This window comes from Lepisosteus platostomus, chromosome 13 (assembly GCF_059453375.1).
Source record: "Lepisosteus platostomus isolate fLepPlt1 chromosome 13, fLepPlt1.hap1, whole genome shotgun sequence".
Classification (NCBI taxonomy): domain Eukaryota; kingdom Metazoa; phylum Chordata; class Actinopteri; order Semionotiformes; family Lepisosteidae; genus Lepisosteus; species Lepisosteus platostomus.
In genome coordinates, this window is record NC_142623.1 from 20,659,422 (window position 1) to 20,803,600 (window position 144,179).

At 38.1% G+C, this 144,179-nt stretch overlaps 2 protein-coding genes and 1 pseudogene across 5 annotated transcripts; 1 reads left to right on the forward strand and 2 right to left on the reverse strand.

Moving 5' to 3' along the window:
* Positions 1-8,310: 8,310 nt before the first annotated feature.
* Positions 8,311-31,331, reverse strand: LOC148650211 (protein crumbs homolog 3-like). Of its 3 annotated transcripts, XM_088603782.1 has the most exons (6): positions 31,039-31,331; positions 29,526-29,584; positions 29,080-29,134; positions 28,827-28,906; positions 19,954-20,000; positions 8,311-9,783 (listed from the first exon to the last, which is right to left on the reverse strand). In XM_088603782.1, exons 4-6 carry the CDS (start codon positions 28,831-28,833, stop codon positions 9,577-9,579), a joined length of 261 nt encoding a protein of 86 aa, XP_088459908.1. In that variant the 5' UTR covers positions 28,834-28,906; positions 29,080-29,134; positions 29,526-29,584; positions 31,039-31,331; the 3' UTR covers positions 8,311-9,576. The 3 variants fall into 3 exon arrangements, with proteins under 3 accessions (XP_088459908.1, XP_088459907.1, XP_088459906.1); XM_088603781.1 differs by lacking the exon at positions 29,526-29,584; XM_088603780.1 differs by lacking the exon at positions 29,526-29,584 and having other exon boundaries at positions 28,827-29,134; positions 31,039-31,330.
* Positions 31,332-40,274: 8,943 nt separating this feature from the next.
* On the reverse strand, positions 40,275-42,867 carry LOC148650212 (general transcription factor II-I repeat domain-containing protein 2A-like; annotated as a pseudogene).
* An 8,586-nt stretch (positions 42,868-51,453) lies between these two features.
* On the forward strand, positions 51,454-109,459 carry LOC148650213 (complement C3-like). 2 transcript variants are annotated; one of them, XM_088603783.1, is made up of 41 exons: positions 51,454-51,582; positions 54,189-54,384; positions 55,019-55,181; positions 60,143-60,213; positions 60,992-61,080; positions 62,013-62,095; positions 63,713-63,800; positions 64,687-64,792; positions 66,318-66,438; positions 68,276-68,391; positions 68,812-68,958; positions 70,593-70,790; positions 71,387-71,590; positions 72,058-72,219; positions 72,494-72,623; positions 74,337-74,408; positions 74,712-74,906; positions 75,617-75,731; positions 79,961-80,046; positions 80,425-80,564; positions 82,430-82,642; positions 83,637-83,697; positions 85,613-85,699; positions 87,010-87,213; positions 88,311-88,386; positions 88,946-89,105; positions 89,865-89,960; positions 91,671-91,821; positions 92,917-93,080; positions 93,182-93,340; positions 94,170-94,229; positions 96,981-97,068; positions 97,667-97,718; positions 98,298-98,385; positions 98,477-98,566; positions 100,198-100,303; positions 102,563-102,652; positions 106,289-106,375; positions 106,585-106,668; positions 107,267-107,402; positions 109,175-109,459. In XM_088603783.1, exons 1-41 carry the CDS (start codon positions 51,515-51,517, stop codon positions 109,314-109,316), a joined length of 4,944 nt encoding a protein of 1,647 aa, XP_088459909.1. In that variant the 5' UTR covers positions 51,454-51,514; the 3' UTR covers positions 109,317-109,459. The 2 variants fall into 2 exon arrangements, with proteins under 2 accessions (XP_088459909.1, XP_088459910.1); XM_088603784.1 differs by lacking the exon at positions 71,387-71,590.
* Positions 109,460-144,179: the final 34,720 nt, after the last annotated feature.

Genomic DNA, 144,179 nt, shown 5'->3' on the forward strand with positions numbered 1-144,179 from the left:
AAGTAGTTTCTTTAAGTGCTTTACAGTTAGAAGAAAAAAGTTCAGAAGAAAAGGAGGATAAAATTATCACAATTAAAAAAAGGAATTAGAATGCAGTAGAGAATGCAAGAGGCAGACACAGACAGTAATTAAAATGTCTCAAGGACGAAGGTATTGAGTCTGGATTTGAAAGTGTTCAGGGAAGATGACTTTCTGATATCCTTGGGGACAGAATTCCGGAGCTTTTGGGGCATAGCAAGAGAAGACCCAGTCACCCAAAGAATGTAGACAGGTTTGTGGTAAAAACAGGAACCCAGAGTCAGACAAATGAAGGTGGTGAGGGGGCCAGTAGGAGGATAATAGGTCAGATAGGTACTGGGGTGCCAAGCCTTATAGGTGAGCATGTGGATTTTTAAGTAAACATGAAACCTGATAAAAGCCAGTGCAAGAACTCCAGGACAGGAGTAATGTGATCACCTGCATGCAACTTGGTCAGAATTCTTGCTGCCGAATTCTGGACATACTGAAATTTGTTCAGTGTGGATTTAGATACCCCAGCAAGTAGAGTAGTGCAATAATTCTACAAAAAATGAATGAATTCCCCAGCTTTCAACTACAGAACGTAGTCTAGCAATATTTCTGAGATGGAAAAATGATTTATTTCCCAATATTTTATACATACGAGTCAAACATCAGGCCTGGATCAAATGTAACCCTCAAGTTCTTCAATTTAGATTGAAATTCAAGTAGTGCTATCCACAAATACGGTTACTGCATTGGCTTTACATAGATGATGAGACGTGTGGACAAACATGACTTCTGTCTTGTCACAGTTTAAATGAAGGAAATTTTGAGTCTCACAGGTTTTTATGTTTGAAACAAAAGATCACAACACTACAATTTTACAGTATTTGAACAACTGAATATTAGATCAAATCTAGATACAAATAAAGACTAAGAAGCTATAATATCTATTTTAACATAAATAATATACAGTATACAGCTTTCCAATGATGTCCCTTTTTTTTAAATGTTCACAATGAATACAATGAAGAAGTTAAATATCAGAAAAAACCTGCAAAGAAAAAATGTACTCTTCTTTAAATTAAAACTCAACTTCCATCCGTTCATTTTCTAACCACTTCATCCAATTCAGAAACATGGGGGAACCACATCCTTCCCTAGCAAGCAATGAACACATCACAGGAAAACATAGCTTAGCTTCCGTTTTAAAGCATCACCTGACCAATTGACTTTTAGCAACTGTTCAAGTGCCTGAGGTTGGCTGGCCACAGCTTTCTGGAGATTGCAGTTCAGGTCAGAACTGTCATCATGTCTGCCCCTGCCATCTTCATTCTCAGAAGACTACATGGACATAAGACATTTACAAAGGACTGACAATACACAATACACTGACGAGGTCCACAATACACTAGAAACAATTAGCATAATGTCACAGTACAACACAAAAGAACATACACAAGGGGGGACCGAGAATCATTAGCAGCTATTGAGGTAGCATTGGTATATGAGTAAAAATAAAACAATGTAAAGAGTAAATAAATAAATGGGTATTTACAGTAGTGTAACAAGTAATGTGCAAATTAACATTCTGGAATACAGGGGTGGTGGGGGAGCGGGAGACAAGTGCAGGACATAGTCATAACATGACATGACGGTGAGATGGTGGTGATGGTACAGCAGTACCTGACACACCGTTTGTTGTTGATGCTCTGCATGGTGGGCAGTGAAGTCCTGGTGATGGACTGGGCTGTCTTCACCACACGCTGTAGAGCTCGCTGGTGAGAGACAGTGCAGTTCCCATACCAGATGGTGATGCAGCATGTCAGGATGCTCGCGATAGCGCACCTTAAGAAACTGATGAGGATGTGGGGAGGAAGAGCGGCTCTTTTCAGTCCCCTCAAGGCGTGGAGACGCTGTTGTGCCTTTTTGACTAAGTGTGATGTACTGTGAGTCCAAGAGAGGTCCCCCAGAAACTTGAAGCTGTGCACTAACTCCACCGCTGAACCAGTGATACACAGGGGAGTGTGGACGGCCTGAGTCCTTCTGAGGTTGACAATCATCTCCTTGGTCTTGTCGACATTGAAAGGCCTTACACCAGGCTGCAAGCAGCTCCACATCATCCCTGTAGGCTGATTCATTGCTGTTAGTGATGAGGCCCACAACCGTGATGTCATCAGCATACTTGATAATATGATTGATGCTGTATTCGGCAACACAGTCATGGGTCAGCAGGGTATACAGCAGTGGGCTAAGCACACAGCCTTGCAGTGCACCAGGGTTCAGAATGATGGTGTGGGAAGTGTTACCATGGATCCTCAGAGCCTGGGGCCTGTTGGTCAGGAATTCCAGGATCCAGTTGCACAGTGGAGTGTTCAGACCCAGTGAGGACAACTTGTGTACCAATTAATGGGGGATGATGGTATTGAATGCTGAACTGAAGTCTATAAACATTCTGACATAACAGTCTTTATCCTCCAGATGGGTCAGGGCCAGATGTACTGCAGCAGCAGTGGCATCTTCAGTGGATCTGTTGTTGTGATAGGCATACTGGTGTGGGTCTAATGTGGGTGAGATAGAGGCCTTGATGTATAACATGACTAGTCTCTTGAAGCATTTCATAATGACCGGGGTGAATGCGACGGGGCAATAGTCATTGAGGCTGGATACTGGTGATTTCTGGAGATCGGCGTGATGATGGCGGATTTAAAGCATTTTGGGACAACTGCCTGAGCCAAGGAGGTGTTAAAGATGTTGGTGAAGACCTCCGCTAGTTCACTAGCGCACTCTCTTAACACACAACTGGGGATGCCGTCTGGTCCTGCGGCTTTCTGTGTATTCTCTCTTGCCAGAGTCCTCACATTAGCTAGGGAGACAGACAGTACCTGGTCTCCTGGAGGAGGCGCTCCTTTCAAGGCTGGGGTTGTGTTGAGTGCCTCAAACCAGGCATAGAAATCATTCAGCACATTGGGCAGGGACATTCCATAATCAACACTGTTTATTCTCTTGTAGTCAGTGATGATCTGTATGCCCGCCTCGGTCCTTGTCCACAAAATGCTCCTGAATCCTCAGGACATAAACTGAATTGGTTTTCCTGATACCACTGATTAAATTGGCCCTAGGTGCTTTGAGTACCGCTCTGTCGCCAGATTTAAATGCAGCTTTTTGAGCCTTCAGCAGCAAACGGAACTCAAAACAGTCCTGTAGCGCTCAGATCGCTCCTGCAGGCCACACTTTTATTTCTTTGCTGACTGGTTTGGGTCTTTTCAGGAGCGGCTTGTATATAGGGATCAGCAGCAGGGAGATGTGGTGAGACTGTCCCAGATGGGGGCAAGGGGAAGCGTTGTACACATTGCAGATGTTCGTGTAAACAAGATCCAGGGTGTTTTCCCTCCTGTTAGAACAATGAACGTGCTGATAGAATTTCAGTAGAACTGTCTTGAGGCTTGCCTGGTTGAAATCGCCAGTGACAATGAAAAGACTGGGTGTGTGTTTTGTTGCAGGCTAATAGTGCTGTACAGTTCGCCAAGTGCATCTCTGATGTTAGCGCTCAGGGGGATGTACACAGCAAAAATGATAACAACATTAAATTCCCTTGGCAGGTAGTGAGGTCAGCATTTAGTTGTTAAAAATTCAGCTGCTGGCAAACAATGATAGAAATGAACATAACGTTTGTTCATCAACTTTAATTATTGTAGACGCACAGACCACCTCCTCTGGTCTTCCCAGTTGAAACATTTCTGTCCACCCGGAAAGTAAACCGTCCATCCAGCTCAATAGCCAATCATGGATGTTTTCGTGGAGCCACATTTCCGTAAGAATGAAAACGCAACAGTTGGCACACTGACCTGTTGTGAGCCGACATCAGCCTTATTCTGACGTGGTATTTACTCTAATTGATTTTCTGTTGTTTAGTACAGTACTTTGCACGGCATTAGTAAATAAAGTATAATTCACTGGTTTTAACAACGTAATACCTGTTAATATCATACCGTCTATGGCAATATTAGCCAAAGAAGAAAAGGAGAAATGGGAATCTTAATTCAAATAATTAGTAGAGTGACCTGTTCAATGATGGGTCATGTTTGTCTACAGACAGGGAGCAACAGACTTCATGTTAGTGATTTACAGTAAGTAAGCATATAGCAAAAAAAAACATCAGACAGATTAACAAGAAGCGAGTCAGCTTTTATAATTTATACTCTAGTGTAATTCCATAGGTTAATTGGGTGTTTGGGTGACAGTCGGTACACCATTTAGCTGACGCTAGTACACCCAAATCACTGCAATTTAGAAAATGATGCATCTAAAAAAAACAGTGAACAAAGTAGTAGTAGGATGGAGTATAAGGAGAAAGATAACAATGCAAAATCATTAAAACAGAACTGAGGAAAGATTAGTCAAGTCAGAAGAACATAATAATGAATAAAATGACAGAAAGAATATTCCATTTAATTTGGGTTTTAGTAGCAAATTGTCCCAAGGAAGAACTTTCTTGAAAATGCCAGGTTATCAACTTAAACATTATGGCTTGGTAACTTATTCTTAATAAGTAAACCTCATTTTAAAGTTTCATTAGAAGGATGGCAGCTCCTACAGCAGTGTCCCTGGTCAACAAAACTCTCCATAGATTGGAAATTCTGGTACAAGTGAGGAAGAGCACCACTTAAGAGTAGCAATGCCTTTTTTCAAGAGGTTACCCACACCGGTACTGGCATAGGTCAAATGTGCTTACCTTCTGCAATCTAATGTGATTAGGTTACAATGGTTCTGTACTATAACCACATATGGGGTGGTGCAGTGGCTCTGTGCCTGTGGCTGGAAGGCTACCGGTTCGTATCCTGTGGCTGGCAGAGGAATCCTACTCTGTTGGGCCCCTGAGCAAGGCCCTTATCCCCAACTGCTCCAGGGGTGCCATAAAAAAAGCTGACCCTGCGCACTGTCCCCAAGCTTCTATCCCTGTCTGTGTCTCATGGAGAGCAAATTGGAGTATGTGAAAAGACAAATTCCTAATACAAGAAATTGTATATGGCCAATAAAGTGATCTTATATATATAAAAGACACAGAATACAAGCAAAATACTTTAAGTGTTTAATGAGGATGCATCAAAAATGCCAAAAATATGGGTGAAGAATACCAAGAACAAAATTGCAGGTGAGAATCAACCTACCTATAAAGGGGATGTTCAAAAGTAGAAATAATGGGACCTAGTTATAAATATATCTTTCATCAGTGAAAATGTGGCATGGTCGAATAGGGGTTGGCATTGCTGCACGGTTGCCCTGGGTTCAATTCCTTGGGTTCTCCCCATGCACATGGAAATCTACTCTGGGTGCTCCAGTTTCCTCCCACAATCCAAAGACTTGGTTAAGTGGCTTCTGTAAAATTGGACCTGGTGTCTGTTGGTGTCTGTGTGTGCCTTGTGATGGATGGGTGTCTCCTCCAGGGTGTATCCTGCCATCTGCTCACTGCACCCCATCACAGGTTCCCTATTATTGAAAGTAACATGATGTGATCAATAAAAAAAGCAATAAAACTTTAATCTATTTTAAATTGCATGTTAAAAAACAAGAAAATGATATCCTGACTTGTTGGGGAACACAATAGTGTGATACAGATTTTAACGTTAAAAGAAATCTAATCAAACTATCAATTCTTTGCATTGTTTTTACAATGTTATTAATTTGCAAAAAGGCCAATGTGAAAGAGACTTAGCAACCATTGTTACTAGGAAGACTATCACTAATGCTCACCAATGAACCAGTCAAGTTACAACTGAGCCTTTTATTTAGAATGTTACATCATTTAATACAGTTCAAAACAACTGTGATGAAATGTACTCATTTCATATAGTACTTACTGCTATTTGTTTTATTGGTCAAGTGGAAACATTTTCTGCAAAAACTCTCATTTCCAAGAAATCCTTAACATATGCAGTCATCAAATAGGTATTCTGGAATTCGAGCCAAGTATCTAGTCGAAACCCGAACAAAGTAGTCTTTGTGGAAAGGAATTCAAATTATGATAAGCATCTTTAGAGATTCTACCACCACTTCATGAAATTCATAGACCACAGCAATTATAGCTAAACTCAAAATGTGGTTTAACAGTAGCAGTACTAGTAGCAGCCTGATGTAGCTTTTACCTTCCCCCTACTATCAGTTCATCTGCTAGATTATATGGTATTGTCCTTCATACTGAAGGTTATCAACCAAAACTCCGGGAAAACACTTTTCTCAATACTTGATTTTCTTAGAGGGCAGGTTTAAACAAGTATATACTGTATAATCTCAATGTAAAATTGACAAAAGATACCTCCTGTCAGATATGCAAGGTGGGATCATCCTTGAAAAGTACACTGATATGCACACTGGTGCACAGAGCAATGAGTACCATCACTTTCTTAAAAGTTGTACAGGGTGCACATTTGTGTCCTGAAGTGACAGTAATATTAAGGCCCTGTGTGTACTGATAAACATAAATGCAGTTTTATGAGAAATCTTAATACTTTTACAAAACAGATATCAATAACTGTGTTACACATATATCATTAATCTAGTATTCCTGCCATTCCCCAAATTTTGTTCTTGAAACCAAAATTAGATTCAAATGACAGAATTAGAAATAAATTATAGTAACAAGAGACATGTGTATGTGCAAGAGGCCCCCAGTGGACAACATTTCATGAACATTGTTCTAGAAGACAAAACATTAAATGCACTAATAAAACATTGTATGGCTCATGATCTGGGCTCTTAATAAACATACAGTAGGTTGTACAGTACCTCAGCTTAAATTACTCTGACCTTAAAGTGTGACATAAAATCTTTAATACTTCAAATCAAAGAACTCCTGATAGTAACCTAGAAACTGTTAGCTGAATTTGACACATCGGCATTCCAAAAATATTTTAATGTTTAAACAATTGTGTGAACAGTTTATCTAGATCTTAAAACACTGTGTGCTCCTATATTCATGTTACCTCCCTTTGTTCCCAAAAAAGAATAAACAAAATATGTTTAACTCTTTAATTAGTACCCAATAAGATTTGTGACTTAACTTTTTATACTATTTTCCTTTCAGGGGTGAAAAAGATGCTAGTGTAAAGTTAAATTAAGTGTGGCAGCAACAGTTCACTGACGATAACTTTATTGGGATTAATTTGTGTCCATTCATACTGTAGATCTCAACTGGGCAATTATTAGACAGATGACTGACAAATAGTGGGAAAGGTCTAGAAAACACTTGCTTTAAAAATTGTTTCAACTACTGTGTATTAACTGTATTACCAGTGTAGTCCTTCACTAAATTAAATTGTTCCTCAGCCATTAAAACCTCTCAAAACTATAACAAAAGATTCACATAGCCTATTTGGACAACAAAATAGGGTACATCTGTTATATACACTGTATGTAACATGTTACATATACAATTTTCTACCAAAATTCTACCAACCCAGTCTATTCCTGAAAGCAACGGGCACAAGGTAGGGTACATCTTGGACGGTGCACCAGTCTATCTTGGATCTGACAGACACAAACATTGAAACGCACAAACTGACACCAGATTTAATTTTCCCAGAACCCCATTACCTACCAGTATGTTTTTGGACTATGGGAGTAAACCAGAGCACCCAGAAGAAACCCACTTGGCAGTACCGCAGGTGTGGAATTGAACTCAGGTCCTCTTGCATTGTTGTGTGGCAGCAATGCTAACCTCTGAGCCACTGTGCCATCCTAATACAAGGTCTTAAATAGGTGTTATTTTGCCATTGGTATAAAATGCTGAATTCATTTTATATCATGGTTACAAACCATTTCACTCCATCAGAAAATAAGATAAAACCACTGGCTTCCACCACTTTTCATTGCTTCTTCACTGTTACTTCCATCTAGAACCTGCACAGCAAAATGGTAACATGGAGTCTTACTAAATAATATTAATCTGCACAATGAAATACAAGTGAAAAAACCAGGGCAAACTCTATAGATGTCAAAGCTATATTTGCAGACTTGCTTTGAAGTCCCTTAAATACATAATATTGAATAATAATTCCTTACACTTCTATAGTGCTTTTCTGGACACTCCACTGAAAGTAATGGGGACTCCCCTCCACCACCACCAATGTGCAGCATCCACCAAAAATAAAGAATTTGAATAACAAATAAGACACTGGTACACCCAGTTTTAAAAATGTAGTCACTTATATAAACACTTCCATGTAAAAGATTCTTTTTGCCTGACTACACAGAGGACAGGAAGAATCTTAGCAGGCTCCACAACCCCACAGTTGAAGTAGAAACAACATCTCACTCTTCAAACCATTTATTTTGCCATTGCCAGTGTCCTGACACAAAACAAATGACATCATTTCACAGCTCTCATTAAAAATAATTTAATTTGCCTCATTTAATGTATTTTCCAGCCATCACCAACAATCACGTGTTTTTCACTGCAAGATTTAACCAACAGGACATTCAAAAAGTAAATATACCACGAATGCAAGGAAGTCATTTTGCTCAAGAGAGAAGTATTCCTAGAAAATTGTTCTGCAGTGTAAAAGTACTATCTGGAATAATCATTACAAAACATTCCTGGGGTATAATATACAGATGGAATATTGTTATAGAAAATCATAGCAGCTAAAATTCATTCTGTTAATGTGGAATAGGATCACTTAAAATAATTACAAAGTCATTCTTTGTCAAACCTTTAAAGCATAAACTTTTAACAACAGCATTTTGCTTTCAGAATGTTTTATTGCTCAAAACAATACCACATAATTAAAAAAAATCACTGATAAGATACAAAACTCTGAATACCATTGGTATAATGATATAACTAAAAATAACTACAGTAAAGTGCTAAGTTAAATTTCAGTAGTTGTTCATCTGTATAGTTCAGCCTTTCCAAAAACTTAAAAACTAAGTATTGGCTTCTGTTAATTTATAATGGTATCGAAGTAAACAAGCTTGGGGTGGAAGACAAATCCTATTATAATGTCTAAAATTTACAAATTAAAGCACTTCAATAAACACAATTAAGCATTTATACCATAAAATTAAGAATTTTGACAAAATAATACACATACTTGTCATGGCAGAAAACATAATACCTTAATTATTTAAAAATGTTAAGTGTTTTCCCAACCATTTCAAAGTTTTTATCAACCTCAAAATGTTAGTAAAATTCCATACAAAACTGTGAAAAATACAGCTTTGGGATGACTGGAAACTACAAATTCCTAAACCACCACCAGATTCCAATAGAGCCCTATTACTGCAAACTGGAAAAAAGATGGGAGGTTGTATTAAGATCTCATTACTCAGACATGTTGTATCTTCTCAGCAGAACACTCACTGACTCTAATTACAAGCTGGTAAAGATATTTCCAATGCAATCAGGTTGACACTTAGCAGACAATTCCTCATCTAGAAGATCACTGACATTCAGAAAGCCCAGCCACAACTTATGGTTCTTCAAACATCTGAATAGCAGCATGATCTTGAAGGCTGATCTAAACACAATTCTACATTTGATTCTTGGTCAGAAGTTCAATGAATTCCCATGACAAGTCATATAAGGCGTTCCTCCTTTGGCAGTTTGAGAGCGTCACTTGTCTGCACACGTGCTCCAGTCTGTTCTTCAGAGCTCGGTCGATATGTTCCTTCTGTTTGCCTTTTCTTTCTTATGATGCAGAAGAAGATGAAGAGGGCAATACCCAAGATTACCAGTATACTTCCAATTACACTGGGTGCCACAATAGCAGCTATGTTGACAGGCTGTAAGATAGAAACAGAATTAACCCTCAAGTCCATTTACAAGGCAAATGGCAACAAATGATCATTTATATTTATATGGCCTATTAATACATAGTTTTAAGAACACATTCCCCTGTGACAGTTAATTCTCAAAACAAGTCTGCGCATTTGACAGTACAGTATGCAACAATGAGTTTAATGTCATAGGTGGAACAAGAGTAGGAATGTGTATAAACAATTGCTGAGGAAGAATAATTTAAAACAGACCTGGAGTGATTATGAATCTTTACAGATCCAACTCAAGAATAAACTCAAGAAGGATGAAAATTGTGATTGAAATGTACTACAGACCACTCATCCCAGACAGTTATATTGATACCTTATCATACAGTGAAATCAGATCTGCATGGATTAAGCCTAGTGTTCTCTGTGCTTTGTTTTTATGCAAAAATAGCACAGGGAATTATATACTGTACCAATCAACCTGATAACCTCATAAAAAGAATCAAAATTCAAGGAGCACTAAAATGAAAACTGCCTTCTAGGAATCATCTGGGCAGACACAGACGTGGTAGCCTGTGCTTAATTAATCTACAAGATTTTTTAATTAGAGAGTAACTTCCGAAGAACATAACTTTGCATGGCATAGGTACAGAAGCAGCCATTCAAAGTGCGCGGTACAGACACGTACCAGAGGTAATTGGCTACGGCGTCACGTATCGTGACGCAAGATGACGCGGGGTACCGCGTTACGTGATTGGTTGACCGACAGGGGCACTTGTGGTCCGTTGGTCTGTCGTAGAAAGATTTACAGTAAACATCTTTACTGTGCCCGTTGTAGTATTGAATATTTAGATGGAATTTTACCACTGAAGGGAAATCTTAGTAGCTGAGCATAAAAAGAAGAGGAGCATACTGCAACGTGTGTGAAGGCCATAAACGATATTAATTTTGGATCATAAACATACAGTATATGGCTGGTCTCGGTACTTTAAAGAAAACATACACGAAACATGGTTTCATTATGACCAGAATTGGTCTTGGAATATTTTTAACTTGATTTACAGTATTTGAGAGGTATGTCTTGACACCGATACTACGTAAATACTGCTCATGTATATGTTTCTAGGTTTATATTATGCATTTCATACGGTCAAATTACTTTTGAGCAACTGATAAGAAGCGTGAAACGGAATGCCCAGGGCGTTCTAGTTTTTGTTTTGTTTTAATGCAGTGCAGTGGATTTTTTAGAGATATCAAGTACATACAAGTCATTTTTTAAATGTTGTAGTTCGTCTTGTAAAAATGTTACGAGTACATCATCTGTCAACAATTACACAGGTTCTGTTTCCATATTGCGGATTTTGGTTACGTAATATTATTTTCTAATTTCACGTTGTGAATATACAGATGCAGCCATTCAAAGTGCGCGGTACAGACACCGCAGTACAGATACCGCAGGTAAGATGACACGCGATACCGCGGTGCGTGATTGGTTGACCGACAGGGGCACTCGTGGTCCGTTGGTCTGTCGTAGAAAGAATTACTGTAAACGTCTTTACTGTTCCCGTTGTAGATATTGAATTTTACCACTGAAGGGAAATCTTAGTAGCTGAGCATAAAAAGAATAGGAGCATACTGTAACGCGTGTGAAGGCCATAAACGATATTAATTTTGGAACGTAAACATACAGTATATGGCTGGTCTTGGTACTTTAAAGAAAAAAATACACACCAGTATTCCATTTCTCCCTAAACATTGTAAGCTTCGAAGTCTTTAACTAACGTGATACCGGAGTCAACAAGCATACTTTTAGAATTTGATTAAAAGGGAATATAATATGGAATCGCGTATCTAAAGAATTTAATAACGGTATGATTATATCTGTGTACTGCGGCAGGACTGTGTAAGGCTGTTTCGCCTACTTGATCATGCGAGCTGTCTTGTAGCCTACTGGTCTAGGTGCGTGACTACCAACCGGCAGGTTGTGTGTTCGAATCCAGCTGGTGTTGGACTTTTCATTTTTATTTATTTATTTTTTAATCGCGTAACATAAACATATTACCGTATGCAAACTGTACTGTATACAGTATGTATATGTATATTTGATGTCTTAACTGTGCCCATTCAATTGAATTAAAAAAAAATTATTTAACACGAACATTAAGCTGTTTACATCTTCCGCCTGAGAACAGTCACCCGTTGCTACCCAACGCAGAATGGTGATTGGCTGACACTATCTGACACCCCTCTGATTGGAGAAAAAAGACGTGCTGGCGTGCTATACACACTACCAGGAAGAGGATTTCTTTCTATTCAAAACGTGTATTTTAAAAGTTTAAGAAGTAAAAACCTTACAGCGTACACAGATTTCTAAACTGATCAGGATCGTTATCTTTGTCTTATGCATAATAATGTTCACCGCTCTGTCCAGCAAATTAATAATAAACTTTATTTTATATAGCGTTTTAAACGAATAAGTAATTAGATTGCTCATAAACCTAATCACTTGCTTTTTCTTTTTATTTAGGCTCAGATTTCAACTATAGATCGTATTATTAATAACCATAATAACAACCAACCAACAAAAACAACCATATAAACATAATGGTGGTGCTGGACCTTCCAGTTTTATTTATTTATTTTTTAATCGCGTAACATAAACATATTACCGTATGCAAACTGTACTGTATACAATATGTATATGTATATTTAATGTCTTAACTGTGCCCGTTTAAGTATTGAATATTCATATCTAATTTTACCACTGAAGGGAAATCTTAACATAAACATACAGTATATGGCTGGTCTCGGTACTTTAAAGAAAAAAATACACACCGGTATTCCATTTCTCCCTAAACATTGTAAGCTTCGAAGTCTTTAACTAACGTGATACCGGAGTCAACAAGCATACTTTTAGAATTTGATTAAAAGGGAATATAATATGGAATCGTGTATCTCAAGAAATTAATAACGATATAATTATATTCATGTTGCAAAAGAACTGCAACGGACATAAAAACTCCCTTGCATGGTTTCATTACGACCAGAATCGGTCTTGAGATATTTTTAACTTGATTTACAGTATTTGAGAGGTATGTCTTAACACCGATACTACAGTGCTTAAGTACTGCTCACGTATATGTTTCTAGGTTTATATTATGCATTTCATACGGTCAAATTACTTTTGAGCAATAAGAAGCGAGAAACGGTATGCGTTTTACTTTCGTTTTGTGCTGGGACCCGTGGATTGATTAGAGATATGAAGTACATACAAGTCATTTTTTAAATGTTGTAGTTCGTCTTGAAAAAATGTTACGAGTACATCATCTATCAACAATTACACAGGTTCTGTTTCCATATTGCGGATTTTGGTTACGTAATATTATTTTCTAGATTTCACGTTGTGAATATGATGGGATGTCTGATGGGATGTTTCTAAAAATCCGTCCTCTGTAAAACGTCTTCTCTAGTTGTCCTGCATATGTATTCGCTAATGAAGCTGTGTGTTCTGAGCCTAGATCTCTACATTTCTGTATGAACCAGCTTAGAGGGCTAAAGACAGCTTGTGTTTAAATTGAGTGTAAGGCAATTTATGCTTCTAAAGTCATGGTCAGCATTTATCTTTGTACTGTGTTGTAAACTTGTTCTGTGCCAAGTCACATTATTTTATAGCGTTTTTAAAGCGTTATCAAATATGGTGTTACTGTAGTTTACTGAGTCCCATGTCACATGGTCTGTGATTGAAACCTGTAAAACCGGTTTAATTCGTCACAGCCAGCACTCTTCAGGTGTGAGGGTCTTCTGCTCAGAATGAAACACTAAAATGTTTGTGTATATTCTAATGGTAGTGGGGGCGGGGTGTGTGGGAACAGGTTTGGTTGAAACATTTTCTCTGAAAGCATTTTCTTCTTGTAACCGATCTTGTTACAGCATGTTACAGTTTACTATTATTAACCATATTAATTTTAAGTGCTTAATGTAAAATCTTGTAAAAATATATTTTCATTGTTCAAATATACATTAAGTCTGACTATCATATAATAAGTTAAATACAAAACTAAAGAAAAAATAGGGTTAAATATAATTCAAAATATTTTGCTAACAATGTTAACTGTTTATGAATAATAAAATGTATTAAGTAAGGAGTAGGATGGCACAGTTGTTAGTATGTTTTTTGTTTTTTTTTAACCCAATCTCCGGGAAACCATTAGTACGATGGTGAATCGGAGATTCTCAACCCTTGCTGCGTACGACTGGAAAAGAATTCGTGATCGGATCAACGAAATGCTTCGTAGGAGGAGGCGGTCTTTTCCTCTTGTCTAACAGTCTGTCCACAAACAAAACATTCCTGTTAGACAAGAGGAATTGAAAAAAAAACAATGTTGTCAATGAAAACCGGTGTGTGTGTCTCTCCCTGCTGGATGTCCCTCTCACAAACTGCTGAATGAATAAAATAATTTTATTGAAAACGAGTTTGCGATTGTCTGGTCTTTAAATTCTGGAGATACGCGATTCCATATTATATTCCCTTTTAATCAAATTCTAAAAGTATGCTTGTTGACTCCGGTATCGCGTTAGTTAAAGACTTCGATGCTTAAAATGTTTAGGGAGAAATGGAATACTGGTGTGTATGTTTTCTTTAAAGTACCGAGACCAGCCATATACTGTATGTTTAAGTTCCAAAATTAATATCGTTTATGGGCTTCACACGCGTTGCAGTATGCTCAGGCACTAAGTAAAAGGAGATGCTTCGTATTGCTTGACTAATTTTAAAAACTAAGTTAAAAATATAAAAATTGCAGGCGCTGCTCTGGTGCGTCGGCTCCTACACAGTGCCTGTCTGCCGTAAGCGTTACAATATACATACAGTACCCAACACTGCTTGTACCCATCTGTCATGCAAATAAAACACCTTGAATTGAATTGAATTGAGGGGAGAAGGGGGGGATACTAAAGCCAATACTGGCTCAATGGGCTTTGACGTGCTAATGCATTGGTTTAACGGTCCGGGTGTGGCAGGCTTCCAATGTCAACTCGACTCGATTAGAAGACAATGAACGTATTTTAGCCCTAAATGAATTAATAGCAAACATGGTTTACATAAAATACATTTTTCCAAGAAAGTTTATAATAATACGATCTATAGTTGAAATCTGAGCCTACTTTAAAAATAAAGGAAAAGCATTTTCAGAGAGCAATAGAGCAATGTAGAAAAAGTGATTAGGTTTATGAGCAATCTAATTACCTATTCGCTTAAAACGCTATATAAAATAAAGTTTATTTAGAGATGAATGATCAGTGTCGCAGTTTAAATAATGTGAGTCAGGAAACTAACACAGCGCCACCGGATGTAATAACGCAATAAAAACGCTATAAAATAATGTGACACAGTACAGCACAGTACAACAATACTGACCATGACTTTAGAAGCATAAATTACCTTACACTCAATTTAAACACAAGCTGTCTTTCTGTATGAACCTCTAAGCTGGTTCATACAGAAAATGTAGAAATGCATTAGCCTGATCATGATTAAAAAACACATAATTAAACACGCGTTTGCGATTTAAATCAGAACACGATTTAAATCAATATAAATGTTTATATTGTAACGCATACTGTCCAGCCTCCATTTCTCTATAAAAATTTACTGTTGCACACACACACACAATAGAAGCAGGAACCGCTGTCAGAAGGGAAGATATATTCAAAATATCGCAAATATCGATCATGTTGCGATATTTTGAAATATAAAAGTCAATTGATTGTCCATAATATCGCTTACCTATTTTTTCGAAGAAATGTTTGTTAAAATAAAAGTCCAGCACCAGCTGGATTCGAACACACAACCTGCCAGTTGGTAGTCACGCACCTAGACCAGTAGGCTACAAGACAGCTCGCATGATCAGGTAGGCGAAACAGCCTTACACAGTCCTGCCGCAGTACACGGATATAATCATACCGTTATTAAATTCTTTAGATACGCGATTCCATATTATATTCCCTTTTAATCAAATTCTAAAAGTATGCTTGTTGACTCAGGTATCACGTTAGTTAAAGACTTCGAAGCTTACAATGTTTAGGGAGAAATGGAATACCGGTGTGTATTTTTCCTTGTGATTTTAAGCTCTAGTTGAATGATAGGTGTCGCATTTTAAATCATTTTCGTAGCTAGAAATTATGAAACGCCCTGTTAAAAGCAAGGAAGTTTTTATGCCCCGTTGAAGTAAAACAAAATGCCTGACAAAGTATGGCTTGGACAGATTCCAAGTGCTTGTACAAATGTGCTAAAGAAATTATACTTTGAGTATACAGCTTGTCCAAAGTCATCCATTATTAATACTATTAGTAATATCTTCAGTAAAGGCTTTGATGCATAAATATTTCTGATAAAGGTAGGTTGTGTACTTCTGTCCAACTGAGCAATCTTGCTTTCATAATATATACCAACATTTTAATGACTGATGATTAACATGCTGTAATACACAGTTCAAAATTAAAGGCTCAAATGCTGTACATGAGAGGTTAAGCTCCCCCTGGCGGTTTTACAAGGATAGTTAGTCACGTGACACACGTGACACGCGTGATACCGCGTGATACTGCGTGATACTGTGACACGCCCACCGGGGTATGCCGCGAAATACCTCACCCATTTTGAATGGCTGCATCTGTATGATTTGGGCAAACAGAGCTGCAAAGAAGTACATTATGGGTTGTTGTTTTTTTTTGCAGTTTTATCTAGAACAAGCGATGCTTAAACCTTTGTCTGATTCTTGTGAAACTATCCACACGACAGTTACAGTACCTAGGAGTTGACTTCAGTGATGTCACTGATGGGATGTTTCTAAAAATCCATCCTCTGTAAAACGTCTTCTCTAGTTGTCCTGCATATGTATTTGCTAATGAAGCTGTGTGTTCTGAGCCTGGTTCTCTACATTTCTGTATGAACCAGCTTAGAGGGCTAAAGACAGCTTGTGTTTAAATTGAGTGTAAGGCAATTTATGCTTCTAAAGTCATGGTCAGCATTTATTATTGTACTGTGCTGTAAACTTGTTCTGTGCCTAGTTACATTATTTTATAGCTTTATCAAATCTGTACATTGTCTGTCGATAATGTTTCTGTAGTGCTTTTTCAGCCCTCAGCATGTGACCGCCCTGGTGGCGCTGTGTGTTAGTTTCCTGACTCCCATGTCACACGGTCTGTGATTGAATCCCATGGAACTATGACTTTATTTTTTAACAAACATTTCTTTGAAAAAATGAAACGTTTCCCTTGGTCAGAGATAATTGTAGCCAATTTAATGCGAGAGATTTTAAGTTTTAACAGAAGAAAACTACGAATATGAAAACAGCCATAGCAACAAAAAATACTGTGCAAATATCAAAAGGCTACTTCAGTAATGAAATAATGATCACAGCAGAAACAAGACACTGTTTACACCATATTGTTAAGAAAGACTCAAGACAGAAATGTTCATGTACAGCTGGAAAAAACAACTTCTAAAACAAAAGTGAAGGCTGCAACATTACGCCCATGCTTTTCCACACTTGTAAGGATAACCTTAAAACTTAGGCTGTTGAGTCCAATCAATTAAAGCTGGAGTTCTGCAGGTTGTACAGGCTTAAAAGGTAGATCGGTAGTTTATCTGCAATATAGTCCAGTACTTTAGGTGTTTCTTGGTTTAATTTTCCTGCTTATTAATGCTTACTTTCCTACATTTCCAATGCAGTTCACTATCATTATGCACAAAAGCCAAACCATAAACTTTGAAGCTAGCAGACTTCAAGAAAACACCTGTTGGTGTTAGATTATAATAAAACCTCACCATTTAACACCAACAGGTGTTTTCTTGAAGTCTGCTAGCTTCAAAGTTTATGGTTTGGCTGTGTTTATGTAGAAAAAGCGATTAGGTTTATGAGCAATCTAATTACCTATTCGCTTAAAATGCTATATAAAATAAAGTTTATTTAAAGATGAATGATAAGTGTCGCAGTTTAAATCATTTTCGTAGTAGGGCTTGGACAGATTCCAAGTGCATTTTTGCAATTTACGTTGCATTGTCCAATGTGCTGTTGTAATACAGTTTAGAATACAGTAAGTCTAAACTGTATCAGCTTTATTTATGGGTTGCAATTTAGAAAAAGTAAAAAACCGCACTCAAAATGCAATTTAGAGCTTTCTGGCAAGAGGAGACACCCAAATTATAATGTAACATGCCACTGTTTGTGCATGAAAAAAGTTATACTGCAATTTTCCTTAGATACGCGATTAAAAAAAATAAATTTTTTGAATCCCCGGCGGAACACATTCCATAAGAATCAGCGCTTTTATACAGTTTATCGCCTTTAAACACATATATTTAAACACGCGTTTACGATTTAAATCAAAACGCGATTCAAATCAATATAAATGTTTATTTTGTAACGCATAGGTGACTATTCATTGTTATTAAAAAGACTTAAATTCGATCATGTTGTGATATTTAGAAATATAAATTTGTTTGGTGCGAGTGAGGTTTTATTTAATCTCTGACCAAGGGAAACGTTTCATTTTTTCAAAGAAATGTTTGTTAAAAAATAAAGTCATAGTTCCATGGGATTCAATCACAGACCGTGTGACATGGGAGTCAGGAAACTAACACACAGCGCCACCAGCGCGGTCACATGCTGAGGGCTGAAAAAGCACTACAGAAACATTATCGACAGACAATCTACAGATTTGATAAAGCTATAAAATAATGTAACTAGGCACAGAACAAGTTTACAGCACAGTACAATAATAAATGCTGACCATGACTTTAGAAGCATAAATTACCTTACACTCAATTTAAACACAAGCGGTCTTTAGCCCTCTAAGCTGGTTCATACAGAAATGTAGAGAACCAGGCTCAGAACACACAGCTTCATTAGCAAATACATATGCAGGACAACTAGAGAAGACGTTTTACAGAGGATGGATTTTTAGAAACATCCCATCAGTGACATCACTGAAGTCAACTCCTAGGTACTGTAACTGTCGTGTGGATAGTTTCACAAGAATCAGACAAAGGTTTAAGCATCGCTTGTTCTAGATAAAACTGCAAAAAAAACCAACAACCCATAATGTACTTCTTTGCAGCTCTGTTTGCCCAAATCATATATTCACAACGTGAAATTAGAAAATAATATTACGTAACCAAAATCCGCAATATGGAAACAGAACCTGTGTAATTGTTGACAGATGATGTACTCGTAACATTTTTACAAGACGAACTACAACATTTAAAAAATGACTTGTATGTACTTGATATCTCTAAAAAATCCACTGCACTGCATTAAAACAAAACGAAAACTAGAACGCCCTGGGCATACCGTTTCACACTTCTTATCAGTTGCTCAAAAGTAATTTGACCGTATGAAATGCATAATATAAACCTAGAAACATATACGTGAGCAGTATTTACGTAGTATCGGTGTCAAGACATACCTCTCAAATACTGTAAATCAAGTTAAAAATATTCCAAGACCAATTCTGGTCATAATGAAACCATGTTTCGTGTATGTTTTCTTTAAAGTACCGAGACCAGCCATATACTGTATGTTTATGTTCCAAAATTAATATCGTTTATGGCCTTCACACGCGTTGCAGTATGCTCCTATTCTTTTTATGCTCAGCTACTAAGATTTCCCTTCAGTGGTAAAATTCCATATAAATATTCAATACTACAACGGGCACAGTTAAGACATTAAATATACATATACATACTGTATATAGTACAGTTTGCATACGGTAATATGTTTACACAGATAGTGTTACATCTGAATAGTTTTTTTTTACTTCACATTCTTTGAATGCGTCCCCATGCTACCCTGTGAGTTTAATTTTATATAAACAAACTAGACATCAGATGTTTGTACTACAGGGAAATATATTTAAACTGAGAATAGTAGACACTATTTTCACATCTAGGGTTGTTGGAAACTGGAATAATCTGCACAGTAATGTCATTAAAGTCAAAATATCTGAAAATATGAAATGGAGGTGGTTTAAAATTCATTTACAAACACATGATTTTCAGAAGCATTTAGGATTGAGCACTTGAGTCATTATTAGCATTGAGGACAAAACACTACATTAAGACCCACAGAGTCCATGATTGACACTTTTTTTCCTACTCTTATATCAAAAAACTATTAAATATTCACTGACCTTCGCAGTCGTGAAATCACTGGTGTTGGTTTTCACAGTCACATTTTCTGTAAAAATAGAACGAAGTTGCATTATTCTATGCAGTATGTTTGGTTATTTATACTGTATGGCAACCTGAATCAAGAAATCGGTAAAACTGTAGAATAGAGAAAAAAAGTTGAACGTTTACAAATCCTACACAAGTATGGGTATGTGCTACAAAAATTCTGAGGTTTTGAGTCCATGCATGTTTGTTAAATTTACAGAACCTTCAATTTTCTGACCCAGAGCCCCATAACTTTAACAACTACATATTTTTCTCCTGTAGTGTGGAATGAGGAAAATCCAGCTTTACCTCTGTCAAGGGGGTCATTCGAGGTGCTATTTTTGGACAACCTGCATTCAGTAATGCATATCTGATGTCACAGTTATCAGAAGCTTATCACTTAAGAGTATTCATTCTGAATTGTATCTTGGAGCAAGCACCACATTAAAAAAGAAAATAGGGATGTGTGGAAACATGCATTATGTGCATGTAAAAGATTTTCTCCTTTTCTATACAGACTTTAAAGCCAACTGTTATTTGCACTCACATACAGTGGATATCAAAAGCATTCAACTCCCTTGGACTTTTTAATATATTTTTTTAGAATAAGAAATCATAATGTATTTAACTGGGAGTTTTTGTCATTAATAGAAACACCCTATATTGTCAAAGTGAAAACAAAATCCTACAGATATTAATTCTAATTATAAAATGAAAAATAACCAATTGCATAAGTATCCACATCCATTGACTCAATATTTGGTAGAGGCACGTTTGGGAGAAATTATAGTCTTCTTGGATTTTCGACCAACTTTGCACATTTAGACACTGCATTTTTGCCCATTTTTCTTTGCAAAATTACTCAACCTCCCTCATGCTGGTCAAGGTGGTGAACAGTAATTTTTAAATCCAGTCTTGACTGGATTGAGGTCCGGGCTTTTACTGGGCCACCCTAGAACATTTTGTCTTTTTTTCACTCCAGTGTGGCTTAAGCTGAATGTTTTAGGTCATTATCCTACTGTAAGATGAATCTTCTCCCAAGTCTCATGTCTGTTGCAGACTGCAGCAGGTTTTGCTCCAGGATTTCTCTATATTGTAGTGCATGCCTTTTTCTTTCTATCTTCACAAGTCTTCCAGGGCCTGACGCAGCAGGATGATAAGACCACCACCACCATACTTCACAGTAAGGATGGTGTTCATGGTTATGCTTGTGCCAAACATAATACTTACCATTGAGGCCAAAAAGGTCATTTTTTAGCTTGTTAGACCATAGAATCTTCTTCCGCTTGGTCTCGGAGTCTCAGCATGTAGTCAAGAGTGAGTTTTTGTCCCTCTCCCATGAAGCCCAATTTGTGAAGCATGGAGACAATTGTCAGATGCACAGTTTATCTTATCTCAGCCATGAAAGACTAATTCATTTAGAACTGGGCTTTCTGGCTAGCACTCTTCTCATCTGGATACTCAGAGGACATGCTATTCTTCACAGTGGTGCCATATTTTCTACATTTCGTTACTGAGCATTGGGGATATAAGATTATGGATTAAGATCACTTTATTGGCCATATACAATTTCTTGTATTAGGAATTTGTCTTTTCACATACCCCACCTAGCTCTCCATGAGACACAGACAGGGAGAGAATCTTGGGGTCAGTGCGCAGAGTCAACCATTTATACGGCACCCCCAGAGCAGTTGGGGTTAAGGGCCCAAGGGAGTAGGATTCCCCTGCTGGCCGCAGGATACGAACTGGCAACCTTCAAGCAAAAGGCACATATCCTTTGTCACAAAGCCACAGCACCTCCCCTGCATGTATGTAATGCCTCCGAAATTTTCATATACCCTTCCTTTAAGTGTTTTTCAATAACCCTATCCCAGATTTACTTTGAAAGCTTCTTTGTCTTCATGATGTAGTTCTTGTTGGGAGCTGTACTCATCTCCTGAGAGACCTCCCTCAGATAAGTGTATTTATCATTAACTCATGTGAAACACCATAACTGCACACAGATGGACTCCATTCAACAAATCAAATCTTAAGAAATTTGGTTGCACCAGAGCCTTTTTAGCTGTGCCTTAGTAAAGGGGGTGAATACTTATTCAATCACTTATTTTCTGTTTTATATTTATAAATAAGTTAGGAAGATCTGTAGAATTTTGTTCTCACTTTGACATTATAGGGGGTTTCACCTAAATGTGAAAAAGTCCAAGGGGAATCAATACTTTTGATAGCCATGGTCTATGCATCAATCTATGTTCCACCTTGTTACTTAGTTCCATCCAACCATTTTTATCTTTCTTTTCCAGAGCTTATCCTGAAAATGTCAAACATTATTTAAGTTTTCTAATACATTTTTTTTGTAAGTTCATATTTTTCTGCAAGTACTTATATCGTGTTTCTATTGAAAAATGGTAAAAGGCCTTTTAAAAAATGACACAATACTATTGTTTCTTCTTTTTACAGATGACCAATTTTCAGTTCTACTGCTCTGCAAATGTGTTAATTTGCATTCTTAAAGCAATATGAAACTTTTCCAAGAATGTTTAAATTTTATATCCACAGTTTACCATACAGTTTCAAGGCCAAACCTCTCAACTTTAAAACTGAAACTAGGGTGGTTTCATTGTTAATCATTGAACTATATAAACAAAACCAACCAAGGACAAAAGTACACTTAACATAAGAAAAAGTAAACAAATTAAAACAGTTTTAATAGGCTGGAACCTAAAGTGTGTTAATAATACACTAGATTCCCTCTGAAAGCAAGAACATAAAGGTAGTAATGAAGATGAGAGCATTAGGCATACAGTACCTGGGCTTATTTGGTTGCTAGTAGCCTAATGATCCAATACTGATATAGGGCAGTTTCTTAGGAATACCTGGGCTTATTTGGTTGCTAGTAGCCTAATGAGCCAATACTGATATAGAGCAGTTTCTTAAAGGACACCACAATCATCTTTAACAACACATTTGAACAGTTGGTTCCATGCTAACTCAATTCTCCGTTTATGGAAGCATTTTGTGTCCTAGGAAGAAATTAAGTTGAGGACATCTAGGCATATCTCCATAGGTCCCTGTAGTTTGGCATTCCTTACACAGCATGAATTAGCATGAATGCTTTCATGTGCAGTGTCCTGAGAGTAGCAGTATCTTTTTCCCATCATAGATATTCTAACTTTGCAAGATAAATTCCAATGAGTACTTTGAACAATTTCAAGCATTTGACCATCTTTTTTTATTGCTTTCTCACCCAGCCTGGATGGGAAAAGCAAAAAAATCAAAGCACCTAGGTCATTTTTCATACATTTTAATGAACAGAACCACTGTCCTCCTTGGCAATAACAAGTGGCAAAACTAGGTATAATGGCTCACTAAATATTGATATCTAAATACAACCAGTCCAGTCATTCATTCATATGAATAATTCATTCATAATAAGGCACAAAAAACAATGTTAACTCATTATTTACAGTTTCAAGCTTTGGAAGCAAGCAACTGGTAGAAATTAAAGACAAAACGTCTCATATATTAATTTACTCCACTCCATCCTTGACTTGCTAACAGCACTGAATTAACAATAGCTATGTGGTTAGTTACCCAAAAAACTGGCATAAGGGTCACTGCCTTTTTAAACCTGTTTAGCCCACAATTTTACATCTCTATTTAATCTATAAAATGTAATCTTTCACAATAGATTCAAGTCACTCAAAAGTAACACCTTACGCTATTTTAGAACAGCCAAAGGGAAAATCCATCCCCAAAATAAAGAGGTCCATAAGTCCTTTAATGACAACATTAAAGAACATTTCAAAAATCAATTATCATCACTGATCAAATGCTTTCTATATTAATAATGCCTCTGAAGTAAAATTCTATATGCATCCAAGGCTTGTTGACTTTCTCTGCTGTTGAGCAATACTGAAAAGAACACAGTCTCAAAAATATTCGTTTTCAAACTCAGTGCTTTTAGTGATGGAACAGTCCTGAAAGTCTAGCACACAAATGTCCACAAATAAAAAGGGGAATCAAGTAAACTTCAGTATTTCTGGGGGATTGTTTTATAGATCTACTTTCACTTCCCCCATGTAGCAATTTTGTTCAGGAACACATTTTAGACTTGTAGCTGAGTAACTGGATTGCTGGGTGTTAAAAAAATCAAAACGGAACCACAGATCAAATAAACTTCATAATGGCCTCAGGCCTCAAGCCATAAGCCAGCTCACAAGAGCAAAGGGAGCATGTCCCTGCCCAACACTGTTAAATACAATACCAAAAGCTTAATGTGCAAATAACATTTGTTTTCATTTCATATTGTCTGCTTTACAATTATATTTTCATGATAAAAACCCAAATTATTTAACTACGACTTTCACTGCTTAGCAGGAATTACATGGCATAAAAGAATATTCCTGAAAGGACATTTGTTGAGAACTACAAGTGAAGGGCAGCAGAGGGTGACCTTGTAAGCTGCCATCACATCTGTTAAAAATTACATTAAAAAGAACAAAGATCATAAGGAAGTTATGCTCAGAGGTTTTAGGACAGGAATTACAGTAGGTACTTGAAGGAATTGAGTGACACTTTAAATTTGGAGCTGCAAATTCCACTTATATGGCAGCAGCCAGCAGCCATATCACCCTGCAACTCACAACTGGCAACCCACTGAAGCTAAGCAGGTGTGAGCCTGGTCAGTTCCTGGAAAACTAAGGTTGCTGCTGGAAGAGGTTTTAGTGGGGCCAGCAGGGGGTGCTCACCCTGTGGTCCATGTGGGTCCTAATGCCCCAGTATAGTGACGGGGACACTATACTGTAAACCGGCACCGTCCTTTGGATGAGATGTAAAACCGAGGTCCTGACTCTCTATGGTCATTAAAAATTCCAGGGCGTTTCTGGAAAAGAGTAGTGTAACCCCAGCGTCCTGGCCAAATTCCCCATTGGCCCTTACCAATCATGGCCTCCTAATAATCCCCATCTATGAATTGGCTTCATTACACTGCTCTCCTCCCCACTGATAGCTGATGTGGGGAGAGCGTTCTGGCGCACTATGGCTGCCGTCGCATCATCCAGGTGGATGCTGCACATTGGTGGTTGTGGAGGGGAGTTCCCATTACCTGTAAAGTGCTTTGAGTGGAGTGTCCAGAAAAGCGCTATATAAGTGTAAGCAATTATTATTATTATTATTATAAATTGCAATTATTATTATTATAAATAACCTGTTATAGATTAACACCATTATTTATGTCAATAACCTAAATGTAACTACTACAACTAAATGATAAAACTTTAAGATTGGCAAATGATATTTATAAATGTTTTCTAAATTTGTTTAAGGTATTAATAGTAAACAAAATGGTACAGTATAACACATAAATGAACAAAGTTATCCAACACCAACTGGCACTGTGTGAAAAGGTAATTTTCCCCTAGTTAAATCAACCCAATTAAAGGGATAATTAGAGTTAGTTGATTAAACACAGCCAGGCTTGATTACAGCCAGCCCTGCTCAATCTAAACCTAACTTACTGTATTTTGACCCTTACCATCAGAGTCAAATTGCCAGCACAAAGATTCAACAAGCACATAATGCCACGAACAAAGGGAATTCCTGAAGAGATCAGAAAAAAAGTTGTTGATATCTATATCAGTCTGGTTACAAAGCCATTTCTAAGGCTCTGAGATTCCACCAAACCAGAGAGACAATCTCCAAATGGAGAACACTTGGAACAGTAGTGAATCTTCCCAGGAGTGGCCGGCCTGCCAAAATTTCTCTTTGAAGAAGAACTGCAGGCTTCTCTTGCCTCAGATAAGGTCAGTATTCATGACTCCACAATCAGAAAGAGACTGGACAAAAATGGGCTTCACGGGAGAGTAGCAAGGCAGAAACCACTGCTAACCAAGAACAATATAAATGCTCATCTCTCATTTGCCAAGAAGCACCTGAATGATCCCCAAGCCTTTTGGGAGAATGTTCTTGGGACAGATGAGTCAAAAGTGGAACTTTTTGGATGACATGGGTTCCATTATGTCTGGTGTAAAGAAAATGCAGCACTCCTCAGTGAGAACATCATACCAACAGTAAAACATGGTGGTGGTAGTGTGATGGTGTGGGGATGCTTTGCTGCCTCTGGACCTGGACTACTCGCCATAATTGAAGGAACCATGAATTCTGCTCTGTATCAGAAAATTCTTAAGGAGAATGTCTGGTCATCCATCCATAAGCTGAAGCTGAAGTGTAGTTGGGTCATGCAGCAAGACAATGATCCAAAACACAAAAGCAAGTCCACATCAGAACAGCTAAAAAGAAGTAAAATTAAAGTTTTGGAGTAGCCTAGTCAAAGTCCAGGCCTAAACCCAAAGATGCTATGGTAGGACCTGAAACAAGCAGTTCATGCTCAAAAAACTACCAATGTTACTAAATTAAAGCAGTTCTGTGAGGAAGAGTGGGCTACAATTCCTCCACAGTGATGTGAAAGACAGATATTGAATTATAGGAAGCGTTTGGTTGCAGTCATTGCAGCTAAAGGTGGCGCAACCAGTTATCAATTACGTTTTCACACAGGGGATATGGGTCGGATAACTTTGTTTATTAAATAAAAATAAAAGTTATTTGTTCACCCGGGTTCACTTTATTTAATATTAGATTTTGTCTAAAGATCTGAAAACATCCAGTGTGACAAATATGCAATAATAGAGGAAATCAGGAAAATACTTTTTCGCGGCACTATATACTATAAATTAATTAAACATTTGGAACAAATCCCAATTCCTGACTATAACCTGAACCATGTACAGTAATAATTTTTTTAAACCAATTATATTGCCATTGATAACACGTTATTATTATGGGTCACACCTTAGGTAAAGAATTCAGCACAGCATAGATTGTTCTTGTACATAAAGGACAAATTAGAATTAATAGTTCATATTTCATTTATTAAGTGCTATTTCCAAATGCTAAACTAAAGTTGCCAAGAGTTGTAGGTGTCTGGAATGAACTAAACTGTGTTGAGGAAGTTGATTCACTAAAAATCAGAAAAGTTCAGGGTCTCACATGCCACTAACTACTGTAAGTATTCAAAAGGATTGAATGAATTAAATTGAATAAAGATTAGTGAAGATGAAAAAGTTAAGAGAAACAAGAATATACATTGATGTATTGCTCTATATACCCCCATGTAATCAGGGTTTGGTCTTTTTATTTATTTGGAGGTGGATTTTAAGATTCATCTGATATGTCTTCAATAAATCCCCTAATCTTAATCTGAGTGCATCACTAATCTTTTTTATAAAATGCATAGAGCTGTAACTAACCGAAATTAATTTACCTGTGCTACATCACCCTGTTTTACCTTTTTGCCAACAGTAAACATCAGTAAAACATGATATTACCACTGTTAACAAATGATAACTAAATACAATTTGCTGTCCTGAAATTATAAACATTCACATTCTTCTTTCATATAGAAATGGCTATTTGAGTTACTGTTCACTTACTTATTCCCTGTATTTAGGAGTTAAGCCTATCATTTTAGTTTATGGAGTCTATAGTATTTAGAGATTACTTCCTAAACAGAAAGCATGTCATATCACAGAAATGCTGCATCAGCTTGTTGATCTCATTTTAAGAGACTAAGGCACAGAATGTAATCATTTCTAAACACTAACACATGGGTGATGCTAATGTACAAAAAGCACTTGAAAATGTTGTAGGGGACATGTAAAGTTTCTGAACTCCTGCATTAATTGCTTCTAAAGTGTGATCTGATCTTCATCTCAGTCATAATAATAGATCAACACAATCTGAATAAACAACACACAAACAATTGTACTTTTTCTTGTCAGTGACAGTGAATGTTTAAACAACATGTAAAATACAGACATGAAAATGTACAATTGTTTGTGTGTTGCTTGTTTCATCAGTTGTTTTTATCTATTATTATGATAGAGATAAAGTTTAGGTCACATTTTAGGAGCAATGACTCCAGGTATACATTTCAAAGAATTCACAAACTTTTCCTCACCACTGTACTCGGGTACTAAGAATTAAAATAATCCAAAGAACATACAGTTAAGTCTAAAGTAGTAAAGAAATCACTTAAATCACAAGTATAAACAAGTAATTTAAATCCATTTCAAACTTCAGTCTCAGTTAGCGACTGATAGAAAGCTCTGCACAGCAGTTTCCAAAGGATTAACAAAAAGGAGACACACAAATTGTCACCCTAAACTCAAAAACCATTGTCCCAAATTACCTTTGTCTTGCCCATACAACTGTGTGCAAAGCAAGAGAACTGAGTGTTTCATAGACTAATTGGCTCATCTGATACAAATGCAATGCTTTTATTCTTTCACATATCAATAATGTGTTCTCCTTGTGACATTTTGTATTGCTGTTTATGGCATACACAGAAATAATAGGTTGGGCTCCCAGTTTAAGGAGTCAAATAGTTATCTCGCCTGCTACATTAGATATTTTAATACAGTGAACTATGCTAATCTTTTTGGTGTTGAAATGTTGAAAACTGAAATAGTGGCAAACTGCTTATGGCAATACTGCAGAGGGGAATATATTATATATGTAAATATAAAAGGCAAAAACTGTACTTGTAATCTTGGGGAAATTATTCTGCACCTCTTTATGAACAAACTACAGAAAAAAAGTTATCTTCTTTGTACAGACTTTACATATTGTTAACACTTAAAGTCCATTTGGTTTTTTATGTTTATCAGTGACTCAGTTCAACAATTTCATTAGGCCATTTTTTTAAACCCTTTGGTTCCATTTTTTACGTAAGATTATAAAGTTACTTGTAGTTCTATTATCACCAGAAAGAAAAACAATAGTCGATACTTACCCTGCATGATGGCTGTTCCAAGTGACTGAAGAACAGGACTGCCAGGTTTTGAGTCTTTTTAATTTTTTAGCAATATTTTTCTACCAATGCAAACGTTAGTCACAAAAGGCAGTATTTCAGTGTGACGTCCATGCCATTTCAGTATGCATAGCATTTAAAAATAAAAAAATATATTATCATTAGGTTACTGCTCTCTGCCCAGGTTACTCATTAAAAACACAAAATGAAAATTAAAAATATAATCTCAAAATACCAACTGTGTCAAGACAATAAAAATCCAGAGGTACATCTGTGGTCTTCATGCATTCCTACAAAATTAAAAAATGAATAATAATTACAACAAATTTACTATTAACCGATAGCATAGGTTGCGCTAGGTCTACGTGTACACTACTCAGATTTAATTTTATTCTTTAAATTATTTTATTCTTTAATTTTATTCTATTAAAGAAATCATCACACTTACTGATCTTGAGCTAAAAGCAACTGCATAAAAAATAAAAAAAGTTATTTAAAAGTATAACTAAAAAAGTTCACATCCACATGAATCTCAATCTTGGGTTCTTGAAATTCTATCATTATATAACTAGCTATATGCATGCTTCATATTTCTTTAATTTTGACTGAACAGTAACAGCAGTGTTTGTGAGATATAAGCAGTATGTTTTGTTAGATTTTGTAGCATCAAACTGAGCTCACCTCTCTTAATTTGCCTTGTGCTTGAATCAAATCCAACTGTTTGCTCACATAGGGTGCATCTTTAATGAAGGATTCAAACACCTCTATTTAAGATCTAAAACCATAGAGATGTAATTCCAGAAAGAACTTCATAACTTCAATTATCTCGACCCTTCTGAAGGATCTTGACTAACTTCCTTTTTGAGACAAGCTGAAACACATTCTGTCTGCAACAGTGTCTTTATTTTGGAAGTCCTCTTTAACAGATGAAAACAACAACCTTCTGACACACCTAAGACTTAGTCACTAATCCTCAGAACACTTTTCTCTTTGTGAAGTAGCTGTGTATAAAAGGCAATATTAGCAAGTTGTGCACTTTATGTGGTGGGTGGAATAATAAAGCCACATTACATATTAATACATTATCAAATCAATATAAAAGCCAAAACAGCTTCAAGCCGTTTAAGAGATGCGTGAAAGGTCATATTTAGGCTCTGTTGATGGCTATAGCAAATAGACTGTAATAAGCACATATAAACCAATTTAAGTTGTTTTAACGACTTTTAATGTACAAGTATAGTCACAATACTTTGACGCAGTGGGCTTTTCCCATTGATTCTCTAATATTTATTCTTGCCAGGTGAGAAAGACATGGCCGTTACTCAAATAATTATTTTCAGTTTGTTCTTCCATGGTATATAATACAGCATAAATGAGTCAGTGCATTTCATGACACTACATCATGCATTGAACATGCAGTAATCTCACACCCATCACAATTGTCAGAGAAAATCTTTCAAACCCCTGACACTATGTGGTTTATGTACTTTGTCATGTATTCTCTATGGGATTCTAAACCTTTTAAAATAATTTAATTTTATATAGCATATTATAAAAGGGAAATGTGTTTTTGCAATATAACAGTGGAAGTAAATGCCCAATTTTAGGACCTGATTTAATTTGTTTCAACCAAACGTGGTATCATTTATAATACTTGATGTGATTTTTTATATATATGATTATATATTCAGGTGTACCCTCTACAACAAATACCTTTTACCAGCAATGCTATCGTGTAATGTAATATCTATTTAAAAGTGCATTTACATTAATGCAAAGTATGTACTTAAAAAAAAACTATCTTCGTTTAAGTGGTTATGATGAAGCAATTGATACACCTAAACATGTTGTAATTTATCAACTAATGGAATTTTACATGTTATAGTAGTAGAAACAGCTGGTGAAACTAAAAGAAGCGTAAAACATTCGGTAAGCTTTGTAACAAAAATATCGACATTTCCCCGGAAAAGATTATCTGACCGTCAAATTATCTCGCTTCTTTCGCTAACAAGAACCTAGTAAGTTTCAGCCAGCGTTACGCCATATCTTTCCAAGGACTTACAACTGAAACAGACAGCAGAGCCCATCATTTTTAAGGTTCATATTTTAAACAAAATATCACAGTTGCTTTGTATCTTTTAACAGCATTAAAAAGAAAAGATAGCCAACCTAATTAAAGGTAAAGTAGGCTTACCTGTCCACTATACTGTATATAGTTTCACTGTTGCACACAAATACACAAAATTCCTTCCGAGAACCACACAGGTCGCTTCCGCCTCACCTAATTAAGTAATCAAAACGAAACTGGTTATCAGACCCCCCTCCTTGGGAAAAAAAAACTATTAATGATTGACTATTTTCCTGTATCACAGATATTTGGACGCCTCTAACAAAACAAAATGCACGTCTCTGTGCCTCGCACTCACTTCTAATTGGTGTTGCTTAATACCTTAACCCTACCTGTCTCTTCTTTAAACATTTCTCTTCTGTTCCGCCTTTCCTGATCACGTGCCCAACAGTTTCGCATTACACTACCTGAGCCTTGCCCAACCTGTGGCGTGGGCAAAACTGAGACTCGCCTGTCCACATAAAGTTACAAGAAGAGGCACATTCTTCGCATTATAGACTTAAAAAATATTTCATTTTCATTCAACAGGAAAACGAGCTAAATTATCCATTGGAATTGAGCATGTTTTCTTTTATAAGAATACTGATATAAGAAACACTGATACATTTACATATTTCATAATCACATTGTTTTCTATGGAAGCCCGTTTCAGCCATGGAGTTAAAAAAAAACGCTATGGTATCTCGCTTTGTATCTCAGAATTGCGACTTAAAAACTCAGAATTAGGACTTAGAATATCAGAATTGCTACTTTATATCTCATAACTGAGACTTTTTAGCTCACATTTGCATCTTCGGAATAGCCCACATTTCATTGTATATCCTTTTGTTATTGTAACGGATTCGGGTTCTAGGGCTTGTGCCCTCGCCGCTCCCACTCAGGTTCGTGCCTCACTGCATGGGCTCAAACACAGGTCTTGCCAGCTGAGCTAAAGAAGCTAGCCAGCTGCCCTGATTGTTCAATGTTTAAAAGCACAAGACAAAAAGAATAGAGGAAGGTACAGCATAAGGAAAACAGACAAATTTAAAGGCAGTGCATCTGCATAATAATACTGGCAGTAGAAATCCCAGATAATTACATACTGTAGCAGTATGGGTGTATTTAAATGCAATGCCTCTAACAGTGATTGCGTAACTTGTAAATTCATTGAACTAGTTTGTCTTGAAAATGTGTCTCTAATAGGAGAAATCAGTCTCCAAGCTGACTTCAGACAAGTGCCAAAACTGAGCTGGGCCAGGTGCCTGAGTTGCAGCTAAGGATGCCCATGTTTCCATTGAATTTTCTCTGATATGACTAACATGGATACCTACACTGTAACTGTGGTCAAAATGCATTCTAACAATTTTAGTTTGAATGCAGTTATGTATTGAGAATCACCAGGTTAAGCTTAGATGAGTACTTTATTAAAACGTTATGATCTGATTTATAAAGTTTAGTTTAAGGCAAGTCTAAATTTTACAATCTTTCTTTGATATAACTGAAAACAGTTATATATATATTAAAATTATAGGGTCAGTGGGAAGGAACACTACTTGACTTCCTCTTTTTTATTTGTTGTCTTTAAGGATATTGAGAGCCAATGAAGTGTCTTTATTCAAAGTATGGATTTTCTAACATTTGTTTCCGTATTTTTCATCACAGAGACATGGTTCATAGAAAAAATATATTCTGTTCTATAAAAAAAAACATGATTTATTAAAAAATAGATTATTGTTAATATTAATTAAACAGTGCCTTATCACAAAATGAAAGATGGTTTACTAGCAATTCATTGTAATACTAAATATACCTAAATTCTAAAATATAAAAAGTAAATTGCTTTATTTGAAGGTGGTGTTTGTCAGTGTGGTTCAAGAGAGTTAACTCAATGTTTGCAATTCCTATTGGATGGCTTTTATCAGAGACGGGGATGCCTGTTAAAAAGAAAACCTGGAGCTGCTGATGCATAGCAAGATTTTGGTTACTACTTTAAATGGGGGGTGTATCAGTATAGGTTAATTTAAAAGGTAACTTTTGTTGTTTTGCTTCTTCCTTTACTTGGATTCACTATTATATAGTGACACAAATACAACACAAAACAGAAACATTGCATCTACAAATTATGTAAAGATATTTCCACTTATCTAAATGGAAACTCCTCAGGTGTGACAAAGTAAACTCCATTACCTCAGAGCTGAAAACTGTGCTCGTGGTAGTAGAAACACTCAGGACTTTTGACACTGAGGTGCACTGGAAAAAAATAAATACCAGTGGTATACCCATGTGGTCAAGGAAGAAAAAGAATTACAAACTGTATGTGTTTGTGATCACAATCTTTTTGAAATGGAAACTTATTGACTATCTGGCATGTCTAGTTTTTCCTGTGTTTTGCATGATGTTTTCTTGGTTTCTGTTCTATAGTGCTGTAAGGATGGAGATCAGGAAAAGCAAGGTGTGGTCCACAATTCACGTCTTCTGAAGTTTCTATACTGAGGTCAAGTTTCCTGTCTGTAAAACCTGTCTGTGTCCAGTTGGAGTCTATCAATGTTAAATGAATATGCCTGTGTTGTCCCTGTTGGGTCAGCCTGCTTTGCAATTTCTGAATGCACAAGAAAATGCTAACAACCTCACTACATTACCAATTATTGTGTGTGGTTGGATGCTGGGGTTTCAGAGAACTGAGGGCAAGGGTTTAGTGATCTCATTACAACATAAATTGCAAAGCATTTTATTGTTTGCAAAGCAAACAAAACAGGAGAAAGTTCAGGAAGGCACCAATGAAGTTGTTTTGTAGTGTCACTATAACTGTATATCAATCCATAAAATGAATAATTGCTATAGGTATTTCACATGACAATTTTGGTGAATTGCAGTAAAAAGCTATTGAATCCAATATACACTTTAGGTACATGTTAATGTAACCTATTTCAATTAGAAAATACAAAAAAGGTCCTAATCATACCACCGGAGAAAGAACTGAAGCACTTGCAGCGCTTCCATATCACTGTCCATGTAATGAATAATGGTTTTACCCAAAGGTTTTGACGTCTCCTAGGTCTAACTACCTAGGTCTAACTTCACTAAATACCCAGAGCTACTACACTTTTTCCTTAGTTTTAATGTTGTTCAAACATTTCTAAGAGGTTTAGTCTTTTTTTCTTTTTTTTAAATTAAATAACAAGAAAAAAACAAATACACACAAGATGTTCATTCTTAGATTCTTATTTTTAGATTGGTTTCATCACTCTGTTCTGCTCCCCACTGATAGTTGATGTGTGGTGTATACAATAGCTACTGTCACATGATCTAGGTGGGGGCTGCACATTGGTGGTGGTGGAGGGGAGTCCCCTTTACCTGTGAAGTGCTTTGAGTGGAGTGTCCAGAAAAGAGCTATAGAACTGTGAGGAATTATTATTATTATTATTATTATTATTATTATTATTATTATTATTATTATTATTATTATAACCTTTTTCTAATCAGACTCAAAGAAATGCATTCGGTTAAATGACCATAGGACTATTGAAGATACCTGCAAGAAATTGTAGGTATTTTCTCACAAGAGCTACTGTAATAATGTATTTGATTAAACCAGCTGAACTACTTTTGTTATAGTCTCCCATTTTTAGATCTTACTGTATTATAAGGGGCGGAGCGGTGGCTCTGTGGCTGTGGCTGGAAGGTTGTCAGTTCAAATCTTATGACTAGTAATCAAACCAATTGGATTTATTCTTTCACATAATATATGTTAACATGAATGTTATTACTATAACAGCTTTTACAAGGAGTTTTGATGATTGGGACCTCATGTGATTTTCTGTACAAAGTCTTGCAAATACAGAATGCAAATTACTGGTAGTGACTCCTTCAGGAGCCTAGTCTTGTTTAAAATAGAGACTGGCTGTACATAAAATGGTACATGGTTCCAGCTAGAGCTCTATTTTACTTTTTAATAGATTCCCTTTGACTTACACCTGACCCCCTGCTTTTTCAGATTATCTAGGACAGAGAAATCTCCACTTTTCTCCAGTCATGGCTCAAAAGACCACTTAAGGCTGTTTTCACCTGAAGTGTGTTTGAGATTAACATAACATAAAGTTCCTAAAAGGAAAATTAAACTCACAGGGTAGCATGGGGACGCATTCAAAGAATGTGAAGTAAAAAAAAACTATTCAGATGTAACACTATCTGTGACCTCATGACCAAGCCTGGGCAGGGTTTGTATTGCAGCATACACCTGTCAACCCAACATTTCCAGGAACTCACTGTAATTAGCGAATAACAATGCTAAAAGCAACACAGGATCTATAAAAGGACATGCTAAAATAAACATAAAACATCACCACTAAAAATATTCACTTTTTAATATTTAAACCTAAAGCAAGAGAAGATTTGTAATTCCAACACAAAATGCTCCTAATCAGGATATCAAAGATGAGACAAAATAGGATGAATGGGTATTTTTTGTTTATGTCACTTTCGATTGTGTCTGTTAACTCCTCTATTCCTTTATGCTCGTCTGCAGCAACGAATCATGTAACAATATGAGATTTGGGATTTAAATGAGTATGTTTTTGTTTGTTTGTTTCTTTTTTGTAATGTTTATGATACTCTGTCATCACAATTAGAATACAAGCACATAAATATATTAATAATCATGGAAATGGAAATGCTTGATTTGAGAACCATTTAACACTTGTTAGTTATATATGGATTATATTAATTTAATTATAAAACTAATATTTAATGGGACATGCTCTGTTGTAGACAGTAATCTTGATAATAGGATGGTTAACAGGTGTTTACATATTGGTCCTATATATGTAGTATCAATATTGCATGTGTACAGTGCATATCAGATCAAAGATTACTCATGACTTGTAATCACCATGTAATTCTGTGATTGTTCTACTCTTCGGTACAATGAATACAACATGTAAAATAGGACAAGCCAGATTAAATTAAATGTGAATGTTTTATTTACACTTTTACCATATCAGTATTTTAAGTGAATGTACCACTGTTTTCTTTGGACTATAGTTCATTTTAGAAATCTGTCACTCACAGAAGCAAGAAATCACTAAGTATTGTGGTTACAGCCTGACCTTTGGATGACAGATTTAGATAATTTGTTTTGCTTATTCTAAATTCTGACAATGTCATGCTGTTATTTTAAAAGTCATTACACAAAGTAAGGCCATATTTATCATAAATAATTGAATTTTAGAAAACACAAAGGTCATATTTATTCAAATTTCTGAGAATTCTGTTAAATAAAATCTAACAAAAAAACAAATAATATTCTAATAATAATAGTTGCTTACACTTGTATAGCACTTTTCAAAGTGCTTTACAGATAATGGGGACTCCCCTCCACCACCACCGTGCAGCATCCACCTGGATGATGCGACGGCAGCCATAGTGCACCAGAACGCTTACCACACCTCAGCTATCAGTGGGGAGGAGAGCAGATTAATGAAGCCAATTCATAGATGGGGATTATTAGGAGTAAGGGCCAATTGGAAATTTGGCCAGGACGCCAGGGTTAGACTCCTACTCTTTTCAAGAAACGCCCAGGCATTTTGACCACACAGAGTCAAGACCTCAGTTTTACATGTCATCCGAAGATTAATGAATCTGATGAGGTATTCTGACTCATTTTTACTTTACAGTCCCAGTTTTTACAGATACATTGTGATTTATTTTTTAATAGATAATCTTGAAAGTCCTACAAATTATAATAATTTATTTGAGAAAAACTGCATCAAAATATTCCGATGTTTGAATAGAAAATAAAATTGTGCTTAATTGGCGCCACCGTATGGTTCAAGGATTCTAACAAACTGCTCTAGGAGCAACATGCTTGTTACTGAGAATAATGGGAGTTTTTAATTGTCCATATTGAATTTAATAATAATTTAAATTGTAATAGTTTTCACACTGAATATGATAAACACACAGAACATCATGTTAAAGGCATGCATAAGACAAATGTAGGCACTCCCCCATATTGTGAATAGAATCTCTTCAAGGCCTAATATGTGATGTGGCTCATTAGACTTTTCTTAGTGATAAACATTATGGTGGCAGGTCACTAAATGCAATGGGCTACTTCAGTCACAGATTATTCTACCCATAAACCCCACCTTGACCTGAGCTGGCCAGTTGGCTTGTGTGTACATTTCTTTAGTGGATAAGCATCACATCAAGGAAAAAACTTTAGTGTAAAACATAAGTCTTGAAATCATCCTGGAAATATCTTGATTTTGATTTGTTTTACTTACTCGACCATGTTATATTTAAAATCTGAAAGGAACTTTCTCTATAGGGAACTGAAAAAGTTAAACTGTTTAATACTAAAGATTATAAAAGGAAACTTTTTAATCTCAAAACAGAGGTGACTATGAGGTCTTCAAAATCCTCAAAGTCATTGATAATACTTATAGTATACATCTATTATATCTGTAAATCGTGAACCATAAGTCACAAATAGATACTACATACATTTAAATCTAAGAACAAAATGCACATATTTACACAAAGTATTGTGGGAGTAGGAAACAGATATTTTGTTGAGGTTGAGACCCTGATTTTTTTTACGAAATGTAAAGATGAGATCTTCATGTCAACTATCTAAATATCAGCAAATGGGTTAGATTAGCCAAGTAGCCTTCTCTCATCTGTAAACTCTATTTTCTCAGCAGTAATAAAAGTGGATAAATAAATAGATTAGTGGCATTTTGGCAATTACAATAAAAGACAACATACCTGAAACTACATGATTTGTTTGTATTTTTTATGGTGTGTTGGTGTGCTGAAAACTAGACATAAAAAGATCTCTTTTGGTACACCCTGGGCAGGACACAGATAGGCTATAATATAATGTTAGCAATACTGACGACTGTAGAGTGGTGCTTGCCACATTGTTCAATCATTTGTGAATGGCAGATAGATGCCTTCTGGAGCTTTTTTTTTAAATTGCTGTGAGGAAAAAAAAAACAGATGAAAACTACCAAAGTGTACAATGGGTGATGTAACTGATGGAGTCTTTAGTTGGATTCAAAAATGGATTCATATAATAGTGTTTTGAAAAATGGTGTCCAATTTTGTGAAATTATAAAATGATGCTGTTACAGGCTGTGTTAAAATTATAAGTTCAGGTTTCAAACAAAACAGCCATGGTAGCACCATTTTGGTAAAATGAAATCAGAATGTTTTTATAAAGGTCTCTCATGTACAGCGGTTAGTCCCGAACTTCATCACATACTGTAGCTGTCATCATTTCAGGCTTGTTCCAACTAAATCCAAAAGGTGGATCAGTTATCTTAAAGAATTAAGTTATATTCTATCTACTGTACAAAGATAAATCACTTAATTGGCCATTTATAATTTCTTGCATTTCATCTTTTCACATACAGTACCCCAGCTTGCTCTCCATGAGACACAGACAGGGAGAGAAGCTTGGGGTCAGAGCACAGGGTCAGCCATTGTACAGCACCCTTGGAGCAGCTGGGGTTAAGGGCATTGCTCAGGGGCCCACATGAGTAGGATTCCTCTGCTAGCCACAGGATTTGAGCCAGCAACCTTCCAGCAAGAGGCACAGATCTTTAGCCACAGTGCCACCACTCCTCCCCCACTAACCTAACTTCTGAACATATACAGTTGGTTGACCCACAGCAAAATGTTTAATTATCTAAATAACACCTTAATTAAATTGTTGTGTTAGTGCTGGGATACAAGATTATGTTTATTGTTGTGGGGTATTATAAGTAACTATTGATGTGTCTTTAAGAATCTAGATACAATGGATAATGCCTGGCTAGTGTCAACATTTTCAATTCTCAGGAGCTTCAGAGCAAGGAGATATTTGGTGAGATGTAGGGGATTGAGATTCAGTGATCAAAGCAATCGTAACATTTACCTTGGTTTACCACAGCTAAACAAGTTTAATCAAAGCTGTGCTAGGGAACAAAAAAAACTCTGGTGCCTCTCATTATACCAACTGCTCTGGTATATTCTTAGCAAACACATTATACAATTAGAAGGGTATGATTATTTAATTGACTTTTGATTAATGTGCTCAGCCATATCTTTTATTTCATAACCTCTATTTGTAATGGTACTCATACATCCTGGCATTAAGGTTACGATTTGTCTTTCAGTGAAGGTATCACTTGGAAAGATAAAACTCATTCCCATATATTGTCCATATTTTTGATCTTACAGTAAGTCTTCCAGAGGAATTGGATAAGATAAGATAAGATGAGGCTTCCTCTGGCATGTTCAGTGATTATTAGGTTGTAAGGACTCTCTTATGAAGAGAAATTACAAAATATACAGAGCAAGTGGCTGAGAAAGATGATGAGCTAATAATATCAACTAATATCAAATAATTTTAGAATACATCAAATGTAATTTCTTTTTTTGGATTTTTTCAAAATTAAAATGTATATTGTACTTAGCATTTATCAAACACTTGGTCACAAAAACAGATTGCTTGACTGTAGAGACGTTTTGAGTCATCCCCATACCTTTGTTTATATTGAATGCCACAATAAACCACTCTGACCCAAAAGAAAGTTATCAGGGAAAGTATTTTTATTGTATGAGATAAATATAGATTTTATTAAACATACATAAGTAAATTCATTCTGTTAATTAATATTTTTCATTAACAAGATTGATAAACAGGAGGGCTTCTGTGAAAGTCACAGGCTAGTAACATAGGGCTACTCTTGGAAACAATAAAAGCTGTACATTAGTGACCTATACTTTACACCAGGCTATAGATCAGGGGTGAGCAAACTTTTTTGGCCCAAGGGCCACATTACATTCTGAAACTGTATAGCGGCCACTTCAGGCTGCTATTACAGATAGCTTATGCCCTATGTAAGTTTAAAATCCAACATAGACATATCAGTTCAATGTTAACGACAACCTGGGAGAAATAAACTCACCCAAAATTCTTCCTGATTAATGAGAGCTGTGCAGCTGATCACCTCTTTTTGCAAGAGCATCAAAATCCGTTGACAGTTGTGTTGTGGCAATCCGTAATATACAGCTCAAGTGGTGGTCACTCAGCTGTGATTTGTGACGTTATTTGTTGATGTTCATCAAGCTGAATGTTTGGTCACACACGTAAGAAGATCTGAATAACACCAGTATCTTTTGTGCTGCTTGTTGAATATGGGGAAACTTGGCCTCGTTCAGTGATGCATAAAATTCATCCAGCTTTACAGAATGAAACTTTTCCTTCAGAGTTATGTAACACTTCAGATCGATCAGTTCCAGCTGCAATTGTGCTGTCTTCTCGTAGTTGAAAGCTATGACACCAACGTTAGAGACCTCTCAATTTTATTAAGGTCAGCAAAGTGATGGGAAAATTCTCCATGCAAGTCTGTGAGGGACTTGTTGTGCCTTAGTGCTTGAGTGTGTGACATGTCTAGTGTCCCAAGAGTGGAGAAATGTGCGAATGAGTGGCTGATCATCTGTTTGGAGGACAAGGTGAGCTCAGTTCTGAATGCATTCACATTCGAGTATAATTCTGGAACAAAGACACCTTTTCCTTGCAGTTTCATGTTAAGCTCATTCAAGTGAGTGAAAATGTCCACAGCGAACACAAAGTCGCTGAGCCAGTCTGAATCTCTGAGTTTGGGGAAATCCATGGCTTTTCCCAGATTCTCCAAAAAGGAGTCGATCTCACCTCTCAGCTCCCACACTCGCTTGAATATTTTTCCCAAGCAGAGCCAACGAACATTTGAATTATAGAGTACTGTAAGTCATGATGATCTGTGCCAATATCTTCAAGAAGCTGAATAAACTGGCTTACTGCCCTGTCTTTTTCACACCTGAAGAAGGCTCCATGGCAGAAATGTTGTGTTTTCTTTCTTCTCTTTTCAGCATGGAATAAAACTATTACTTGTTCCTTTGCAGCCTACGCATGCTGACGCAGCTACCCACCTGAATAAACTGATGATGATTAAGTTCTCTCCCACGTACGAAATTCACAAGTTTCACAACAGCTTTCATTACATGATCAAGACCCAGCTCAGTTTTGCACAAGGCTTCCTGATGAATGATGCAGTGGAGAAATATTACCTCTGCCTCAGGGTCATTTTCTTTCACTTTGTCCTGTATTCTCTTCAGTAGTCCAGCATTTTTCCTGGTTAGATTCGGAGATCCATCTGTGGTATCATTTACTAATTTGCTCCACTAGCTTCATTAGCTTCATTCGGTCAATACAACCAGACACCTTGTCATACAAGTCCAAGCCCTTCATTGTTCCTTTAATCGACTCTGATGTTCCAGAAAAAATGGCATCAACTGAGCATTTGTGTGTTGAAAGTCATCTTTATTCATATGCATATGGAAGTCTTGCATCGTGTGGCACAAGACTTAAAAGACAATGCTTACAGCGCTCTTTTATACAGTGAAACACATGATAAAAGATACACTCCCACATGAGTTTTTACTTGCACTGTGGCTACATATGGTCATTCTAAAAAGCTGACCATTACATATATATTTTTTACTGCTCGAGTTGAGGGTCCTTGGTTTTTTTTTGGCTCAGGCAAGGGCCCTGTCAATAACACTGTTAGGGTATCTTCTGTTGATGAAAAAAGAGTACAGTTTGAGGGCTTGGTTCTGAAAATCGATATAGTCGCTGCAGAATCGTTGGGAGAGAGTTTTTAGTGTGTTTGGGTTGAAATGAGCTATACAGGAGATAGTTGTGTAAATCAGTGGGTTTGTAATAGACCAAAGTAGAGAGTCGGGGGTAGTTAATGGAGAACTTGATGTCTAGAAATGGAAGAGTAGTGGAAGATATGTTAACTGTATATCTGAGGGAGAGGTGGAAGTTGGTAAAATGATGTAGAAAGTACTCAAGCTGGTCTTAGAGCATGTGGCAGTACCAATGCAGTCATCAATGTATCGCTTGTAGAGGTTAGGGACAAAGCCAGTGTAGGAAGGAAAGAAGCGTTCTTCTACCCAGTCGACAAAAATATTGGCATAGCTGGGTCCCATTCTGGTGCCCATGGCGACTCCACTAACTTGTTGGTAAAAAAGGTTATTGAATGAGAATGCATTCAGTGTGAGAAACAGTACTGCAAGGCATACCAGGGTGTGGGTGGGTGGATCAAGTACTGTGCTTGAGGGCTGTAAGACCGTCATTATGGGGAATGATGGTGTAAAGAGATGTGATGTCCATGGTAAAAATGTAGCATTCGTGGCCCTGAAATTGGAAATCATTAAAAAGTTGGAGCGCGTGGTTGGTGTCCTTGATGTATGAGGGAAGACCTTCAACCAACGGTCTGTAGTCAGAGAGTTACAGTTACATGCTGATGGGGCGTCCAGGAGTGTCTGGTTTGTGGATTTTGGGGGGAGGTAAAATTGAGATCCCTGGGGATGTTCAATGATGAGCCGGTTCGCCTCCTGGGGGAGCTCCTTACTGCTGATAAGAAGGAAGATGGTGGATACCACTTCTTACTCCACACCACAACAGCGCCTCCTTTGTCCGCTGGTTTGATGACGATATCATCCCTGTTGCGGAGAGACTGGAGTGCCTGAATGTCTCCTTGGGTGAGGTTAGACCTGTGTTTACTGGGTATAGAGAGTGTCTTGGGAGCTTGATTGGTGTATTGATTAATGAAATAATCGACTGGTGGAAAACGGACGGAGTGGGGAGTGCAACAACTCTGTTTGGAATTAATATTGTTAATGACATCAATAACCGGATTGTTGTCAGCTTGCCTGTGAGGAGAAATTGTCAGCAAAATGTGTTATGAGCCAGATCCTGTGGTAAAAGCGATTGAGGTCGACTTGGGCCTGCCGCATGTCCAGCTTCCTGGGAACTGGTACTGGCTTTGCCTCAGTATTGTATTTGCAGTTTATGTAGTTTTTTATCACCTGCGAGTACATATCTAACACCACACTCATTCAAGGCACCTCAGGACAATTCCGGATCACTCAGATGACATCTTGTACCGCCAGCAACCTTATTTACTGTATCTCTTGCAGTAAATGCCCAGCCATCTACATTGAGGAAACAGGAAGGAGACTCGGAGACCGCTTCAGAGAACATGTTAGCACTGTGAAGATGAAAGATTTCTCCAAGCCTATTGTTTCACCTCTGACGGCCATGATCACAGTTATCTCTCTGTCTGTGTTCTCAGAGATGGTTTTCTCCCACATCAGAAAGACTACAGAAACTAAAATGATCCTGTAGCTAGGATCACACCTTTCCCCTTCTCTCAATGACAGACTCATTTTCTTCCAAATTCTCTCTATTGGTTTCATTTCACACCTCTCTTAACCCAATCCTAACTTCACACTACCTGATTGGCCACTCTGTCTCTCTGTCACCCTGCTCCCAGCTCCCGCCCCTCCTCTCTCCCAGCTTTTGTTCTCCTATGCTACATTATCTTTGCTTACTGCCCTGTCTTTTTCACACCTGAAGAAGGCTCCACTGCCAAAATGTTGAGTTTTCTTTCTTCTCTTTTCAGAATGGCAAATATTGACTAATTTATTTTTTACCTCAAGGGCCTGTTAAAACTGTCTGGTGGGCCAGATCTGGCCTTTGTGACATAGTTTGCCCAGGGGTGCTATAGATGCTGTCTTGCCCCATTTCTCTTATAGAACCAAAACAATCAATGGGACAGGTAAAGGTTTACTGTATTCCAAGCTTAAAGGAAAAGAAAAGAGACACAACATTTCAGCTGTAGAGCTTTATTCAGGTAGGAGGAAGAGAGTGTACTAGCAGATAAATAAAGCATAGGAAAACAAAAGACAGAGTACAATACAAGCAACCGTTCTCTAGTCTTTGAGCTCTAGATGTCACATCACTTCAATTCATCTCACAGATATTCATTGGGACTCAAGTCTGAAGAGTAAGGTATACGATGCATAAATTCTCATATAACAGGAAAAGTAGTTACAGATGCAGCCATTCAAAGTGCGCGGTACAGACACGTACCGGAGGTAATTGGCTATGGCGTCGCGCATCGTGACCGACAGGGGCACTCGTGGTCAGTTGGTCGGTCGTAGAAAGATTTACAGTAAATGTCTTTACTGTGCCCGTTTTAGCATTGAATATTTATATGGAATTTTACCACTGAAGGGAAATCTTAGTAGCTGAGCATAAAAAAGAATAGGAGCTTACTGTAACTCGTGTGAAGGCCATAAACGATATTAATTTTGGAACATAAACCAAATATATGGCTGGTCTCGGTACTTTAAAGAAAAAATACACACCAGTATTCCATTTCTCCCTAAACATTTTAAGCTTCGAAGTCTTTAACTAACGTGATACCGGAGTCAACAAGCATACTTTTAGAATTTGATTAAAAGGGAATATAATATGGAATTGCGTATCTAAAGAGATTAATAATGATATAATTATATTCATGTACCGCAACACAAGAATAGTACACGCTGTACATTGTCTGTTGATAATGTTTCTGTAGTGCTTTTTCAGCACTCTCCATGCGACCTTGCTGGTGGCGCTGTGGGTTAGGTTCTTGACTCCCACCTTACATGCTTTGTGTTCAAATCCCACTGGAGCCATGACTTTTCTTAAACATTTCTTTGAAAAAATGAAACGTTTCCCTGGGTCAGAGATTAAATAAAACCTCACTCGCACCAAACAAATTTATATTTCTAAATATCACAACATGATTGAATTTAAGTCATTTTAATAACAATGAATAGTCACCTAGGCTTTACAATATAAACATTTATATTGAATTAAATTGCGTTTTGATTTAAATCGCAAACGTGGTTTTAAATATATGTGTTTTTTTATTCACAATCAGACAAATGCAACATAAATTGATATCTTGTCTTCTAAGTATCTTAATAAACTTTCAGCATAGCTTTCTCCCCATTTAGATTTATTTTTCTTGGGATCTTGGGATCAAACATGGAAAGATTAGATTATAATCGTTTTTATTTTTTAAATACATTTTAGAAAAGTGTAATCTATACTAAAAAGCTGTACACCACCTGCTATAAAGATACATATTGTAATACTTTCGGGTTCGGATAGGACAGACACAAGAACTCAGACTTGCGGAGTTAAAGCAAGTTAAAGCCTTGATTTTATATATCACCTTTAAAAGTGGCATCTCAAAGCAAAGTAAATACCCAACACTGATTGTACCCATCTGTCATTCTAATAAAGCACCTTGAATTGAATTGAATTGAGAGAGACAGGCATCGCGTATCTAAGGAAATAGCAGTATAACCTTGTTCATGCACAAACAGTGGCATGTTACATTATTAATTTGGGTGTCTCCTCTTGCCAGAAAGCTCTAAATTGCATTTTGAGTGCGGTTTTTGACTTTTTTAAAATTGCAACCCATAAATAAAGCTGATACTGTTTAGACTTCTAATTATTTTAAACTGTATTACAGCAGCACAATGCACAACGCAACGTAAATTGCAAAAATGCACTTGGAATCTGTCCAAGTCCTACTTTGTCAGGCATTTTCTTTTACTGTAATGGACATAAAAACTCCCTTGCTTTTAACAGAGCGTTTCATAATTTCTAACTATGAAAATTATTTAAACTGCGACACTTATCATTCAACCAGAGCTGGAAATATCACAAGGATCCTCAAGAGCACAGCAAAGACTGTAGTGACAAACTAGTATACTTTAGATCTTTTTTCTGAACCGGGGAAAATCTGATCATGTTTCTCTATAACAATAATAAAAAACATTATTTTACATATCACCTTTATGTTATATCACCTTAAGGACAGCACATACAAGGGTTAATTGCACAATGGACCGCGCAAAGAAATTTAAAATAGTCTTCTTTAGGTGTGAGGGCAGGAGTGGATCACGGCAGGCATAATCAGCAAATTAGGAAAACAAAGAACAGGACAGGTGAGACGTGTATCCAGAGAGCGAGTGATCAGAAAAAGGAACAGCTGTTACGCCAAGGTTTTACGCTCTCTCTACGCTCTCTCTCTAATCTAATTGGTGAGAAAGCTGTGCTCAATGATAATTAAGGGACTTAAAAGTAAAAGGAGATGCTTCATATTGCTTGACTAATTTTAAAAACTAAGTTATAAATGCAGACGCTCTCTCTTAATATCTAATATCTTTTAGATTTTAATAGAGAAAAAGAGGCAGTACAGTATACGTTACAATATAAACATTTACTGTCAACCTTTAAATCAACAATTGATTTAAAGACGATCTGTCAAAGCGCAATGAAACCTATTACTCGATTCTTATGGACTCCCAGTCCCGCCAGGGATTAAAAAATAACATGGAATCGCGTATCTAAAGAAATAACAGTATACACTAACTACGTTCATGCACAAACAATAGCATGTTACATTATTAATTTGGGGGTCTCCTCTTGCCAGAAAGCGCTAAATTGCATTTTGCCTCAACACTCCATACTCAACAATGATAATTCACAAACAGCCAGAACATGTAACTCCACATTCCCAAATAGACCTAATTTCCATAACCCCGCCCCTTATGCAAAACCAACATCCCTCCCCTGTTCTCTCTCTCTGCTGGCGTTTGTAATTGTTTTTAGTTTTAAATAAATTTTAGCAAAGTCATGTATTTTAAAAATCTTAAGATTTCTTTATGTCTTTATTTAGTGGTTTCATTAGTGACAAAGGCTAAACTTTCTTGGAAAAATGTATTTTATGTAAACCATGTTTGCTATTAATTCATTTAGGGCTAGAATATGTTCATTGTCTTCCAATGAAAGAAGGGTTCCTTTCGCCGTAGTCGAGTTGACATTAGATGCTTGCCACGCCCTGACTGTTACACCAACGCATTAGCATGTTAAAGCGATTTCATTGAGGAGCCTAGCTTTCTTAACTAGTAAGTTCTGTACTTCCTTGGTTTTGGAGGGGAGAGGTGTCTTTCGCTGGAAATCTCGCCCCCTTCTACTTTGAAAATACCTGTGAAACCGGTTTAATTCGTCACAGCCAGCACTCCTGCTGGCCGCCCACGTTTTATGCTCTAATGTCTAAGCCGGAACACATCATTATATCTCATTTTGTATTTCTTAAAAAAAAATAGTTTGCCCAGCCTAACAGTATTGTTGTTATTGTTTTTATCCTGTAAAGCGCTTTGAGGAGCCAGCTTTAAAGGCGCCATATACAACAAAGTTCATTATTATTACTATTGTTAATTTGCTGGACAGAGAGGTGAACATTATTACACAGAAGACAAAGATAGCAATTTACGTTGCATTGTGCATTGTGCTGCTGTAATACAGTTTTGAATAATTAAAAGTCTAAACAGTATCAGCTTTATTTATGGGTTTTAAATAAAGACGACTTAAACGCGATTTAAATCAATATAAATGTTTATATTGTAATGCCTAGGTGACTATTCATTGTTATTAAAATGACTTAAATTCAATCATGTTGTGATATTTAGAAATATAAATTTGTTTGGTGCGAGTGAGGTTTTATTTAATCTCTGACCCAGGGAAACGTTTCATTTTTTCAAAGAAATGTTTGTTAAAAAAAAAATGTATGGCTCTAGCAGGATTCAAACACAGAGCGTGTGATGTGGGAGTCAGGAAACTAACCCACAGTGCCACTGGCAAGGTCACATGGAGAATGCTGAAAAAGCACTACAGAAACATTATCAACAGACAATGTACAGCGTGTACTATTCTTGTGTTGCGGTACATGAATATAATTATATCATTATTAATTTCTTTAGATACGCGATTCCATATTATATTCCCTTTTAATCAAATTCTAAAAGTATGCTTGTTGACTCTGGTATCACGTTAGTTAAAGACTTCGAAGCTTAAAATGTTTAGGGAGAAATGGAATACTGGTGTGTATGTTTTCTTTAAAGTACCGAGACCAGCCATATATTTGGTTTATGTTCCAAAATTAATATCGTTTATGGCCTTCACACAAGTTACAGTATGCTCCTATTCTTTTTATGCTCAGGTACTAAGATTTCCCTTCAGTGGTAAAATTCCATATAAATATTCAATACTTAAACGGGTACAGTAAAGACATTAAATACACATATATATATACTGTATACAGTACAGTTTGCATACAGTAATATGTTTATGTTCCTAAATCAATCTCTTTTATGAGCATGTGAAAGGCATGGTGAATCGGAGATTCTCAAAAATTACTGTACTTTGCATGATTGGAAACAAATGCGTGATTGCGAAATGCTGTGGTGTTACTTTCACAAAGACGGTCAATGAAAAAAAGAATGTGGACCAGGGCAATACTTTGAGTTTACAGCTTGTCCAAGGTCATTCATTATTAATACTATTAGTACTATCTTGGTAAAGACTTTGATGGCGACAGCTCAAACATGAGAGGTTGAGCTTTATTAGCTCCACCTTGCGGAAATTCTGGATACTATTATTTTACTTGCGGTACTATAGGAGAATTTACGGTAACTCGCGGTAGACTGCGTAAAGCGCACCGCAAAATAATGCGGTATCGCCCGCTTGTTTTGAATGGCTGCATCTGTACATGAGCAGCTCAGTTTATTTGTCATATGCACAAGTGCAATGAAATGCAGTATGCTCCAATAGAAAGACATTAAGGGATCACCACAAAAATAAACACAGAACAGCAGCAGCAACAACAAGTTAATTAACATACAACTTGAAAAAAAAACAAATCTGACAAGCACTATGAGAAAAATAAACATCAGTGTAAGTCAATGATAGGGGTAGAGTTCTGTAATCTGACAGTTTGCAGGAAGAAACTGTCTCTGAATCTGGAGGTTCATGCCATTATGCTCCTATAACACTTACCAGAGGGAAGGGGAAAGTAAAGTGAGAAACCAGGATGATTATCGTCCTTAGCAATACTTAAAGCCTTCCTGACACAGCGAGTTGTAAAAATGTCTACAATAGAGGGGAGCTGTACTCTATTGTACAATAATGGACTGGACTGACCTGATCACCTCTTGTAACACCTTCTGAGTGTTACAAGCTGCTGCCAAACCACACTGTAATACCACATGGAGCACACTCTCAATAACACAGCTGCAAAATGTAGTAAGGATAGTTGAAAATTAGACCAAATTTATTCAACTGTCTGAGGAAGTAACAGTGCCGTTGTGCCTCCTTTGCAGTTCTAGTTACATCCTGGGACAATGTTAAAGTAATGTTATAGTAAAGTAGTAAAGTAATAGTAATGAAGGCTCAGTTTGGTTGTAATATCTTTCCAGGTTATGAATTGCCAACTGTGAACATACGAAAAGGCAAGCAAGAGTACACATTTTTTTTTCTAAATGCATAATGATGATACAAAGGAACATTGTTCACTTAATAATGTTGAGAATATTGGCTGCTTAGTCTGTGTTTATTTTGTTATTTTTACCGGACAAAAATTCAACAAGTGTAATAATTTGTTTTAAGCCAACTTTTTTACTAACTAGATCCTTTACTTTTAAAATAAAAGGCTATTTTATCTCAAGGTCATGAATAATTAAGTAATAAAAATGATACCAAAATATTTAATCTACAGTATATCCAAAACTCATTATATTTTTTTAATAAACAGATACAGTGTTAAGTTTATTGTTATGCTCAGGTTATTTTAAATGAGACTCTTATATACATTTATTTGTACAACTTAATTTCCAAAATGTACTCTTTATATAACTAAATTAGTTGTTTATGGGATAATAAGTACATGTTTTTTTCATTATTTATTACATTACTAAATCTTTTGGAATTTTCTTGGTGCATATGCATTATGTTTCTTTTAACTGAATGTTGTAATGACAAGGTTATTTAAACACAAGATATCAAAACACACTACTGGGAACTGATAGCATTGTTGCCAAATATCTGTGCCAGGCACAGAAGTTCATTTTTAGGTCACAAATGTAAAATTTCATTATGGTGAAAGAGCAAAAATACTCTTGGCTAGGCAAAGCCACCTCACAAAGAGAAAACTAAATATTTTTTGCAAGCTAGTGATATATAAATTAACCTTGATGAAAGGTCAAAAGGATCACAATCTCAAATGTAATATATAATGTGTGAAATGCGCATATGGGGTTCAATTAGTGAGTTTGGTATATATAATGGAATCTGTGAGTGGTTGGTAGTTCAGGTTAAAGCTCGATTATTTGTATATGGGAACATCTCTTATACGTTTTTAATCTGTTAAGTGCTCCAAGAGTTCCCCAAGGTGAAGGAGGAATTTCTTCCATTCCAGAAGTTCCCCAAAATGAAGGGAAAAATCAGCAGTTCCATTAAAATGAAAAAAAAGGTGACAGATATCCCCGAATCTCCTAAAATGAGTTATGTTGTTCTCCTATGACCTTTGGTGGAAAGAGAGACCTACCTGTCGGATAGAGTTTAAAAGGAGGAAATGTGGCATAGTAGTCCATTAAGGACTCAATTACAGTGGGTCTGCTAGGAGCAGAGTGGTGGTACTGTGGCTAAGGATCTGTGCCTATGGCTAGAAGGTTGCTGGTTCGAACCCCATGGGTTGCAGAGTAATCCTACTCAGTGAGGCCCTTAACCCCAACTGCTCTGGAGGTGCTGTACAATGGCTGATCCTCTGCTCTGACCCTGAACTTGTCTCCCTGTTTGTGTGCCTTTGTCTCATGGAGAGCAAGTTGGGGTATGTGAAAATGTGATTTCTTAATGCAGGAAATTGTATATGGATAAGAAAGTAATCTTATCTAGAGTTAATTGTCTAGGGCCTTAGTATTGATTTGTTATACAATTTACTTGGAATAATCACAGATGGTTACATTCTCACATGGGGTTATAATAATAAAATAACATCACTTTATTAACCCAATAATCTCACATTAGGAATTATCTTTTCACATATCCCAGCTTGTTCTCCATGAGACAGGGAGACAGCCTGGGGTCAGAGCACAGGGTCTGCCATTGTATGGCACCCCTGAAGCAGGTAGGGTCAAGGGCTTTCCTCAAGGGCCCACCAGAGTAGGATTCCCCTGCTGGCTGCAGGATTTGAACTGGCAACCTTCTAACTGTAGGCGCAGATCCTTACCACAGAGCCACTGCTCCACCCCAAGTTAAATTAGTGTGTAGGTGTATATAACTGTTACTGAGTGGATAGTATTTTCACTTGGAGCTTCGTTATAAGTAAGAGTTGGTGTATGTAGGAACCTTTTCCTAGAATTAAAACCCCTTTCACTACGGTTTTGAAGACCTCTTGAGTTTTTATACCTTAAACCTTTGATCCTTTAGGCTGGGATCTGTCATATGATACTGCTGTTTCTCGAGTTTTCTCACATGTACTTGTTCCAACATCGTGCCACAGCTCTAGTCTCTGCAGAGTAATGAATGATTATTGTGCATTTTAAATATTTGATTATACAGGGTTGTTTCATAGTCTGATTTCCTGTAAAATTCTGTAATTTCTTTCCAGTATTTCTTTGAACATGTCTTTCATAAGAGATTTTAGAAAGAATTTAGTTGCAGATAATTGGAAACTACCTTTCAGTCTAAAGGTTAAATTCTTCTTGCCAGATTTTCAGTGCGCATGCAATAATATTTAAAGGCTCCCTTCTGATAGAAGGGGTAAGATATACTAATTTTAGCAGGATGCCTGTGGTTGTCTTTCTCACTCTGTTGGCTTTCTCCTACCCAACTCTTGCCAGCTGTAAACCCCTGTAAGTATTGCTTCGATAAAATTTACCATACATATAAAAATTGTCTCAAGATACATTTGAATATACGAAAAGTACACACATGTAGAAAACAAATTACTGAAAACTGTTTATATTCAAAATGTTTTTTGCACTTTTAAAATTAATGTTTGCTTTCATTTTTTTTCTTAATCGTACATTTTTTCTTAATAGTACATATTACATGATTTTGAACAATTAAACTTTACTTAAATTTTCAAATGTTCAACTTCATATCATCCAGACAATTCTAATAATATTCTTCTACCAAATATACTAAAGTAAAGGTGGGATATTTTTATAGCCTTTTAGCAAAACATTTCCAGCAGTCGTTCAATGACTTTCCATGACTGGAAAATATTGTACTCTTTCACAAAAAGGACAGCAAAATCAAACAAAGTAATTATAGAAAAATAATTCTTATTCTATGAAATTATATTATGAAGACACTAATTAGGACTAACAACAGGATTTTGAGTTTTTGGAGGATTTGGAGTTGGTCTGTTTGGAGTGTCTGTGGTTCTTGGATTTTGTTAAAATAACTTTGCAAAAAAAAACATTGATGGGTACAAACAGAGCATATGATATTTTAGACAGTAAGCTGTCAGTTTAACTGACTTCATATTTAAAGGACTAGATCTGCTAAAGGGAAATTTTGTCTTTAAAACCAGAAATACCAGACTTTCCCTGCAAAAACTGACAATGTCCATGAAAGTTGTAGTTTGTGGACAAATATAATAAAACAATAATTAACACCTTTTGTGCATGCACTTTGAAATATGTCATGAATGGCATGGATATTGATGCTGCCGTATAGGAGCAGGCACTTTTGATTTTACTATTTGAGTTTTGTATGCTTTAGATTTCTTAAAGAGCAATAAATTAAAAAAATATACTAAAAAAACTAAGAAAATATAAAAAAGGCTCTGTAAACTGCACAGATAACAAAACAAGGTGGTTATGCTTCATGGTTTTAAAATTCTGGAATATCAACAGTGTGGTATAGGAGTAGGTCACTAGCTAATAATGGGTGTTTGTGTTTTATATGCTTTAGTGAATTTTATGGGTTATATTTATGACACAATAAATAAAGAGCTTGATTTTTTTTAATATTCAAAAAAGTAAATACACAGGAATAATTTTCATCGTCTGTGTTGAATGCAGTTGTTAAAAAATAAGTCAATAGATCCAGAATGCATACTGTATATACTGTATATTATATGCATATGTTTCTCATACAATATTGTCATGTTGAAAGACTATGACCTCAGCATAGAGAGTTAATATTCTGTTAAATAGTCCAATAAGAAGAACAAGCAATGCTTTGGAATGTTGTCACGAGCATAGACAAAGCTTTAATACTGTTTTAGTATCTTGTTTACTCCAGTTGGCTCAGTGATCTTTTCTGTAGTCTGATATACTGTAAGTCCAGCAGGTACATCTGTGGATAGATGATGAAGCAAAGTATAAAATAATTCCTTAGCCACAAGACGGTACCCATTCCTTGCATCAGAAAGTTCTATTCATATAGTGCAATTAAATAATTGTTAAAAGTATAGTCGGAAACATTTAAGGCTCACCAGATCTTTGCGAGACATTAGCTAATGGTTTAAAGAACTAAGGACTAGAAGAACTATTGTCAATATGTTGTATTAAAGAAGCCTTCATAGGTGGCATGGTGTTGGAGTGGTTAGCATTGCTATCCTTGAGTGCTGGGGCTCTGGGTTCAATCTCTGACCTGTGGTGCTATGTGTGTGGAGTTTTGTATATTCTCCCTGTATTTGCATGGGTTTCATCTGGGTACTCTGATTTCCCCCCACAGTATAATGACATACTTGGAGGTTAATTTGCTTCTGGGAAAACTGTCTAGATGTGAGTGTGTGCGTGTTTGTATTTCTGTATACAGGCATCCTGTCCAAGGTGCTTGCTTGCTGGTATAGGCTCTGGGCCACTGTGACCCTAATGTGGATAAGTGGTTAGAAAATGGGTGGATTGGAGTGAACTTTCATGTTGGTCAGCAACTACGTAGTGCAAAACTATAATACCAACTTGTGTTCTGTGTTCTTGTTCTGAATATTGTGTTCTGTTGTGATTATCATAACAAAAATATTATAGCCTTAAAATGAGTTTAAAAAAGAATGAGTGTTGTTCTTTTGGGATTGTCTTTTAAGGACATTAAAACACTTAAATCTCTTCAGAGAGAGATTGGGCTAGGTGGTAAAGTGAGAACAGATTTGGGGTGTAGAGAGGGTCAACCAGGGAGACTATTTCACACTCAATAGTGAATCAAGGACATGGGGACACAACCAGAAATTATTTTTATAATATAATTTACAAAACAAGATACTATGAAACATTTTTTTTTACCCCAAGAGTTGTAGATATATGTAAAAGCTATCCCAACCAGGTAATCGAAAAACCAACTGTTTTCATTAAGGAATTGTTGGATGAAATTGTAGAATGGATACCTTTTGATTGCTAAATTTCTTATGTCCTTAAATTGTCTAATTTTATTGTTGTTCCATTTTAATGTTTAACTTAACATTGTCAAATATCTCAAGATTTTATTTATATATTTTTTCTTTTATCAGTTATGTTCTTACTGCCCCTAATGTCCTACGGGTGTCAAGTGAAGAAAATATTATGGTTGAAGCTCATGACTACTGTGGAGGAAGCCTAAAAGTGGACATTCTTGTGCTTGATTTCCAGAGAAAAAGGCAACAGCTCCATAAGAGCCATGTTACTCTACATGCAGGAAACCAGTTCCAGGCCTTACACAAAATAAAGGTCAGTGCCACGTTCAATAGTCAAACATTTAATTCTTGTTGTATATTACTCAGCTGTTAAAACTTCACATGATATATGTTCCAAGATTGAGCTCCTATGACTATGAAATAACTAGTGCAAAAGAAAAAAACAGGCATGATCTTGCCTAGTCTCTGCTTCAAACATGTAAGGTTAGTCATAGTGGGGAGAGCAGAGAGCAGTGTGTCATTCAGAACTCATTACAGAGCCATGACAGGTTATGGATTCAAGTCCCCTGCTGCAGACACTGTGTGAGACAATAAGTATAGAAATAATACAAAATAAACAACTATAATAACAGTAATAAATACACTATACATCTATAAAATTGACTATTTCTCATTGCCTTTAAAAAAACTTTTAAATCACAGCTAGTCAACAACAACCATAGTAACATATCGCAAGAGAAATAATGCAACTACAAAATTAAAAAAACAAAAACAGAATTACTTCCACATTCATGAGTTTAATAAAGCTATTTGTTCATCAATGAATTATTTTCCTATTCTTAAACCATACACTTTTAACAAATTTTATGTACTAAATATACTGAGGTTTAGTCAAAATGAACGTGAATGTGTCATCTGGTCACAATCTATACCTTTTCTTTGGCTAGATCCCTGATAATTCATTTAAAAAAGAATCCAGTTCCAACCAGTATGTAATTCTCCAAGCAAGATTTGAAGGAGAAGTATTGGAGAAAATTGTTCTGGTTTCTTTTCTCTCTGGATATATATTTGTACAGACGGACAAATCCATTTACACTCCCACAGACACAGGTAAGACAACATTACAGCATTCAGAACGTGTAAGTCTATGTCAAAATTAAAATCACAGCAGGAACAGACAATAAAGGTTTGACAATAAAAACTGTCGCAATGTGTTCTAGAAAGTACTGTAAAGTTCTACAAAATCACTGTAAAATGACTTTGTCGTGCAGCAGTTGAGTGCTATACTGACCAAAGAATCTTCAATGGGCAAGGATAAATGATCGATACAGTAGGTGTCACTTGTGGTGCTTTAGATGTTAGTGAAAACCTTAGCTTCATTGGAACATCATTAATAATATTAATTTATGAATATTAATATATTTATATAGCTGGTTGTAGTAGTGTATTAAACTATCTTCATCCATTTCTTTAATTTGGTCACTTGTTAGTTTGGAAACATTTTCACATACTTGTTTTAAATACATTTTGTTGTCTTCATTGTTGCAATGGACCATGAAACACTTGTAGTTTAACTGAAACTCTTGTAGAAATTGGAAAAGGTAGCTCTTGTGGTATTTGATCAAACCAGCTAGAAGGTCCCAGGCTTGATTCCTGACCAATGTGCCAGTTGTACTTTTAACAAATACAAAGATTTTAACAAAGATTTTCTTTAATGCAGTAGTAAAATCAGTCAGCAGCCATATCACCCTGCAACTCACATCTGGCAACCCACTGAAGCTAAGCAGGTGTGAGTACCTGGATTCGAGACCTCCTGGGAAAAACTAAGGTTGCTGCTGGAAGAGGTGTTAGTGGGCTAATGCCCCAGTATAGTGACGGGGACACTATACTATAAACAGGCGCCGTCCTTCAGATGAGACATAAAACCGAGGTCCTGACTTTCTGTGGTCATTAAAAATCCCAAGGCGTTTCTCGAAAAGAGTAGGGGTGTAACCCCGGCGTCCTGGCCAAATTTCCCATTAGCCCTTATCAATCATGGCCTCCTAATAATCCCCCTCTATGAATTGACTACTTTACTCTGCTGTCCTCCCCACTGATAGCTGATGTGTGGTGAGCATTCTGGTGCACTCTTTGCTCCCGTTGCATCATCCAGGTGGATGCTGCACATTGGTGGTGGTGGAGGGGAGTCCCCATTACCTGTAAAGTGCTTTGAGTGGAGTGTCCAGAAAAGCGCTATATAAGTGTAAGCAATTAGTTAAATTATTATTATTAAAATATAGTATAATAAATACTATGTGTACTTTATTGGCATTTTTATTATTTTTACATATTACAGCATGTTAAATCTTAAAATAAAAATGTCAGGAGTAAAAAAACACTTCTATCAGTAGACCAACAAGGTTGTTCTGAGAGAGTAAAAGAATTTAAAGGTGCCCTTAAACAGAACTGAGATTTTTCCATGCATATTTGCTTTTAAACACTAATCAATAAAGCCACAATATAGAATAAATATTATAATAAAAAGTTTAAAATAAAAAGGTAGTATTCATTAAGGCAATAAACTACAGACATTTAAGATCAGTGATGTTTTGAAATAATGTGATTACATCTCCCTTCTCCCCACTCTTATCCCCTTTGATTATGAGGACCCTGGGACCCCTACAGAGTGATAAGTGAGGAAAAAGTGGAAGTGTAACTGGAAAGCTACTTTTAATAGCACAAATCAGCACAAATGCTCCACTAACAGTTGAGACCAGTTTGGTTCTCCTGCATTGTTGCAAGGGGGGCTGAGTGACTTCACACCCCCCAAAATGAAAGTGCTGTATCTTGGAAATGAAAGCAGCCGGGACAAACATAGCAATAATACTTTATTATTATTACTTACACTTATTTGGCACTTTTCTGGACAATCCACTCAAAGCGCTTTACAGGTCATGGGGACTCCCCTCCACCACCATTGTGCAGCACCCACATGGATGATGCAACAACAGCCATAGTACACCAATGGTGAGATGAATAGAGTGATGTAACAAATTCATAGATGGAGATTTTTAGGAGGCCAATATTGGTCAATTTTGCCAGGACACTGGGGTACTCTTTTCGAGAAAGGCCGTGTGATTTTTAATGACCACACAGAGTCAGGACAATAGTTTTACATTTCATCTGAAGAATGATGTCTTTTTACAGTAACATACTGTTGGTAACATGGCAGGCAAGAACTTTACCACTGAACTAAAGCATCACTCTGCTTGAACAACCTACATTTAAAACTTAAAGTTTTCTATTTTGTATTGCATTTCATATAAGCATTACACATAATATATAAATATATACTGTATAAAAAACACAATTAGAATTTCTTATGTTATAATTACTTGCAGGGAAAGTAAAATCAAGCGAACCAGAAGTTTTTTTTTTCAAGTCTCTCTAAATGAATCAGCAGTACATAAATGAAAAATGCTGGATGAAAACTTGCACTAAATTACCAAGAAACACACTAAAAACAGCATATTATAAATAAAAAACGTTCTGATGTAATTATTGCAGCAGTGTTGTGGTGTTGTGGTTACCTGATAGAAAACTGTTTATATAGTGCAGCCTTGTAATGTACTGTATAGTGCAATTTATTTTACAGTACATGACCATAAATCATGCAAGTCACTACTGGCTTCATTTTTGTTTTTTATTTACAGATTCAGCCATTTAAAAATGCACAAAGTACGCTGCATCAAAATGTGGTAGGCGTGGCGCATCATAACGCAATATACCACAGGTTATGATAATAGTATACAGAAGCACCTTGTTAAACCACCATTCTAAAAAGTATCCCCTTCTTTCAGTTGGGTTTGCATGATTAGCAACACAGGGACATTGTTATGATTTCTCTGTTATCAAATCCCTCAACTCATTTACTTGTGGTTATTTTGGAAACATTTTGAATGTTCCTTTTAACTACATTGCTGTCGATATTGTAGCAATAGACAAAATGAAACGCTTGGAGTTTGTAATGTAGGGCACTCTGAACGAGTTAAACTTTGATGCAGGATGAATAAATGTATTTCCCACAAGCTATACTGTAGTGGCAGTACAGTAGCCATTTGAAATTATTAATTGTTATTAATAAATCACTTAGCTTCGAACATGTTGTGATATTTAGAAATATCAAAAATGTCAATATAGTCTCCATAATATTTGCTATTTTAGTTTTTCAAAGAACTGTTTATTTGTTAAAAGAAAATGCATAATGACAGCTGGTTTTGAAAAGAAAGTATACTACTGTGATAATTTGAGCTATATGAATAGAATTATATCGTTATACATTTTTTTAGATACAAAATTCCATATTATATTCCTATTAATCAAATTCTAATAAGTATGCATTTCTTTACTGTGATAATGAGTGCATATATTCATAGGAAAGGTTAAAACATTATAACTTTTTATGATGTATATAAACTTAATATAGTCAGAAGGAGCACATTAAAACTTTTCCAACATAACCACAGTACGTAACCGAATGAAAGACTTTGATGCTTAAAATGTTTAGGAAGAAAGTGGAATACTGGTGTGTATTTTTATTTAAACTACCAATACCCACCATATGCAGTTTCCATAATAAGTTTATGATCCGAAATTAATATCATTTATGACCTTTAGATGCATTATGCTCCTTTAGTTGTAAAAATTCCATATAATTCCATATAAATATTCAATATTAAGCTGATGCACAGTAAAGAGATTAAATTATTAAATCGTTTCACTAACAACCAATGCACCACGAGTGCCCCTGTTGGTCATTTTGGCCAGCCAGTCACGTACTGCAGTACAACGTTGTGAGCTGCAGTTAAATTTGCGCTGTATGGGGTTGAATGGCTGCATCAGTATGTCCAAAATTCAGCAGCCAGAATCCTGACCAGATCTAGTGCAAGTGTTCACATTACTCCTATCCTGGAGTCCTTGCACTGGCTTCCGGTCAAATTCCGCGTAGACTTTAAAATCCTCATCCTCACCTACAAGGCTTTACATGGCTTGGCACCTCAATACCTGTCTGAACTTTTATCGCCCTACTCCCCACCTCGCAACCTCCGCTCTTCAAATTCTGCCCTCCTTACTGTCCCCCAAGCCCGTCTACATTGTATGGGCGACTGGGCCTTCTCCTGCTATGCCCCCAAGCTCTGGAACTCCTTGCCCAAGGATATTAGAGAGTCACCTTCTCTAAACTCCTTCAAATCCAGACTCAAAACCCTCCTTTTCAGAAAAGCCTTTACTTAACTGGTTCCATTCTTCACCCCTCTGCTCTTCTTAATACCATCTTCCACGGTCTCCTCTATTGTTATTGTTGTATTGTTGTAATTATAATTGTGTCCTGTCTTGTGAAATTTTCTTATTTATTGTTGTAGTCTTCTTATTTATTGTTATTGTCATCCTGTAAAGCGCTTTGAGAAGCCACCTTTAAAGGCGCTATATAAAATAAAGTTTATTATTATTATTATTATCTGTATTTGTAAAAACGATATGTTTTCAGTATAATACATTTTACTATATGTATAATATATGTTACAATCAAAACCAAAAATAAAATGATGTTTTCCAATTTTTATATATAATTACTAATAATTCTGAATATTGTATTTAATTTAAAAATGAAAAACAATCTGTGTTACTGTACAGTATAACTAGGAAAACTCTAGTGGGTTAATTTACATTTAATTTTTATTATTAAAATAAGATTTACTGTCTGTTAAATACACTGCACGTTAAGGAGTCACTGTGGTACCTAACAGTTTTACAGAGTAGAACTGTCCTGCATAATATTATTTGAAAAAATAAAAAGAGGTTTTGTGGTACCTTTCAATGTACCGCAGCATGTTCTTTGCTGTACATTGCAAAATACCCCAAGAATTTTGAGGTGCTGCACCTGTATCATATCATTGGATTACATTATTGCATGTATCTTATTTTTACTCTTTTGAGAGCAGAAGTATGATTTTTGCAGTATGATTAACATAATTTAAGAGTGTATTACTAAACACGCTTATCAGAAATATATTTTTACATTTTTTGTTTGTCAGTTCTCTATAGGGTCTTTGCCCTGACCAGCCGCATGATTCCTTGCCAAACTTCAGTTTCTATTGAAATTATGGTAATGTATATACAGTACTTATTTCAACTTAATGCAACCAATGTAAGCAAACATACTCGGAAAACATTTTCACAGTTGTGTTTGTAAAACTTTTACTTATTTACAGTAGACAATTCTAAGATTCAGGCATCATAGATGTATTTTGTATATTTGAGCACTCCAAGTGCTTAACTTAAAATATATATTATACACTCACAAAGAAAACAATATACAGTATCTATGAGGTAATTAAATAACCCTTTGTAAACAGAATTGTCAGAAATGGGCTCATCTTTAGTGTCCTTGGATTTATAGCACTGAATTGTACAGTGGACTTCCATTTCTCTCATTATCTTGGTCATGAGAAGTTGGTTCTGTGAATATACTACAACCAGGTTTGGCAGGAATGGGTATCATGGCATTGGAGGACCTACGCGTAGAAATCTCCTGATCTACACTTAACTCACCACAACACACTGCTGTTCTAATCGAATTTCAAGTCTTAGATACTTCACCTTACTTTTTTACCTTCCTTGTGTTCAGCCTCCTTGAAAATCATTTGTATAATTCAGTGGGTTCCAGAAGCACGTATGCTCTTTCTAAGGCTTTAATTACAAGATATATAAAAACATTTCAACAGACATTTGCATCTATTAAAAGCTTTCAATTAAGAATCAGTTTCAGGGGGATATACAGTAAATCTATCTTTCACAAATATTGCAGTAGTTGTGCAAATTAGTGCACAATTATTCACCAGTTCTTTCCTGAAAATAAAACTATTTTTTTCTTCCTTTTACAGAATCCTGATGGTATTGTAGTACAGAGAGATGTCTTCTTTCCAAGCAATGGGATTATTTCAAAGTCTTATAGTCTTCCAGAAATTGTTCCGTAAGTTCGCAGAACACAGTTACATTACAGGCACAAGGTGTGGAAGAAACAAGTCATTCAAGACAAAATGACATTTTTGAATGTTTGTCCATTTCATTTCAAAATAATAAAATATATAATACTTATATATTAGGTATTGCAAAATAATGTAAAATGGAAGTTGATGTACCCAAGAGGTCATGACTAGACGCATCATGAAATAAGGTGTGAGCTTAGCTGGAGAAGACTGAGTTTGGTTGCATGGAATGGCATCAATAAGAATGCAAATTCTGTTCAAAACCTGTTTTCTACCTACCCAAACTTAACATGGTCTGAAAAGCACTGGTCTTTCTGTTTCCTTGTTGAATTAACTTAATATAACCAACTAATCCTTTTTGTCAAGGGACATATTACAAATAGGCCACACCAATACTTCTGACACAGAAGTATTTGGTTTGTTATTTTATGTTCTTAACCTTGTTGTTTTTTGTCTCACCACATGACTGGACTTTTTTTTTTACTACGGATTAAGACCAGTGTCTTACCACAAAAATTGCTGTTTTAATCTGATATCAGAGCAGATAACCTTTATCGAGGGTTGACTCGAGAGCAATTAGCTTGCAGACAGTTGTAGTCAATTCTTCTTGTCACCTTGTAGAACCATATTTACCTCTCTCTCTTTCTCTACACCACCCTGTAGTGGCCTTAACTACTGACACTCCAAATCTAGGTGCTCCATTAACACTCCCTAACAGCTGTGAAAGTGGCATTTGAGCCATTCTTCACCATATTCAGAACTGTAGAGGAGACACTCTGTAGTGTAAACACCACAGACATCCATGTTGAACAGGAAAATATGTTAAGGTGCCAGAGACAGATTTGATGAGATTCAGGATTCCATAATGTTTCATCCTCCTGACACAAGTGAAGGTTTTTTGTTTGCTTTTCTGTAGTTTTGGAACATGGAAGATTGTCACAAAACATGAAAAGACACCTCAAAAAGAATTTACTACTGATTTTGAAGTTAAGGAGTATGGTAAGAAACTCTTTCATAAACACAAGTACCAGAATATTATTTTGTTGTCATGCACATTTATTTTTAGCATACAATATGTATTTTGTTATACAAATATGTAATTCAAACAGTTTCTTCTTTTCTAGCTATGTCCAATTTATACACAATTTTCCAAAATAATAATAATTATAATAGAAAATAATATAATACTAAAATAATAATAATTTTGCTTTAGACCATTGAAACAAGAAAACAAGCGACTTCTTCTTCTTCTTTTTCACAGTCTTAGTCCCAGACTGTCCTGGGGTCAGCTGCTTTGGTTGCTCTTCTCCACTTGTCTCTATCGAGCACATCTTCCTCACTCACTTCACATACCTCCTTATCTTTTCTCACACAATCTATCCATCTCTTTCTAGGCCTGCCTCTTCCCCTGTTACCTTCCACCTCAAATTCCATTACCCTCTTTGTTACTTCCTCAATGTCCCTCCTCATGATATGTCCATACCACCGTAACCTCGCTTCTCACATCTTCTCAACTACATCCACCACCCTACATCATCTACGGATTTCTTCATTTCTGATCTTATCCTTCATTGAAATCTGCAGAATCCATCTCAACATCCTCATTTCAGTTCTTCTCATCAAGTTCTCTTCCATCTTTCCAACTGCCAAGCATTCAGCTCCATATAGTAGTACAGGTCTAATCACAGTCTTGTACATTTTGCACTTTAACTTTCTAGGAATTTTCCTGTCACAGATTATTCCAGTTATTTCTCTCCACTTGTTCCAGCTTTCACTCTTTGTTTTACTGCCTCCAGTGTTTCTCCTCCCTTTACCAGTTTTGATCCAAGGTATTTAAAGCCATCAACTTGTTTCAGTTTTCCTCCATTTGTCTCCTCAACATTGGTCATAGTATCTCCTCTTCTCTCCATTCCCATTATTTCAGATTTTTCTGCGTTCATTTTCAGTCCACCCTTTTCCAGACTCCTATGCCATTTGAACACTTTCTCCTGTAGTTCTACTTCTGAATCTGCCATCAGTGCCACATCATCAGCAAAGATGAGTTTCCAAGGCACTTCTGTTCTTACCTCCTCTGTCAGTGTGTCAATAATGTTTATAATAAGGAAAGGACTTAGTACTGATCCTTCGTGTACTCCAACTGTGATTTCAAACTCTTTTGTCTCTCCCTGTTGTGTGACCACCTTCGTAGTTGCATCTCTATAGGTTGCTTGAACTAACTAACCTTTCTGGTACTCCTTTCTTCCTCAAGCACCAATACACCACCTCTCTGGGCACACGGTCATATGCCTTCTCCAAGTCCAGAAAGGCACAAAAACAAAACAAGCTACATGTAACTCAAAATCTCCAGAAAAAAAATGTATTCTTATATTTTTTTCTACTCTTGTTTTTATTTATTTAATTGAACTAATCATTCAAATAGGAAGTTATTTGTAAATGAGTTGTGAAACCAACAGGATTCTGGGCCTTGAGACCTGCATTTTTCTATACTTCTAATAAAATTCTTCGAAATGCTATACAGAGTTTAAATCATCACTTCATATTGATGTCTCATCGTCAACTAATTTTGACAAAGGTTTTAAATACCATATTTTTCCCTCTTTTATCTGGCACTTACAGTACTGCCGAGCTTTGAAGTTAAGTTGGAGCCACAACAACCATTTTTCTACATTGATGGCAAAGAACTTTCTGTCAAAATAACTGCCAGGTAGGGTGTTTTCTTCTGGAGATTTTTTTTTTGTAAATTGTATACTTGGGTCTTGAATGCTGATTTTAGTTTTCTAGGATGTAGCATATTGCTTGAACTAAACCGAACAGTACATAATTGAATAACATATTATAGATATCTACACCTGAACATTACATTTTTTGTTACATTATAACTTGCATTTATGTCACTTTGAAATAGCTGTTACATACAGTACATACAACATACATTTGAAGCAAAAAAGAAAGAAACAAAATAGCCAATAAATTTGAAGGAAAAGTGGAAAAGTCAAGTTTGCATTCAAACCCAAATATTCAAACCCTTTGCCGTGGAAAACCTAAATTAACTTAAGTGCAGAAAATTACCGTAACAAACCACACAAGTAGCTGATTAACCGCTGTCCCCGATTTTCATGATTTTATAATAAAAAAACATTTTCTGTAAATTTTTCTTGGTCAGGAGTGAATTTAACTTTTCTAAGCAAGTTAGGGATAGAGTAATTGAAAAATACTGATCGGGGGAATGGTACAAATATATTCAAGTCTCTGAATATCTCTGTAATCATAGTCTTTTTAATCATCAAGAAATAAAATGTGCATCTTACTGCCTAGAATTTGTTATCATTAAGTTCTAAAGACTTTTAGAACTTGGAAAAATGTCATTGTGATTTATTGTGCATGAAGAGCACTACACTAGGAACATTATTAATTGTGGGGAAAACAAAGTGTCAGATATCCAGGGACTATTTTCCCTAAATTTTACAATGCTTACTCTAAGACAGAACATATGGTATATGATAATAACAGATTGAATTGTCTGATTACAGAATATTTTATAGACTTCTGAGGAAGTGTACTTTTTATATGCTCTCCCTTGTTCCCAATAGATTCTTGTATGGAAGCAATGTTGTGGGGTCTGCATATGTGGTATTTGGGGTTTTCTTAGACAAGGATGAAAAGAAGAGCTTCCCAGACTCCCTACAACGAGTAGAAGTAAGAATCAAGCACCACTTAAGAAGAGGCATATTACAGAGTGATACTACAGAGAAATAAAAAAACAGGAAAACATTGGCATACCAAGTAAAATTCAAGAAGACATTCTTCATTACGTAGTTCTCTAAAATCACACAAACAATTCCTGTGTTTTAATTAATCTGCAGGGCTAAACATGCTTATGTAAGAAAACCAGGCATTTACAGTACAATAATACAAGCAATTTCAGCTGCTGTTGTTACAGTTGTGTCTCTTTTGTATATCTGCATCACTTGTTGTTTCAATTGACACAGTTGATGCCATTATAGTTGTCAGTTTTGTGATGCCACCATTGCAGAAGTTGCTACAATTAATTCAGTAGTGGGGCTATTGTAGCTGTGTGACAAAATTGTAGCTGTGTCACAAAAATTCTCTGCTTTTACTGTGTTACATCCCACTGTGTGTTCTGTATGTGTTTTTTCTGTTATGTCCACACTGCTGACCCTTGATTGTTCTCCCTTCCCCATTGGCCCACCATTACACCACACTTTCAGTATGAGGTCATCATCAATTAGCTCTCAGCCAATCAGAACACATCTTATTCAGCATATAACATGGAGGTTTTCAGCAAAGAGAGGCCTTTTGTTTGACTTTGGTCCTGTTTGGGTTTGGTTATTGCTTCTGGTTATTGCTTCTGGTTATTGCTTCTGGTTATTGCTTCTGGTTATTGCTTCTGGTTATTGCTTCAGCTTCATTTGTTGGTTTGTTTTGCTTTGTGTGTGTGTATTTTTGTATAGCTTTGGCTTTGTTGTTTTGTTGTTTTGTTGTTTTTTTTGTTAGTTTCTTTGTACTTTAGTTTGTTTGTGTGTTCATCCTTGTTTTGCCATTACCTTGCCCCAGTGTTACATGTTCAACTTTTGTGTTCTTTTGTACCCTGCTCCTGTTGATTACTCTTGTTTTCCCTTATTGGTATTCCTGGTTCACTTGTGTTTTTGTGTGAACTTTTGTATATAAGGTTAGTTTAGGTTGTTGGGTACACTTTACACACTTAGTTGATTTTGTGTTAGTACACTAGTTCAGTACGGGTGAGTGCCATTTGTCTTGTATGGTTTTGGGTAGTCAGTGCAGGTTAGCTAGGGTGTTGTTTCGGGTTTTGCTACCGTTGCTACCGTGTGTTTTGGGTTTTCTTTTGTAGTCAGATTAGCTTTCCCTCACTGTCCTAGCCAGCTCCATTTTGTTTGTTATTTTCTTTCCTTTGGCACCACTCTAGTTCCTTACCCTTGTTATCACGCTTCCTAGTCCCTAACCAAAACCCACCTGCTTCCAAAAGAATTATCCTAAATGTTACACCCCTTTACCCCTAGACACTTGGGGTTGTAACATACTGTTTGATAGTGCACTCAATTAGATTTAGGAGCACCTGACCTTTTACAGCCAGTGTGTTTCTTAAATTTTAATTTGCTTAATGTTGGAATTTATAATAAATACATTGTATATTTAATCCACTTTGATTATTTTTAAATTCAGCCTGTTTTGTGTATTTCAGATTATTGATGGAAAGGGAACAGCCACGTTAAGAAGAGAGCACATTACAAAAATATTCCCAAAAATACAGGAGGTTCATAAAAAATCTATCTATGTATCTGCAACTGTTTTAACAGCAACTGGTAAGTACTTTCTTATAAGAGTGTTAAGATCATTACTCTTTCTCTTACATCTGAATACAAGCAGCAATGTGTTAAAAATGCTGAAGACAAATGAAATAAAAACGTATTAAGCAATGTGCCTACATTTATTTTTAAACAGTCATTTGTTTAAAATGTTGTTTGAAACTGTTTTCTGAAATTGTGTTTGTTTAAAAAAATAAGGGAGCATATTAATATCACTATTAAAGGAATCACTATTTTTGCCATTCCTATAATTTGCTATTTTACCATGTACATGGGGAATATGTACCAGCTAAGTAGGAAATACAGATTTATGCATAATTCGGACTTGCTGCTAATGAAACATTGGGATACAAAGGCAGAATTGAAATGCAGAGGTTAGAACAAGTTCAAGTATGATCAAGTGTGGAATTATTAAAATGGAAAAAAAGCACTTAGTATAAATAGGTAGGTCCCCTTTTCAGGCCATAAAGGCCCATGGGGAAATGGGGGGCAAGGGCCACCATTTTCCCTCAACCATCAGACATTGGAAGTGGAGGTGATGTGGTCAGCATCACGCTCAGGCTGGCCTATTACCCCTGGAAGTATTAACCCCCAGGTACTCATTTGGAAAGCAGGCTGAGTGGGCCTGGGAGCTGTCTAGAAGGAGTTAGAGCAAGCTACATCACTTGCCCCTACCTGGGATTGAGCCCAGGAGCTGCCTGAGCAACCACAGCTCCATACTAAGTGTAAGGAGACTGAAATGTAATAATGATCCTTATGGCTTGTGATGCTGCATGGGGCAGCTCACAGCAGGGACACAATGCGGTTCCCCAAAGACACAACACAATTCAAGTCTGAAATCCAATGTGAACTTGACAGTGATATATTTATATTGCCAGCTTTTGATCCAGTATGGCAGTAACACCATTACTGTTATATTATTCTAGTATAGTATTTTAGCTCAGTGGCTTGTAGTATATTGTAGCAACTTGAATTGTAGTGCAACAGTTCCTGCTGTAGTAAAGTGGCTTGTGTGATTATACAGCAGTTTATATTCACCCCATTGATTTATACTGTAATCCAGCAGGTCCTGGTGTAGCAGAATGACCTGTGCGGTAGCAAGAAGGCTTGTGTGGCTTCCCTACTTTTAAGCTTGTTTTCTGCTGACCTACCTTTTTGCTGGCTTTAGTCTCTCTCCATCCTCTCTTCTTGTTCAGTGACCTACTGTATTTTTCAGGACTGGAGCAGGGGGCACAACTGCTTGGGCTCCAGTAATGGCAGCTTCAATCATAATTTTAGACAATATAAAAAAACTCCCATACACAATGAGATGATTCAGAGACATACAACTCCTAGAGGTTCTGCCCTTGGTGACATCACAAACTGTACACTGTACATACTTTTGGTTTTAAGTTAATGCATGCTACAATACCACACTGTCATCAAGCTAAGCAGTTCCTAGCTGTTGTATTGTTTTAATGTAAACATCAAACATTCATTCTTATTATTACATTTACATCTGAATATACAAATGGAAAAAAAATCATGAAATGAAAAAAGAAATGACTTCACTCTATAAGGGGGGGCATTATCACAAAGTATAATAAGGATGCAGATGGCTGAAAATGTTTTGAGTCAATCTTTTTTGATTTGAAAACATTGCGGTTGATCGTGAAGCCACTAAGATCACAAAAAGCAACATCAGCATGAGTGAAATGGCCTCCTTTCATTTTTCATGTTTTGTTTTAGTGCATTTTCTGTGGAAACTGAGAGGTGTTAATTGTATTGGTTTGAATACTAAATCATTACAATTTTAATACAATTCAATTTCATATAACATTACCTTCACTTTCAGGCAGTGATATGGTAGAGGCAGAGAAGAGAGGCATCCAAATTGTTCAGTCTCCTTACACCATTCATTTTACGAAGACCCCCAAATACTTCAAGCCTGGAATGCCATTTAATGTCATGGTAATTTTACACATTCAGCATTTTTTTATGTTTTATGATTGCCTTTTTATAGATCACATATAATACATTATCAAATATTATTCCCATTATATATTTATGGCACTTGGCAGTTAAAATAACACTAATACTCCTACTAGAGTCATTTTCATCTGGAATATTCTGAAAGAAGGTGCATCACTGAAAGAACCTATATTTGATAATTGTTGATTTATTGTGAAAATAAATGATGATAAAATAGAGAATGATGAAAGAATACAAAATTTATAAAACTAAAATTATATATACATTTTATATACATCCTATATTCTAAGTGGAGCCCTTTACTTAATGAAATATATAAGAGTGTTCTGCAGTTTTTGATGTCTGCTTTTGATCCATAGATCATAACCAAGAATCCTGTCATTTGATTTTATATTTAAGGTTTTGGTGACCAATCCTGATGGCTCACCAGCCAGTAAGATCCCTGTTAAGATAACTCCTGGAGAAACCTCTGGCAGAACCCATGACCATGGGACAGCACAGATGACTATAAATACACAAGCAGATGCTACTAGTCTACTAATCAGTGTATGTTCTGCATGTTTTATTTCTTAGTTTTTTTTTATTTTGTAAAGATAAGAAGCAATAAAATAATATTTTTTGTTTTTTGCTGATAGTATTAGGACAAAAGAAAGATTACAAAAGAGAGACCTTTCCCATTTTGTGGTAACTTAATCATTCAAGAATCCGCAGTGTCAGCTTTGAAAGAGAGACTGGGATTTGTGCCCCACATGTGCATAACCTTCTATAAAAAAACAAAACTCTGGTTTTCTTTTCTGAATGCTACTAAATGGACTGTACAATTAATACTTGTGTTGCACAGTCCTTGTTTAGTTGAAGATAGATTGATTGGCTAAGCATTCTTCTTAGGATTTTGAATACCTGAATCAAGTGTTTAATTTTTTTCAGTGGTCCTGTGTGAAAAGAACTCAGTTATCCTAATCTGACATTTTCTTTTAATCATAGATTAGCCCAGCTGTTTTCTTTTATACTATCTCCTTAGAAGGAATATCTTTGTAGCAGTGTAACCAACACTTAACACTGTTCATACTTCTGGTTTTAAGTTAATGCCTGCTACAATACCACACTGTCATCAAGCTAGGCAGTTCCTAACTGTTGTATTGTTTTAATGTCAACATCAAACATTCATTCTTATTATTACATTTACATCTGAATATACAAATGGAAAAAAATCATGAAATGAAAAAAGATATGACTTCACTCTATAAGGGGGGGCATTATCACAAAGTATAATAAGGATGCAGATGGCTGAAAATGTTTTGAGTCAATCTTTTTTGATTTGAGAACATTGCGGTTGATCACAAAAAACCAACATCAGCATGAGTGAAATGGCCTCCTTTCATTTTTCATGTTTTGTTTTAAATGGACTGTACAATTAATACTTGTGTTGCACAGTCTTTATTTAGTTGAAGATAGATTGATTGGCTAAGCATTCTTCTTAGGATTTTGAATACCTGAATCAAGTGTTTAATTTTTTTCAGTGGTCCTGTGTGAAAAGAACTGTTATCCTAATCTGATATTTTCTTTTAATCATAGATTAGCCCAGCTGTTTTCTTTTATACTATCTCTTTAGAAGGAATATCTTTGTAGCAGTGTAACCAACACTTAACACTACATTTTAGTGTGGGGATCATCACTGAAAATAATATTCAAAATATTGAGTCCTAACTACTAAATTTGATACTTTTGACTCCTCTATATTCCTATAATCCTCTATATTTAAATGTTACTCTTGTGTGTCCATATAAATTGTGTATTACAGTTAAAATGTGAAACTAATGATTTCACAAAATCCCTGTGTATTTTTGCTGTGCATGAAATTCCTGCAGAGATTTAGGGGTTTTGTGAAATTCTTAATTCACATTCATATTGTAACATTTTTTTATTATAACAATTTACATTTAAAAAAATCTTCCCTCGAACACTCTTAATTTAGAAAATTATGAATTCACATAAACTTCTATTTTTGTTTCTTCCAGTTATATAACACTAAATTGATGTTTTAAAATAAACATTTTTGTTCAATGTACTATACAAACTTTGAAACTTCTTCTATCTTTTCAATGCACTAATATTCCATAGGTCATTGTTAATAATGTACCACTTGTCTTAATGCTCTGTTGTGTTCTGCTTTTTAACAGGTGAAAACTAATGTTCCTGGTCTCAGTCAAGACCGCCAGGCTACAAAGAAGCTAGTTATTCAGCCATACAGGACACAAAATAATTCTCTCAACTACCTCCATATTGGAGTCCAGAAATTTGAAAATATAATGAATATTAATCTGAATCTTGGCAAAGACCAAGGAGTTCAGGACCAGATTAAATACTTTTCATATCTGGTACGTATTCAGTACAATAAGTTCAAATAGATACACTAACTGCATCAGCATGCATGGAACAAAGTAAAGTTTTATTCCATGCTGAAAAGAGAAGAAAAGAAACACTATGTTTCGTCTGTAGAGTCTTCCTCGGGTGTTTCACCCGAAGAAGGCTCCACAACCGAAACTGTTTATTTTCTTTTCATCAGGGAATAAACCTTTACTTGTTCCTTTTCAGTAGAATAATGTGGCAGAAGGTTTTGTCTTGCCGCGTAAACCATAAGTCTTCTCACATTCAGATCATTGAACTGTGGAACATTTTTTGATTTGTTCAACTTCCATGTGCTATTTAATTATACATCCCATAAACATACTGTACATACTACTCATACTTCTGAACATTGTTTCTTGGTCCTCTTCTTCCATCTTTTTCAAATGTCACTGAAAATGTACATTCTTCATCTACTTTGCCTAGAAGTCATGGAGCACACCTATTATCTCATTTGGACTAATTTTGATTTTAAGCTTTCCATAGACATCAATTGGGTTAAGGATGTTAAATCTAGGTTTTTGATTCTTTACTAATGATGAATCATGTCTTTGTTGAACTTTAACAGATTGTTAACAAAGGGCAGATTGTTAGAGCTGGGAGGCAGAATAGACTATCTGGACAGTACCTGGTGACACTGTCACTACCTATTGAGAAAGAAATGATCCCCTCCTTCCGGTTTGTGGCATACTATTACCTCAGAAAAGGTGGAAAAATCGAAGTTGTGGCCGATTCGATTTTGGTGGATGGAAAAAGCACGTGTATAGGAACAGTATGTATTTTGTCTATAACACTTTAAGTCACATTGCTATAAAGCCATTTTAATTAGTTTGCTAAAGAAAAACATAAACCATTAACATTTAAAGTATATTGTCAGTACCCAAAGTGCTGAAATTAGCTCCAGCTTAGCAACAAAAATATATATATATAGTTAGGTTTCAGACTCATTAAATAATATTATTGACACCTTGATGTGATTTTTTTGTACTTTGATATACAGTTAAGTGCCTTGTAAACATATTGAGCCCCCACCAAAGACATCCCATTTTTCCTAAATAACCAATTATTTATACACAGACTTTTTAAAGTGAATATTTTAATTGGACCCTCAAAATAAAAACCTGTATGGTAAAAGATGTTTTATGTCAGCAAAAGCTTCAAAGACAAATAAAAAGCTTGGACTTATCTTTTGACCTCTGCTATTGCTATTACAGTTATTTGTTTTATTTTTACCCAAAGCTTACTGTGACCCCAACCACTGACAGAGACAAGGGAGTATATGAACCACGCAAGTCCTTTAGTTTTACGCTCACAGGAGACCCAGGAGCGAAGGTTGGGCTTGTTGCTGTTGATAAAGGTGTCTATGTTTTAAACAGCAAAAATAGACTCTCACAATCCAAGGTAAGGATAATCCAGTGAAACACAATAATACAATATTACTACAATTCAATAATTACAATGATGATTTTTTAATACTAGAAAGTTTAAGTAAATTTTGTCTTGGTACAGCATAGCATGGCGTCCGATCAATACAAGTTTGGCATAATGGTATCCTAACAGCCAGTATGGTAGGTTCAGGCAGGCTCTGATCAATTATGCCATTCTGTCAGAAACATATCTTATAGAGAATAATTCAACATTCAACTTTTCTAAATGTGTGTTTATCCTGTCTTAGATCTGGAACATTGTAGAGAAGAATGATATTGGCTGCACAGCAGGAAGTGGAAGTGACAACATGGATGTCTTTTATGATGCCGGCCTTATGTTTGAATCAAACATTCAACTTAGCACGAAATCAAGAACAGGTATTCAGATTTATCATAAACTTTATTTGAAATTATAGCAGGATTAGTATGTTTTGAGTGAACAGGATTTATATATTGCCTATTTGTGATGACATGTTTTTCTACAGTACATTGGTTTTGAAAAAAATGTTGTCAGCTTCAGCCGTGACTTTTGTTATTCTTTCTCTTGGAAATGGAAATGATCAGGTCTTATATATTTCTATATTTCTATCTTTCTATCTGACAATCTCAGACTGAAGCTTTGAATGGGGTACTTGTTTTGTGTAATTTTGCATTGATAACCTTGTAAAAAATAGGATATTAACAAAATGAAAATTGATGATATAGTTGATTTTTTTTTTTTACATTTTAATGGTAACACTTTAAAACTATAATGAAATACAATAGCCAAAAGCAGATTAACCTAATAAAAGGTTTTTGAGATGCAGGTTCTCAAACGTTCACAAAGTCAAAAAAGGCAGACAGCAGTAGGAAGGGATGGTTAACGATGTAGTGTATACAGTCGATACTGTGTATGTTGAAGGCTGTGACTTCTATTCCTTTTGTATGTGGGATGATGGTGATTGCTAGTATTGTTTTACGAAATTGCTCCAGTTAATGTTCTGTTGTATAGGTATTAACTTGTGAAACTGGTATTATTCAGGTAGTTGATGTAAACACAAATTTGTTTTAAATTTAAATGGAAATATCTGCATCATGGAAATCATTTGTCTAAGACAACAGTTAGATTAATGTTTAGAACTCCTGTAATTCTGTTTTCTGCATTTATTTTGTAAAACAGAATTTTTATGGGATATGATAGTTTATGTGTCTATCGGTGATTTTTTGTGCTTTGTCTTTCTTATGTAAGACAATAAGACAATTGCCTTTTTTATTCACTTTTCAGTTTGTCCTGCATCAGCTCTTAATTTTGTCTTATGATCATAACATGTTTAAGAAAAAAATGTTGCTCTTAAAAGGTACCTTGTTTCTTTGCCAGTATTGTTAATTCAGTATAGCTTTATCCAACTTATTTTGCTGTACTATGCACTCTTAAAGTCACCTTATATACATATTATTTAAATATTAAATATACAGTATGTATATAATTAAAACATTATGTAGCCAACAATGATTCATTTTTATATATTTATTTTTTATATTTGTACTTTTATTTTAAGTTATGTAATGTTGTTTATGGTGTACGTTATTGAATGGTTCTCAGGCCATGTAATGTTGATCTGCACTTTATCTGCAAACAGTGTGCTGTTTTCTATGGCTTAATGTTGAAACTATCAAACAGTATACTGTATGCTTGTCTTAGTGAATATAGTAAAAATTACTTATTTTTTGCATATTGTATAACTTGTAAATACCACGCAATAGTATTATAATGTTGTTTAGTGAAAGTCTTCTGGTCTTTGTCTGGTATGAAATACCACAGATGAGTGTGTGTGTGGCGCTTATGTAGATGTTAGCTGCAGTGATGTATGATTTTAGCCAAAAATTAGTATGGAGTTGCACAATGAACATGGAATACATTTTAGAAATCCAAAGCTAAATGTATGTTTTGCAGTCAGCACTTTATTGCAGAGCTGTATTGTTAAATTCACTGGTAACTTTATTGCATACAAACAGACCAAGATAATTATTTTCTTCTGAGAATTATTTTACATCTTAGATAACATATCCTTTCCATCTGCTGTGTGTAACACATCCAAAATTGTATTCCAGATCCCAAATGTCCAGAGCCTCCACAGAGAAGACAACGCTCATTGAACTTGAGTGAGATCAGGACAACTTTGGGTGAGATTTTAATTGAACTTCTGGTGTATCCATAATAGATAGATTAATTATTTTTTAGACAATCCTGTAAGCATTATTGCTAAATCCGCAAATCATGCATTCTTATGAAGCTAAACCAGTCATTATGGTAATACATTATCAACATGTGTTTAGAGTAAAATATAATGGTGGATGGAGTTTTATATCTTTGTAATTGTGAATGTAAAATTGTAATTCCTAATACACACTGTGATCTATTGGTGGACTGTGAATTTGTTTAATTAGGAGTTCAGACTGTGATAATATTTCTTTATTCTGATCTAGCAAGCAATTACTCGGGACCCCTACGAAAGTGTTGCAGGGATGGAATGGTTGAAAATAGTATGGATTATACCTGTGAAAGGAGGTCCCAATATATAATTGAAAGCAAAGAATGTATTGCTGCTTTCCTGCACTGCTGTACAGAGATTTCCAAAAAGCACAAAGAAAGACAGGAGGAAATGTTAATTCTTGCACGGAGTGAGTTTTATTTTTTTATTTTTGAAAACAATGCACAGGTGTGAGTGCAGGTGTGGATGGAATACGTAGTGAAAAATATCAATTCTTTAATTCTTGTCACAAGTAAAATTATCAATGTTATTTAAACTAGCTATGATCAATAACTCTATATGACTCCACTGATTCAACCATATTGAATAGAAAAAGAATCCAAAAATATTACTTTCCATTTATCCATTTAAATAAAATTGCTGTCTGTGAGTCCTGTGCATTTGTTTGACATGACAGGAGCAGCCTGGTCAGATGGTGCCCACATTTCGTGCATGTTCTGATTACTGAGACAAACTAAATAAATAATTCAAGATATTAAAGAAGTGGTCCAGTTAAAGTGATTGCTCTCCAATATTCTTGAACTTGAATTTGAATATTACACAGTTCCATCTGGCAGGCTACAACAGTAGAACATACTGTATAGAAATTTATAGTCAAAACAGTGCTGCCAAATGTACCAAAGGTCAGCTTTAATTGGCTGGACCTTTTCAACAGAACACTTCAGAGTGTACTGCTGAGAGAGAAACTCTGCTGTCACTCATTCTGTGCCTTTAATCCAAGGTCTTTCCCAGTATGGAGTAAATGTCTGTAAAGAGCTAATATTTGTCTAAGCAGAATAACTAAACATGATATTGAAATGTAGAAATTGTAAGGTTCACTATTCCTTGTCTTCTTTTTAGGTGAAGAAGATAATGATTTCTTAGGTGACGATGACATTGTAATACGAACTGAATTTCCAGAAAGCTGGCTGTGGCAAATGGAGGACTTGCCAATAGAACCTGTAAACAATGATGGGTACAGCAAATTTTCAAATACATTACTACTCATGTACTCTACATATTTCTACACTGTATAGCAAGGGGTTGGTATTTGTATGTACTGTAGGGCTCAATTTATTTTTACATAACCAAACGTTCCGGTTCCGGTCGAAAGGGAAAGGTGCCGCTCCTCTCACCAGTTTTTCATTTTTTATCTACGTATTTATTCCTTTTTTTTTTCTCGGCAACTCTGGTTTCTAATTATTTATTTGTATCCACTTCATGTTATCCGCTCCACATTGCAATTTACATATGTGACTTCCACTTGCATTGTGAAATTGCTCACCACCTGCTACTGCCTTACTCTGGTTTTCCTTCCCATCTTGTTGCACCATCTTGGATTCATTGATCATGTCTCTGAGGTATACCGCACTGCAACTTCTTTAACTACAACAAAACTACTTTCTGGTAAAAGACACATTTGTTTATTGCCGCATTACTGGGATTTTACGACTGAGTCGCTACATCCATCAGAGCACAGGATGCTGTTTCTTTCATTCGTCTGTCAGCGGAGTCTCTATCCCTGCCTTTCGGCGCACGATCCTAAGTCCATCCCGTACATTCACTGACCTAAAAAATCTTTTCTCACTGCCACACCTGGAGAGCACTCCGCTTCCCCCTGAATCCCCGAGACTGGCCAGATCAGTGCTACTCATTACCTGCTCCATAAACAACAAGGCTCTTCTTTTACGTGACATTATCAAAGAAAAAAAACTGGACCTTTTGTACTTAATAATAATTGCTTACACTTATAAAACACTTTTTCTGGAAACTCCACTCAAAGCGCTTTACAGGTAATGGGGACTCCCCTCCACCACCACCAATGTGCAGCATCCACCTGGATGATGCAACAGCAGCCATAGTGCACCAAAACGCTCACCATACATCAGCTATGAGTGGGGAGGAGAGCAGAGTAATGAAGCCAATTCATAGATTATTCATAGGATTATTAGGAGGCCATGATTGGTAAGGGCCAATTGGAAATTTGGCCAGGACACCGCGGTTATACCACTGCTCTTTTTCGAGAAACGCCCTGGGATTTTTAATGACCACAGAGTCAGGACCTTGGTTTTACATCTCATCCGAAAGGCGGTGCCTGTTTTTACAGTATAGTGTCCCCATCTCTATACTGGGGCATTAGGACCCACATGGACTGCAGGGTGAACACCCCCTGCTGGCCCCACTAACACCTCTTCCAGCAACAACCTTAGTTTTTCCCAGGAGGTCTCCCATCCAGTTACTGACCAGGCTGACACCTGCTTAGTTTCAGTGGGTTGATCTCTCAGGCAGAGGTGGGGGCATCATTGTTATTTACAACCTTTTTTACAATTTAAGTCCTATTACTATACCTCCTCCATCTTCTTTTGAGTGCCTTGTTTTAAATGTCTCTATCCCCCAATCTACTATCATTGCCACAGTTTCTAGACCACCCAAACCCAGAGAAGCCTTCTTATGTGAGTTTGCTGATTTACTCTCATTTTTATGTCTTAAGTTTAAAAGAATCCTTATTCTAGGGGTTTTTAATATACACATTGACTCAAGGTCTTCTAGTCTGGCTAAAGACTTCATTTCTCTATTGGGATGCTTTGATCTTACTCAGTTTGTTTGTACCCCTTTACACATAACAAAGGACACACCCTAGATTTATTCATTGCCAATTATTCTTTTGTCTCCCACTGCTCTTCCCTTGATCTAAGCCTCTCTGACCAGCTATTCTTTTCAATCTGGAATTACCTGTTTCTAACAATTCACCCTCATGCTCTGTAAATTTCCGCAACTGGCGATCAATTGATCACCCAAGGTTTGCAAACTCTGTTTTGTCCTCCTTGTCTTGTTTCTCTACCTCTGACCCTCTAGAGGACAAAATAGTTACTTGATAGTGCTCTTTTATCTACCCTCGACACCTTTGCTCCTTTAAAAACTCAAAACATGTCCTTCTCTTGCCCTGCCCACTGGTACAATGACCATCTGCGGTCTATGAAGGTAGCCTCCTGCAAACTTGAGTGTAGGTGGTGTCTTTCTGGCCTAAATGTACATTATCAGGCTTGGAGAGATTACTTGTTTGAATATAAGGTTACAATAGAGTCTTCTAGATCCAACTACTTCTCTCACACCATTAAAAATCACCATAACACCCCCAGACATTTTTTCTCCACCATCAACAGCTTACTAAAGCCAAACTGCCCCACCAAATTACCTGCCTCATCGCAACTGTGCAGCACATTCTTAGATTTCTTTAGCTCCAAGATCGACAACATCCGGCATCACATTCTCTCCACTACGCATATCATTTCCGTATCTCCTCCCTCCTTATCAAACTTTTCTGGTTCCCTTCTCTCCAGCTTCTCTCTTCTTGACTCAGCATCCCTCAATAAACTAGTTAAACACATGAAACCCTCCACATCTACTTTAGATCCCATTCCCACCACTTTATTCCAGTCCTGTTTCTCTTCTCTCTGTCCCATTGTCCTCAATATTATAAATGAATCCTTGAGCACTAGCAAGTGCCAAGAAAACCTAACATGGCTCTCGACAATCTTAACAATTTTTGCCCCATCTCCAACTTACCCTTTATTGCAAAAATTCTAGAACGTGTTGTCACATTTCAGTTACATAACCACCTCATGACAAATAATCATTTCAAACCCCTCCAAACTGGCTTCCATCAACTTCACAGCACAGAAACTGCCCTGATCAAAGTCACTAATGATCTTCTAATACCTTCTGATTCTGGTTCTCTTTCTATACTCATCCTTCTTGACCTCAGTGCTGCTTTTGACACTGTTGACCATGACATCTTACTTTCTCGTCTCGATACTGTTTAGAGTTTCTGACACTGCTCTCAAATGGTTCAAGTCTTACTTCACTGATCACTGTCACTTTGTCTCTCTTAATGGGTATAGGTCTGACATTGGTCTTGTTAAGTCTGGTGTTCCTCAGGGCTCAATACTGGCTCAATACTGGGCCCCTTGCTCTTCAGCATTTATATGTTTCCACTTGGTCAGCTTTTAAGATCACATGGCCTCAGCTGATGATACTCAAATATACATCCATACCAAACCTGACACTGATGTGGCTGTTTCTATTCTATCTAATTCCATTTCTGACATTAAAACTTGGATGACTCAAAATGTCCTTCATCTTAACTGTGACAAGACTGTGAAGAGTCATGCTTATTGGCACCCCCCATCAACTTCGTAAAGCCAGTCCTGTAACCCTATCTGTAGATGGTTCTGCACTTGAGCTTCAGTTTAAATTGAAAAACCTTGGGGTGATGCTCAATTCTGGCTTAACTTTCGACCCACATGTGCAGCATATTGTCAAAATATTGTCTTTTTTTTCACCTGCTAGACTACGCCCTATGCTATCACTAACTGTGGCTGAAAAGCTGATCAAAACATTTGTGTTCTCTCAAATTGACTACTGTAATGATCTACTCGCTGGAGTATCTACAGCTACTTTGAACAAACTGCAGTATGTCCAAAATTCATCAGGCAGGATCCTGACCAGGTCTAGTGCAAGTGATCACATTACTCCTATCCTGGAGTCCGTGCACTAGCTTCCTGTCAAATTCCGTGTGGACTTTAAAATCGTCATGCTCACCTACAAGGCTTTGCATGGCTTGGCACCTCAGTACCTGTCTGAACTATTATTGCCTTACTCCCCACCTCGCAACCTTCTAATTCTGGTCTCCTAACTGTCACCCAAGCCCGTCTACATTGCATGGGTGACATGGCCTTCTCCTGTTATGCCCCCAAGCTCTGGAACTCTCTGCCCAAGGATATCAGAGAGTCACCTTCTCTAAACTCCTTCAAATCCAGACTCAAAACCTTCTTCTTTAGAAGAGCCTTTACTTAACTGGTTCCATTCTTCACCCCTCTGCTTTTCCTAGTACCACCGTCCACGGTCTCCTCTGTATATTGTAATTGTGTTTTATCTTGTGTTTTCTTTTTATTTATTGTTGTTCTCATTCTGTAAAGCGCTTTGAGAAGCCCCCTATATAGGCACTATATAAAATAACATTTTTTTTATTATTATTATTATTATAATAATTATTATTATAAATCTGTTGCCAATGTTTCAACATTGTTAGCAGTTGAATGTTGATGAGGTCCTACATTCAGAAAGTTATTAATAATACACCTGATGCTGTAGGATTCTAGGATTTCTATTTTCATGGCAGGTTCCCTTCTTTTTAACTACCAGGCTCGTTACAAAAGATGTCCAAAGCTTCCTCAAAGACTCAATTACCACATGGGAAATTACAGCTATCAGTTTGTCTCCAGAGAATGGTAAGGTCTTTTGTATCTTCTGTTAGTCAGTTCCCAAAGACATCACCTTCAAGCTAATTTATCTGTGTTGTACAAGTGAATTCTTGCTTAACAGTTCTTTTATATATTTTTTTAAATTCTTACCATAATGAACAATAATGGACCTACAAGCTCTAAAAAAACAAAAAGTTAAAGTGCTAATAACAACAATGTGCAAACATTAAAAATGCATATTTTACTGTTCTAATGTTATTTAAAAGTTATGTGAGTGACTGGCAGTACAAAAAAGCAAAATCAATGCAGAATTTTGTTTTTAAATTATCACTCAAATGTTTAGACTATCCATGACATTCAACATCATTGTACTAACAGAGGAATTTATTATTTTGATGTGAGTAGGTATCTGCGTGGCTGAACCCTATGAGATTACGGTGTTGAAGGATTTCTTTATTGACCTGAAGCTGCCTTACTCTGTACTGCGAAATGAACAAGTGGAGATCAAGGCTGTGTTGTACAACTATGAAAATGTGAAAAGACAAGTAAGTGCATGTTTGACACTTTATATATACTGTTTGCAAATATACAGAATTTGAAGTAATTCTGGAAACAGAGACAAACCATGATATAAAATACAAATTACTTGTGGTAGTGTTCCATCTCTTGTCTATAAAATGAACTGCACTATTAAGTGTAAAGTCAAGATTTAAAATAATATGCTGCATTTGACTGCTGAACATGTTCCTCACACTTATAAGGAGATCATAATTTATAATGGTGATACCACTATTGCATCACAAGTGCCATATAAGTTTCCTATGAAGGAAATTTCAAGAAAAAATCTTCATAAAAGCTCATTGGTACATAATACTTAAATGGGTTACATTGCTACATGATGATCAATAATCCAGTAGAGATTCTTTTAACAAACTTTCTTCAAGCACATGTGCTTAATTCACTTCTAAAAGAGCAAGATGAATGAAATGACAAATGATTAATGACAATGAGTAAAATTTAAACTTGTCCACTGAAACAACTGAGTTAAACTGTATGTAATAAAATATGTATGTCAAACAATGTAGTTTATGTAAGATGGAGCTTTATTCTGGAATGGATGGTACCTGTATAAACAGGAGGTGGGGGTGGAGTGGGTATTGCAGTAATACCAGAGTCAGGACACAGTGTTGATTTAGTGGCTTTCACTAAGGCTTTCAGAATGCACTCAGAAGAATCTTAAGGAGAGAGAGAGGATCTGGACTCATCCAAAGATAGTCTGATTCCTTAAGGTCTCCCAGTTCCTTTTGGTAGAAACAAATATACTACAATTTCAATCCCAATACAACTTTTTCCTGTATCACATTTCCTGTATCACACGTGAGTGAACTAACATCCATATAGAATTTTCAAGTTCTTAATATAGATTTTCCTTTTATTAGCATCAGGTTATTCACTTACTTTTTCATTGAATTATTTGTCAAGAGCTCATAACATACATCTTGGCTTTCCAACCTGTTCAGAGAGCCACACCTCCCTTCTCTTTTCTACATGACACTCTGAAAGATTTAAGAACTTAAAACCATTTTAACAACAGAAAAAAAAAGAATTTAATTTTTGAACTGCTCAAAGACATTGACAAAGTCACTCTAGTGGATGTTTTCAGAATCAGGCATGAGACATAGAGAAGATAGTGAAAACTATGTTGAAGTGCATTTAAAACCAAGAATAGCAGGGACCTCTGAACCAAGCCATGATGTCAAATCTCAAACCTTATCTTGTTACAAAAAACTGCTAAATGATATATTCATATTATTTAGCTATTAGCAACCAAATGAGCTAAATTGGATTAAGGGACTTGTTAGTTAATTGTTATGTTCTTATGCAACTAACCTTTAATAGTAAAGAGCTCAAAACTGTGGAAAAGGTACAGTATACAATTGTCACCTTAAACTTTCATTGAAATCATCTTAACCCTAATTCCACCTGTAGAGTTCTGTTAAAGAGAATATTGATGGATTGTAGAGCATGAGTACTAGAGCTGGCAACCTGTAGTCAAAAAGATACTTTTTAAATTATAGACAATAACCATTTAGTACATTTAAATGATTAACATTTGGAGAGAGTTAAAAACAATGAAAGAAATGAATAACATCAGTCTACAAAACTATGCGGATCTGTTTCAAAACATGTTCTTGAAGGTGAAGGATACAATGGGATCCTTTTAAAAATTATTTGATAAGACGTTTGAATCATTGACCTACTGTTCTAGCTGAATGGACTCCTTTTGTTTATATATTTTTTCAGTTCTTCATGTCTAAGTGTGTGCATCAACTAAGTATTTGAAAGTGAGCATCATTTTTCTTCAAAATTCTCAAGAAAGTAACTCATCACTCATAACTGTATGTCTAAGGTTCGTGTGGAGCTGATGGAGAATGAGCAGATATGCAGCGCAGCCAGTAAGAAGAGAAAACACAGAGTGGAAGTGATGGTAGATCCGTTATCATCTCGAGCTGTGCCCTTTGTCATCATCCCCATGCACACAGGAGAGCTGGATGTTGAAGTTAAAGCTGCAGTATTTGGGTTGTCACTTTCTGACGGTGTAAAGAAACGGCTTCGAGTTGTGGTAAGTAACTGGTGTGAAAAGTAATAGAACATTTGAATATTTTTTAGAGCTGTAATTGTTGTTTTTTTAAGCAATAAAATTAACTTTTAAATTGTACGTAACCAGGGAAAATATGTAGCTACACATGTTATATGTACTTTAGTTACATATGTTTTTACATGTTAGTCCTTTGATGCATGATACTTTTATTACTATGTTGCATGTGCATGTTTTGGTAAGATGCAAATAGGACTTCTGACTAGAAAACAATTAACTTTTTTTGCTCCTCTTTGTGGAATTTCAGGTTGACAATTTTAGTACAGAAGAAGACATTATTTGCACTGGGAAAAAAGATTAAAAAAAACATTTACATCATAGCATCTGTAAAAATATTATGATAGGTAAAGATATACTGCAGTTTATTTAACAACAAAACAATTTATAATAAATATCTGACATCAGCTGAGAGCCCCATTCTTCAAGTGATCGAAATGAAAGACTATCTAAAGAAAAATACAAAACATATTTTGATGACAAAAAACAGCCAACCGCTGCGTGACACTGATACATGCAATGGTTTTGACACAAATGATTGGAGACAAAAGGCCATTTTTTAAATGTTTCCTGTTGTGCTAGGTTAGATTGTATCAGTCTAAGAAAATGCAGAGAAATTGGTAACCTTCACATAAAAATGTATAATGGTAATAAAATAGTTATTAAATAAAGTTTGATTATTTGTTTAACATTAAATAAAAATTGTCAAAATTTAGTCTTAAGGCTGATCAATGCAATTAGGTACCATGTATAGAGTCATTTTAGAAAAACTCAAATAAGAAGCCTCTTACTGACAAGCCACAGTATGAAAGCTAATTCTCATTAGATTAATAGAAATCTGTAACTTTTCATGTCCTGGACATGATGAGGATCCTACAATATTATGAAAGTTCTGGCCTTACTCCCCTGCACAGTTCTGAATGCCAGAGGCTCATGCATTGTGATGGGTTTGTTTCCACAGGCGGAGGGTGTGAAAATAAGCAAGACTATAAAAACTGCATTATTGAATCCAGCTGCTCACGGTGAGATTCCTTCTGGAAATGCCTCCTACAGTTTGCTAGGACACAAACAGTACACAATTGCAATGCAATTTTCAATACAGCTTTATCATACTTTTTAAAAAACTCTTAAAACATCAGTTTTTGTAGACTTTTTCCTTTCATCATTTTAAATTACTAATAAAACCACTAAAGGTAAGTAGTGTATTTTTATCCATGAACAACATCCAAAGAGGTTAGGATTTCTGCCTCGCAGCACTGGGTTCAAGGCCAGATCTGGGTTGCTACCTGTGCTGAGTTTTTATGTTCTCTGTGTGCTTGTCTGGGTTTCTGCAGGGTGTTCAGGTTTCATACCACAGTACAAAGCATACTCATTTTTTTATTTTTTTATTTTATTACAATAATACAAATAAATCCATAATTCTCAAAACTTAAATAACAGAACAAAAAACAAAACCATTACACAGCTAAATCAACAATTTCTCTTCTCAGAGTGACGTTCTTAGCATAACCCCACCCCTTATGCAAACACAAACCCGCCCTCATCACAACTTCTCCCCTCAAGCACAAAATTCAATACTCAAAATATTAACTTATACAATAACAACATTATACTAATACCAATTCCCTCCAATTATCAACAAAAGCATTACAAAGCAGATCCATATCACATCAAAGCATTAATCACATCACCCATCTACCCGTTTCTTCTTCTTTTTCTTACAAACCATACTCATAGGTTAATTGACTACTACGAAATTGTTTATGTGTGAGTTTGTGCGTCTATGTTTGAGGTTGTCTGCCCTGTGAAGAACTGGCATCCTGGCCAGGGTATACTCTGCCTTTTGGCTCTGGGTCCCCTTTGACTCTGAATTGGAAAAAGCTGTTAGAATATCCATCTATCTTGTCCGATTGTTGTTGTTGTTGTTTGTTTTTTTTCTCTCAAGAAGGTTTATGGTACTGAGTCAAAAGTAACATAAGAAGTCTAATTGAAAAACAAATCTACCTGATGCCTGTACAGGTTTAGAATTGTAGTACTCCAGCCATCAACATATGACCACAGATTTAAATATTATCTAAAAGAAATAACATGAGCCAGCTTTGACATGAACACCTCAAATATTGAAACACTGTTCATTTAGTGCTACCACTCCTGTAGGATGGATATTAAATGAGCAAGGTTCATTCAGCATTCCACATTGCTGTCTACTGACTCTGCTGAGACATGCTACAAGGTGCCTTCAAACTAGAAATACAGTAACGTTAGAGTGAGTTACAACAGTAACTCTCCTGTAAGGCACTTTTTTATCCTGGGCGCTTGTCAAAAAAAGAATGACATATGGGCGTGTCTTAGGCTCTTTATTATTTCCATTTTGTAGAGACATTGCATCTGTAAAGCCAGGATGCAAATGATTGATGAGAAAGACAGGTCCAACCTGGGGGCAATAAAACTAGAAATAGGCAATTCAATATTTAAAGTAATTCAAAATTTTAACTACATCATGCTTGTAGAGTTTAGCTACTATATTGCAACATTCACTGATATAAGTAATTCAGAAATCGAAACATTCTGAATCAAAAGTTTAGAGTTTTTAGAGCCTAGCCAGTTTTGTTCTTTTTGGGCTTTTCTTTAAGGTTTTGTTGAGCTTTGCTTCTCACTACTTTTACCGGCAATTCAAGCAAAAAGATAACCTGAATTCTCAGAGGTAATTAAAAAGGAAGTGTTCTGAGAATTACTATCTATAAGCATCATAAAATTCCTATATTTATTTTCATGAATTGGTTTCTGATTGGGGACTTACATCCCAGGTTATATCAAGAATTCTAATGACATCAACCAGTGGCAAGCTGATTATAGGGTCTTAGGAAAATGCTTTTAAATGAAGCACAGTTTCATAAAATATTTCCACATATAATTATTTTAATGTTTTCCTTGCAGGTGGTTATCAAGCTGAAAGGGTTGAGAATATTTACCCAAAATCCATTGTACCAAACACAGATGCTCATGTTTTCATCACTGTGACAGGTATGAAATAACAGGACTGTGTCTGCTCTTACAAAAACATTAAATATGCATATATAATAAAAATATAAATGGTCTATAATTGCATTATAATTATAATAAGTATAATATTAATATAATTTTCTAGTGAGCATACTACTCAATTAAGATAGTGTTGTAACAGAAAGAATAAGGTTCTGGATCCCGAGATGAAGTAAAACAGATGAGTTTATTGCATGCAAGGAACAATAAAGCCGAAGTCTTGTTTCCCGCAAGAAACAACAAAACCGAAGTATTGTTCGATGTGCCGGTACAAACTTTTAGGTTATGTAGTCCTTGGTTGCTGCTTCAGATGTCATTCGGTGTTATGGTAAGGGGGAGTCATGGTATTTGGCCAGTTAAAAGACCCTGGCCAAATGGTCAGTTTAAGATTACGCCCCCAGGGGGTTCCTAGCTGCATCTGGAATCCTTATCAGTTAACCCCCCTTTCCTGCCATAAACCCCTGTTGCTTAGAAGTCTAATTTTCAGGCAGAACTGACTTAAGTTAACCCTTTTTACATCTTGTCTCTTACTTCAATAGATTGTTTTATTGTTCAGCATAGTAATTAATGTACATCTACATACTTTCACCACAAGTTCACTGCATTATGGGTGCAAATACAGTGTTTTCATTTTTATCTGTTGGGCCTGTAAGAGCTCTTCAAGGTAAGGAAGTTAGTAATCAAATGACTCGAGGACCAGCCAGGCTTGTTTTGAAAGAACACAAGAAAGGTTACAATGTAGAGTAGGCTATTCTGCCCAGCTCCCACCTCATCTTATGTGGTTATTGATGTTTTAAAGAATAAAAGGTCATCTATAACCTTGTAAAAAGGTGACAGTTGCTACATGTCACTTAGGCACTTTCCTGGTTACAAGTAAAAAAAAAAAAACTTTTTGATTTTAAATTTATTTTACTTATAAAATCTTTTGAACCAACAAATCAGCATTTTAAAATAGACATCAAGAAACTTTTAATATTTTGCTTGGAGAAAAACTGGTTTAATAGTGTGGTGAGAGTTAAAAGTCTAGGAAAATTAATAGTTTGATCTTACTTTAATGAACAATTAACAAAACTAGCACTTCACTGAAAGGATTATTCATCCGGCTCTGTTTATATGTATTTACTGTAAATAAGTTACAGTGGGACTACTTACAGTATTTAATGGTATCAAAGTTGTAAAATTGATGAATACTCTAGTGGCACTAAAGGGCGTCTGTGAATTATTTGTCTAGTAATGTTAAGAATCACTACTATGGGTCTAATATACAGTATGTAATTGATTTATCCGAACAGGTGAGCCTTTGAGTGAAACTATTGAGAGTGCCATTAGTGCTGAACCCCTGGGAAAGCTCATTAAACAACCTAAGGGGTGTGGAGAACAGAATATGATTCATATGACCCTCTCTTTTATCGCCACCCACTACTTGGACACTTCTGGGCAGTGGGAAAAATTGGGATTGCACCGTCGGTCTGAGGCAATTAAATACATTAAGTTAGGTAAGAAATTTAGAGCACTGAAAATAATATCTTTAATCCATTGCTTTTTCTGTTTTTGTTGCAATATTGTCACACAAGACAAAATACATTAATGGCACAATAAGTGATTTTATTACAGTAATAGGTGACACTCTGGCGCAGTGATTAGCATTGCTGCCTCTCCATGCTTGAGCCCTAGGTTCAATTCCTGGCCTATAGTGCTATCTGCATGGAGTCTGCATGTACTCCAGATATCGCATGTGCTTCCTCCAGGTGTTTCCAGTTTCCTGCCACAGTCCAAAGACATATTGGCAGGTTAATTGGTCTCTGAGAAACTTTGCCCTGCTGTGAGTGTGTTTGTACTTGTCTGTGTCAGCCCTGCAATGGACTGGCACCTCATCCAGTGTGTACCTTGCCTTCCGCCCATTGCTTCCCGGGATAGACTCCGGCTCCACCTCAGACCTCTATTGGAAGAAACTGTTGAAAAATGTGTGGATGGATCACAGTAATGAAATACAAGAATAATTTGTGTATGCCTGAGTAAATTTAAGATGGTGTGACTGTGGAACACACCTCCCACTGCACTCCCCGCTCTGCAGCTCGTGGGAACGCGCAGCTACTACACCTGACACTAATCAGGGCTGCATTTTAAGATCCCCACTCGCCCGCAGACGGTGTTCAGGTTAGAACCGAATGTGTTCCCAATCTGGCGACACAAACAATTGCTCCGATCTAAAAGAGGATCTGTTCTCCTCATTCAAGAAAGGAATCTCTCCTTTACCTGAGAACAGAAACATCCGCAGACGAGTACACACCGGCACACCGCACAGAAATAACTCTTTCTGCCGGTACTCAGGCAGCTCCTTATCAGAGCCAACACTTTCACAAGGGTTATTAAGATGGTATGCAGGAATTTCAAACCATGTCAGAGGTTGCTATTACTAAGACATGATCATAATGACCAACATTTGCTTTACTGAGAATTGAGGTGCTCAATATTGGTTAAATGTCTTGCTTTTTACTAATAATTTGAATCTCTTTTTTTTTGTTATTTTTGCTTTTGAAGTTTTGCTATTGCTGTTCTTATTTTAAAGTTTAATATTTGGCTATATTTCCAGGTTATACTCAGCAACTAGCCTTCCGCAAAACAGATGGTTCGTTTGCAGCCTGGAAAAATAGACCAAGCAGTACCTGGTATGACTTTTAGCACCAGTTTACTTTGTTTCTCTATATTGTAGTGAAATTAGATTATATAGGCTTTTCAATATTGATACATTTGCACCCATTTGCACCCATTATACTTGCAGGACATTTTACTGTAGCCATGGTACAATTCATAACCCCCAATTGTCATTTATACCTTAGGTTTACTTTTTAATTTGATTTGTAAACCCACTACAAATCATTACAGCTCTCCAATTCACCAGTTTTTATGCTATGAGACAATGACATACATTAATATGCAAAGGAACAAATAAAGGTTTAATTCCACGCTGAAGAGAAGAAAAGAAACACAAAGTTTTGTCTGTGAAGCTGTGTAATAAACCTTTAATTGTTCCTTTACAGCCTACTGTATGCATGCTGATGTAGCTACCTACTTGAATTATTATAAGACATCTTTTTAAAAAATCTATCTTTTATTATCATTAATTCTTGAACGTTAAAGGTCAAGGACCCTCATCTGTAATTGCTGAGATGAATTTGTGACACAATGAATTCATTACCATGACGCACTATATTTTTCTATGTCCAGGCTAACAGCATATGTGGCCAAAGTTTTTGCAATGGCTTACAGTCTTATTGATATGAATGACAGTGTGCTGTGTGGAGCAATAAAATGGCTGATTCTTAACAAGCAACAGCCTAATGGAATCTTTAAAGAAGATGCCCCAGTTTATCATGGAGAGATGATGGTATGAATAATCTTTAGTAATATGTTTCATTTTAATTTCAGTTAGTAAATATAATATTGTACAATGTTGTAATTGCTCTAATGTGACCTGATTTTTGCAGAATGGACATTTTATTCAAACCCCTTAACAATTCACTTTTATATTCAACTTCTTATAATACAGAAAATGTAGAAAAGCACTGTTAAAAGAATAGTGCTTTTCTTAGAAATAACTACTGTACTGAGAGAAGTTGAAAACAATTAAAATTGAATGCTAGCAGAATGGTTAGCTATTATGTGCATTTTTAAGAAACACTTTTCTGTGTTATGGCTTCCTTTACACTTGCAAACATATCTCTACCCTCTAATTGGGAATATGGAAAAAGATACTCTGTAAAACAAACAAGTCTGAGGTGTCAAAATGTCTCCTCAATTTGGAAATGTTCTTAAGTTCTAACTTTCATGAAAATGTGAAAGATAGCTCTCTTTGTGTCATAGCACTAGAAACTGTCTCCTTATTCGACTGTAATGTCATAACATTACTGTCATTAAGATGATATTTATTCTTTCTCTTGAAAAAATATATTTTTGTAAATATGAAGGGTTTCACAAAGCTCCCAAAACAAAAATACTGGATTATTAAATGAAGGCTGTACTTGATGATTAATTTAGTATTAGTTACTGAGTTTCTGCCTTGACACTGCAGTACAGGTGTACCTTTACTCTGTAATGTTTTAAAAGTTGTGAATTTTAATAATTCTGTTGGTTCTTGATTTTTCAGGGAGGTGTGAAGGGAAATGATTCAGATGCCTCACTAACAGCTTTTGTCTTGATAGCAATGCAGGAATCAGAGGAAATATGCAATCGACAAATAACTGTGAGTTAAATTAAAACTGATTTATTTAAATTAATTTTCCTGCAATGGCAGAATTATCTTTCCATATGAATTTACAGTAGTTTGTCTGTTTTAACCATTGTTAATGATTCAGTGTCCTTGTTTCCTTGTTTTATTTAGTTTTTTTTCTCAAATAAGTTCAAAGCATTATTCTTTATATATTAAACTCAGAAATTGTATTTAAATGTTACAAGATCAAAGAAAAATATGAATCAGATTGCTCACACAAAACTTTGAGGTCTAGGTTTAGCCCTAAACATTCAGACAGAGTTTATTACTGAAGGTGGAGAACAAAGTACTAAACCCCCGCACAATCAGTTGTTTATAAATAAAGCCATAGAGCTTCTCTTGTGTTCGTCTCTCTAATCCCTCCTGCATCACTTATTTTCTCAGTCAAATGGTTTAAACATACACAAAGTCATTCAATATTCAAATTAGCCTAAAGCCCTTGAATCGTTGATATATATTTTATTATTAACACCTCAATATATACTGATGGAAAACAGAAAGACAACATTTTCTGGAATGAAAATACTATAGATGGAGTTTATTTAACTAAAGTTCGGGAGGGATGACAAAAACCACACTCAATCATCCCCAGCTGTCAGTGATTAGCAATCACTCCCTTCATCCTTCCTCCACCAAATGCTATAAATACCAAATGCGATATCTCCCTCTCCCTCGCGTGTGACTTTTGCATCCCACCTCCACCCCAACTCCACCTCTGCAGCTGCCCCTTGGTTACCTTGCATGGGGGTCCTGGCCTCCTCGTCCTATGGCCAGGAGGTCGGCCCTCAGCTAAGCGGGTTAAGCCAAATATTCACTCCACAATAGTTTGCCACGCTTTGATTTTGGGGCGTTGTCATTCCTCATGAATTATAGCTTACGTACTTTCACAAAAAGTTGTAAATTTGTTTTAAGCCCTCTGACTAGCAATACAGCTTGTGCAGTGAGGCATTGCAACTTGGCAATGACACAAAAGCTTGTTAGGTGCAGGTTACCCAACGAGGTCCAGGTGGAACAATGGCTGATCGGTCACCTTTAAAAAGGCCTTTATTCAAAGATCAGGTCAGTGCAAGAAAAAGGCCACACTTAGTCAGTTTTCTGTGCATTCCACAATGCTTCAAATGTCACCAAAAACAATTGAGAGGGCCATTGGCATGTTGCAGGCAGGCATCTCATGTGCCAGTGTTGCCAGACATTATGGAGTGAGCCGCTCCACTGTGTTCCAACTGCAGAGAAGGTTTCAGCAGACCTGCAGGACATATGAATATCCAAGATCTGGTCACCCTCCAGTGAACAACCAGAGCAGGACTGACACATCAGACTGGTCCATTTGAGAGATCATTTCAGATCTGCCACCTGTACTGCTGCAGACACAATGCCTGCATCAGTGACAGGACAGTGAGGCTCCATGCTACTGGCCGTAGAGCAAGGCGACCTGTCAAAGGCCCTCTGCTCACACCTCCTAGATGTCACAACCGACTGACTAGGGCCAGACAGAGGCTGGGATGGACTCATCAGCAGTGTCATCAGGTCCTCTTCATGGATGAGTCACTCTTCAGCCTGTTCTGTGCAGACGGGAGGGCCAGAGTGTGGAGGAGGAGGTGTTGCGTTTCTTTTTTCCATCAGTATATATACTTTTTTAGTAACACCTTTAATTTGGACTTTTTGTAATATTTTTTTTTCCAGAGCTTGCAAGACAGTAAAGATAAAGCAATTAGGTTCCTCGACAAGCGCATTGCTACTCTGAAAAATCCCTATGCAGCGGTACTGGCAGCCTATGCTTTATCCGTGGAACACAAAAATCACATAGAAACTCTACTGAAATTTGCTTCTGCAGGTTAGTGGTGATTGTTTTTGTTGATCCTGCATACCAAAAATCCAGAGATTTAATGGTTTACAGAAATGTCACTTAGTTCTTTTTTCCAGATCTTGATGAGTTAGAAGGATTTATACTTGTGTTTATTTTAAAGGTTGGTTTGAAACAAACAACTTATTCTAATCATTCAATGGTTTGACATTCCACTAAATCAACTTAAGATATCACAATTCTTTTGTATCTGGTATGTTTATTAACTTATAGAACATATAAAAAGTCTTAATGAATCATTTTCTCAATATTTGTCATAATATGTTGTTATGAGGGTCTCTGTAACAGTTTTTGGAAGCATGGAGTCAAGCTTGACTATTTGACTGGCTCATAGGGGAAATTGTATTGGCCTTATTTCTGGTGTCTGGGCATGCTAATCATGAAGGTTGAACAGCAAAGGGGTGAGAAGAAAGAGTTAGGTACTGTCCTTCAGGAATCACAAAACAAAAAAGAAATAGCAGGGTCCCCACCTTTTTATAGGGTGAAAAAGCAGGAAAAGATTAACCAGATTGTCTAGAGAGAAATATACACATAAAATTATGCCAAATTGTTATTGATAAATTAATGGTATAAAGAAATTCAAAGAAGTTTAAAAAATTCCAACACTCACGTGTTGGCAGCACCCAGCTACAAACACAATTAGTAAACCCTCAATTTCCCTGCATTCACTGCTTTGGTCTTCTTCCTGATACCCTCATCCCCAGGGCCAGACAGTCATTTCCTCACACAACCAGGAAAATGCTATACTATTATTATGGAAAACAAACTCCAAAATCTTGAAGCTGATAGGGCTGTCTGAAGCCACACAATTAATGCTAAAAAATGAGACATGCCTAATTTCGGAGAAACCTGTTACTAGAGTTGATCATTTTAGATATTTGACACACAATCTGATTAAATTGTAAGAGGAGAGTGGTCTAAACTGTCAATCCATGTACAAAGGTTACTATAAAATGAGTTGTTCAGCTTTGTCAGTTTTGTTGAACTCAGTTAATACACTATTGTTGAAGTACACTGTATGTATACATTGTATGTACAGTATTTTGGCTCTTTCTTATGTTTTAGACAAAACCCACTGGCCAGTCCCCAGATCTAATCTATTTACCTTGGAGGCTACAGCTTATGCACTTTTGTCCCTGTTGAAGTACAAAGACATTGACAAATCTAGAGCTACAGCAAAATGGCTGATTGAGCAAAGGTTCTATGGAGGAGGTTACGGATCTACACAGGTGACAACATTCAGGATTTCTTTTTGACATTGTAGATATGAATACATTTTGTTTTTATCTGTAACTGAAAATATTCCCTAAAAATTGTGTTGCTCTTTTAGGCCACGATCATGGTGTTCCAGGCATTGGCAGAATACATGATACAAGCATCTGTTTTAAATGAAATAGATCTGGATGTAGAAATCTCTCTGTCTGGTCGTAGAAATCCAATTAAGTGGAGGTTTGACACCAGTAATGCCTATGTTAGCAGATCAGAAAGGGTAAGTAATGCGGACTATCTTCTGTCTTAGCATGACTGCTAAGAATTCTGCTGCTGAGTGTCTTGCAAAAGTATGCAGTGCGTTCCTTTCCATTTTGAGAAATTACAAATGATCAATGAACATTAATTAATATATTATTAAAAACCTGAACATTCAAACTGAAGACATCTAAGGGTAAGATAAGCTACAGTTAAAGCCAGCAAAAACAAAACAGAATCATGTTGAAGACATATGTGTAATCAATGTACAGTACTTGGTGGAATTCTTTTTCTAACGTTGCTCACCTGGTGCAAATTTTGCCAGTTCTTATTTGTAGATTTGCTTAAGCACTGTCATGTTGGGGATTACTTATGGACACCAGTTGTCAGATTCTCAATAGGATTTAAGTCTTTGGGCAATGGTGGGCATTCACTTTCTTATTCTTAAATCAGCCCATTTTAGCTTTGACCTTTATCTTTGGAACATTGTCATGCTAGAAAGTAAAATTTCTTTCCCAGTTTTAGGTCATTACCAGATGGAGGCAGGATTTCTAATACCTGCCAATATTGGCTCCAAAATGGCTCCAGCCATTTTCCCTGATCAAAACAATTCTTACGGATACAAAGCTCCCTATTAACATAATGCTGCTACCACCGTGCCTTACAGTAGATGTGATGTTCACTGGCTTATACACCGTATTGGGTTTGTGCCAGTCGCAACAACTTGCATTTTGACAAAAAGAACATTTTTGTCCCCATCTAACCACAAAAAAAGCCTTTAAGTGACACTTTTTGCAGTTTGTTATATTATGTTCATTTGAGGCACTCATGTTTCTTTTTCATTGATACAGGGCTCAATTAATAATAACTTTACAGTCATTGCTAGAGGAAAAGGCCAGGGCACTTTGTCGGTAAGTGTTTTGATCTGGACTTCACACTTTAGAATTCAAAATATTTCTGGACATAAAAGCTGAGAGCTTTTCTTAGAGTACAGAACTGATTAAACCAGAAACTTGATTTTATTTGCTGTGAGCCTTTGCTAGTAGTCCAATATACCTCCTATTTTAAAAATAATAATTTACACTGGAATAAGGAAGAGATTATATTTTTACTATAAAATGGCTATAAGTGAACTATAGACATATCTATCATTATGGCACACTTTTAGGATTTTATTCCTAAAAATGTTGTGTGTGTTTTATTAACATTAGAGACTTGTACAGTTTGTTCCATAAAAGTAACCCTTCGTATCCAAAAAAATAGAAATGGACAAGCTCATGTGCTGTGTCTTATAATTCAAGAAGCCTGTAGGACAGTAAAAGATTTTTCCATAGGACAGACGGCTGATGTACTGTTGTTACTTCTTCTAGTTTCGCATGCATTAAGAATATTGGTTTTGCATTTCTCATTAACTTCAGTTTCACAGATCTGCTTCAGTCTTAAAAGCTGACTGACATGAATGCATTTCTTTATCTACACAGGAAATAATTTTTAAATTAGCGAGGAAAGAATCTTTTTGATAACTTGTCTGTACAAAAAATAAAACTTTTAAATGCAATTAAAATTTTAATTATAAATTTTGTTTTTTATTGGAAAATAAATATTTTATTTCCATTATGGCACAAAATAATTATTTTTACGATAACTCAGAACACATTGATGTATTAAATTGTTGTGCCGAACAAAAGGCATCAGCTGAGAGTTTGTGTGTTGAAAGCTGTCTTTATTTCATATGCATGTGGAAGTCTTGCTTTTGAACACAAGACTTAAAAGACAATGCTTACAGTGCTCTTTTATACAGTTAAACAAACGATACAAGATACACTCCCACATGACTCTTTACTTGCATTGTGGCTATATATGGTCATTCTAGAAAGCTGACAAGTACATATATATTCTTTACTGCCAGCTTGCGTGACAAGCAGCCCCTTCTGCTGAATAGACCATTTGTTCCAGGAGAGGTCATTTCCCTGAGAACTATGCACCCTATGTGGCTATGTTATTTTTGGAGACCAGACATCCTGGGACAGATTTAATGAAATATAAGTGAAAAGATATAGTTTTACAAGATATAATACAAACCTTTAGTGAAACATTTTAGTATATGAAGCTAAGCAGGTGTGAGCCTGGTCAGTACCTGGATGGGAGACCTCCTGGGAAAAACTAAGGTTGCTGCTGGAAGAGGTGTTAGTGGGGCCAGCAGGGGGTGCTCACCCTGCGGTCCATGTGGGTCCTAATGCCCCAGTGTAGTGACGGGGACACTATACTGTAAACAGGCACTGTCCTTCGGATGAGATGTAAAACCGAGGTCCTGACTCTCTGTGGTCATTAAAAATCCCAGGGTGTTTCTCGAAAAGAGTAGGGGTGTACCCCGGTGTCCTGGCCAAATTTCCCATCGGCCTTTATCAATCATGGCCTCCTAATAATCCCCCTCTATGAATTGGCTTCATTACTCTGCTCTCCTCCCCACTAATAGCTGATGTATGATGAGCGTTCTGGCGCACTATGGCTGCCGTTGCATCATCCAGGTGGATGCTGCATATTGGTGGTGGTGGAGGGGAGTCCCCATTACCTGTAAAGCGCTTTGAGTGGAGTGTCCAGAAAAGCGCTATATAAGTGTAAGCAATTATTTTTATTATATTCCCTCAGTATTAACAAGAAAGCCAATTTAAGCATTTTGTCCCTATAATTGAACCTTACAAAAATCTAAAACACATTATATGATATTGTAATGGTAGATTATGAATTAAAGGGTGGTGCAGTGATACACTGATTAACATCGCTGCCTTGCAGCACTGGGCCCCTGGGTTCAGTTCTGGACTTGGCATGCTATCTGTTTGGAGTTTACATGTTCTTGCTATGTTTGTATGGGTACTTGCCATTTGATCTGATTTCCTACCACAGTCCAAAGACATACCAATAGGTTAATGAGCTTCTGGGAAAATTGGCCCTGGTGTGATAGTGTGTGCGTGTCTGTGAGTTTCCTGTGATGGAATCCTGTCCAGGGTGTATTCTCCCTGGCTCCCAATGTGACACCCGAAGAAGGCTCCACAGCCAAAACATTGTGTCACGATGTTGCTAATGAGAATCAGTAGTATACAACATTTTAAATACATTTTATGCTTTATAGTATACTATAGTATTTTCCTGCAGTACAGTATCTGAAAATGAGTAGCTTCACAAAAGCAAGATTGTGAAAAGCAAGAAGACATATACATCTGCTGCATTGCTTAAGGTAACAACTGACCTGGGTAATGTGTCACTTCAGAATGTATAGCTTCCAAATGGCTATTAAAGCAAAAGGACAAAAGTTGAATTTCACACTGTATGTTAAAACCACAAGACATCAGCAAACATGTATTGAAATATAATATGCCTCAGCTGGCAGTAAACAGCCTCATAATTAAGATTACTTTCCTAAGTGTTAGCCTGAAACAACATTTGGTACTTAATTTAGCAGCTTAATTGAACATTTTAATTGGTCTAATAAGCTGATTTAATTGAACCTTTGAAGATATTTTTTTCTTCCCAAAAGCTGGAGATATTAATCAATTGCAGTAATCAAAAGAAAAAATCTCCAACATGTTTAAAACCTACCTTAAACAGGAAAAAATGTTTGACTCACTTCATCTTACATTTAACTGTTTGTTACTGTTTCTTAGATAATGGCTCTGTATAATGTTCTGCCAGAGGAGAATGGAGAGTGTAAGACCTTTACGTTGGATGTGAAAATCGAGAGGGTGCCAGTCGGTATGTGTTTTAAATAACTTCTAATGTCGCTTTTGTTTTTAGGAGGAGGACAAAAAATAGAGTTTTGTCAATTTTGGCTGAAAGAAATGGGATTAATTAATGAAACTTTGCATAATATTTTGGTGGTAATTAAGACCAAGTAAATATTGTTTTGCTGCATTTTACAGATAGTTTATTAATAATAATACAACAAGTTTAACTGTTAGATATTAAAGAAACACATTCGTTCTTTTTGGGAAGCATAAAGCATTGCTACCTTGAAGCACTGTAGCCCTGGGTTCAATTCCTAGGGTGCTGTCTGTATGGAGTTTGAATGTTTGCGTGGGTTTTCTCCTACAGTCCAAAAATATACTAGGGGGTTAATTGGCTTCTCAGAAAATTGGCCCCAGTGTTAACAATGCATGTTTGTAATTGTGTTAGTTGTATTTGTGACTCTTAAAATGTTATTGATTTTTTCTATAAAATAAGAGCTGAATCAATAGAAAATTCTCTTTTTAATTTTACACACTCCTGAAGCATTTTTTTCTGTAGCTGCAATTTATGGTCTTAATTGAAAAAGTGGACAATTTTTAACATATTGCTTTATCATATTTTCTAGTCAGGAGGCCTCTGGGTGCACAAGACACATTTAAAATCACAATTGAAACAAAGTAAGTAGAACTTACTGTTATATCAACATGGTTTATTGGATCTTAATTCCTGCCATTAAACTGCATATTATTATGTTAGGTTGAAGTTTTTGGTGGTTTTCAAAAACACTAAATGAATCATAAGAAATAAGAAAGTGTTATAAATCATCAAACATTTTAATTCTAGCACATAGCACATTACTGGCCTCACATGTGAAATTACACCATAAATTAAATCTTCCCACTCTGTAATCAGTCTAGAAAGCAGTACTCAAAGGAATATCCTACACACACAAGTTAAAAGAAGTGAACCTTTTTAAATCTTAAGCAGAGAATACTATTAGAGAATCTCATACATGAATTCAAAATAGATACCATATGGATAGCTGTTGATCAGCAGTGAAACATGAACCAGACCACATTGATGTGCATTTAATACTTAAGAACAGGAGGGTTGTAAGAAATTTCGAACAAGCTTTCCAGTCATGTTGTTGAAGCGGTTACCCTGACTAAATGAGCCTTTCTTACATTGGCATCCTTGATGTATCCACTCTGTTGTTTTTATTTATAAGTGTACTGGAAACCTAAATGTCTTTTCAGATATTTAAGTGACAGAGATGCAACCATGTCCATACTCGACATTACCATGCTAAGTGGATTTATCCCTGATGCAGGTGATCTTAAAAGGGTAATATGACGATTATTTTGAAAATTCCTAAGTAACATTTGCAGGAGTTTTGTTAATTTTTCATCATAATCTTGTATTTTTATTTCAATAGTTATCCAATGGAGTGGACCAGTACATTCAGAAGTACGAGATGGATAAAGCACTGTCTGATAAAGGCTCCCTCATACTTTACCTAGACAAGGTATATTCTTGATTTCTAATAAACAAATCATTCTTGATTTGATAAACAAATTACAGAAGGTTTTACAAGTGCAAAACATTTCCAGTAATAAGATAGCATTAATTTTATTTTTGTAGACAAATTATTACATATTATTGTACATTTTTTGTACACTTATTGTAGAATACTAAGGGCATACTGTATATTCAATATATACAAGAGTAGCTGCCTCATACTGTATATAATTCTGCTGGGTCTGCTATTAACTGTTGATTATAGGTGTAACTGAGCTAAGGTTTCTGCAGTCAGAGTACAGAGCACCATCATCACCCCTTGAAACTCACCAAAAGGAGGAAAATCGCTCACAGGAGATGTGCCTTGTGCACCACTAACCACATGTCTCCATGTCCAGTTGGGGAGTCAGTTGGAAAAAGGAACTTGGCACTCTTGTAGTGCCAACTTGCGGAGAGCTTCTACACTCCCCGTATCTCCACCTGAGACCTGTTTATCTGCTTTATAGTATTACTACTAATAATAATTGCTTACACTAATATAGCACTTTTCTGGACACTCCACTCAAAGCGCTCTACAGGTAATGGGGACTCCCCTCCACCACCACCAATGTGCAGCATCCACCTGGATGATGCAACGGCAGCCATAGTGCGCCAGAACGCTCACCATACATCAGCTATCAGTGGGGAGCAGAGTAATGAAGCCAATTCATAGATGGGGATTACTAGGAAGCTATGATTGGTAAGGGCTAATGGGAAATTTGGCCAGGATGCCAAATTTGGAAATTTAGCCAGGAGTACACGCACCGAGAAGAACTGTCAAAGTAGCACAGCTCACTTGGTCATAGACACCACCGAGATGGCCTCTTTAATGTTCCTGAAGTGTTTGAGGCACACTACACAATGCCTATACAATGGCACAATAGCCTTATGATATACATTCACCAGATTCTACAACTTCAATGTTGCTGGTTTGACATAACTCTCCTTAGGACCTAGACTAGTCCACACAGTCTGCTTTCACCTTTTGACATTCAGCTCTCACTGCTTCCTGAGTTCTTTTGAAAAGTCTCAACCATTCTGAACTCACAGTGTCTTGGGTAAAGTTAGTTTTTACACTCTATTAGACATCTTCCATAATAAAGAATGAGAGCAAAATGTATCACAACAGTCTTGTAGAAAACAATCAAGTATTGCAACACAGTAGAGGCTAGCTGCTGAACTTTGATGCATGTGTTTTGGAACAGAGTAGACAGCATGACTAATCTCCCCAAAATGGCCACTAACATATTGGAAGCTGATATACTGTAACAGTATGTCATCATAGGTGTTAAAGAGACGTGGCTTTCAGAGTCTTATGAGAATGGATGTAACATAAGTAAATGCTTAGTGAAACTTACTTCTACCGACAAGCCATTTTGACAAAAATACATGATTAGCATCTTTACTGTCTCCTCAGTCTTAACATATTTTATAGCCTCCAAAGGCTCTTTTGAAGTTCTATGTTATTTTAAGACAAGGATGAAATAACCTAAAATTACAAATGTAAACAGGAATGTAAATTAAAGTTTCTTGTCTCTATAACCAGTTATGTCTTTTGAGTTACAATATTTTCTCATGAAATGTTTTCTCTTTGTGCAGGTCTCTCACAAGATTCCCGATAGAATTGCTTTCAAAGTCCACAAGATCAATGAAGTTGGTTTAATGCAGCCTGCTGCTGTGACAATCTATGAATACTATGCAAATGGTAATGGTACAATATTAAATAAAAGAAATAAAACCAATAAAAAGGAACACTTAAATATATTTAATTTGCAAAAAGGCATAGTCAACAATTTGGACAGTATTAGACTGTTAGACAGTATTAGGCTGGAAAAGCAGATTTACCTTACCTAACACAATGTCTGTTGACATTTTCCAAACATTATAGTCTTTAAGAAATGCATTTTAGAAAAGTTACTTTCTAAAAAAAAAAAGTTTCTTTTTTACAGTTTGTTTATTGAACTAAATGCTAATTAACTACTGTATGCTCCTCAACATACAAAATAATTGTCTAATTTAGACTAGTTTTCAGTTCAAGAGTAACAAATATTGTTACACTAATCTTTTGTAATTTTTTGAAGAATGAGAAGACTTAGTTGGTAATATGTGAAACAAGGCTATAAAATGATTTGATGCCATGAAGATATTTAACTCTGGGATTCACTGTTTTGGCTTTAAATTAACAAAGGTTAAAATGTCAATGCTCTGTGTCACTTCAATTCCTGTGCTGGTAATGGAAAGAGTGTCAGCTGGTTTATGGTTACAGATACTGTGCAAATAAGAACTGTTAAGGCAGACTTTTGAGGTCCCACATATCACTCCATTACAGCCCTATATTCTATAGCAAGATAATACTTAGAATCAGACACCTCCTGCTGGGTCTACAATTTCAATGGAGATTTATGTGCAAATAACTGCATTACGGCAAATGATAATTTTAGTGACGGACAAGTAGTTGAGTTTTCTGCACTCGACAAATTCCAATCAGATCTTGTACTATGTGATCAAAAACTTGCAACCAGTCCCTTTTCCACTGTGAAGCCTGGTGGATACATTGATTATGTATTAATAATAATAATTCCTTACACTTATAAGCGCTGTTTGGGACACTCCATTGAACAGGTAATGGGGACTCTCCTCCACCACCACTAAAGTGCAGCATCCACCTGGACAATGTGGAGGCAGCCATAGTGCACAAGTACCACACATCAGCTGTCTATTGGGAGGAGAAAAGAGAAATTAATTCAATTCATAGATGGGAATTATTAGGAGGCCATGATTGGTGATGGGAAATTTGGCCAGGACACCGGGGCAACACCCCTATTCTTTTCGAGAAATCCCTTGGGATTTTTAATGACCTCAGGTAGTCAGGACCTTGGTTTTACGTCTCATTCGAAGAATGACACCTTTTTACAGTATAGTGTCCCTGTCCCATACTGGAGCATTAGGACCTACAAAGACTGCAGTTACCTTCAGCAACCAACCTAATGGTCCTTGTTAAACGTTCAGGTTACATGGACGTACAGTTTTCCATTATATGTGGCACAGTGCATATTGCACTATTTGGACATAATGTATTGCATACACCCTGGATCTGTAGCAGTTCTATTTATATTGAGTTTTTTTTATTCATTTTTTTGTACTGTTTTTATGTAATTTTATTCTGTAACTTTTAATTTTGTGATTTTTAATTTTATTTCCCCCTGGTGAGCTTGCAGAAAAGTCATTTCATGGCCAGCAATTACAGCTGCATGTTGTATTGTTGTACGTTTGATAACTAAACTGTGATTGATTGACTGCAGAGTGAGTTCACTACTGGCCTCACTAACACCTCTTCCAGCACCAACCTTAGTTTTTCCCAGGAGATCTCCCATCAAGGTACTGGACCAGGCTCACACCTGCTTAGCTTTAGCAGGTTGCCAGTTGCAGTGAGTTGCAGGGTGATATGGCTGCTGACTAATGGCTAAAAAAGAACAATGCTCTACCTTTAGTCATACACACTATAGGTACTATTGTCTACATATGGGGTCATATGGGCATTCCTTCAGTGTTGCATAGATTTTCACATTCACCAAATAGGAACCCAAATGAACATTCAAAAAAGTTTGGTTAGCATGTTCAACAGCAACATACTAGACCATCATACTTGATTCATGTGCCATGGGGCAAGGTGGTCACACTGACTACTAGTTAAGTCCAACATGATTTCATGAAAAGTGATACATATCTCACAGCTTATCCATGTCAGTGTGGATGTTGGTTTCTTATTCTACTCTTTTTAATAGATAAGTTGAACCAAGCAATGGATTTGATATGTGATATGTTCTATCTAAGGTCACATCAACTTCTATCTGGTAACAAAAATATGATCTGTTTTTTTCCTGGATGTCTTAATATGTCTCCTGTCCTATTTCTATGGTGTGAGGTTGTCATCTTCAATTATCAAAATCTCTTGTACTTCCAGAGAACCGCTGTGTGAAATTCTACCATCCAGAAAAAGAAACTGGAACGCTCAATAAAATCTGCCATGGGGATGTGTGCAAATGTGCAGAAGGTACGTACTGTATATACTGTGAAACAGTTTGTATTTACAAAAAGCTGCGTTCATAATGCATTCACTCAAATACAGCAAGCTTCTTTTCAGCAAAATATTGTGTTAATCATGATCATCATTTCAAAAGGTATAATAGGTTTTATAGAAAGAAAACATTTCTGTCATTATTAGTTCTTTTTTTCATTCTTCCAAAGCATTTTTGTGTAATATTATATAGAGGACACTTTCTAGTCGTATAATTGGCCCTAGTTTCCTTTTTAATGACCCAGCAAGCAAGGTTCAGTGTCAAATTTTGCTGTCTTTTAAACTGAAAGACTGTACAAATAGTACACAATGCATATTTTGTCAGATTCTAACAACAATTATGTAGCTTTAAACAAGAAATCTACAAGCCAACTGACCAATGGAAAGCCTCACTGGATGGCAGGAAATGACATCACTTCAAGTGTCTATCACATTCTAGCTCTATTCTTTAAGACAATCCCCTTCCACACTTGCATTACACCACAAAACATGAAATGTTCTTTTAATAAACCACATTTACAGAGTGCATATACATGAACATATAACACATATTACCAACACACATTGGCATAACATGTACACTAATAAGAATTTTTTTTTTTAAATACCCTGAAAACACAAAATAGATCATTCATACCTGATTTTGACATTGAGGCTCAATGTTAAAAACCACAGATCATTTGCAATATCTGCAGTTTGTTATAAAAAACTTTTTACCATACTTTTTTTTATCTGTTTACTATACATTAGTATGTTACCTATTAACCAGCCATGGGGTTCCTGCAGGAAAAAAAAAGGACCACAACCAGTTACACACATCCTCTTTATTCCCAGCACTCAGTCCAGCCACAACGAGGCAGCAATAATCAAATTATCTCCAACCAACAGAGGCTTGATTACACACTGGCAGCAATAGGAACCTGTACACAGGTTTAGGGTGGACACAACCCTCAGGAAAAACAGGGCCAACAACAACACGCTGTTTACATTTACATAACCAGGGTCAGCTAGTGGCCTGGTGGCGATTCCCAGCATGCATTGTGATGTATTCGTTATCTGGGTGCGCTTCAGCTAAGGCACTTGGCGAGGGTGCTACAATATTATTTATAACTGAAGTAACAGTTTCTTTATGTATTCTTCACTTGAATATTTACAAATTAAAACAAATTAGTTTACATTATTGGTAAATTAAAAATTTACCAATTTTAACAGTTCCCAAACTGTTAGGTTAAATAAATTTCATGACATTGATGCTGATGGATGTCTATTTGCTATACATACATTTTACATGAACCTATGTGCACACATACGTCTTTCTAGCAAACAAAAAAAATCAATTTAATTTGATGTATTTCCATATACAGTAGTGCCATTCATAGCAAATTGTCAAAAAAACAAAAACAAAAATAGCATCCATTTTTGTTTTACAGAGTTCAGCACACTGCAAGACAACAATAAACCAAAAAACAAACAAACCCTTGGTTCCCTGAATGAGAAATTCAATCACTATCCATTCATTAAACATCTTAATAAAACAATTTTGGACCTGAGGTGCTATTTGTGTTGAGTTTGTATATTCTCCCTGTGTTCCCATGGGTTTCCTTTAGGTGCTCCAGTTTCCTTCACAGTTCAAAATCATACTGGTTGGTTAATTGACTTCTGGGAAAATTGTGCATGTATGTGTGTCTGCCCTGTGATAGACTGGTGTCCCGTTCAGGGTGTCCCTTCTATCCAGTGCTTGCTGCGATAGGCTCTAGTTCCTAAATTAGAAAAAGAGGTTATAAAATGGACGGATTAATTTGTACTGGATGGCATAGTGGTGCACTGGTTAGCATTGCTGTCTAATAGTACTGCAATGCTGGATTCAGTTCCTGAGATACTATTTCCATGGGATTTAAATATTGTCTCATGTTCATGTCAGTTTCTGTTGGGTTCTCCAATTTCCTCGACAGTTCAAAGACTGATATATTAATTGGATTCTGGAGAAATTGTCCTTGGTGTCAGTGCATGTTTGTGTTTCTGTCCATCTGTTTTGTGATGGACTGGCATCTCATCCAGGGTATTCCTGGCTCCTGGCACCCCTGTGACCCTGTATTGGAAAAAGTGGATAGAAAATGGGTGGATGGAAAGGAGATAGAGATGCAGCCATTCAAAACAAGCGGGCGATACCGTGTTATTTTGCGGTGTGCTTGTCGCGGTGTAACTCAAGTTACCATATAATACTGTATTAATACCGTATATTCTCGCATAATACCGCATGGTACCGCAAGTAAAATAATAGTATCCGGAATTTCCGCAAGGTGGAGCTAATAAAGCTCAACCCCTCATGTTTGAGCTGTCGCCATCAAAGTCTTTACTGAAGATATTACTAATAGTATTAATAATGAATGACCCTGGACAAGCTGTAAACTAGTATTGCCCTGGTCCACATTCTTTGTAACCGTCTTTGTAAACAAAAATATTTTATTTTTTATATAGCTCCTTATTGTGCATGTTTTATTATTGAATATTTATATGGAATTTTACCACTGAAAGGAAATTTTACTAACTGAGCATAAAAAGAATAGGAGCATAACACGCGTGAAGGCCATAAACGATATTAATTTTGGAACATAAACAAACAGTGTTATGTAAGCTGTATATAGCTGGTCTCGGTACTTTAAAGAAAAAAATACACACCAGTATTCCATTTCTCCCTAAACATTTTAAGCATCAATGTCTTTAACTAACGTGAAATAACGTGTATAAAAAGTGGTAGTTTTAAGCTTTTCTGCAAATACGCTCGATACCAGAGTAAACAAGCATATTTTTAGAATTTGATTAATAGGGAATATAATATGGAATCGCGTATCTAAAGAAATTAATAACGATATAATTATATTCATGTACTGCAACAGAAACTAAAACGTGCACAGTAAAGACATTTAAATCTCTCCACGACCGACCAATGCACCACGAGTGCCCCTGTCTGTCAACCAATCACATACCGCGGTATGACGCGTTATGACGTAGCCAAATGCCTGCAGTACGTGTTTGTGCCGCGCACTTTGAATGGCAGCATCTGTAGGTCTATTTATTCATTATGGTTGTTTAAATTTAAAAAGGGGGCATTCCCCTCTCACATGAAATGTTGATGCTTGTGGAATTTCTGTCTAAAGTGGATTCTTAGTGATCCAAGTACATTTGTCAAAACTTTTGCACTGAAACATTTTGGCTGTATATGGAGTACGACCAATTGACCAGTACAATATTTTGTATGTTTTGTTTTCTTCGGAAGCACCTCTATGACATTTGGACACGCTCTTTTCTTGTTGTTGAAAGCTGGAGCCTCACACAATTGGCACAAGGCAAGACACTCCCCTGAAAAAAACCTCAGTACATTACACATAACACACACATTCACTCAGGCACACACATGGGAGACATTGTAGAGATGACAGACTAGACAGCATGTCTTTGGACAGTGGAAGGAAATCGGATGATCTAGAGAAAACGCATAACGTTACCTAGGGTCTGGGCCTGGACTAAAGATCTGTTACCTGTTACCCTGTAGCCTACTGTAAAATATACAAGTATATAATAAAAACCTAATAATTTGTTTTTAATTCACAGACAACTGCTATATCCTGAAACAAAATGATCCTGATATAGACCAAAATATTCGCTTTGAGAAAGCATGTGAGGCTGGCATGGATTATGGTAAATATATTTTCAACTTAAAATAGCTAATATTGTACAACTAACTAAAACTGATTGAAAGGGAAAATTTGGAAATAATCAACTTTTAAAAACAAAGGAATTTACTAAGGGTATTTTAGAATGATCTTTGCTTTTTAATCACATCCTGATCAAAAAGCAAGTCTTGGAATAATCCTGTTATCTATCGACTGGATTTTTTTTTCCTGTAGTTTATAAAGCCAAGCTGATTGATTCTTCCCTTACTGCTGTTTATGACCAGTACACCATGCTCATTGAGGATGTGATCAAAGAAGGTAAAAATGTCCTTTAATTTTTATTAACTTTTTAGTGACACTTTAAAGATTGTCACTAACATAAGTGTAACATAATTAAGATTTTACATTATGCTTTATAGTTATAAAACCTGAGCCTCGCTTTGCAATTATGATTTGAATAATGCTTCTCTTGATTAATCTGTAAATGTGTTTGTAGCTCTCTCCAGCTGTTTCAATGATAATTTCTGAATTCAAAATCCTTTTAACTTTTTCTAGTTAGAAATCTTATTCTAAAGGACATCCAAGACAATACATAATTGATGAGTCAATCTTTCTAGCTTTTGCATTACCTATGAGCTGGTGTGGACCTAGACACAAATTTGAGAGTGCTCTTTTAAGTATTCTGGCAGTTTTGTTTTTTAAGGTTGTATCTCTTATCACTTTTTTCTAAACACTTATTTAGTCTGTGTAATAAGACTTTAATATTAATGATTAAACTATAGTTAAATTAGCCATAGTAATTAAAGGGAAGTATTCTTTACCTGAGTTAATGTAGTATTTTTTCAAGTATGTAGTGCTATGTCATCCTCATAACTTAGCAGTTTACTCCACTACCCCTGAGATGTTCGTTTTTTAGGAACAGACGAAGGAGTCCAAGGAAAGAGAAGGCAATTTGTTTCCCCTTCCAACTGCAGAAGATCCTCAAGTTTTGAAAAGAGTAAAACATATCTTATCATGGGAAAAATTAATGACCTAATGAAAACATCAAATGGGTGAGTTTCTCAAGGGGTTATATACAGTACAGTACAGGTTCAATACAGAGAGTTTTCCTTTTTTCCTTGTTGTAATGAGGTGCTTAACAATTTTGGTTGTAATATTAACCTTTTTCAGTCGGGACCCAGATTAAGTTTGGGAGGCAGCAGCTGGTCAGTTTTCAAATAATTTTCTTTTACTTTACTGTTGTCTAAAATGTAAGTATATTATTTTGACTATGAATATTTGAATATAATCACTAGGGAAATAATCAATAATAATAAACATTGTATTAATAATCAGTTTATTAGTTGATAGTCTACAATAGTTTTGTACTGTAAAAGCACAAATATTAGAACAAAAAGCAGAATACTAAAGCAGTAATCAGTGTATTCATGTGAAATTTGACTTGGCACAATCTTTAAAAGTTGTTCAAACCATGGTTGTGCATTTGTTGTGTTTGTACAAACCTGCATCTTAAGACATGCTCTGGTTGTAGTTGGCATCAAAGATTAATTTTTGTGATGACACTGCTATAAAAATCTATTTCACAAGTAAGATGCAGAAAAGGATTGTTGTAACAGAAAGAATAAGGTTCTGGATCCCGAGATGAAGTAAAACAGATGAGTTTATTGCATGCAAGGAACAATAAAGCCGAAGTCTTGTTTCCCGCAAGAAACAACAAAACCAAAGTATTGTTCGATGTGCCGGTACAAACTTTTAGGTTATATAGTCCTTGCTTGCTGCTTCAGACATCATTCGGTATTATGGTAAGGGGGGGGGAGTCATGGTATTTGGCCAGTTAAAAGACCCTGGCCAAATGGTCAGTTTAAGATTACGCCCCCATGGGGTTCCTAGCTCGCATCTGAAATCCTTTTCAGTTAACCCCCTTTCCTGCCATAAACCCCTGTTGCTTAGAAGTCTAATTTTCAGGCAGAACTGACTTAAATTAACCCTTTTTACATCTTGTCTCTTACTTCAGGATAGTAAAACTTTTCACTGCCTTTTTTTGTCTAATTGCTTTTTCTAGAACACACATACGGTATGGATCCTGTTTGATTTTGAAAATTGTAGTGCATTGTCTAATTGTTTTGGAACTTGATAAGTAAAGGCTATGTTTGAAATGCCTTCAAGCAATACTTCAATGTCAAATGGGTTGTGCAACCAGCTTTATTAAGTCACATCCTCCTGGATTTAATAGTCGTAGAAAAAGAGAAAATGGCTTCCTTACAGTAAACAAAGAGATGCAATATTTTCTTATAGCTCTGGACCAAAGTTGCATAAATAGTTCATGGGAATTTTGCAGGGGAATATGTATATAATGTATGTTAGACCTCCACACTTTACATGATTATACATGATTATATATGAAGTTTCCTTTCTGCAGAAGGGATAAAGTGTGTTTTTCAGTTTTCTTTGCCAAATTTAAAATACTTTCACTTCTCTGCAAATGGGAAGAATTTGGAAACCCAAATAGAGGTCCAAAATATTGGCATTCTAAATAGAATGGTCAGAGAAGCATCCTAACACAAGCTGTTTTCAATGTACGTCTTACATCTACTGGGTATTTTTTTGTTGTTGAACTCTTCTTCAGAGGAATATGGGAAAAAAGTGAAAAGGTTCTATACCTGCACTCCTTTGAGATGTATTATGTTTTTAACTTGGTATTTTATACTACAGATGAATATAAAAAATATTAAAAAAACAATCAGACCCAGGGGAGCATTTCTAGTAGAATTGTTCAATTTAAAGTCAAAACAAAAGTCTGTTTCTGTTCTCCCCTTTGTCACAGGTGGCTCTACCTTCTTGGTGGTGGAACGTGGTTGGAGTGGTGGCCATCCGATGATGAGTGTCAAAAGGCACAATTTCAATCCACATGTGAAAACATTAAAGAAGTTACATTGGAAATCAAGGCATTTGGTTGCCCTCAGTAATTGTATTTTTATACAAAGGTATTACTATTGCTGAATTGAAATTTTTTGAGGACATTATTAATGGCATTTTTGGCAAGTATGGATAAAAATGTCCTCATGCTTCTGTGTATTACATGTAGCATTAAAAATATTGTTGAATGCAACTGTAATGTTTGCCTATTTGTTTCGTGAGTCTCTGTTTTATATACAGTTTTGGGATTAATGTCTTCAAATACTGATCATATAACACTTTCGTATTATTGTTTGTTTATGAAGAAGTAGGCAAATATATTTCACTGACATTTTGTATATAATACTGAACAAAGCTTGCAATAACTTTTTTAAAGGTGATTCTTTCATTTGAAAATCACATACTGAGGTCAGAAAAGTTTTTAAAACTGACAAAACTTTAGTCACAGCATTTCTTATTTGTGCATTGCTCCATCAGTTATTAAAATGTTATTATTGCATTTCCATGTATGTATAAAGTATCTGTTGACTTGAGGTAGCTCGTTACTGCAGGCACGTTCTTTCACTTGTCCTTGAACACAAAAGAAGAATTACAGTAGGACTCAAGTCTCTGAGGTTTCTTCACAACATTTAATTCAACAAAATACCAAACTGGAAATAGTAATTGAAAAAAAGGGAAAAACAAATGCCTGACTCCCAGTGAAGTTTCTTCATGGCATGTTCTGCAAGTCCTACTTAACCAGACACCCAGGGTTTTCTTATTATTTGGCCAAATTTCCCATTGGCCCATACCAATCATGGCCTCCTAATAAACCTCATCTATGAATTGGCTCGGTTTTGGATCAGCACTGGCAAGCCTTACTCCAGCTACAGGCTTCCGTCCAACAGATTTCCGCGCACCTGTCGGCAATGCCGCCCACCGGCAATCGAGAAAGCAACGCAGGAGCTGCCGCTTCGGCTCCGCCCCTGCCAGCTCCTACACCTGCCGCTCGACCTCTTCCACTAACTCCACCTGACAGGTTTGACGGCAACCCTACGAAATGTCGGGGCTTCTTAGCACAGTGTGCGCTGGTTTTCAGGCTCCATCCGGAAACTTTTTTTTCTCCTCAGGACAAGATCGCCTTCATAGTTTCACAGTTAACCGGCCGCGCTTTGGAATGGGCTACTGCCCTGCTAGATCGCGGGGCTCCTGAAGTTCAGGATTATGATCTCTTTTTAGGAAAATTTAAGGGGGTTTTTTGTCGTCCCTTAGTTGGTCAAGACTCCGCCTTCCGCCTCTCCTCCATCCACCAGGGCCACCGATCTGCACAAGATTATGCTATAGATTTTCGAGTAGCAGCAGCGGAGACTCACTGGGATGATGAGGTCCTTATTTTTCTTTTCGGTCAAGGACTTAGTGAAGAAATAAAGGACCACCTGGTAAATATGCTGCAATTGGGCAGAACCACTGAAGTACTGAAAGATCTCGGACACCAATACTAGAGGCTCCTTGGCCATCACCTACCAGAACTTTAGACTCAGAACAACCTATGGAAATAGCCCGCACCCGGTTAACCCCTGAAGAACGAGAGAGACGCCAACGAGAGGGTCGCTGCATGTACTGTGGGAAATTAGGACACTTTAAAGCTCACTGCCCTGCTTCATACTCATCCTTGAGGCGCCGCCCACCTTCTCAAGATCCTAAGGTGAGTGAGATAACTCAATCCCCTCAGTTTTCCTCAGGATTTTCTATTCTATCTACACTATTCTGGGGTAATAAAAAGAAACCTCTGCTTGCTTTTATTGACTCAGGGGCGGCAGGAAACTTTATAGACGCCTCCATCGCTCAAACTTGGAACTTACCCTTGACCCTGGTGACTCCACCTCTTCGTGTTCAATCTATTGATGGTTCCCCCATATCTCCAGGACTTATTAGGTGGCAAACTGAAATTATAAGCTTGCAGATTGGCGCCACCCATGTGGAAGCCATCTGGTTTTATCTCCTTGAGACCCCAACACATCCCCTTGTACTAGGCTTTCCTTGGCTACAACAGCATGACCCTAACATTTCTTGGTCCCGTAAAGAAATTTTAGCTTGGGGACCCAGATGTATTAGAAATTGCTGTCATCTTCCCGTAAGAATTGCACCCTTCCGGTGTTCCTACCATACCCCCTCAATATTCTGATCTACAGGAAGCATTTAATGAGCAGGAGGCCTTGGCCCTCCCACCTCATCGACCATATGATTGTGCCATTGACCTTTTGCCAGGTACTATCCCTCCTAAAGGTTGTATTTTTCCACTCTCCAATTCTGAATCTGAGGCCCTGAAAGTTTACATACAAGATTCTCTGAAGGCTGGACTTATATGTCCATCCACTTCACCTGCATGTGCCAGTTTTTTTTTTGTGGAAAAGAAGGATGGTGGGCTCCGTCCCTGCATCGACTATCTTGGCCTCAACGAGATCACAATCAAGGATCGGTACCCTTTGCCTCTTATTCCAGCAGCACTTGAGTCTGTGCATGGGGCCAAGATCTTCACCAAACTGGATTTACGAGGGGCCTATAATCTAATCCGCATTCGGGAAGGGGATGAGTGGAAGACGGCATTCATGACAACCCATGGACATTACGAATATTTGGTCTGCCTTTTGGTTTGGTTAATGCCCCAGCAGTGTTTCAGTCTTTTATTAATGACATTTTTCGTGATCTCCTACAAAGATTTGTCTTGGTTTATTTAGATGACATTCTAAATTTTTCTAATTCCTTCCAGGATCATGTTCTCCATGTCAGAGATGTACTCTCCCGGCTCATTAAGGATAAACTTTGTCAAACTGGAGTGCACCTTCCATGCTTCGAAGATTCATTTTTTAGGTTACGTCATCTCTCCAGAGGGGGTGGAAATGGATTCGAGTAAAGTCTCTGCGATTACTGATTGGCCCACACCCAAGAATCTCAAACACATACAACGATTTCTCGGCTTTGCTAACTTTTACAGGAAGTTTATTCGAAACTTCAGCTCGGTGGTCACTCCAATAACCTCTTTAACTCGAAAAGGACCAAGACAAGGTAAATGGACCCCTCAAGCAGAAGAAGCATTTCAGCGCCTGAAACACCTATTCACAACAGCCCCCATCCTATAACACCCTGATCCTACTTCGCCTTTTGTGGTCGAAGTGGATGCTTCTGGCCATGGTGTGGGTGCTGTTCTCTCTCAACGTCATGGAGAAAAACAGATTCTTCATCCCTGTGCCTTCTTCTCTAAGAAGTTATCCCCTGCACAGATGAACTATGACGTTGGTAACCGTGAGCTCTTGGCCATTAAGCTGGCATTGGAGGAATGGAAGCACTGGCTAGAGGGTGCTCATCACCCATTTTTGATTTACACTGATCACAAAAACCTGGAGTATCTGCAATCGGCCAAACGTCTTTGTCCTCGCCAGGCTAGGTGGTCCCTTTTTTTTACCAGGTTTAATTTCTTTATCACCTACACTCCAGGTTCTAAGAACATCAAAGCAGACGCTCTCTCACGTATCCACGACCCTCCTGAGGCCGAATTGATTCCTGAACCCATCACCCCTTCTGGTACGTTCCTGGCAGCTGTAAGATGGGACATTGAGGTAATTGTTCGACGAGCCTTGGTAGGACAGACGATACCTCCTTAGTGCCCCCTGGACAAATTATTTGTCTCTAATCCAGTCAGATCTGCAGTTTTACAATGGGGACATGACTCCCGTTTCTCTGGACACCCTGGATTCCAGCGTACCTTGGATTTCATCTCCAGAGATTTCTGGTGGCCATGGCCAAGGATGTCAAGGAGTATGTCCAGGCCTGCTCTATCTGTTCTCAAATGAAGTCTTCCCGGATGAGGGCAGCAGGCCTTCTTCAACCCTTACCCATCCCTGACCGTCCCTGGACCCACCTCTCAGTTGATTTTATTACTGACCTTCCACCTAGCCATGGGCACACGACTATTATGGTAGTGGTAGACAGCTTCTCCAAATCTGCTCATTTTATTCCCCTGCCATCTTTACCTACAGCTCGAGAACTAGCAGAATTGTTCGTAGTGCATATCTTCCGACTGCATGGCATCCCTAAAGATATTGTTTCAGATAGGGGCCCTCAGTTTGTCTCCCGATTTTGGAAGGCCTTCTGTAAGTTGCTGGGCGCTTCAGTTTCACTTACTTCAGCTTATCACCCTCAGGCCAACGGTCAGACGGAACGCATGAATCAGGAACTGCTGACCTACTTACCTCCTCTACCCATGATAATTGGGTGTCCTTGCTTCCATGGGCAGAGTATGCACACAATTCATTGTATACCACATCTACTGGCATGTCTCCCTTTAAGTGTGCCTTAGGTTATCAGCCTCCTCTTATCCCAGACTCCCATCCCGACACGGAGGTCCCATCGGTTCAGGACTATATCACAAACCTGCAGACCTTCTGGAGGAAGGCCAAAGCCACCCTTCTTCGCACCGCAGCTCAGCAGAAGAAGGTGACTGATCGGCGCCGTCGAATCCCACCCAGATTTTGACGTGGTCATTTTGTTTGGTTGTCTACCCGTAACCTTCCTCTAAAGCAACCTTCTGGCAAGCTTGCTCCCAGGTACATTGGTCCTTTTCGTGTCGTCACCCAGATTACCCCAGCAACTTACCGGCTGGCCTTGCCTCCTACCCTTCGGATCCACCCTACTTTCCATGTTTCCCTCCTTAAGCCCTTTCACAGATCCACCCTGTCTAAACCGCAACAAAAACCCCCACCGCCTCGAGTAATTGATGGACTCCCTGCTTACACTGACAATAAAATCCTGGATTCCCGATGGTCTCGTGGATCCCTGCAATATCTAGTCGATTGGGAAGGCTACGGTCCGGAGGAGCGTTCGTGGTTCCGGAGAAGGATATTCTGGATCCCAACCTCATCCAAGACTTCCACCTCAACTTCCCGGATCGTCCCGCTAGGGCGTCAGGAGCCGCCCGTAGGGGGGGGGGGTAATGTTACGATCCCTGCCTCCCGGCAACGGAAGAGGCAGAAGTAGGCGTAGCCTTACTCCATCAGTTCATCTATCAGTTTTCCTGTTCACCACCACACCCCCGTCTCGTCCTACTTAAACACCTGTCTTTCCCTACCTCCTTGCTCAGTATTGGTTTTCCTTTCGAGCTTCCTGGTTGCGCTACTCCTACTTCTACCTTGTGTCCTTCTTGGTTTTCGGTTTACGTTTTTTTCCCCTTTTGACTACGGTTTTTCGGATCACGGCTTGGCTTCGTTACTCACGCTCTGTTTTGGATCTCTGGCTTCCCCTGGACTATCGAATTGCTCTATTGTCTACGGTTTCGGATCACGCTTTGGCTTCGGTAACTCGTTCCCTTTTGGATCTCTGGCTTCCCCTGGACTCTCGGCCCGTTCCTTCGACTACGGCTTTCTTTGGATCATGGCTAGGCTTTGTCAGCTCCTGCAAGTGGGTTCATTCACTGGTTTTGGTTTCACTTACCGAATCCGTAACAACATTGTAATGAAACAGGCAGTAAAAACTGTCAGACAACTTGTAAGGTTGTCTCCACCCTGTCATTCCTTACCTTAATCAAAATGTATCAGTATCATTTACATGATTCCAACTGTATTGTAGGAAATAAAATACAGATTACAATACAGTATATCATATCTTATGAACACTGTGTAGACATGGCATTCCAACAGTTGAAAAATGGAGTTTGACTTTCACCTTAAGCTAAAGTGGATGTGATGTGTTATCGAAAAATGGAAGTTTTCCAGGAGGTTCTTATATTCTTCTCCTTCTTGTATATATATTGTGTGTCCTTTGTTTTTACTTCTTATTCATTTATACAACCTCATTGCAAAATATATTTCAAAAGGCTGGGATATACTTTAATCTTCCTGCACCCACTACCACAGACAGACTTACTACTGTATTACTGACTTAAACATTGCATAAGCTTGCAAGGAAAGAAAACTGATACATTGTCACTTTTATTGGAATCCAATTACTTTTATTATATTACAGTCACTGAGCTCCAAATCATAGTTTATGTAGGTTATTTGTTCATTTTGTTGTTTTAGGGAATGCATTAGAGATTATGGGTCTGCACCTTCTTACGCTGTGCAAATGGTGGCATACCTCTTTTTGAAGATTTGAAACTGCCATGGAGTTTAGATGGAAAGTATTTTATTATGGATGATCCTATAGATGCTGGTCCAACCTGTCTCAATTACAAGGATGATTTTATGTTATGTTGTTAGCAGCATTCAATATTTTACTATTCATGATATGAAACACCCAGTGGTCAAAGTGATGGAGGCAGTGATATTCTCTCATGGTCTAGGAGGGCTGCAGTTAATTTATAGTGAACACATAAATCTTAATGAGAAAAGCGCTGTATATAGAGTGTCTTTAGTCATAATTAAGTAAAACAGCATCTTATCATCAGTCAATAGGAATCAAAGATAGAAAAAGCCATAAGAGGCCCTCCAGGACCAGGGGTAATTAACAATGGATGGTAGCGTATACTGTAGTTACTGTATGGACAGAGAATGGACATTGGTGAACTTTATTCACATGCAAGTATCTTGCCTGGCCTGGCACATTAAAGTACCTTATTTATTTGTTGGTGAGGAAATGTCTTTTGTCCAATTTTTTCAAATGTTTACGATCGCCTGACCATGCTGAAAATTGAAAAATGATGCAAGGACTACCCGCTTAGTATTCTGATGGAGAAGCTGACAGAGAAGCTAAGTAGCCTTGGCTTACTGTGAGGATCAAGTCCCGGGAGAGCAGTGCAACCTGTTGCAGGTGTCCGAATGAGGAGGCGCTAAAAACGGTATGAAAGGAGACAGAAACGAGGCAGGAGGTCTGGGATCCATGCCAGGTTAAAAGCTAACCCTAACAGACCATCAATTTTTCTTTCCAATGTCTGTTCCCTGGAGAACAAGATGGATTATCTAATATTGCAATTGGCTGCTCAGTGAGAGATTAAGGAGCGTGTCGCATCAAAACGCAGTATCACGCGGTATATCGCGTCATTTGACGTCATGCCGGAAAGTATCCGGAATCACCTTGTAAAACCGCCAGGAGGAGCCAATACAGCTTAACCTCTCATGTACAGCATTTGAGCTTTTAAATTTAAACTGTGTATTACAGCATGTTAATCATCAGTCATTAAAAAGTTGGTATATTTTATGAAAGCAAGATTGCTCAGTTGGACAAAAGTACACAACCTACCTTTATCATAAATATTTGAATTATGCAGAAATATTTTATGCATCAAAGCCTTTACCGAAGATATTACTAATAGTATTAAAAATGAATGACTTTGGACAAGCTGTAAACTCAAAGTATTACGCTGGTCCACATTCTTTCTAACCATTATTTTAAATGAAAATACTTTAAGTTTTTTTCTTTGACAAACACCACAGCATTTCGTAGATCTAACTAACGAGGACAGGACGTTAGCTAGCCAATACGATAAAGGAATGACTTTTTTTGCTCATTTCTTTAGCACATTTGTACAAGCACTTGGAATCTGTCCAAGCCCTACTTTGTCAGGCATTTTCTTTTCCTGCAACGGACATAAAAATTCCCTTGCTTTTAACAGAGCGTTTCATAATTTCTAACTATGAAAATTATTTAAACTGCGACACTTATCATTCAACCAGAGCTCAAAATATCACAAGGATCTTCAAGAGCACATCAAAGACTGTATTAAAAGATACTTGTATCAGATACATGAGAATCCAGGCTTTTTTATCAACGCTTTCTTTTCCGTATACCAGATATTATGGAACCACTTCAGAAGGGTGTCAGCCAGTCAGATTCCAGGAATCGGTACTTTAAAGAAAAAATACACACCGGTATTCCATTTCTCCCTAAACATTTTAGGCATCAAAGTCTTTAACTAACATGTAAAATAGCGTGTAAAAAAGTGGTAGTTTTAAGCTTTTCTGCTAATATAATATGGAATCGCGTATCTAAAGAAATTAATAACGATATGATTATATTCGTGTACTGCGACAGGGCTGTGTAGGGCTGTTTCGCCTCTCTCTTCATGTGACTTCCCTAGTAGCCCACTGGTCTATGTGCCTGATTACTACACCTACAGGTTGTGTGTTCAAATCCAGCTGGTGCCATGACTTTTCTTTTAACAAACATTTCTTTGAAAAAATAGAATAGCAATATTATGGACAATTAATTGACTTTTATATTTCTAAATATCACAACATGATTGAATTTAAGTCATTTTTGATAACAATGAATAGTCACCTTCTTCCCTTCTGACAACGGTCCCTGCTTCTGCTTCCTGCTTCTATTGTGTGTGTGTGTGGGGGGGGATCCCTTTAGATCTCCCTTCAGATTTAAAAGGTTATTAATCATACCTTTGGTGTTGCATCTTACCAGTGCAGCTGATCTTTTGCTGCCTGGGTCAACTATAACAAAGCTTTAGAGAACTTAACATTTCTATTATCAACAAATTGTAAATACGACGTTTACATTGGCATTATTAATTTTTCACATGGGTGTATGGAGGATTGTCAGCTGTCACTGACAGTGGACCCCTCTCTTAGGCTGTGCACTTGATCTTTTAAATTTTTATAGAGAAATGGAGGCTGTACAGTATGCGTTACAATATAAACATTTATATTGATTTAAATCGCGTTTTAATTTAAATCGCAAATGCATGTTTAAATATATGTGTTTTTTGATTCACAATCAGACAAATGCAACATAAATTGATATCTTTGTCTTCTAAGTATCTTAATAAACTTTCAGCATAGCTTTCTCCCCATTTAGATTTATTTTTCTTGGGATTTTGGGATCAAACGTAGAAAGATTAGATTGTAATCGTTTTTATTTTTTTAAATATGTTTTAGAAAAGTGTAATCTATACTAAGACTGCGGCGCGCAGGGCAGTCGTTGCTCCGAGGGGATCTACCAGCAGTCCGGCTGGCTAGTAGAAAGTCTCTATGCACAGAGTGTGACCGCGAGTCCTCACAAGTCACTCTTTTGCCTGGGAAGAAGCTGGTTCGTTCCCGGTCCAGCGCTGCTTCTGAATAAGCTATTCATGTTGTTGACGAGGGTCCAACTGTAGGCTGCCGTTGATCAAGCGGAGCATCCACGTTGGTAGAATTCTGAGTACGTACGGGATCCTCGGCCTCGGGCTTAGAACAAAGTCCAAGTCCCTTTGCAGACAACAGAAGTTGTCACGTGATTGTCTCTGAGGATGCGTGAAAATGGCCAAGGAGAGCCCCGATCTGAGCTTGCGCTCCCTTTTTGACTAAGACCCAGATGTGTGCTGATTGGTTGAGAGTTTGGCGGGCATTGGAGACCCACGTGGTATTACCATGCCCTGCCAGTCCCTGATTGGTTAGTCAAGGTGAGATATGAGTCACTTACTCTTGACACTTAGGAATGCAGTCCAGATGTCCATTCGGCACTCCCTAGACAAATAGGCACCAATGGATGACCATTGATCATGATAGCCAGGCTTAGCTAAGTGCATCCCCGTCTGGGAGCTGTCCCTTATCAAAAGAAAACATCCTAAATCAGCCTGCATGAATACTTTCTCTGTGGCTGTACCACAGAGATGGAGAGTGAGATGGGGCCTCATTTAGGACAGCATACCAACGCTTAATTCTGTCTTATTAACAAGCATTGCCGCTACATATCTCCCCTTTTTGAAGGTCACGAGGTCCTGAGGCGTTGTTGCCTTCAAAACAAAAACAGAGTTAAGTGATGTCTGTTGTACGACGGTGGATTCTACCATCCAATATTCACATTACCTCTCGAGAATTTGTACAGGAAATAGTGTTGGAAAGAACATTGCATATACTTGCTCTCAGTTATAAGGTACATAGAAATGAGGCATCAGGCATCATCATTAGCCCTAGACGTTAAACTTCCGGCAGTTCACTATCAGTATCGGATAGCTCTGCAGCAGGCAGACATTTGGGAGTGGTTACCTGATTTTGGTGATACACCATTGCTCCCTTTGTCTCATTCAAACTACCCCGCAAGGCTTTGATACAAGAGAACAGCATCCAACACATTACCCCAGCCATAATCCAGCTACCCAGCAGCAGTGTCAAGATGACCACGTTTACTGTTCCTAGCGCCCCAGAGGATCCACAACGACTGTGCTTGGGACCTACCAGTGTAGTTTTTAAGTTTGTGTCGATGAGAACAAATTCGACTACCTGGACGCCCTCAAGACTTACTTTCTCTTGGATTCTCTGATCTAAGTCAACGCTGTGTCCTCTGAAAGCGTCCACAATCTCGAGTTCCGTTTCATACAGTTCTGACTCCAGGTGATATAGTGCTAAATCGTTGAGATGCACTATAGCTCCTTCAGGAACTTGTTGAAAAACTGTTTGGTTGGGTACCTGCACTTCGGTAGCTGTATCATGCCTGTCATATGTTATTGTAACAGTTAGCTGTGGTGTGCTGACCAGCCATTCTTTCCCACCTGCTCAACCTGGGGTTCGTTAACCTCACTTTTGCTCATCACTGTGGCTTTACACTTTTCAGTGGCAGCCCCCTTTCTGATACCACACAACCTCTGAGTTGTATCCCTAAGGAATGGCTTACTTGGGCATACCCAGTGGATATCCTTGGTTGATATACACAGTTCCAGGTTTGGAACAAGGTACAAATTTAGATCATCCTCCTGGTAAGCTACGAGCAGTGGGGTGGTCAACTTCACATGCATGTCCCCCCTCCAGAAGCCTACGTTCGATATAGACTTGAGTCTATAGATATCCTTGCTACTCACGATGGGAAGGTTCAACAGGAAACCAATTTCCTTGGCTTCGGGGTTGACATGAATGGGAATGGCACTGCCTAGACTGTATGCAAGATGTACTTGCAATGGCTGCACTATCTCGGAAGTGGTTGTCCTCAGTACTTCTTCTACTAAGGACAGTGGAACCAAGTAGGTTGGAATCTGTCCCATGGCTAGGCTAGTTACCGTAGCACTAAGCTCCCTAAGCAGGTCCTGCATCAGCATTCTGACCTGTTGCACATAAGCATAGTCCCACTGTAACACGTCGACAATCCTGCCCACGGTGTGGAGGGTGTTATTTAACACTGCTGCATGAAGGTTTACTGCTAAAATTGTGCCCTGTAAGGTTTTCCCTAGGCTTTCCAGCCGCTGCTGCTGTTGATACAGCCTGTCATAAATTTCTGGCATTTCCTTACGTAACCCAGACACCTGCCTTCTCAGGGTGGTCAGGGTGACAGTGTTAGCAGCAAACAGACCCGCTGAAAATAGCGAACCCACTGCGGAGGCCACAGCAATCAGACCCCCCAAGAACCTTTTTGGGCGGCTGAGGCCTGTCATCTCCTCCTGGATGACTGTTGCCTTCCTCAGCTGGCGGAGCATTTGTATAGTGTCTAGCTGGGCATGCCATATAGTATCCCCAGCCCACTGCCTACCATGATAGGACACCCTACTGTTCATGTTGATGTGCTTCCGAAACACATCATGTGGGTCCAGCCGTACATACACTCGCTGAGTATATGTTCTGCAATTTGTTAACAACAATCCGGGAGCGTCCGGTAGGACTATGCCAGTAGGAGGACCGGGTTCCACAACTTCAAGGGGCATACTAACCACCGTTCGGTTTGCCCTTTCTGCCTGGCCCGAGGATTGAGGGTGGTAGGAGATATGCAACTGGGCCTTGACCCCAAGCATATTCCACAGGGTTGCCATTACTGTAGCTGTGAAATGGAATCCCCGATCCGAGTCCACGGTCAGGGGGAGTCCCCATCGACTGAACACATGGTTCACCAACAGCACTGCAGTTGTCTCTGCCGTGTCGTTGGGTGCTGGGAGGCACTCAATCCATTTTGTGAATGCACACGTAACAGTGAGGAAATATTTGTTCCCTCTGGATGACCTCACCAGCGGCCCCACCCAATCCATTTGTAGATTGGACCAGGGGAATGTCATGTCCTTTTTCTGGAGTGGTGCACGGTGCAAGGGCCTTGATGGTTGGAACTGGCTACACGTCAGACACCCCTTTACATACGCGGCGATGTCTCGGCCCATGTGAGGCCAGAATGCCACCTGCTGGATAGTGTCGTACGTGGCCTTGATTCCCCGGTGACCCCCACAGGGTTCGTCATGAGCGTGTTGGATCATGACCCCCCGATGACAGCAGGGAACTACCCACTTTGGGACACCTTGTGCAACTGGTACACAAACCAACAACCCCTTTATAATTTTAGGTTGTCTTTCACCTCTGCCAGCTCCTTCAGCTCCTTCAGCTCCGGAGACTGGCTCAGCACCTGCTCCGAAAGAGGTTGACGCACTGGGTCAGCGATATGCTGATACATTTGCCCAATTGCTGGGTCCTGTTTCTGCATCCCAGCTACTTCCGCATACTGACTAGTCTTTGGTCCTAGCTTATAGCGGGTCGGCCCACAGGGAGTATTGTCTTGCCAGACTACTCCTACCCCTGCTAGCACCTGCTGTTCGTGGCGAAAAGAGCAACCGTCAACATAGGCCATGGGTAAGCCCTGCCCCACGTTCTCATCGTAGTACCGATGATTGTTCAGTAGCTCAGCAGCGGGAATACTTTCTGGAGCTTCCATGTCAGTGTCACAGCCGTGACACACTTGGCCCAAAGCCAGGCCCTGTCCCTGGTACATTTTCTTGCTCTGTGCATAACGTACCTCTATCTCATAGCCTTGTAGGGCCATCATCCATGCCACAATCCTGCTATTTGACACCCTGCCCGCTTTCAGTCTCTGGCTATGCAGGAATGTCACAGGTTGGTGGCAGGTTTCGATGATGATCTTTTGTCCCCCAACATAACTACGGAAGTGTTCTACCAACCAGACCGTAGACAACAGGGCCTTCTCGCAGTCCAAGAACTTTTGCTCCACTGGGCTCAGGGCTCGACTGGCATACGCCACCACCCTTCGCTCTTGGTCATATTCCTGACTCAGAGCAGCCCCAAGGCAGTGCTCTGAGAACCCTGCTTCAAGGTAGAAGACCTTATTTTTGTCAGGGTAGGCCAAGCACGGCGCACTACTGAGTTTGTGCTTCAGCTCCATCACAGCCTGTTCTGGGGAAGGCCCCCACTCAAAGGGCACGTCTTTCTGTAACAGCTTGTGGAGGGGCCTTGCTATTTCGGCGTAATCCTCAATGAACTGCCGGGAATAATTACATACTCCCAGAAAGCTGCGCAGTTCAGACAGGTTAGTGGGCGACTTCATATTCTGGATAGCTTGGACTCTGCTGGACTGTGGCTGTATGCCTTGGGCTCCAACCAATAGTCCCACGTACTCCACTTGGGTCCTACACCACTGTTCCTTAGCCAGGGACAGTTTGGCCCCTGCACGGGAGAGCTGGGTCAACACATGCCTGATCTCGGCCATGTGTTCTTCCCAGGTCTGACTCCGCATCAGAATATCGTCCACATAGACCAGGTTGCCCCTGGCGGCTGCATCACTCATGGCTTTGTGCAGAAATATGTTGAACTCCGCTGGGGATTTGGAATACCCAAAGGGGCATCGATTCTAGGTGAACTGCCTGTTTCCAAAGGAAAAGGCCAGTTTGTACTGGTCTTTCGGTTCTACCTTAAGGGTCCAGAACCCATTGGCCACATCCACTGTGGTGAAATATTTTGCTGTTGTCACCTTGGCTAACTCCTGACCTAGGTAGATCATTGGCCATCGTGACAAAGGAACCTGTTTATTCAGCTGCCGGTAGTCAATGGTCAGACACCACTTACCATTGGGTTTCAGCACCGGCCACAGTGGGGAGTTATAAGTGGAGTTACACTCCCTTATGATCTGACGCTCTAGTAGAGCATCCAACGTCTGCTTTATGGACTCGTATGCCGTGAGGGGAATGCGATACTGCCTGACATAGGTTGGGCGGGCGCCAGGGGCTGTGGGAATGCGCACTGTGTGCAAATCTGTCACCCCGCAGTCATAGGCCTCCCGTGCAAACACTTCCTGGAAATCCTGGAAGATCTGACGCAGCTGCTGACGCTGGCTTTCCGTTTCCAGGGCATCTGCCTTACCAACCTGTTCCTGTACCTGCTCTAGGAACCCCGCTTTTGACGGCATGGCGGTATCCCGGGTCGCACTCTCGGCTGAGTGGTCCATCGGAACACCTGCGTGTACTGTGTACACAACCATCTCATCCTTATCACTAAGGTCCACCCTGCTCACCTCCTGGTTGCAGAATCCCTCTATTGGCATAATTGCAATCATCCGCTGGGGGTAGGTGTAATACACCTGCTCGGTTCCCCCCTCCCTGGCCAAGGGAAACCATTGTCAATTACCAGTCCCATGTCAGTGCGAGCAGGGATTTTGTCATCTTGTTTTGCTATGTTCTGCACCAACAGGCAGGTGGCTCGGCCATTCCGTTCCAGTCTGGGGGTACCACAGACTGCTAGGTTCAGTCTGATAAACTGAGCTGATGGTTGGAAGAAAACCATCTCAGCGTCCATTCTCCGTCCCCTCTTTAGGACAAGGTGTACCGGAAACCCTGCTGTTGACGCAGGAACAATCAGGTCCAATTCGTTTACTACCTGGCAGGCCTGAGGAATCGTCTGACCTGACCTTTTTCCGATGGAGATGGAAGCTACACAGCTTCCTTTGCTCCAAATGGACCTATGAGGTGGGGGTGCCCACCACAGAACCTGTGACTGCGTCACCAGGGTCACCTGACGGCTTTGCGACAGGTCCTCGAACAGACCTTCACTGATTATGGACTTCTCAGAGCTGAGGCTAAGAATTACATCATCAACCTGCACTTCTGCCACCTGGAACCCTCCCACCACCATGGGGTGGAAGTCCTGGTCCCCCTGAGGTACCAGGGTGCACAGAAAGGACTCACATTCATTACTGGACAGGGAGATCCACTCTTCTTCAGGGATGAAAAAGGGGTGTGCTTTACCTGGCGGGTCAAGCAGCTGCTCAGAGCACTGCTCCTGTAGTTGGGAGACTGCTCCTGTTTTGGAAAGCAAGAAAAGACATTTATTTCTCGTCCAGAGGAACCAGGAGGAACCACCAACTCAGCTATAGTGTTCAGTGGGTACTGTGTGAGCACAGCACAACCACTGAACCCCCCTTTTTGCTGTGCGACAGGCCTAGGGTTTTTGACCTGAGCCCACAATTTTCCACGCTGGCAGTCCACCAGAGGCTCCAGCCTGTCAAGCAGGTCTTGGCCAATGAGTAGTGGCTCTGTTTTAAACCTAGAGATGTAAACAGGATGCACCACGTTCATTGGCCCGAACCTAAGTGCCACCCACACTCGGTGTGTGATCCTGGCATGATCCTGGGTATAGCTGGAAATATCTATCTTACACGGTTCTACCTTAAGTCTGATGCCCTTTCCTTTCGCTACTCGTTTGAGCTCGCTGAGTAGATCGGCTGACATCAAACTAATTTCAGCCCCAGTGTCAATCAATGCTTCTCTATCTAAGACGTTTTCAAGAGAAACCTTGATATAAATACACCTTGCTTTGCCTTTCTGGCTGAGATTCCCTAAGAATTGTTGGAAGCCTGCCTTTTCTTTGACTTCAGGGGCGGGGTCAGCACCCAACTCAGAGTCACAGCCTTCTTCCAGGCAGGAACCATCCCACCCAGTCAGATAGACTGAGGGAGGGGCTTGGGACGGATCCCCGCCTCCTCCAGTGAGAAGGGGCGTGGTCCCCCTCAGCTCATTCACGCTTCCGGCATTCGGTGCGGAAGGTTTACCCTGTCCTGATCTCTCAAGCAGGGCTTGTTCAAGCCTGGCCAGGCGGGCTGCAGTTGACTCCCTTCGTCCAGCCTTATGATAGGCTCTGCCTGAGCCCTTGCCCTCCCCGTAGCGCTCACGGCAGCTCTGACGCTTAGTGCGGTCCTGCCTGCCTATTTTGCGCCGGGGCTTGGCGGGCTCAGGAACCTCAGCTCCCTCGAGCTGAGGCGAGTCGTCAACCCTGCTGGCTTTAGTGGCGAACACGGCCGTTTTAGCAGGTTTTCGCTCTGAGGAAGCAGAGACTTCAGCTCCCCAGGCTTTTTGAGCCAACCTTCTAATGTCAGCCATTTTCATCGCTTTTGCATCAGTGTGCATCACAATCATTTTCCTGACTGAGGGATGCAGATGAGCAATGAATAAACCTTTGAAATTCACATTCTCTTCGCAACCCTCTTCATTCTGCCCTGCAAAATAAGTGCGCCTAAGCCTCTCATAATAGTCGCGAGGGGCATCAGCTTTTTCGTGCTTAATATGGTGCGCAGCGGCCACGGCAGCTATGGGATCGATAAAAGCCGAAAATTCTCCGATCATTGCCTGACACAGCTCCTCAAAGCTATTACAGACCTCCGGTCCTTGTCTAGACATCCACTCGTGGACCGCTCGGCTGGTAGTTTTCCTTACTAACATAGCCTTTTCCTGTTCGGACGCTTCGGGCATAAACTGCAAAGTAAATCTCAGCTCATCGATGTAGGTCACCACATTATTCCCTGACACTGACGGGTCAAACCTTTCTACATCTTTGGCTAACTGCCTCAGAGAGGTTAATTTTTACCCTTTCTCCGCGGGCAGGGAGATGGCCGTGATCAGGAGCAGGGGGTCTATGACTGAATTGAATCGCCCTTGCGTCTCGCGCAGGACTTGGCGATCTCCCCCATGCCGATCCGACCACAGACCCTGGCCGGGAGAAACCCTGGGTGAGCGCTCCGGGCTGCTAGGTGGGCTGGCATGCAAGTGGGATCTAGCCTGTTTTGCTTTCAGTACGGAAGCATCTAACTCCTTTTGCCTTTCCTCGCTGAGCTCATTTAAACTCTCAATTTCTTTTTTTCTTTTTCTTTCAAGCTCGCCTCCAGGTCTCTCCTAGCTACCTCAGCCACAGTTTCTCTAGCAGACAGGTCATCTAATTTACCTAAAACTTCCCTGAGTCTGTCTTCACTTTCCTCATTTTTCACTCTCTTTTCTCTGATTATATCCAACAACTCAACTCTCTCCGCCTTATATCTTTCTAGCTTTCCCTGAAGCTTTTGAAACTTTGTCAGCTCGGACAAAGACAGTTCCAGCTGTTTAGCTAGATTTAAGGCGAAACTAGACAGGACCTGAATTGCGTTCACAGACCCTCCTGTGTTATGCTGGTTCGCTACCTTAGCTACTAAATCTACTTGCAGCTTCTCAATATCATCAAAGTTCAACTTTTCGATACCGCTCCAGTAACCAGGATTGTCGTCGCTAGAAATAGTACTTATAAGCGACTACACTTCAGACATTTTAGCAGCCATTGTCATTACGTAAGAGAAACTTTAAGAGTATTACTTTTTTTTTTCATTTACCAAAATACAGTATGGAATCTAAACACCCGAGCAGATGGATTTCCAATCAGCACACGTTACACTAAACGCTAGAAAACAGGGGGATTTCTTTACGCAGTTATCAGCACACCCGGTATTCGCGTATAGAAGCCGCGGTGCTGTGCTGAACTTGAACTCACAGCAACATCAGTTATTCTGTGCGATTGATTCTCATTTCATTCTAAACTCGCCCACCCAGGGACGCTATTAAATGTAGAGGTTTGATGGGTTTACTGAGACAATTATTAATTGTAGCAGTAATCACGAGGTTGTTCGTTCTGGCTTTTAGAAAATCAATCGTCAGAACAACTAACAACACACACACACGGGTTCAATACACGGGATACATTTATTAATATAAACTGTGCACCAAACATATACTAGTCTGCCTGGATACGAGCGGCAGACCTTACTGTGAGGGTTATCAATATACAAGGTATATAATCTCGAAGAGATGCAAACACAAAGAGATACACAACAGAGAATATATGTCCATATATACGGTTACCAAATCGCTAATCAGTGTTATTACCCACTGTTACTCTAAACTCGTAAGTAAATACATTACTCATGAATTAAATTGATAACAACTTGTGTTGAGGTACAATTGAATTCTCGAGATGCAATGTAGAACATGGGGTTTACTTATCCACTGTGTATGGATTTGGAATTTCCCGGCACGAACACCAAACCAGGTGACAGGCTCTGTTGCAGCCTCTGTTCCAGCGGTTGTCCAATGGGCGTTGTGTCGGCGTCCTCTGGCTACCGGCCAACCAGTCGAGGTGCAGCTCGGAGTAGGACGGGCAGAGGAATCTGACTGCGGCGCGCAGGGCAGTCGTTGCTCCGAGGGGATCTACCAGCAGTCCGGCTGGCTAGTAGAAAGTCTCTATGCACAGAGTGTGACCGCGAGTCCTCACAAGTCACTCTTTTGCCTGGGAAGAAGCTGGTTCGTTCCCGGTCCAGCGCTGCTTCTGAATAAGCTATTCAGGTTGTCGACGAGGGTCCAACTGTAGGCTGCCGTTGATCAAGCGGAGCATTCACGTTGGTAGAATTCTGAGTACGTACGGGATCCTCGGCCTCGCGCTTAGAACAAAGTCCAAGTCCTTTTGCAGACAACAGCAGTTGTCACGTGATTGTCTCTGAGGATGCGCGAAAATGGCCAAGGAGAGCCCCGATCTGAGCTTGCGCTCCCTTTTTGACTAAGACCCAGATGTGTGCTGATTGGTTGAGAGTTTGGCGGGCATTGGAGACCCACATGGTATTACCATGCCCTGCCAGTCCCTGATTGGTTGGTCAAGGTGAGATATAAGTCACTTACTCCTGACACTTAGGAATGCAGTCCAGATGTCCATCTGGCACTCCCTAGACAGATAGGCGCCAATGGGTGACCATTGATCATGATAGCCAGGCTTAGCTAAGTGCATCCCCCTTTGGGAGCTGTCCTAGGAAACCTTATCAAAGGAAACCTTAAATCAGCCTGCATGAATAGTTTCTCTGTGGCTGCACCACAGAGATGAACAGAGAGATGAGGCCTAATTTGGGAAAGCTCAGAAACACTTAATTCTGCCTTATTAATAAGCCTCGCCGCTACAGTGAGATATTAGTCACTTACTCTTGACACTTAGGAATGCAGTCCAGATGTCCATTCGGCACTCCCTAGACAAATAGGCGCCAATGGATGAACATTGATCATGATAGCCAGGCTTAGCTAAGTGCATCCCCGTCTGGGAGCTGTCCCTTATCAAAAGAAAACATCTTAAATCAGCCTGCATGAATACTTTCTCTGTGGCTGTACCACAGAGATGGAGAGTGAGATGGGGCCTCATTTAGGACAGCATACCAACGCTTAATTCTGTCTTATTAACAAGCATTGCCGCTACATACCCAACACTGATTGTACCCATCTGTCATGCTAATAAAGCACCTTGAATTGAATTGAATTGAGAGAGAGAGGGGGCTGAGGGCGAGTGAGAGAGCACAGCCAGGACAGACAGGCAAATAAGATATACTCCACAGACATTCACAACAGCGACAAATAAAAAAAAACGTTTGCACATATTGTTAAATTATTACTTGTTTTTCAGGAAGTTAAAAAAACACTTGAATTACTTATCCAGTCTCTCGAAATAAAATTATTTTTCAAGCAATGCAACTAACGTCGGGCAACGTGTTTTTTTTTAATCCAACATTGACAGCCACATCTTAAATCTTGTCAGTCAGCTCTTTTTTCTCTATTTGAATTTTGGCGATTCAAACAACTTGGGATAACAAGTGGTCTCAAAGTCACCAAGCTCACAGAGCTTCAACAACAGATGACAATTTCCTTAGTCCTTCCTTAGTCTTCCTGAAATTGTCAGATTATGAGTGAAAAAAGCATTTTATTAAAAACACGTTTGCGTTTGTTTGGGAGCTATATTATGTATTTTTCATATGTAAGATATAATGATGTGTTCCTGCTTACACATCGCACGACTTTAAAAGCTAGAAAAACAGGTTTCGATTCACATTATCTGGCGAGCCTTGTTTTGTCAAAGGACAGCACACTCTCTCTCGCTTGCCCTAACCGACAATACACAGGGGGGAGTTCAAGGTAGAAGGGGGCGAGATTTCCAGCGAAAGACACCCCCCTTCCCCTCCAAAACCCAGTAAGTACAGTACTTGCTAGTTAAGAAAGCTAGGTGTTAGCATAAATTATTAGTAATCAATAATATTACATTTAGCACTGTAATAAATTGTGCTAATAATAAATCCTATTCTTCTCTGAGAATGTAGGGGGAGGAAGAATGCCTGTGGTCTTTTCACTTACTGCAATATTATGGACACTCAACTGACTTTAAAAAAAAAAACTTTTTTTTTGACAGCTGGTACAGCACCCCACCGCGCCCACGCACCAGCATTATATTCTCATGTACGGGTAGAATATGTTCATTGTCTTTCATTGAAAGAAGGGTTCCTTTCGCCGTAGTTGGGAGACATTAGAAGCTTGCCACGCCCGGACTGTTACACCAAAGCATTAGCATGTTAAAGCAATTTCATTGAAGAGCCTAGCTTTCTCAACTAGTAAGTACTGTACCTACTGGGTTTTTGAGGGGGGGAGGTGTCTTTCGCTGGAAATTCGCCCCCTTCTACTTTGAAAATACCTGTGAAACCGGTTTAATTAGTCACAGCCAGCACTCCAGCAGAGAGGGGGGTTGTACTTGCAGTGCTTCGGTTTAGATGGGAAAGCCAGAGCCGAGTCAAGTCTAGCCATGTGTGAGTCTAGTCTCAAAGAGCTTCACCAGCAGATGACAACTTGTGAGTTCGATTTAGAATGAATAAAAGCATTTCATTATTAACGCGTTTGCGTTTGTCTGGGTGCTGACAAAGTAAAAAACAATTACTTTTTGACAATGAAGAACTGTGTGTGTGTCTCTCTCTCTGCTGGCGTTTGTAATCGTTTTTATTTTTAAATACATTTTAGCAAAGTAATGTAACATAAAAGTATTGTGAGACATATTTGGGTTAACATGTTCAGTGTTCATTGTGTGGTAATTTGTTTGGTGCGAGTGAAGTTTTATTTAATCTCTGACCCAGGGAAAAGTGTGGTGTGGACGGCTGAGGAGAGAATGCAGGCTCGCGCTGTGTCCGTTATTCTTTTTGTCTTTTTGTCTTTTTGAGCCAGTGAAAGCTTTGTTGTCCTTCACATGAATGCCTCAATCATTGTACCGAACCCAGGATTTTACAGTATTTTTCTTTAAAATACCAATAACAGCAACATACAGTTTACATAATATGTTGATGTTCCAAAATTAATATCGTTTATGACCTTTATGACCTTTGTTATGCTCTTCATAAATGTCTAAGCCGGAATCATTATGTCTCATTTTGTATTTCTTTAAAAAAAAAAAAATAGTTTGCCCAGCCTAACAGTATTGTTGTTATTGTTTTTATCCTGTAAAGCGCTTTGAGGAGCCACCTTTAAAGGCGCCATATACAATAAAGTTCATTATTATTACTATTGTTAATTTGCTGGACAGAGAGGTGAACATTATTACGCAGAAGACAAAGATAGCAATTTACGTTGCATTGTGCATTGTGCTGCTGTAATACAGTTTTAAATAATTAAAAGTCTAAACAGTATGAGCTTTATTTATGGGTTTTAAATAAAGGCGATTTAAACGTGATTTAAATCAATATAAATGTTTATATTGTAACGCATATGTGACTATTCATTGTTATTAAAATGACTTAAATTCGATCATGTTGTGATATTTAGAAATATAAATTTGTTTGGTGCAAGTGAAGTTTTATTTAATCTCTGACCCAGGGAAACGTTTTATTTTTTCAAAGAAATGTTTGTTAAAAAAAAAGTCACGCAACGTGTGATGTGGGAGTCAGGAACCAGGAGTCAGGTCACACGAGGAGTGTTGAAAAAGCCCTACAAACATTATCAACAGACATCGTACAGCGTGTACTATTCTTGTGTTGCGGTACATGAATATAATTATATCGTTATTAATTTCTTTAGATACGCGATTCCATATTATATTCCCTTTTAATCAAATTCTAAAAGTATGCTTGTTGACTCAGGTATCACATTAGTTAAAGACTTCAATGCTTAAAATGTTTAGGGAGAAATGGAATACTGGTATGTATTTTTTCTTTAACGTACCGAGACCAGCCATATACTATATGTTTATGTTCCAAAATTAATATCGTTTATGTCCTTCACACGCGTTACAGTATGCTTCTATTCTTTTTATGCTCAGCTACTAAGATTTCCCTTCAGTGGTAAAATTCCATATAAATATTCAATACTAAAACGGGCACAGTAAAGACATTTAAATCTTTCTACGACCGACCAACGGACCACGAGTGCCCCTGTCGGTCAACCAATCACGTACCGTGGTATTTTGCGTCAATGTGTGTCACGATGCGCGAGGCCGTTGCCAATTACCTCCGGTATATGTCTCTACCGCGCACTTTGAATGGCTGCATCTGTATCACAAACGCTGCATACACAGGGCCTCCAATATGGTAGATGGCCCCTTGCACCCCTCCCATAAACTCTTTGCCCTCCTACCATCTAGAAAAGGGTATCGCAGTATACGGGCTAGCTTCACCAGACTCTGTAACAGCTTTTCCTGCAGGCTGTCAGGCTCCATAACACCCTGGAATCTACTTGCACCCAATTCCAGAAACAGGGCTTAATTCCCCAGTGTGTTGTGTATATTGTATTATGCATTTGTCTTAGTAATTTGCACTATTTGCACTTTGCATTATGTGTATCCTGTCTAGAATGTCTATGTCAATGTTCTGTCTGTATTTGCACCTTGGACCAGGAGGAATGATATTTTGTTCCACTGTATACTGTCACGACTGCCAGCCAGCGGAGACCAACTCTTAAGCGATCTAATCAGCACCAGCAGCAGGTTATTATTAACAAGCGCCCCCGCACGCGTTAACACACCTGCAAACGCTCTACCATATGGCACACCATGTTATTTATGCCATCCTAACCTGCTTCCTGTTGCTCGGTATTGAGTACTCCTTGAGAGCTCTACCTGGAGTTTTTCCCCGTACCTCGTTTATTCTGGATTCTGGACTTCCCTTCTGCCTTTTCGACTTCGAACCTCGCCTCACGTGTCGGACTGTTTGCCTCCTGTGTTCTCCCCGGATTAGGAGCTACTTTACCCCTTTTGACCACGACCTTGTCTCTTGCTTCGGATTGTTCGCTTCTACCGCTCTTCCTGGTTACTGAAACACCCTTCTCTTTGGACTACATAATCACCTATCGTATTGGATTGTTTGCCTGCTTTGTCAACTACCCACTCCTGCGTCTGCACAGGATTCTTGTATCTTTCCACCAGGGTTTCCTAACAAATACTTGTATATGGCTGGAATGACAAATACATGTGAACTTGATTTTGTTTTTACCTGAGACTGAAATTAATCAGACAATTTCCAGAATGTATCAGAGCAAGAGAAATTATTCTATTACTTAATTAATCATTATGTATTTCATAGGAGGTTCTACAGGCAGGATTTTTTAATGGATGTGATTAATCATCACATAAAAAAGAAAACAAAACTTGGCAGCTAAAACTTAAGTTTTAAACTTAGTTGTATATGCCATAGATTATTTTAACAATAAATACTTTTACTGAGTAGTAAGTAGGTCTTTAGTTGGGTCTAATATTACTGAATACACAGAAATAATTTAATTTAATACATATTTTCCATGTTTATGTTATCTTACAATTTTACACTTTATTAATTATTTACATATGGATGTATTGTTACCTAAAATGTTTGTCTGAGTACTGTGAGCTTGAATAAGTAGGATAGGACACAAGAGGGGAGCACTTAGCAACATCAAAGGGAAATTAAATCAATAAGCCATGCAACCACTAGACTCTCAAAGCTGATTCTTAAGATGTACCTGTATATTCACTTTAATTACAGTATGTGAGCTTTTAAAGCTGACATAGTTCTAGTTATGGTACTATCAAATAACAAAAATAGAATTGGATATGACCACTTCAGAAACATAAAATGAGGATTCTAGAAACTGAGAAAACTCAGCCATAGCAATGATAGCATACTAGCTCCTCAGAAAAAACAGTATATACAGTACTGAAGAGCTAATCAATGGAAATGGCCCTTTTCACATATTTTCCAGCTATATCTGATAGCATTTGGGAATAGTTAAGGAAACTTTAACTGAAAAAGTTGAAACATACACAAGCTAAGATCCACATTATTTCTTGGTGACACACTGCTTCTACAAATCAAGACAAGGATCTTAGTTTTTTTCCCAAAATATTATTACATTATATACAGTGCCTTGCGAAAGTATTCGGCCCCCTTGAACTTTTCAACCTTTTGCCACATTTCAGGCTTCAAACATAAAGATATACATTTTTTATTTTATGTGAAGAATCACCAACAAGTGGGACACAATTGTGAAGTGGAACGAAATCTATTGGATTTTTGAAACTTTTTTAACTAATAAAAAAATGAAAAGTGGGGCGTGCAAAATTATTCGGCCCCCTTGCGTTAATACTTTGTAGAGCCACCTTTTGCTGCGATTACAGCTGCAAGTCGCTTGGGGTATGTCTCTATCAGTTTTGCACATCGAGAGACTGAAATTCTTGCCCATTCTTCCTTGCAAAACAGCTCGAGCTCAGTGAGGTTGGATGGAGAGCGTTTGTGAACAGCAGTTTTCAGCTCTTTCCACAGATTCTCGATTGGATTCAGGTCTGGACTTTGACTTGGCCATTCAAACACCTGGATACGTTTATTTGTGAACCATTCCTTTGTAGATTTTGCTGTATGTTTGGGATCATTGTCTTGTTGGAAGATAAATCTCCGTCCCAGTTTCAGGTCTTTTGCAGACTCCAACAGGTTTTCATCCAGAATGGTCCTGTATTTGGCTGCATCCATCTTCCCCTCAATTTTAACCATCTTCCCTGTCCCTGCTGAAGAAAAGCAGGCCCAAACCATGATGCTGCCACCACCATGTTTGACAGTGGGGATGGTGTGTTGAGGGTGATGAGCTGTGTTGCTTTTACGCCAAACATATCGTTTTGCATTGTGGCCAAAAAGTTCGATTTTGGTTTCATCTGACCAGAGCACCTTCTTCCACATGTTTGGGGTGTCTCCCAGGTGGCTTGTGGCAAACTTTAGACGAGACTTTTTATGGATATCTTTGAGAAATGGCTTTCTTCTTGCCACTCTTCCATAAAGGCCAGATTTGTGCAGTGTAAGACTGATTGTTGTCCTATGGACAGACTCTCCCACCTCAGCTGTAATTCTCTGCAGTTCATCCAGAGTGATCATGGGCCTCTTGGCTGCATCTCTGATCAGTCTTCTCCTTGTCTGAGCTGAAAGTTTAGAGGGACGGCCAGGTCTTGGTAGATTTGCAGTGGTCTGATACTCCTTCCATTTCAAGATGATCGCTTGCACAGTGCTCCTTGGGATGTTTGAAGCTTGGGAAATCTTTTTGTATCCAAATCCGGCTTTAAACTTCTCCACAACAGTATTACGGACCTGCCTGGTGTGTAACTTGGTCTTCATGATGCTCTCTGCACTTTCAACAGAACCTTGAAACTATCACAGAGCAGGTGCATTTATACAGAGACTTGATTACACACAGGTGGATTCTATTTATCACCATCAGTCATTTAGGACAACATTGGATCATTCAGAGATCCTCGCTGAACTTCTGGAGTGAGTTTGCTGCACTGAAAGTAAAGGGGCCGAATAATTTTGCACGCCCCACTTTTCATTTTTTTATTAGTTAAAAAAGTTTCAAAAATCCAATAGATTTCGTTCCACTTCACAATTGTGTCCCACTTGTTGGTGATTCTTCACATAAAATAAAAAATTTATATCTTTATGTTTGAAGCCTGAAATGTGGCAAAAGGTTGAAAAGTTCAAGGGGGCCGAATACTTTCGCAAGGCACTGTATATATATATGATTATACTGTACATCCACCCTATTTGTAAACAACTGTTGGTCATTGGTCAACTATTGGTTGGCCATGACTCATCTTATAACTACCTCACACAGGAGGTGCCCACCTTTGTGCCTTTGATCGTCCAATGCCTAATGTGTACACAGTATGCCAATTTTTGTGTTTTAAAGCACATATGCCCCATAATCTTACGGCTCCACCATCCACCCACCAGAGGGCAATCCAACCTCTATTGCCTACTACAACTATACAGCCGGGGCGCGGACCAAGCAGCAATCTGTAGCCAATCATTTCTAGTGTCTCTAGCTCACCACGCCTCCCCAGCCTAGATAAACCCTGCTCATGGTTCAAACTGTGCCACTACTCTGAGTTCAGAAAACAACGAAATCCGTGCAGTGCTGGGTCAGCCCTCACTCTCCCTGACTCAGCTTCAGACTACCATCCAGCAACTCTCCAATCTTCTGACTCAATTAGCAGCAACCTTTACCCCTCCAGTTCCTCAGCCTCTCATACCTCCTCCTCCTGCTCACTGATCACCACCTCTAATCACCCCAGAGAGGTTTGATGGCACCCCACACAAATGTCGTGGCTTTTTAGTACAGTGTTCCTGTTATGAAGCATTTTTCAGGACCCTATGCAGACGACAGAATCCGGAAGGGGATGCAAGAAACACAGGAAGGAGACGGCAAGGAACTGGGCAGGTTGACGAACAGAGGGGCGGACGATAGTGCACTGGCGCTCAGGTGGGCGTGGTCCAGGCGAAACAAGTCAGAGGGAGTCCAGAGGGGAAAACCGGGATAAAGTCCAATAGTCCAAAAAATGGGAAATCCAGAAGAGACGATAACAAGATAAAGTTAAAAACCGGAACGGGATCCGGTTTAGGGAGAGGAAATAAAAACGTGGCCGACGAGGCCAGGTACTCTGAACCCCAAACTCAGCTAGACCAGGTGCCGATAGGAGGTCTATGCCCTCAAGCCATGGACATAGGGCGACTTGGTGGTAGGCGGGCCTCCGGGCGTCCATCTTCCAAGGCAGAGCCCGGAACAGAGTGAGCGTCTTGCTTTTAAGGAGGGGATGGATAGGAGACAGGTGCACATGATCAAGTAAAACGTGAAACATCCAGAAAGCCCTTAAGAGGAGGGATTACAATTGTGACAGTTCCCTGGTTTTTAAACTGCACCCAGTGGATTATCCCACACCACAGGAGAAGATAGCTTTCATTATCATCCTGTTATCTGGACAAGCCTTTGAGTTGGCCACTGCCCTTCTGGAGTGAAATGCCCCAGAGATCTCAAACTTTGAACTCTTCTTCACCACCTGAGCAACTCATGGAACTTGGTCACACATGATTATCTGCTGAGGTAAAAGAAAGACATTGAAGAGTGGGCTGCTGCCTCTATTGTGGAACTCAAGGTCACTTTCAGGATCATTGCCCAGTGAAACTGCAAAGAAACTGACGCTCACCAGCAAAAAAGGAGTTACTGGTGGTATCCCTTTGTACAAGAAATCTACTGAGGGTCTCTTTGTTCCGGCCACTATTTCTTGGGGTAATATTGAACTTCATCTTCTTGCTTTTGTTGCCTGAGGTGCTGCCAGAAACTTAATCGACTCCACACTAGCAGGCTTCTGGAATATTCCCTTGGAATCTATGGATACTCCTCTCCATGTTCAGGCTTTAGATGGATCCTCTGTAGCCTCAGGTCTTGTTAATTGGCATACTACTCTCCTCACCCTTCAGGCTACCCATACAGAGAACTTACGTTTATTTTTACTGGATACATCATTTCATACCCTTTTACTTGGTTTTTCATGCCTGTGTCAACATGACCCACACATTTCCTGGGCACAAGGAGATTTACTCGCTTGGGGATCCTAGTGTGAAAACACTTGTTGTCACCTTCCATTAAAACTTACTCAAACCTCTCTCCCACAAATTGTTCACCCTGAGATTCCACCACAATATTCCAACTTGACAGAAGCATTCAGTGAACAGAAAGCCTTATCTCAGTCTCATCGAACATATGATTGCGCCATCGACCTTCTACGCAGAACTCTGCCACCCAAGGGTCGGGTCTATCCACTCTCTCATCCAGAGTCTGAAGCCATGGAACAATACAAAGCTGGAACTATTCATCCCTCTACTTTTCTTGCATGTGCTGGCTTCTTTTTCATAGAAAAAGACAGAGGTCTCCATCCTTGCATTGATTACCAAGGGTTAAACAAAATCACCATCAAGAATCGCTATCCCCTACCGTTGATACCAGCAGCCTTAGAATCTATGCATGGAGTGACTATATTTACCAAACTGGACCTCCGGGTTGTTTATAATTAGATTTGAATTTGTGACGGTGACAAATGAAAGATGGTTTTCATGATTACTCATGGCCACTTTGAATACCTTGTGATACCTTTGGTCTCATCAATTCCCCAGCTGTTTTTCAGGCTTTTGTCAATGATATTGTTAGGGACATGATTCAGAAGTTTGTGCTGGTATACCTTGATGACATTTTTATTTACTTCTCTTCTCTGCAGGAACATATTTACCATGTCCAAAAGGTTCTTAAACATCTCATAGAGCACCATCTGTATGTTAAATTAGGGAAATGTGTTTTTCATGTCTCCCAAGTATACTACCTTGGTTATATTCTTTTTTCTCAGGGTTTGGAAATGGTCCCAGACAAAGTTTCGGCCATACTGAATTGGCCCATACCAAAAAACCAATTGAGCGTTTCCTGGGTTTTGCTTATTTTTACAGACGACTCATGTGTAATTTCAGTTTTGTTGTAGCACCAATCACAGCTCTCACCCGCAAGGGTCTGAAACAGGGTAAGTGGACACCCCAGGCAGAAGAAGCATTTCAACACCTTAAACACCCTTTTATTTCTGCCCCCTTATTGCGTCACCCTGATCCCATTTTACCTTTTGTCGCAGAAGTCAATGCTTTGGGTCATGGTGTTGGTGCGTTCCTGTCGCAACATCATGGTGAAAAGATAATTCTTTACATCTGTGCCTCCTTCTCCCGACGGCTGTCACCTGCTGAAATAAACTACAATGCAGGTAATCGGGAACTCCTAGCTATCAAACTAGCTCTTGAAGAGTTAAGGCACTGGTTGCAAGGTGCACAACACCCTTTCCTCATTTATGTAGATCATAAGAACCTCTTGTATCTGCAGTCTGTTAAGCGCCTCAGTCCCTGTCAAGCCAGATGGTCCCTGTTCTTCTCTTGTTTTTGCTTTTTCATCACCTATACTCCAGGTTCCAAGAACATCAAGGTCAATGCACTCTCCTGCCTCCTTGATCCTCTGGACTCGGAAGACACTCCAGAAACCATCCTGGCTCCAAGTTCCTGGCAGTCATCAAAGGGGACATCAAAGACATGGTAAGACATGCCCTTGTTGGTCAGACTATACCCCCACAGTGTTCTCCTGATTGCTTGTTTGTCCCCAACTGAGTTCAAGCCTCATTTCTCCAGTGGGGACATGATTCACATTTCACCGGTCACTCTGAGGTGTGCTGCACATTGGATCTTCTCTCTAGGGATTTTTGGTGGTCTACTATAAAAGAAGACATCACTGATTATGTTCAAGCTTGCACTACAGATGCAGCCATTCAAAACAAGCGGGCGATACTGCATCAAGCGCACCGGAAAATAATGCGGTATATTAATACCGTATATTCTCGCATAGTGCAGCATGAAACTGCATGATACCGCAAATAAATAATAGTATCCTGAATTTCCGCAAGGTGGAGCTAATAAAGCTCAACCTCTCATGTTTGAGCTGTCGCCATCAAAGTCTTTACCGAAGATATTACTAATAGTATTTACAGTATAATAACTGACCTTGGACGAGCTGTAAACTCAAAGTATTGCCCTGGTCCACATTCTTTTTTTCATTCACCTTTGTAAAAGTAACACCACAGCATTTCGTTGATCCAATCACACATTTGTTTCCAATCATGCAAAGTACAGTAATTTTTAAGAATCTCAGATTCACCATGCCTTTCACATGCTCATAGAAGATATTGATTTAGGAACACGTATACTGTACTGTATACAGTATGTATATGTATATTTAATGTCTTTACTGTGCCCGTTTTAGTATTGAATATTTATATGGAATTTTACCATAACGTGTGTGAAATCCATAAACGATATTAGTTTTGGAACATAAACATACAGTATGTAAACTGTATATGGCTGGTCTCGGTACTTTAAAGAAAAAATACACACCAGTATTCCATTTCTCCCTAAACATTTTAAGCATCGCAGTCTTTAACTAACGTGAAATAACATGTGTATAAAAAGTGGTCGTTTTAAGCTTTTCTGCGAATACGCTCGATACCGGAGTCAACAAGCATACTTTTAGAATTTGATTAATAGGGAATATAATGTGGAATCGCGTATCTAAAGAAATTAATAACGACATAATTTGGTTTCTGCCAAAGAGCAATGAAACCTATAACTTCTTATGGACGCCCGGTTCCGCCAGGGATGAAAGAAAAACATGGAATCGCGTATCTAAAGAAATAACAGTATACAGTAACTATGTTCATGCACAAACAGTAGCATGTTACATTATTAATTTAGGTGTCTCATCTTGCTAAAAAGCGCTAAATTGCATTTTGAGTGCGGTTTTTGACTTTTTTTTTAATTTTTAACCCATACATAAGCTGATACTGTTTAGACTTTTAATTATTTTAAACTGTATTACAGCAGCACAATGTGCTTTTTCACTAAACATAGAGTAACGGAAAGTCTTGGGTTGTACAGCTTTTCAGCTAAATATATTTATCGCTTACACCTGACACTTGAGGTGCCCGACAAAAAACGGTTGAAAAGCTCTGTTGGAGGTTTGCAGATCAGATCAGATTCCCTTCCCCCCACAGAAAGATAGACTTATTAGTCGCTATTTGCGTGGCCAGCAGCTCCAATTTCAGGCGTAAGCGATAGATCCCAGTTTAGCCGATTGTGTTACAGCATGTTACAGTTTACTCTTATTAACCATATTTATTTTAAGTGTTTAATGCCATTTTTTTACCACTCACGAATATTCTTATGTCCATATCTTCGCAAGGGAATCAGTGCGAATTGTAATTAAATGACCGGGTGCACTTTCCACCCCCTCTGACAGCAGGAACATAACCCATTCTCAGCTCAGCAGCTCATTACAATATAGGGTGTTCGAATCTTTTGCTGCCTTTTGCTGCCTCACAAAGCTTTAGAGAACTTAACATTTCTATTATCAACAAATTGTAAATACGACGTTTACATTGGCATTACTAATTTTTCACTTGAGTGTATGGAGGATTGTCAGCTGTCACTGAGAGCAGTTAATTAAATGTATTTTTTGATTCACAATCAGACAAATGCAACATAAATTGTTATCTTTGTCCTCTAAGTATATTAATAAACTTTCAGCATAGCTTTCTCCCCGTTTAGATTTATATTTCTTGGGATTTTGGGATCAAACGTGGAAATATGATTAGTAATAATGATAATAATAAATAATAAACTTTATTTTATATAGCGCCTTTAAAGGTGGCTTCTCAAAGCACTTTACAGGATGACAATAACAATAAATAAGAAGACTACAACAATAAATAAGAAGAATTCACAAAATAAGACACAATTACAATTACAATAATACAACAATAACAATAGAGGAGACCGTGGAAGGTGGTACTAAGAAGAGCAGAGGAGTGAAGAATGGAACCAGTTAAGTAAAGGCTTTTCTGAAGAAGAAGGTTTTGAGTCTGGATTTGAAGGAGTTTAGAGAAGGTGACTGATATCCTTGGGCAAAGAGTTCCAGAACTTGGGGGCATAGCAGGAGAAGGCCCTGTTGCCCATACAATGTAGACGGGCTTGGGGGACAGTAAGGAGGGCAGAATTTGAAGAGCGGAGGTTGCGAGGTGGGGAGTAGGGCGATAATAGTTCAGACAGGTATTGAGGTGCCAAGTCATGTAGAGCCTTATAGGTGAGCATGAGGATTTTAAAGTCTATGCGGAATTTGTCCGGAAGCCATTGCAAGGACTCCAGGATAGGAGTAATGTGAACACTTGCACTAGACCTGGTCAGGATTCTGGCTGCTGAATTTTGGACATACTGCAGTTTGTTCAGAGTAGATTTAGATACCCCAGCGAGTAGAGCATTGCAGTGGTCAATTCGAGAGAATACAAATATGTTGATCAGCTTTTCAGCCACAGTTAATGATAGCATTGGGCGTAGTCTTGCGATATTTCTAAGGTGAAAAAAAGATGTTTTGACAGTATGCTGTACATGTGGGTCGAATGTTAAGCCAGAATCGAATATAACCCCAAGGTTTTTCAATTTTGATTGAACCTCAAGTACAGAGCCATCTACAGATAGGGTTACAGGACTGGCTTTACGAAGTTGATGGGGGGTACCAATAAGCATGACTTCAGTCTTGTCACAGTTAAGATGAAGGAAGTTTTGAGTCATCCAAATTTTTATGTCAGAGATGCAATTAGATAGAATAGAGACAGCCACATCAGTGTCAGGTTTGGTATGGATGTATATTTGAGTATCGTCAGCGTAAAAATATAAATGCTGAAGAGCAAGGGGCCCAGTATTGAGCCAGTGTTGAGCCCTGAGGAACACCAGACTTAACAAGACCAATGTCAGACCTATACCCATTAAGAGAGACAAAGTGACAGTGATCAGTGAGGTAAGATTTAAACCATTTGAGGGCAGTGTCAGAAACTCCAAACACAGTCTCGAGACAAGAAAATAAGATGTTATGCTCAACAGTGTCAAAGGCAGCACTGAGATCAAGGAGGATGAGTATGGAAAGAGAACCAGAATCAGAAGCTATTAGGAGATCGTTGGTGACTTTGACCAGGGCCGTTTCATTTGCTGTGAAGTTGACGGAAGTCAGATTGGAGGGGTTCAAAAAGGTTGTTTGTCATGAGGTGGTTATGTAATGGAAGTGTGACATCACGTTCTAGAATTTTAGAGAGAAAGGGTAAGTTGGAGATGGGGCGAAAGTTGTTAAGATTGTCGAAAGCCATGTTAGGCTTCTTTGGCACGGGGGTAATGGCAGCAGTTTTGAGGACCGTTGGTACAATGCCAGTGCTCAAGGATTCATGTATAATATTGAGGACAATGGGACAGAGAGAAGAGAAACAGGACTGGAATAAAGTGGTGGGAATGGGATCTAAAATAGTTGTGGTGGGTTTCATGCCTGTAACTAGTTTGTTTAGGGATGCTGAGTCAAGAAGAGAGAAGCTGGAGAGACGGGAACCAGAGAAGTTAGATGAGGAGGGAGGAGGTATGGAAATGAGATCCGTAGTGGAGAGAATGTGACGCCGGATGTTGTCAATCTTAGAACTAAAGAAATCTAAGAATGTGTTGCAAAGTTGTGATGAGGCAGATAATGTGGTAGGGCAGTTTGGCTTGAGCAGTCTGTTGATGGTGGAGAAAAGATGTCTGGGGTTGTTTTGGTGATTTTCAATGATGTGAGAGAAGTAGGTGGATCTAGCAGACTCTATAGCAACCTTATAATCAGATAAGTAATCTCTCCAGGCCTGATAATGTACATTTAGGCCGGAAAGACGCCACCTACGCTCAAGTTTACGAGAGGCTGCCTTCATGAATCGCAGATGGTCATTGTACCAGGGGGCAGGGCGAGAGAAGGAGATGGTTCGAGTTTTTAAAGGAGCAAAGGTGTCGAGGGCAGATAAAAGAGCATTGTCAAGTAACTGTATTTTGTCCTCTAGAGGGTCAGAGGAAGAGAAACAGGATAAGGAGGACAGAACAGAATTTGCAAACCTTGGGTGATCAATTGTTCGCCAGTTGCGGAAATTTACAGAGCATGAGGGGGAAGTGTTAGAAACAGGTAATTCCAGATTGAAGAGAATGGCTAAGTGGTCAGAGAGGCCTAGATCAAGGGGAGAGCAGTGGGAGACAAAGGAGTCGTTTGCAATAATTAGATCTAAGGTGTGTCCTTTGTTATGTGTAGGGGTACAAACAAACTGAGTAAGGTCAAAGCATCCCAAAAGAGAAAGGAAGTCTTTAGCCAGACTGGAAGAGGTTGAATCAATGTGTATGTTAAAGTCCCCTAGAATAAGTATCCTTTTAAACTTAAGGGATAAGAATGAGAGAAAATCAGCAAACACACCTAAGAAGACTCCACTGGGTTTGGGTGGTCTATAAACTGTGGCAATAATAGTAGATTGGGGGATAGAAACATTTAAAACAAGACACTCAAAAGAAGAGGGAGGAGGTATAGTTATAGGACTTAGACTGTAAAAAAGGTTGTAAATAACAATGATGCCCCCGACTCTGCCTGAAAGACGCTGAAGGTCAAACAAACCATATCCAGGAGGAACTAGTTGGTTGAACAGGAGTCCATCGTTTTGTTTGTGCCATGTTTCGGTTAAACACAGAAGGTCCAGTTGTTTTTCTTTGATAATGTCACATAAAAGAAGAGCCTTGCTGTTAACGGAGCGGGTGTTGAGTCGCGCTGATCTGGCCAGTCTCGGGGATGCGGGGGGAAGTGGAGTGCGGTCCAGGTGCGGTAGTGAGAGGAGATTTTTTTAGATCAGCGCCGGTACGTGATGGACTTTCAGACGTGTGCCGAAAGGCAGGGATAGAGACTCCACAGGCAGACGAACAAAAAAAAAACGGCGTCCTATGCTGCGATGGATGTAGTGAGTCGGTTGTAAAATCCCAGTAAAACGGCAGTAATCGAATGTGTCTTTGACCAGAAAGTAGCTTTGTTTTAGTTGAAGAAGTTGCAGTGCAGTGTACCTCAGAGACATGATCGATGAATCGAGACGGGAAGGAAATCCAGAGAAGGCGGTAGCAAGTGGTGAAGGTCTTCAGTTGAGTAAATTCACGATGCAGTGGAAGTCGCATTTGTGAATTTGTTACTGTAACGTGGAGCGGATAATGTGAAGCGGATGAAAATAGATTAATTAGTAATCAGTGTAATTGAGGAGAAAAAGGGGAAAAAAACATAAATAAGTAGATAAAAATGAAAAACTGGTGAGAGGAGCGGCAGCCAAATGCGCCAGCGTTCCCTAATCGTTCCCTAATCCCTAAAAGTAATCGTTTTTATTTTTTAAATACATTTTAGAAAAGTGTAATCTAACTAAAAAGCTGTATTTATTTAATACCACTCGATACTT

Excerpts from the sequence above, each read along its gene's own strand:
- LOC148650211 (XM_088603781.1), bottom strand. Across the intron at positions 9,784-19,953 it reads GTGATTTCACGACTGCGAAG|CCTGTCAACATAGCTGCTAT; the intron begins GTCAGTGAATAT and ends TCTATCTTACAG.
- LOC148650213 (XM_088603783.1), top strand. The coding sequence starts at position 51,515 with ATGCCTGTGGTTGTCTTTCTCACTCTGTTGGCTTTCTCCTACCCAACT. Across the intron at positions 83,698-85,612 it reads ATTGAATCCAGCTGCTCACG|GTGGTTATCAAGCTGAAAGG; the intron begins GTGAGATTCCTT and ends TTTTCCTTGCAG. Across the intron at positions 98,567-100,197 it reads TCATACTTTACCTAGACAAG|GTCTCTCACAAGATTCCCGA; the intron begins GTATATTCTTGA and ends CTCTTTGTGCAG.